Below are 121,896 nucleotides of genomic sequence, written 5' to 3'. Positions count from 1 at the left end.
AGAGTCAAATAATGACATTTGATTAATATAGCATTTTATGATTTGATTCCACATATATCTTTTAGAATTTAAAAATGTATGTTATTCTGAATATCTCTTTAATTTTCCATTTTCAATTAATCACAATGTTTTACAAATTACTATTTCATTTTCTTCTTCCATTTCTCACAGCCACCATTTTGGTCCTGGTCTTCATTTTCTGGATTAATACTGTTATGACCTAACAGAATTTCTGCTTGTGTTATTTCCACTCTCCAATCTACCACACTTCTGCCAGTGTCATTTTTTTTTTGAAGTCTAGTATGATTAAGTCATGTCCATAGTCAAAAAATCTTCAAAGACTTGAGAAATAACTTTCATTATAACATTTGCCCTCAGCTTTACACATAAGTTCCTTTAAGATCTGATCTCATTTTACCTGTTTAGACATTCTTGTCATACTTTGACAGAGTACTTTAAATCTCTGTATTGAACTGTTTGCAGTTTTTCTTCCTGAGAAAGTCTTTTGATTGGTTCATGCCCCATCTTTGATTCCTGTTGAAATGCTTATTGTTCCTTAATAATTAATTTAAGCATACCACTGGCTGAAAAATGTGGTTGAGTCTTTCCAACACATTTCAGTTTAATTTATATTTTTCCTCTTTTTTTTTTTTTTTTCTTCCACAGTACTTCCTTCACCACTGGCTAAATTACCACTTTTCATTCTGGAAGTTGAATTCACTTGTTTTTTTCCTTTCTCTATATTTAACCTTTCAAAGTACATGGCTAAGGAAAAATTTATGTTTGTATTCTTAGTACATAGTTGCTGTGTCTGGCGTATATGTAGATAACCTTCTGTTTCCCTATTTGCTCTAATTAAGAAAACTAATATATGTCAATTTTCATAAGTCTATTTATATTGGGTTTGTCAAACTACACAACTCACTCTATTTTTCCTCCATAGAATTTTTGAACGTAAAAATATTGTTTTTCTATTAAATAAGAATTAGTGTGTATATTCAATAATTTCAAAGTATTTTTATAAAAACGTGACATAATACTGATGAATTTCATAAAGAAAAGCTTTTACATGGTTCCTAAACTTTCCATTTTGTTTCCATTTATAACTTGTACAATGTATCTCTTTTTCAGTCTAAGTATATCTAAAGATGTGAAGTAGGAAATTCAACATTTTTCTTAATAAATATTTATTAGGAAATTTATGATTTCTGTATTGTATCCATTTATATAAGAACTGGCTGAAATTAAAAAGACAAAATTAAAATTATAAAAACATCATCTATCTAAAAATGCCATGTTCAAAGTATATGTTAAATGCAACAAATGTATCGGCACTGGCAGGTAAATATAAAGATAGAGATGCAGGCATATTGACAAGCTGTTTTCTTAAAATACCTCTCTTGAAATTATGACTTTGCATTTAACTAAACTAATTATTAGTATTTTTAAAAATAATGTTAGCTAATTTAATTGAAGACTTATTTAATAACAGAATCATTCCCAAGCTTGGGAATGATTAAAAAATTTAATCTTACAAAAATTTCATTTGGTAAATATGTTATACACATTTTGCTGACAGAAAAACTGAGACTGGGGGGAATTAAATAATGAGTACATATGATGCATCTTATAAGTAGAAGATTCAAAACTTGAGCCAAGGTATGTCGGATTCCATATCCTGGCTCCACACAAAGCTCTAGATCAGAAGCCATTTAATATAATTGCCTGCGACATTTTTGTTGTCTAATACATAGTTGCCCCCTAGCCATTTGCCACTTGATATGTGGCTAATGTGAACGAGGAACTGAATTTTCACCTTATTTATATATTTATTTATTTATTTATTTTGAGACGGAGTCTTGCTCTGTTGCCCTGGCTGGAAAGCAGTGCCACGGTCTTGGCTCACTGCAAGCTCTGCCTCCCGGGTTCACGCCATTTTCCCGCCTCAGCCTCCCAAGTAGCTGGGACCACAGGCGCCCGCCACCATGCCTGGCTAATTTTTTTTTTTTTTGTATTTTCAGTAGAAACGGGGTTTCACTGTGTTAGCCAGGATGGTCTCGATCTCCTGACCTTGTGATCCGCCTGTCTCAGCCTCCCAAAGTGCTAGGATTACAGGCATGGCCTTATTTAATTTTTTAAAAATTTAAGCCTGAATTTGAATATCTATCTGTTAGTGGCTACTATCCTAGACATCATTGTTCAACTTCAGTCAATTGATCCACTGCAATTGATACAGGAGCTTTTCTGGGGCCATAATGTTACAAATTAGCTTTCTATGTTCTTTCTGGTGAATGCTATCAACATTGTCAGGCTGATAGAATCATCTGTTGGATAATTGAAGAATATAAGGGTATTTGGCAAAGGGTGCTAATCCTAATCTTGCGAGTGACTTTTGGTCCTTGCTTACCAGAGAACACACAGTATTGGGATTCCTTACTGATGCCACGTTGACTTTGGGTGTTGAGAGTATGTTAAGTAAAGTGAAGTTGCTGGTATTTTGGCTTTCTATTGATGGAAATCAAGCTAGTCAAAAATGGACTAACATCTGGGCTGGGCGCTGTGGCTCACGCCTGTAGTCCCAGCACTTTCGGAGGCCTAGGTGGGTCGATCAACAGGGGTCAGAAGTTCGAGATCAGCCTGGCCAACATGGTGATACCCTGTTTCTACTGAAAATACAAAAATTAGCTGGGCGTGGTGACGGGTGCCTGTAATCTCAGCTACTCGGGAGGCTGAGGCAGGAGACTCTCTTGAACCCATGATGGGGAAGTTGCAGTGAGACGAGATTGCGCCATTGCACTCCAGCCTGGGCAACAAGAGCAAAACTCTGAAAATGAACCAACAAGCAAACAAAAAACCTAACATTCAACATTTATACTGCAGTAACAAACATGAAAAATGAATAATTGGCCAGGCACGGTGGCTCACACCTGTAATCCTAGCAATTTCGGAGGCCGAGGTGGGCAGATCACTTGAGGTTAGGAGTTCCAGACCAGCATGGCCAACATAGTGAAACCCCATCTCTACTAAGAATACAAAAAATAGCCGGGCATTGTGTCACTTGCCTGTAATGCCTGTAATCCCAGATACTCAGGAGGCTGAGTCAGGAGAATCATTTGAACCCCAGAGGTGAAGGTTGCAGTGATCCAAGATTGTGCCACTGCACTCCACCCTGTGCGACAGAGTGAGACTCCATCAAAAAATAAATAAATAAATAAAATAAAAAAATAAAGTTGTGCCTTTCCTCTAAGGTGCATCTGACTGTACTTGCATCACTTTTCCTGAATGTTTTCAGAACTCCAGTTGGTGATAGTGGAAATATAACAATTCTAAAATGTCCTTACTTCTTTCATTCATACTTGAAAGATTAAAGCAGGTCTGCTCAACCCCCAACATAACACGTTTTACCGCTAAAGAGTTAAACTTAAAAATGTATAAATATAAGTAAACAAAGTGATTGTCACCTAGGTGAAAATGTTTTGGATTATAAATTGAGAACAACTCGTTCAGAATGACATCAATATAGAAACTTTAATCACATACTACTCTCTCCTAAAAATACTGAAGATGGCAGGAGAAATACACACGAGAAAACAAAAAAAAGACCATAAACTAAAATGAGAAACTGGGATAAAGCCCTCATTACCTCGATGTATACTAAACAGGATTAATGAAAGACACAGCAATACAAAATAAAGAAAATAATTATCATATTTTGTCTAATGCTATTATGATGTCAAAACTCAAAAACATGGATCAGGGAAAAGTCAGAAAAACATCTCATATCTTTCCAACTGAATCTGTGTACTCAAAGACAGGCTTTATATTAGAAAATTGAACCTAGTTCCTCTCAAAATATCACCCAACATTCAAAAAAGAAAAAGAGTAAAGGAACTAGGGAGATAGCCATGTGAGCTGTGACTTCTATCCAGGAAGATGTAATCACTATGAAAAATATAGTAATGAGCAAACAAAGGGAAAATCTTTCAGCAGAACATGCTGTAGATTTTTTGTTCATGTTTGTCTTCAGTTCAAACTGCTGGATAAAAATACAGTGGGAGTCTAAGAAGCCATTAACTTTTTTTTTCCCCCCAAGGACGGTACACTGGGTAATGTCCTCTGGAAAGTGGGAGTTTAAATGAAATATTAGACATCAGTCTGATCTCTGCCTCAACTGAGACCCTAAAGTACAAACCATATGGAGCAGCAGGGCAGGGTAATTCATTCCAGTAAGTCGTTAGACAAACCTAGAAGTCTGATACTAAACATGGTAAATATTGGTTAAAAAAATCAAACATAAGACATAATGCTGGTTGAATCCAATGCATTTCAAAGGAAAGGCAAATAACGGAAGGACAGAAACATGAAGATAAACAAAAGTAAAGCAGAAATCAAAAAGATTTATTGACCGATATGTAAGAGAATTCCACAAATGTTTAGCATCAACTATAGCTTGAGAAAAAATTGGTCCCTATGAAACAGGAGCATATAGCCACAAGAACAAAGTTTAGATAACAAAATAGGAAAATAAGAAAGCGCAATTTAAAATAAAATAAAATTAAGTGGAAATGGATGAGGTATGGTGGGTTTCTAATGAAACTAAATTTGTTGTATAACATTGATTCAGTGAAACAGACAACAGATTTAATTATTCAAAGGAAAATACAAAAGCATAAAGAACCTTAGATTGAAGATATTAATAAAGATAATAGATAATAAAAAAACAAAGAACCCAAAATGTGTTTTCTTGAAAAATTGCAGACAGAACAAGTTGAGCAGAAGCAATAATTTCATTAAAGATAAAATTTCTATTTGGAAGAAAGACCAATGTGTATGTAGATGGAAAGCAACTGTCACATTCTTGGCAAAATATAATTTTTCTAAATTGAGCTTATGTGGTTTTAAGAAAGTATATTGAAAACAATAATATTTCTATTTGCTAATCAAAGTTTTACTTTGAAATGTATTGAAGTTTCTTATATTGGAGTATATATGATTCCCACAGCAAAAAAAAAAAAAAAAAAAAAAAAACAACTCTAGTATTTTTTGAATATTTCAAATATTCAAACTTAAATACTCTGTGGATATAGAGGGTGGGAGGGGCCAAGATGGCTGATGAGAAGTAACTGCGGTCTGTGCCACTAACAGTGACGAATGAAAGCAGCAGGTGAATTCAGCACCTTAACCTGAAATATCCAGGTTCTCACATTGGGACTGACTAGGCAGACAACTCAACACATGGAGAACAACAAAAAGCAGGATGGGCTGACAGCCCGCCTGGGAGTGGCATGGAGCCAAAAGAACTCTCACCCTTAGCCACGGGAAGCGGTGAGTGATTGTGCGACCCTGCCGGGAAAACCACACTTCTCCCACAGATCCTTGCAGTCCATGGACCAGGAGGTCCCCTTGTGAGCCCACGCTACCAGGGCCTTGGGTGTGACATGCAGAGAGAGCTGAAGAGTCTCAGCAGAGCAGCCACTTAGGCACACACACAGACTCAGGAGTTTTACACACTCCGGCCCTAGGATCCCCAGCAGGGCCAGAGGTCTGTCTGTACATTTCCCTAGGAAGGTGACTGAATCCAGACAGCCAAGCAGCATTGTTCTGTGGGCCCCATTTCCATAGCAGGAACTCCAGCCAGCCAACAGCAACGGACTGAGTCTGCCTGAGATGGGAGGGCATTTCCTGGGGGATGGGGTAGTCGCCACTTTTGTGGTTTCCTCAACTCAGCATTCCTGGCCTGCTGGCTCTGGAGGGTCCAGGTGGTTCAGATGAGTCAGATGAAGTGGGGTACTCCCCAGTGCAGCACACCTGCTTTGCCAGATTATAGCCAGAATTTTTTTTTTTTTTTTTTTTTTTTGGAGACATAGGCTCACTCTGTCCCCAGGTGGAGTGCAGTGGCACGATCTTGGCTCACTGCTACCTCCACCTCCCCAGTTCAAGCACTTCTCCTGCCTCAGTCTCCCGAGTAGCTGTAACTGCAGGGGCCCGCGACCACACCTGGCTAATTTTTTAAATTTTATTTCATTTTTATTTTACTAGAGATGGGGTTTCACCATTTTGCCCAGGCTGGACTGGAACTCCCAAGCTCAGGCAGTCCAACCACTTCAGCCTCCCAAAGTGCTAGGATTACAGCATAACACACCGCGTCCAGCCCAGACTGCTTATTTTTTAACAGGACCTTGACACATTCTTCCTCACTGGACAGGACCTCCCAGCTTGGGGTCTTCAGTCACTCTGTGTCCAGAATTGGTGGGTTCTTGGTCTCACTGACTTCAAGAATGAAGCTGCAGACCCTCGCGGTGAGTGTTACAGTTCTTAAAGATGGTGTGTCCAGAGTTTGTTCCTTCAGACGTGTCTGGAGCTTCTTCTTTCTGGTGGGTTTGTGGTCTCGCTGTCAGGGGTGAAGCTGCAGACCTTCATGGTGAGTGTTACAGCTCTTAAAGGCAGTGCGTCTGGAATTGTTCCTTCTTCCCAGTGGGTTCGTGGTCTCGTTGGCTTTATCAGTGAAACTGCAGACCTTCATGGTGAGTGTTACAGCTCGTAAAGGAAGCTTGGATCCAAAGGGTCAGCACAGCAAGATTTATTGCAACAAGCAAAAAACAAAGCTTCCACAGCGTGGAAAGCGACCTGAACCAGTTGCTGCTGGTTGGCTCAGGCAGCCTGCTTTTATTGCCTTATTGACCCCACCCACATCCTGCTGATTGGTCCATTTTACAGAGAGCTGATTGGTCCGTTTTGATAGAGTGCTGATTGGTGCGTTTACAATCCTTGAGCTAGACACAGAGTGCTAGACAGAAAGTTCTCCAAGTCCCCACTAGGTTAGCCAGACACAGAGTTAGCTAGATACAGAGTACCAATTGGTGTATTTACAAACCTTGAGCTAGACACAGAGTACTGATTGGTGTATTTACAAACCCTGCGCTACACACAGAGTGCTGATTGGTGTATTTACAAACCCTGAGCTAGACACAGAGTGCTGATTGGTGTATTTATAATCCTTGAGCTAGACACAGAGTCACAGAGTGCTAGTCCTCCAAGTCTCCACTAGGTTAGCTAGATACAGAGTACCAATTGGTGTATTCACAAACCCTGAGCTAGACACAGAGTGCTGATTGGTGTATTTACAATCCTTGAGCTAGACACAAAGTCACAGAGTGCTAGTCCTCCAAGTCTCCACTAGGTTAGCTAGATACAGAGTGCTGATGGGTGTACATACAATCCTCTGGCTAGATATAAAAGTTCTCCAAGTCTCCATCTGGTTTAGGAGCCCAGCTAGCTTCACCTAGTGGATCCTGTACTGGGGCTGCAGGCGAGCTGCCTGCCAATCTCGAGCTGCACCTGCACTCCTCAGCCCTTGGGCTGTCCATGGGACTGGGTGCCACGGAGTTGGGGTGGGCCCACTGGGGATGCTCAGGCCTTGGGGCGGGAGCACCCCACAGGTGGGGAGCTCAGTCATGGCAGGCTGCAGGTCCCAAGCCCTGCCCCGCGGGGAGGCAGCTAAACCCGGTGAGAATTTGAGTGCGTGCTAGCGGGCCAGCACTGCTGGGGGACCCAGCACAACCTCCGCAGTTGCTGACCCGGGTGCTAACCCCCTCACTGCCCTGGGCCTGTGGTGCCAGCCGGCTGCTCCCTGAGTGGGGCCCGCTGGGCCCACTGAGACCACGCCCGCTGGAACTGGCACTGGCCTGCCAGCGCCAGGCACACCCCAGTTCCCGCCTGTGCCTCTCCCTCCACACCTCTGCGCAAGCAGAGGGAGGCAGCTCTGGCCTTAGCCAACCCAGGGAGGGGCTCCCACAGTGCTGTGGAGGGCTGGAGGGCTCCTCAAGCTCCCCCAGAGTGGATACCGAGGCCAAGGAGGTGCTGAGAGTGAGGGCTGCTAGCACATTGTCACCTCTTAACTCCAGCCAGGCTTATATAGACAGAATTCTGATCTCTCCCCTAGGATGGAGCTCCTGTGGGGGAGTGGTGGCCACCATCTATACAGTTTGTCAATTCAGCTGTTCCAGCCTGCCAGCTCTGGAGATTCTGGGTGGTCAAAATGAAGAAGGGTCCCCACCAATGCAGCACACCTGCCCTACCAAAAAGTAGCCAGACTGCTTCAGTAAGTGGGTCCCTGATCCCGTTCCTCCTGACTGGGCGAGAACCCCAGAAAGGAGTCTAAAGATACTTCCTACAGAAGTGTTTGGGCCAGCACCATGTCTGTGACTCCCTGGGATGGAGCTGCTAGAGGAAGGAGCAGGTCACCATCTTTACTGCTTCACAGCCTTCACTGGTGATACCTCCAGGTATGGGAAAAAACAAGGATTTGCTGGAGCAGACCCTCAGCAAATCACAGCAGCCCTATGGTTGCTAACAGTCAGTGGCCTAAATGTTAAAAGAAAAACAAACAGAAAACAACATGAACAAAAAAGACCCCACGAAAACACGATTCAAAGGTCAGCAACCTCAAAGATTGAAGGTAGATAAGCCCCCAAAGATGAGAAAAAAAAAATGCAAAAATACTGATAACTTGAAAAGCCAGAGGGCCTCTTCTTCCCCAAATGATGGCAACACCTCTCCAGCAAGGGCAAAGAAATGGGCTGAGGCTGAGATGGCTAAATTTACAGAAGTAGGCTTCTGATGGGGAGTAATAACTAACTTTGCTGAGCTAAGGGAGCATGTTGCAACCCAATGCAAAGAAGCTAAGAATCATGATAAAACAATATAGGAGATGGTAAGCAGAATAGGCAGTTTAGAGAGGAACATAACTGACCTGATGGAGCTGAAAACACATGAGAACTTCACAATGTAATTGCAAGTACAAATAGAAGAATAGATCAAGTGGAGGAAAGAATATCAGAGCCTGAAGACTATCTTTCTGAATGAAGACAGGCATACATGAATAGAAAAAAAATGAGTGAAAAATGAATGCACAAAACCTCCAAAAAATATGGAATTATGTAAAAAGATTAAACCTATGACTGATTGAAGTATCTGAAAGAGATGTGAGAATGGAAACAAGTTGGAAAACATACTTCAGGATATCATCCAGGAGAACTTCCTCACCCCAGCAAAACAGGCTAACATTCAAATTCAGGAAATGCAGAAAAGGTACTTCCTAGTAAGTGTCTTACTGAAGATACTCCCCAGTAAGATACTCCACAAGAAAATCAACTCAAGATACATAATAATCAGATCCTTCAAAGTTGGAATGAAAGGAAAAATGTTAAGGGCAGCCAGAGAGAAAGGCCAGGTAACCTACAAAGAAGCCTATCAGACTAACAGTGAACTTCTCAGTGGAAACCCTGTAAGCCAGAAGAGATTGGCAGCCAACATTCAACATTCTTAAAGAAAATAATTTCCAACCCAGAATTGCACATATGGCCAAACTAAGCTTTGTAAGAGAAAGAGAAAGAAGATCCTTTTCAGACAAGCAAATGCTGAGGGAATTCATCACTGCTAGGCCTGTCTTGCAAGAGATTTTGAAAGAAGCACTAAATATTGAAAGGAAAAACTGTAACCAGCCACTACAAAAACATGCTGAAGTACATAGACAAGTGACACTATGAAGCAACCACATAAACAAGTCTGCAAAATTTTTGAATATTTCAAATATTCTAACTTAATTACTCTGTGGATATAGAGGATGGAAGGGGCCAAGATGGCTGATGAGAAGCAGCTGTGGTCTGTGCCACTAACAAAGAGGAATGAAAGCAGTGAGTGAATTCAGCACCTCAAACGGAAATATCCAGGTTCTCACATTGGGACTGACTAGGCAGACAATTCAAGTTAGTATCATGATGGCAGGATCTAACTCACACACATCAATACTAATCTTAAATGTAAATGGGCTAAATGCCCCAGTTAAAAGACACAGAATGGCAAGCTAGATAAAGAGCCAAGACCCACTGGCCTTTTCTCTTCAAGAGACCCATCTCACATGCAAAGACCCACATAGGCTCAGAATAAAGGGATAGAAGAAAATTTGCCAATCAAATGGAAAACAGAAAAAAGCAGGGGTTACAATCATAGTTCCTGACAAAACAGACTTTAAATCAACAAAGATTTAAAAAGACAAAGAAGAGGATTACATCATGGCAAAGGGTTCAATTCAACAAGAAGATCTTACTATCCTAAATACATATCGTAATCAGTCAGAAGATCACCTCACTTCTGCCAAGGAGTTTAGCAGAGCTCCCCAGTGGAGAGAAGTCTCTAAGGAATCTGTAAAATTTCTTCAATCTTTAACGAATGTTTGATTATTTCTCCAAACGTCTCCTTGTTCTTGCAACTTTTTATAAGCCTATGGTGGTCAGCAAAACTAATTTTTCCTATTTGTATTTTTCTGTATGCCTAATTCCTATTTCTACTTTTACTTTTTTTCCACGAGCTTAAGAAGGAAGAAACCCTTTAATACCCCAACCTCTGGCTTCAAGCCCTCATTCCCCTCTTACGTGGAACAAAATGGTAAACTTTTACAGCACTGCATTCCCACCAGAAAATGCCTAGTTCAGAACCCAGGGCAGTTTTAGTTTAGTTTTCATGTGTGGCAGAGGGAAAGACTGAATACCCAGTGGCTGGCTACAAGAGAGGAAAGAAAGAAATAAAAAGACTAGGACATAAATGGATTTCAAATGTATTGCCTTACTTGTCCTAAAATGATAGTGTTTTTAAAAAGGCCCCTGAGTCACACAATTTAAGGGTAAGACTGTGCTTTGCATATTACATCCATGGCTGTGTTCAAGACTAGAGTTACTGAGCATGGTGGCTCATGCCTGTAGTCCCAGCATTTTGGGAGGCTAAAGCAGCAGGATCGCTTGAGCCCAGGGGTTTGAGACAAGCCTGGGCAACAGGCAACATAGCAAGACACTGTCTCTAAATAATAATAATAATAATAATGTTAGTCAGGTGTGGTAGCTTGTGCCTGTAGTCCTAGCTACTAGAGAGGCTGAGGTGGGAGGATTGCTTGAGCCTGGGAGTTCAAAGCCACAGTGAGCCATGACAATGCCATTGCACTACAGCCTAGGTGACAGAGCAAGAGAGTGAGACTATGCCTCAAAAAAAAAGTCACCACTCATCATCTTTGCAAATAACTGTATGGTGATGAATAATGACATACTAATGATGTATGTAAAATTTAGTGGCTCTGTTGTATTTTCAGAAATTAAGCCTTATTCTATATAATTCAGTCTATTTCTCACAATTCCTATTCTCATCTTTCTATGATGGTACTCTCTCCACTGGCTTCATCCTTTGACTTCTCTTTTATGACTTCTGGCTTCTCTTCTGATGTTCCTGAGCTTTATATTATTTTGAAGGGTGTGGCTGTATCAGTGCTTAGTGTTGAGCCAGTTAACTAAATCCAAAAGGGTGAAATACCACGGTGTTTTCGGTGAAACACCAAGTTGTTAAGTTAGGTAAATTACATTCTAAGGGAACTGATGCATACATGAACAAAGCTCAACTAGGGCTGTTGTTTTGTTTTCTGCTTTTTTCTAGTTGGGTTTTGTTTTTCTGGATGGGATATTCTAAGTTAAAGGTTTCAATAAAAAGTAGATAATACCCGAGCAAATCTCTACTTCTCAGCATAACCTTTTATACATATTGTTGTTTTTAAATGATAAAAATATGATACATTTCATCTTCAAAAGAAATTAATTTTTTCTGTCTAAAGGAATTGATTTTGCTAAGGTGGCATATACACATGTCTGAAAAGGTGGCTTATTGGACTTAGATTGTATGTTTCAATAGGAAATACTGAAGTACAAATACTTTGGTTAAAAACACTTTCTTAAACTCTGTGATTTTCACTTATTGCTGCCGTTGTGTCTGCCAATCCTGACAGAGGAGCAGCACAGCCACCATTGTGCAGCAGCGCGTTAGAGGAGAGATCCAAAAGATGCTTTGTCACTACGTAACAGTACACAATCCAGGAGACAATCGGTTCTCAATGAAAAAGGGGATGCTATTGAAGGTAGTAAAACTCAGCGTCCTGTGATTTCAAAGAAATGAGTACCTGCTCCTCTTTTCAGGTTGCGGCTTTTCAGATAGAATGGATTTTAGCCTGAGCATCAAAATTAATAACTGTCTTGGGAGACCGAGGAGGGCAGATCACCTGAGGTCAGGAGATCAGCCTGGCCAACATGGTGAAACCCCACCTCTACTAAAAATACAAAAATTAGCTGGGTGCGGTTGTGGACAACTGTAATCCCAGCTACTTGGGAGGCCGAGGCAGGAGAATCACTTGAACCCAGGAGACGGAGGTTGCAATGAGCTGAGAGTTTGCCACTGTACTCTAGCCTGGGCGACGAGAGCAAGACTCTATCTCAAAAAAAAAATTAAATTAATAACTATCATTTGATTGTTGGTCCACCTATGCCTGGTAGCTTTTAAATAATTATCATGAAGATGATCTTTATTTTCCCTCTTTTGAAGGTAGTATTTGCTTACGGTACAATATTACTACTATATATTATGTAATAATAATTACTACTAATAATTATTACTACTTATATTAGCTAATAATGTCTATATTTTGGAATGATTATGACTCCTTCTCAGGAATTATCTCATTTAAATCTTAATAATATATCAGTGAATTTATCATCCCGAATTTTAAATATGGAAATGGGCTCAGGAAGACCAAATAACATATTTTAGTACCAAAATGCTAGTTTGTGATCAAGCCCAGACTTAAGTGTAAGTTGTCTGCATTAAGAGCTTTTATTATTTATCAGTAGTCCTGTTGTTTCTTACATATAAAATGTAAATCTTTGAGTTAAAAAAATTTTGTTAGTACCAATTGTAAAGACACTCTATTTTGATGCTTTGTTCTTATGTGAACCTAAACTTTATATATATGTGTGTGTGTGTGTGTATATATATATATATATATATATATATACATCTTAAGGGAAGAACAGGGGTATCTAACACTCACTGAGCACCCCCTGTGTGGTAAAAACTTCCTAGTTATTTTTGCATACATCACCTCAATTCTTCTCTTCACAACAAACTTTAGAGTTACATATTACCATCTATTTTTACTTATGAGAAAACCGAAGAACATAGAGGTTAATAGAAAATTTTATCTTTCAAAAAGCGTGTGATGCTCATCTACAAAGGACGGATGGATACATTCTTAGTGGAAAAACAGACACAAGAAGGGGATTTCCTTGAAAAAAAAGTTAAAAATGTTATCAAAAGCAGTCTTGTATTAGGGAATTTTATTTATAAACACTCTGACTCCTCCTCAATAGCATAATGTTGATTGCAATTTATTCTAGGTTTCTGATATATTCTGCTTATCCATCCATTTTTGTTTTTTCTTACTGTTAATGCATTGCATAAATATGTAATATTATTTATTTATTTATTGTTGAGGTGGAGTCTCACTCTGCTGCCCAGGCTGGAGTGCAATGGTGAGATCTCAGCTCACTGCAACTTCCACCTTCTGGATTCCAGTGATTCTCCTGACTCAGCTTCCCGAGTAGCTGGGATTGGAGGTGTCTGCTACCATGACTGGCTAGTTTTGTATTTTAGTAGAGATGGCGTTTTACCATGTTGGCCAGGCTGGTCTCAAACTCCTGACCTAAGGTGATCCACCTGCCTCGGCCTCCCAAAAATAACCTTTAATAATGGTACTTTTTCTGCATGTATGTCCATGCTCATCAAGATTTTATTTCTAGTTCTTATGTTATATGACACTACCTGTTTTATGTCAGATTAAGGCAGATTCTGAAATCTGGCAATAGTTAGCAAAATGAAGCAAGAATTTGCTATTATACTTAAAATATTAATAGATGAGTTTTAATTAATTTTATTAATAAAGTTATGTTTTCAATAGATTATAGTTATTTTCAAACTTATTTATTTTTTACATTAAGTTTTATTTTCCCATATCTGTGTCTTAATTCTTATACATATATTGATAATATTTAGTCTTATACATTTTTGCTGTAAACTATTGTAAAATTTTGTCACAGCAGAGATATACACACATTCAAACATGTGTAGACATGTATCTGTATCCATGCCTTTGCTGCAATTAAAAATGGGTTCTTCTCTTTAATTCCTTTCTTAAATTCTTGCTTCTTCAGGAAAGTGCTACTATAATAGCTAAGTATTAGAAAATGTGCATCTTTAAAAATAATAAAAAATCAATGATTATCATGTTGAATTTCAAAATTTACAAGGCATGGCATCAAATGTCTAAAAATAAAAAGTAATGTGGATGTGAATCTCTACTTTTATTTTTTAACTTGAAGTTGCATATAACTGTTCTGCTTATGCATATAGGGTGACTCCAAAATGTGTTTGGTAACTAACAAGTAGCCTACAATTGATGATGATAATAATAAATAAACAAAAACACATGGCCTTTTTTAAGTATAAGTTGATTGCAATCAACATTATGCAACTGAGGAAGAGTCAGAGTTTTAATAATAAAACTCCTTAGTGAAAGATTACTTCTGATAAAATTTTCACATTGTTTTATTTTACATTCCTTGTGCACTGAAGAAAAGGTGTTAAACACCTTTTAACAGTGTTAAAATTGCTTATAGGCTTAGACTCATGACTGATAAAATGAACTGATGTATTTTGTGGAAGACTTGAAAGAAATTAACAATTTCTTTTTAATTAATATATCGTTGTCTGTCTGGGTCCTAATGTGCAGTTAATTCATGCCTAGTAAAACTATTTAACAACTCTTCCATAATTTTTCAATTTATTCAAAGTTACCAATTGTAAAAGTAAAATTATTGATTTACATATGTCTCCCTTTCTCACTGTCTTTCTCTCTCTCATTCCCTCAATAACTAATATGACAGACTTCACACACTATGTTTTAACGACTGAGTCATATATGATAAAACAAATAATTAGTAAAGTTTTCCTGTTGGGTCTAATAGCTCTGCCTTACCAAGCTATGATACACATTGCATCAATTAAGCCTTATTTGAGCTGATGATGAGAGAGTGAAATGATAAATACAATGATTTATCTTTTGTATAAAATGGCAGAAGTAGGTTCCACCACCACGTGTAACCTCCATTCTCAGATTCACTTCAGGGTCCACGATAACTACTCCAATTCCAGATTTCCTTATCAATATTCCAAACAGGAGGAGGAATAGGGAGAAGAAAGTCACACACTTCCCTTTTATTGGCAGCTCCTGGAAGTTGCAGTCCCCACTTTTGTTTATATTCCATTGGCCAGCATCACACTAAGATTGAACAGTGTCTGTAGAGGGGATGAAGCATTGTACATTACTGCATTCTGAACTAAGCATTGGAATTTCAAACTCTTCACAATAATATAAGACAGATTTTCATTGACTCGTCCTATTTCTGCCACAAAACCAAGCTAATTAATAAATACTAGTAAAGAAAATTGTTACTAGAGTTTTGGTTAGTGCTAATTCTAAGGCCATAATAGCCAGGAATTTGTTTTATATGATTAGCTACAAGATATTTTCTAGATATGTGATTAATTATGACAAGGCTAAAAAAAAAGCCTTGCTTAAAAATTACTAGCTACTTCATTAAACTAGAGCATTATATCTGGCAATCTTAACATTGTCAGATTTGTAACATTGTTAAGATTTGTACAAATGTTAACATTGTTCAGATTTGTACATTTCAATAATGAAGTTTTAAGGTTATAAATGTCATTACATTTTACATTTATACAATTTCTAAGTTGTGTAAATATTTATTTATTAAAGTGACTCTTCACCAATAACTTAATCTCCTGAGAAGATTGTTATATTTACTGTGATCTTATAAAAACCCCACACAGCAATATAACTGCCAACCAGATGGAATGATAAAAATAATTTAAGGATTCATTATATTTTCCCACTAAATTTTCTGCTTTATCCATAGTTAGTCTTGATTTTACTGTGCACTAGGAGTCAAAATGACTAATGCAAACAGAAGTAACAAATGGCAGCTTAATGCACAAGCATGGGGAATTAGAGTTGCAGTGCGTGGTCTAATCATTTCACATGGGGATTAACCTCAGAATAAAAATGGGCTTGTTACTATATATTAATGGATTATTTTAAAAGTATATTATTTTTCCGTGTAAATTTTCCCTAGCTATTCAAAACAGTAATTTATTTTTATCACATCGTTTTCTAGAATAAAAGAACATGAGAAAAATAATGAAAAATGAAAAAAAAATCCTTGGTTTAATTTTTTCATAGATTATGCATGAGATGAATCTCTTTATAATATTAATTATGTAGCATAAATACTAATAATTATTAATCAAATAGCACTAACTCTGATCTCTCCTGTGCTAAGTTATACCTGGTTGTCATTACTGAGACACTTTACTTCCAGCCTCTGTACAGTACAATTTCTGTGCTGATCCTGTCTGAGACAGGTTTTTACTTTAGGAATTTTATCACTGCAAATTCAAAAAGCCTACCATTTAGCCCTGCTGTTACTCTGTACTCTACCTTGGGAATAAGCATTACCTCCCATATGCCTAATGATTAGCAGCCTGCAGTGGATGCTTATTTAACACAATCCATACACTCCTCCTTTATCTTGGCACATGGTCCTATTGACAGTTATTTTTGGACATCCTATGAAATAGCACATATTATATTAAATTTCCAGGTCAACACCCAGGACGCCGTGCCTCCTCCACATTTTCTCTTCTTATTTTACACATGTATTGAACAGATGAATACATGTGGTTGGCAGAGACATTGGTTGGAAAGAGCCTCAGTATCTGAACCACTCATGGAAAAGACCAACCAGCTACCCTGTAACAGGATTATCAATAGAGTGGAAATGTACTTCATTGTACCTAGTGTTTATACTATCTCATTCTGTTTGTTACTGCAGCCTAATCTACTCTCCCTAGTACATAGCCAAATTCATTCTCTTTAAGGTTAACCTTTTATTTCAACATTCTTTCTGAATACTCCAAATGCATTTGGTTCATTCCAAATGGACCAAAGTGTGTTTTGCTGAGAACAGAGATGATATGATTAAAATAAATTAAAAATAAATATTTATAGTGTAAAGACAAAAAAATATGAATATTTATCTTCTAACTACTTGTATTAACATATAAACATAACATGTTAATGATTTGAAAGTTTTCCCACACATTTAAGGGCATTAAAAAGACTAATACATTTTTAACAAAGTTAAAATATGTGCAGCACCATAGCAAATATTTAGAAATTTTTGTCTTGTTAATTTTTAAATCATCACTGAATTAAAATAAGTAAAATATTTATAAAAATACAACTATTTTTAATATAGATTAGGGGAAAATCTTTAGAATTGGTTTTCGATATAATATTCAAAAAATGAATTATCTGCATATAGAATAAGGGGCTCTGCTTGAACTTTCCCCTTTCTTGTCGCTTATAGATTGACATTTTCTATAAAATATCATTTTTTAAAATAATGGTTGTCTCACAGGTAACATTCTATTTGGTTCTATCTTTTCCTGAAATATATTCAGAAGTTGGCAAGCAATTAAGATCAGAAAATTGGAAATAGGTTATTTCATGAGTGATTTATTATTGAAATATATATTGAAATGGTGGTCATGAAAAAGGTAAAGAAAACTCAGAATAAATTGGGTGCAGAGTGCAATGCTGTACTTGGCGCATTTGTTTTTCTCAGTAAAATGTTTCAAACTATAAGGTATATTAAATTAGTAATTGTACTTCTTTCTGTAGTAACTTGTACTTAGAAATCTATTCAATCATGGTATCTATTTGCATTTGACTAACCCATAAAATTAATCTATAACTAAGAACATTTTATACATTGCAAATGAAAGTCTTTCTACTTATTTACACTACTTATTTTAATGTATGGGTCGGGGAGAAAAGTCTGACTCCATTTCTGATGTCTACTGACAGCTTTAGAGCCTCTCTCCCTGTTCCCATCTTCCTCGCATTTGGGACAGTCAGTAAGTCTGGTGCTCTCTCCTTTGACACCAGCAGGAAGTTCAATCCACAGAAACCTGGCCAGTGAAGGAACACTCATCCTGCCCTATTCTGTAACTGCAAAAAAAGGTCAAAGCCAGTTGCTCTCCCTGGGTCTCTCCATTTTAGACCTTGTGGGATGTTGCCCTGTTCTTTCCAGGACATTTCATGATAGGAGTCATACCAATTTTTCTTACTTTCTTGGAGTGAATATATCGTCATCGGGCTCAAATCTAACCTACTAAGTGGGAGGGGCTCCATCTTATATTCATGAGGTGATCACAAAACAATGTATATTTATGTTACCTCTAAAGACGTGTATCCAATACCTAAAGTAGTCCCCAGATTGATTGTACCCTCTGGCTACCAGCATATATGGCATCCCTAAATCGCCCTATTCTCATTTTTCTTGCTGTCTTAGTAACATCGAACTTTATCAATCAGCTTGTACAACACAAGTAAACCATAACTTCAGAAAAGTCATAACAGCAAGACTAAGCATAATATTTAACTGCTACCATTGTGTCTAATAAATAGCAAATTTATAAGTATGTTAACAATGACTATCACCCACATATACTGCTAATTCTTTCACCAAAGTTAGATTATACTTTATCTGTCATAGAAAAAAATTTTTCTAACTCAGTGTGCCAATAAGTCCTAGAGGCAATGCAATTCCAATAGCAATGAGCATTTTCCTCTGCCCAGATCTTGGTTGCAAATACTATTCTCTCATTAAAGGAATTCAACCTTCTTGGAGAAACTACTGATTTTAGAGCTGGAACAGGAAAAATACAAGATGAGCCTGGAACACCTTCTAGGGCCAAAAATCAAGGAAGTGGTCAAAAAAACAAAAGGATGGGGAATGCCAAAGGGGCACAAGTGCCCATTGAAATAGCTTCAAATAGTCAATGTTGGAATAATTTGAACCATGATCTCTTCTAGGAAGCCAGTCAAATTCACCACACGTTATGCCTCTACTCTATCCTTTCCTTCAGCACGAGCAATGGACATGACATCTAGGATGGCCATTTGAGGATTTCATTTTAGGAAGAAATAAAATTATAGTGTTCTAAGGGGTCACAACTCTATTTGTTGGAAAGAGACTGTATTACATAAACTGCAGAGACAAAGGTCACAGGTAGGTGGAAATTAATTTTATAACCTAGTGGTGAGCTCGCTTTCGCTGAGTGACTTCAAAACTACTTGTAACTTTTGCATCTGATAATTTGCACTTAATTTTCCCTATCTGAGAATAACATTGATCACCTGGTGAACTAGATGAAGCTCTAACATAACCTCATCTGTTAATATTTCCAAACCTTAGCTGAGTGGATCCTCCATATTTTCTGCTTCTACAAGACCTAAAATAGTTGGTGTGTTATAATTATTGATGTTTTCAACTAATACCTGGAATCTTTGAGAGAAAGATTTGTGACATATTCACCTTTATAAGCCAACTCAATATGTGGAACATAGAAGTCTATTGATGAATGCTGAAAAAAATCAAATTACAGTTTTTTCTTAATGAACATATGGCTGCCACGGATCCAGATCAAAGATTTCATTACATTTCCTGTACATTCATCAGTAGATCATAGTCAAATGAGCTAGTTAGCCTCAGAGCAGGACCTGAATTGAGCTTCAGAATTACTGGTAATTTGATGTAGGAAATTCCCCTTAAATAAACTGTCAATTGGCTGTCAGTGTTTATATCATTTGGTAACTTACAGTTTTTTTGCTCTAGATAATATTCCACATTAAATAAAATGATTTGAGCACTGCTAAAAACCAGATCCGCAATGCTCAGACAAGACAACCAAGAAAGCGTTTTCGACGAAAGAAGAATGCATGGCTTCTTTGTATATATGTACATCTTTAGAGTTTCAGGAAACCATCGTTCTACTTATCTTCATAATAACCTCACAAATAGAGCATATTCTAAATTTCAATTATCTTTTTAAATGTTGAAAGTGATTTTAAATAATATCTCATACTTTACAAGTGTCGAAATTGAGATCGAGAACAACTGAAATCTTCCTCCAGCCATATATTAAATAGATTTCACTGAGATTAAGAACAAAGGTGACTGACTTTAATTTTGTTTTCATCCCAAATATGTAGCATTACTTATATTTCTTTAATACAATAACTATAACTATGCATAAAATAAATAATCCCTGAGTACTTACAACTAAATAAAAATATTACTAATAAAATATATATTGAGCAAGTGCCACATTATAGAGAGTGCACATGCATTCATATATATATATGCAATTTAAACAATAGCTACCATCAGCTGCTCTTTCCTGAGTTACTGATTTTTTTTTTTAATTAATGAGAGCTAGAATCTTAATAGAACTTAGGCATTGTATTTAGCACGGGGTCTAATTTCCAATTTCATGATTTTATTTATTGAAAATGAAGAGCATAGGTTAGGGACTTATTTGGTCACTGGTGTTAGGGCGATGTGGATGTGTGATTTGGAGGTTAGGTATCACTTTCATTTTTGGACTTTCAGCTGGCATGACCTCTGAGCATAAGAAGCACAGGGCTATGTGTAGGGATCATCAATAGAAAGCAATTAAGTCATATGGAGCCAAATAGAAGTCTAGAGATCTTGCTAATGTTTTCCTGTGTAAGTACATGCCCTTTGGCTAATTATCATAGTATCCTTGCCTTACAGCGTAATAATTCCTCCTTTCTCTATAGGAGAGGATCATTATAGCATCTGCTTTGTCTACACGTTTTACTTATGCACAAATTTGTGCTGTTTCAGGTTGAGGTTGCTCAAATAGGAGAAAAGCAAAGCTCCCAGGAGCTGCAGTGTTACACTCCTGCTGATAAGGCAGGAAGTTTCTTGACTATAGCTCAGCTGGGATTTTTGCAGTTTCCACAGCATAGGTTAAGTAACTGAGTGTAGAAAACGGCTATGGAATTTGCTTTGCTTAACACATACATTTGTTGATAAGTGAACTTAAATGTGTGTAAAGCAAACCTAATAGTATGTAAAATGGGCATCATCAACATTAGATTTTAAAGAAGGTAGCAAAAACATTTAAAGTTATACACTCTAAGAATATCCACTCATATTTTAGTAAATGTTAATTTTTCTTCCATAGAGTACATTGGTATTCATCTTGATATTCATGTGTTATAATGCTAAAATGTGTGTGTATTTATGTAATTTTCATAATATAATTTCAGAACCGGCTTACTGAACTCTCGAGAAAAATAGCACTTTCTCATCACCATCAATTACTATAAATTACATATAAATCATTCAAATATTCTCTTACCTCAACTTCTTAGATCTTAAGACTTCCTGTGAGAAGCTCTGAAAGTAAACTAGCAGCATTTCCGGGTTGTCAAAAATTGAGGGAAGGTAGTTAGTCTTTGTATCACAGATTAGATAATCATTAGATACAGGACACCTGAGACCAATTTCAACCTTAATTGAGACAATTGCCTGCAGACAAGAGCAAGTCTCTGAGATAGATGGAACTAGGAAGTACTGGCAGCTAATATGCCCAGCAACTAAGATAGGCACACATCAGCCCAAAGGAAGAGATCTGGGCAGAACAAGACATTATGTACTATATTCTCCACTTTGTCCCACTCACACCCATTTGCTTGTTCTTATCGTTGAATAAAATTCTAGTTGGTCTTGTTACTGCGAAACTTACAAGGAAAGAGTTTATGGGAAAAACCATAGCCCAATATTGCAATTGATTTCAAGGTAATAATTACAATTTATTATTCCCTTATTCCATCATCTATTCTAGATTTCTCTCCCTCTTGGCTAGCACTCACAAGGTCTAGGTGGAGTGCTTTGTGACAGGATTAAGGCACATAACCTTGAAGATTCAGTCTCTGGCTATCTTCATGTTCTCATGCCACGGTGAGTGCATTTCTGTGTGAATTCACAGTTAAAATTGGGCATGTGAACCCAAAATATACCCTAGTGGATCACCTGAGCACCCATAACATTCCTCCCTTCCCCTGTTGTGTAGCAGCAGCCCTGCTTTCCCTAGTGATGAGAAACACTTACCCTTCCTGTTATGGTGACTCTGTTAGAGTAGGTAGCTAGGCAGACACGAGCAGGGTGGGAGAGGCCCCAACCAATGTCAGGTGACCATCAGGTGATGGTCAGGCGTTTGTTAAACGGTCCCGCTAAAATAATGATTGGTTGCAGCTGATGCCAAAGAAAGACAGTCTCCCAGAAGATAGAAAACACCTGAAGTTGATGTTCGGCAGCTTCTTGATCAGATCTCAAGAGTTGGGTGAGCGGGCTCAAGCATGCGCACTAAGAGAAAACGGCAGAGTTTAACTGATACATGATCTTCTAGGAACACTCGACTTGTAAGGGAAAATCACCTCAAATAAACATGCGCAAAACTTCAATAAACACACTGCACATGCAGCCCCTCCTACATGCTGAAAGGCCACTGCACATGCGGACAGCCTGCCCCAAGAAAAAATCAAGGGAGAAGAAATGCAAACTTCAGAACAATGCCAATGTATAAAACCCCAAAGCAAAGGTCAGACAGAGCACTTGGATCTTTCAATTTGCCTGTTTGGCCCTCTTCCAAATGTATTTTACTTCCTTTTGTTCCTGCTCTAAAACTTTTAAATAAACATTCACTCATGCTCTAAAACTTGCCTCAGTCTCTCACTCTGTCTTATGTTCCCCAGCCTAATTCACTCCTTCTAAGAGGCAAGAATCGAGTTGCTGCAGACCCGTATGGACTCGCCACTGGTAACATCACTGTATCTCCCAGTAAAACATTTCCCCTTTGGGAAGTAGGACATCTAGAAGTATATTGCTTTAAGCTTGGGGAATGGAAAGTACAATCCTCCCATGGGTCACCAGAAGGATGGTGCATGATTAATCCTATTTATACTTCCACTCCATTGGTTCTCAGACCCATGGAGAGTTAAATGAAAAGCTGAATTCTGTCCTGCCCACAGAACAGAAAAATCAGTACATCAAGGCCATGACATTGCAGTAAAGAAAGAGTTTAATTGACAAGAGGCTGGCCACACCATGCAAGATAGGGAGTTAAGACTCAAATTAATCTCATGGAAGGCTCAAAGGTTAGGGGTTTTTCAAAGACAGTTTTCTGAGCAGGGAGATAGGGTATGAGTGCTGATGATTGGTTACGGATGCAATCTTAGGGGTGGAAAATGGTCCTCCCGCACTGAATCTGTTCTTGGGCGGGATTGACAGGACTGGTTGAATCACAGGTCTCGGTGGGGCCACCCAATTGTCAGAACTGAAAAAGCCTGAAAAGACATCTCAAAAGGCCAATCTTTGTTTTTACAATAGTGATGTTATCTGTAGGAGTAACTGGGGAAGTTGCAGATCTTGTGACCTCCAGAATAATGGCTGGTAATCATTCAACAATGCCTACCTCTTAGTAGAATGCAGGCCCTTCTCATTCTCGTAACCTGGTGGCATTTCATTAGTTTTTCAAGGCTGGTATAGTTTTGGGGAAGGGCTATTATCATTTAAACTATAAACTAAATTTCACTCAAAGTTAGCTTGCCCCACACCCAGGAATAACTAGGGGCAGTTTGGAGGTTAAAAGCAAGATGCAGTTGGTTATATCAGATCTCTTGCACTGTCATAATTTTCTTAGTGTTACAAATTTTGCAAAGGTGGTTCCATCCTCATCAGTGTCAGATATTTAATAAAGATGAATAAAGCTCTTAAGACTCAGAGCTTAAGATAACTCTGCAAAGATGCAAAGAAATAGGCCCTTTTCTCAATTGAGAAAATTAGACCCAAATTGAGAAAAGGGGCTATTCCTTTGCATGTGTGCGTGAAAAAGCTATTGTTCACCATCATCTCCAAATGCTGATAGGTGGGTATTAAACTCTTCGGATATTTCAGTAGAGCATCACAGCACCCCATAGCAGTAATATCTAATTGTGAGTTTTAGTTTGCATTTCCAAATTGACATGAATTTCAGTGCCTTATCAAAAATTTCATTGTATTTCTAAGATTCTCTACATGCTTACTTATTGTTTGTATTTTTGTTAGTTATTTTATTGATACATGAATGATTAAATTAGGATTATGAATTTGTATTTTTATTCCTTAATTTTGTTGAATTTTGCTTTGTATAATTTTAAACTATGTTTTGAGAGCAAACAGCCTCAGAGTTGTTAACGTTCTTGTTGAATTGATGCCTTTTAAATATATTAATGTCATATAACTATACTTATCGTAGAGCTGTAGTGCATATGCAGAGGGAAATGAAGCTAGACAGATTTTATATTAATTTGAACAGGGAGCCATAATTTTGGAATTGTAAATGTAAATTTTATATCTAGGTCAAGCAATTCAAATACTAAGTAGGACAGTAAAAAAAAAAAAAAGTTAATAGGGCAAAATGCAATTTCAACAGTTAAATTTCAGTGATTTAAAAAAAATCCCCCTCACTCCCCTCCAAAGTAGAACTACTCTGTTTTGCTTCCTGCCAGCAGCTAAGCTTCTTAAATTGATACCAGATTTTTTTCTTTTTTTTTGAAAATGCAGAAAGGAGAAGAAAAATTTTCCGGAAGAATAAGTAAATAGAAAACAATTCTACGCCTTAATTTAGAAATCATTTAAACACTTTTATCTGTGTTTTTGCAATGTGTACATACTAGTTCAAAGTAGGTAATTGTGTATTCTGTGAGTAATCAGTGAGAGAAAATATAGGATAGAAATGTTTGTTCAGTGCTCAAATTAAAATGATGGAGATGGAACTGTGGTTTTCATCAGTGTTCATTTGAATTACCGTCTCCTTAAAAAATCATTACCACACTACAAACTTCAAATGTTCCATCTTTCTCCTATTAGAGACATTGTAAAATATTTTCTCTACTTTCAATATTTTTATGTGGTTAGATGCCACATATAAAAACCAGGTTTAACAAGGAGAAAGAAACCATTGGCATTAATTAAGTTAGAATTCCAAATAGTTGGTTGTATATAATGTGTTTCATGGAAATTAATATCAAATTAATATATCCACCACATTTTTTAATTTTGATACAATGATACATCAAGTTTACTGTTTACTGTTTTCTTGTTAAAAGAGTAATAGAAGAAAATTATAAAATACTAAATAATTAGCTCTGCCTGAAAGTCATGTCAACAGTCTGTAACATTTGCAGGATTTCTGAAATGCACTGTGGTAGAGACCTGGAAGTACACAGCTCAGTTATCTCTTGCAGAAAAAAAGCTGCTGTGTGGAGTGGAATCAGCTGACAGCCCCAGCTCCTGTGCCTTCATAGGTAAAATTTACATCAAAAAGGTAAACTGAGGCAAAATAAAAATTTTAAAACAGTTTATTTGAACAAGTAGCAATTCATGAATTAAGCAGCTTTAAGCTGGAAGTGGTTTAGGATCTCTGCCAAGGTAAGGCAAGTGGAAAGCTTTTGTAGGAAAAAAAATGCAAAAAAAAATTTAAAAAATTATAAAAGTATTTATACAGTTTCTTTATTTGGTCTACTCTGCTAGAAAGTTCCTAGTTATATATATTAGTGTCTCATAAACTATTTTCTTAGTTTGTTTTCCCTTGCTTATACAGAATACTTGAGACTGAGTAATTTATTAAGAAAATAAATTTATTTCTTACAGTTATGGAAATGGAGAAGTCCAAGGTCAGTGGTCCATGTCTTGCCAGAGGCTTCTTGCTCTGGTGGGATGGGGACTTTCTGCAGAGACCCAAGGCAGCTCAGGGCATCACATGGTGAGGAGGCTGACTGTGATAGCTCAGATCTCTCTTCCTGACTTCTTAAAAAGCCACTAGTCTCCCTCCCATGATAACCTATTAATTCATTAACCCATTGATATATTAATCCATTAAAGAATAATCAACGAATCAGGGCAGAGTTCTAATGACCTAATCACCTCTTAAAGGCCCACCTCTCAATACTGCCACAATGGAGATTAAGTTTCAACAGTTTGTCCAGATTAAGTTTGTCCAGAGGGGACAAACACCCAAATCATAGCACCGCTCAAACAGACAAGAGGCCTGTAAAGTGGGTAATGGTGCACCTCATGTATCTCCACTAATTCATAAGCATAAAGTTTCTAATAATTCCATAGTGGAATGAACTTCAATAAGACCTACAGACAACTCAGAATGTTTAAGAAATTTGTATTACTGGGAACACAATTACTTGGACTACAAAGGAAGAAACAGCACAACATAAAAAATACTTTGGACCTCCAAACTATTACTTGCAGGAAGTAAGCTGAGAAAATTATTGGGCTGCAAACATAGGCTACATTTTATATTAAAGGAAGGTGAATTTAAAGGCTAGAACCCAAAGCCCAGAGAGTAGAGTCAAGATTAAAGGAGAACATCCCCAGACAAGAGTGGGTACTAATTAAGAGACTGCCAACAGGTGCCCAGCTGGGTTTCAGAATTGCTAACAGACAGTCACTGCTTTGTACCTCTTTTCCCCCTTTTAGAATGCTAGGGTCCAAGGTGGTTTCTTTATACTGATGGCCTTATTGGATGTTGAGATCACCAGCAGTAGATACCTTGACAGGACTTCCATGACATTCGAGGAATCCCAAATATAGTACCTAAGAAGCCTCATCTCTCCCTAAATCTGAAATACATGACAGGATCCTGAAGCTCAAACCTAAGATTAATGATGTAATAGGCAACACATTATTATCTATTACATTATACTAATGATGTAATAGATAATACTTTTGAGGATCTTGGAGGATCTGAGTCTATTAAGCCTGTGGATAAATGTAAATAATTTGTGGTCAGAAAGCAAACTGTGATTGTTTGAAAATAATTGGTAAATATACTGATGTTCTTTCTTGCAAGATGGGGTTTATCTCCACTTGAAAATGAGCTGGCCTAGTGACTCACTTTACCCAAGGGCAGGTAGCAGAACTGACACGGTGTGACTTGCAAGTCTATGGTGGAAAGGGTGAAACAGTTGCCATTTGGCTTTTTCTATTGAGAGCGTTTTCCTTTTCTTTTTATTTTCAAGTGGCCATATATTATTCATCTAATTATCCTTATTTTATACCACAATAAAAACTTCAATAAATTCTAACAGTTCAAAATAGCAGATACCACATTCTCTGAGATTCAATGAATTAAAACCAAAAATGTATATTTTGAAAATATACATACATTGCTTACAATTAATTGATATAATATGAATGTGGTAAAGGTGATGTTAGATATGAATCCTTATCTAAGTATGGAGACTAATGTGCCTGCTACTTTGTAGGCAAATAGTCAATACAGATTTGCTGAATAAATCAATGCATGCATGCTTGATGGAGACATGAAGGCATCTGAGGTGGTATAAGCTTAAATAAATAAGAAATGAGCTGGGAATGCCTATACCATTACCATGCCAAACTAAAAAGAAGTTCATATTCTGAAATGAAACATTTTTAAAGAGTTTTCTTTTTTTAACCATACTAATTAACAAATCAAAGCATAGGTATAGAATCAGAATGTGCTACTAACTGACCTAATATTAATATTTATTTGACCTACCAATTTTAACTTAATGAAATTTGTAAGAGTGTGCACCATTTTGGGTCTAATACAACCAAGTATGAATAAATAAATGTTATTTAGCCCAAAGCCCTACACAAATGAAAGATTTAAAAAAAAATGCTTTGGACCCCCAAACTGCTATGGTCAGAAAGTAAAGTGCCACAAATCTATCTTTTTACATATTCTTCCTGCCCCACTTTCTCACTAAACGGATAATATGTCCTAATTCAGAAGAGCCAGCACATTTACATGTTGTCTGAGTATCTTTCATAAGTCTTCGTATTCATATCTGGAGATAAAGTATTTCAAATAAAGTGTATGTAATATCTCCACACAAAAAGAATATATAATCTAATTGCTTTGCTCACAGGTTTCCTGTTTAAAGAAAGAGTCTATTTAAACAAAACATGAACCTCTTTCCCTCTTTTAGATTACATAAAAATAAAATACCACGGGCAAAACTGTATACATGTTCATTTTATCTGTTAATGTTCTCAAATAGAAACTGTTTTCTCCAGTTTTGATTGTTTCCTCGTCTGTAGAGACATAATACTTGAAGGAAATGAAAGAAATGAAGAGATTTCTAGCACAAAATACACAGCATGAGTCCATTCAACTGACCACAGGATGCTGCTACATCGCTGCTGGATTGAAACTTCAAACCCATTAAACAGAGTGGAAGCATTAGAACTTCTGAAGTCAAAAGTTCAGCAGGGAGTGTTTCAGGATGCTTCCTACCTCTAATTTTCTCTAATAACACAGAGGCCGTTGTCATCTCGTAGGGCACAGTGGTCAATAACTGCCGAGATTCTCTGCCTGTAGTCAGTCAGATAAGAACCTATTTGCTCCATTAATTGGTGAAGCAGCAGCGGCTCTTAGAGGGGATGGAAAAAGAAAGAAATATTGCTTTGAAATATAAAGTTACATGTTTTTATTTTGGAGTCAGAAGAGATTTGTTAGGGAGTTTTGTATGATAGTGTCACCTTTCAACCCCTGCTTTTCCCTGCTGATTGTAGATAGCTCTAAAGGTGGGACAAAATAAATTAATCACATTTACGAGACTGACGCTTTCTTCTCTTGCCACGTAGGATAACTGAAGTAACGAGGGAATGCTTTCTTTCCAGTTTTCCAGCTGTGTTTCTAGCAAGCAACCTTCCACATGCAATCATATTCGAAGACATTAGAATGATCACATTTTCTGAATAATCATTACAGAGGCAATGTTTTTAAAAAATATTTTTTCTATCTCTATCCTCAATTTCAATGTCTATATATTATTAATTTATGTGTATGTATATATGTTTCTGTGTGTATATATGTGCGTGTGTGTTCATCTGCCCAATGAAAACGCTAATTTTTAATTTCTGGTAAGGCCTCTGCATAGTCCTTAAGTATCTGATCATTGAATTACTTAAGCAGATTAATATTGCCGCTTTTATTTGGTACTAGATTTACAGATAGACAGTGTATAGAGATATATACTTTTTGGGGAACACTCAATCCAAAGTCAAACAATACCTCCTTGTTCTGATTTGGATAAAAAATATTCACCTGTGAAAATAAGTTCAAAGGGAATATATATATACACACACACACACACACACACACACATATATAATTATTGTTGTTAGTTTTTTTCTAATTATATTCTTGTTTGCTTTTTTTGTCATGGCAAAATACATATAATCGGAAATTTACCATATTATTTATTTCTAACTAAATCCCTAATTGTTACAGTAAGGCCCTCAGAAACAGAAGGTGTGATCTTTGGAAAAGCATCTTTTCTTTGCACAGTGAAAGTATTTACCAATGAAACCAAATTAATCTTATGGAATTGTATGCAAATTTTAAAAGCAAAGTGTTGGAGGGTAGTAAAATAATACGTGTTCTTGAATGTTAAATTTAGGTTAAAAATTAAGTTTTTCTCTATTTACATATATAGATAAGATACCAAATATAACTAAAGGCATTAATAAAAAATTGATTCTCATCTACTCCTCCCTCATAACCTTCAAACATTTGCCAGAGGCAAATTAAACTCTTCTTCTTTTTTTCTTTTCTTTTTTTTTGTTTTGAGACAGAGTCTTGCTCTGTCGCCCAGGCTGGAGTGCAGTGGCCTGATCTCGGCTCACTGCAAGCTCCGCCTCCCAGGTTCACGCCATTCTCCTGCCTCAGCCTCCCGAGTAGCTGGGACTACAGGTGCCCGCCACCATGACAGGCTAATTTTTTTTTTTTTTTTTGTATTTTTAGTAGAGATGGGGTTTCACCGTGTTAGCCAGAATGGTCTCGATCTCCTGACTTTGTGATCTGCCCGCCTCGGCCTCCCAAAGTGCTGGGATTACAGGCATGAGCCACCGCACCCAGCCAAACTCTTCTTTATTTATAAGTATATAAACTTGCAAAACCATTTATTGGTTTATAAATTTTAGATTATTTTCTAAGGAACATCTCCAATGAAGGTTGAAAATTTACCTCTGAAATCCAAAATCTCTACTTCCTCCCTATCACCTCCCCAAAAAACATTTTATTAAATAGTCAGACTTCACATTATTTAGGTTGAGTAGTCACTATGACCTGAGAGCCTTCGTGAGTAATGTTTTGTTTTTCCTGAAGTTAATAGTTATTAGGTTTACATTTTTTCCTAGTTTTGTATTCAATTATTACTCATTTTCCCAAATGCACCAACATTTAATCATAAGGTAGTAAAAAATATTTTCATATTCACATACATTAGTTGTATGATTCTCCAATGAGAATACACTATGGAACCTTTCAATTTCCCTGTCCTGCAGATTGTTTCCCCTCTTATCCTTATGAGCAAAAGTTGTCCTGGGGTTTCGTTTTCCTGCTTTTCATTGACCTATTATCTGTTTTATTGATCACTTATTTATCTTTCTTGAATACATGTGAATATATTATCTGCAATAACTTCCTAACCAAGGGTGTTTGCAAGGCAGATTTTGCATGCTAATTCAACAATATTTTCTTTCTCCTCTTACACTTATTATATAGTAGTCCGTGCTGTATTTGAGATGAATACGTTCCAAAACCCCCAGTGGATTCCTAAAATCACAAATTGATTTTCATCAGTGGGAACATGCTTCTGTTCATGTCTTCCATCCACAAATTTAATGTCTTTTCCATCTTAACTAAGCACTTATCATACACCATGGCCATAATTTTTGAAGTTTGAGGTATGACAGAAAAACTGACATGAATTTATTTTTCTCTTCTTCACAAATTCATGGATAGAAGTTTCATTCTTATTGTAGTTCTTGGCCAACTGAGCATATATTTTTTTTCTTTCTTAAGTAGAGAACTTTCCCCTTTTCAATTAAAGTAAGCACTTTGTGGCTTCTCTTTGGCATATCTGAACTGCCAGCATCACTACTCTTGCTCCTTTAAGCCATTAAGTAAAATAAGGGTTACCTGAAATCCAGCACTGGATATTGTGACAATCTGAGAACCAACGTGGTCACTCAATGACTAACAGGGTTAATATGCTGGACAAAGGGATGATTCATATCCTGGGTGAAATGAAGCAAAATAGTGTGGGATTTATCACGCTATTCAAAACAACAGGCAATTTAAAATGTACAAATTGTTTATTTCTGGAATTTTTCATTTAATATTTTCAGAGCACAGTTGACCAAGGGTAACTGAAACTGCAGAAAGGGAAACTGTGGATAAAGGCTACTACTCTGTATATTTAGCATAGATTACTAACATAAAAATATTTTTCACCCAAGAATTTTAGCACATTTGAGTTATCTTCTAGCTTGTGATGTTAAGAAATTTTACCATATTTTGATTTTTGGTGTTTTGTATGTGGCTCAGAAAATATTGAGATCTAAATACGTTCCTTCTCTCCATATTTCTGGCCGCTGTGTCTTCTTTGATTACCCTTGTTTCTAATTGTTTGTTTCCCTAAACTCATTACATTTACTAAAGTTTTATTGACTTCTTTGTTCCTTGATAACAGCTCACTACTTTTATTTACACCAAGAAAAAATAAATGTCCTGAGTGAAAATCCAACTCAGATGCTCTCTCCTGTGTCTTTTCTGTACATGATCTTGCCCTCTAATGTTCTGACTATCTTAACATATCTCTAAACCTTCAAATAGATATACATATTTTTTAAAATGTATTTATACTTTCTAGATCTTTTTTGTCAGAAATTAGTTTGTCAAAAGCTGTACCAGCAAACCTTTTGGCACTGATTAATGTTGGAATGAGGCAACAAGAACAAATTCATGCACTCTGATCCAGGTTAAGATTATTCCTCTTCCAGAATTCATTTATTTAATAATTGTTTTTAAAAAATGCCCCAAGTGGCACCAGAGAGTTTCAATTATATCTTACAAATCTTTTCCTTTCATCTTATTTACTTAGTTTTTCTAAATATTTACAGTACAAAAAAATGCACATTGATTTTTTTTAACCGTGTTAAGCTGTGTTTTTGTATTTATAAACCCAGAAAATGTACTATTTAGATGATGTATAGAGATTAGTCATTGAGACTCTTTGGCTAAATTTACCTAAGTTGTGACGGAAGACACATGACACAAAATTGAAATGCATTTTTCCTGGTCACATTAATCAGGGTATAAAGGACAATATCATTTTAAAGACATAAAATGGCAGATAATTCAGTCATCCCTTCATTTAGAAATATTTTAATAATTTGCCTCTGAAATATTTCAGACTATATTAAGTATATTATCACATATATTAAATATATTTTATGTGATTCTGTCGCTGTTTATATAGACTGAATAAAATGACAACCACACAGGAGTGAAAAACATATTGTAAGTAATTATTTTTTATTTATGGATAAAATACTTTTTAATAATTCAACTTTGTTGATAATGCTTGATACCATTAGCATCCAATTTTATAACAAAATTTTATAATTTTACAACATTTCAAATATTATACTATTGACATTTCAAATGGTCTATATATATCTATATGTGTGTATATATATTTCAATTCACAATGTCAACAAATGTACATTTATAATAGAGCGAGCAAATGGAAGTCTTTAAATGGAAATTGGCTCCACTGAATAAATTCCACTTATAGAGTCATTTGGAAGAGTATTTCTATTATAATTTCCCATATGATTCTCACCTCAAGAAGAATAATGAATTGTAATATTAATGTATTAAAAAATAAAATTCTAGTTTTATGTATCTAAACCATAGCTATATTAATCCATTCTCATACTGCTATAAATAAATACCTGAAACTAAGTAATCTATAAAGAAAAGAGACTTAGGTGACTCATGGTGCCACAGTTACAGGAAGCATCAGTGGAGAGGCCTCAGGAAACTTACAATCATGGTGGAAGTTGAAGGGGAAGCTGTCACATCTTCACATGGCCACAGCAGGAGAGCGAGAGAAGGGGGAGATGTTACACATTTTTAAATAATCAGATCTCCTGAAAACTCATTTGCTATCATAAGAGCAGCAAGGCAAAGTCCACCCCCATGATCAAATCACCTCTCACCAGGCCCCTCCTCCAACATTGGGGATTACAATTCAACATGAGATTTGGGCAGGAATACACATCCAAATCGTATCAATAGCAATGTAACACACTTTCAAATTTTGTTCAAGTTTCACATAAATAGTTCTCCAGATGTCACCATTTCCAAATCCTGATAACCTGATGATACTTAGTTCCTCACCTTCAAGAGAAACTAACACTGCTACACAGGATCTTCATCAGTCAACATATTAAATATGTGTGTATGTGAGATTTAGAGAAAACATGAATAATGGTATAGAGGTGCATAAAAATTACCAGTGGAGCTTTGTAAAACAGTAATAAAGTTTCATGTTAAACATTTGAACCCATGTGTGTATTTTCATACCTTCTGGAAACCCTCTAAAGTTGTATTAAGGGATAGGAAAAATATGTACAAGGACATATACAGACACAGTGAAGGAAAAACAATGATGGACTAGTGATACTGACCACTATTTCAAGGATGAAAATAAGCAAGCGAAGCACATCACCCCACAAAATCTGGAACCCTGTAAGTTTCATGGCTAGGAAGCCCAAGGAAGCATAAATCATGATTTTAAAGTTTGGAAGGGAATAAAGTTAATGCTGTATGATGACCAGCTTGGATCCTCATGTTCCTTCTCCATCCTTATGCTGGAGATAAAAGAGTATGTGTCATGAGCAACTGAACCAAAGTGCCCTCCACCTCAGTTTACAGTATAGCAGAGAAAATGGGTGAACTGCATGTTGCTTCATGGAAATCCTCCATCTCATTCTCTATTCCACTGCAATCTGGAATTCTGGCAGTTGAGTTTACATGAACATTTGTGCATTTACACACATTTGGGAATAAACAAATTGGCATTCCCCGCACTCACCTCCCTCACAGAATCAGAATTGCCCATGAAAAAAGACCTATAACGATTGTCATTTGGGAATTTCCTTAATAAAAGCAATTTTCTGCCCAGTCATTTTGCTGAGTCACACCACTCTATAATTCTCAACATTATGCAACACACTCCAATTTCTTTTTAATGAATTTCCTTGAATGTCTGCTGGCAGCAGAGAAACACCCAATGTTAGAGTAAAGATTAACACATGAAAGAGACCAAAGTAAATGAAACAGAAATTTGGCATAAACATAGACAATTCAGGAAGCCAACAAAACAAACAATCCAAAAACAGCTTTAACAATTTTATCAGTATACCAGAGATATGAGAGAAGGTGCATATATAAAACAAGAGCATACGCCTATTTTTGTTATTTTTTAAGGCAATGCTAGAATGCCATTTGGATAATGGAAAAAAAAATGATTAAAATCAGGGTCAAAAGGAAGTCTGGAAAATTTCTTTCTCCTAGAAAGTATAGCAAAATGTCAAAAAAGGGAGAAGGGTATACAAAAGAAAAGTAGATAATTTATTCAGAAAGTTTCCAAAATAGAGAAGAGAAAATTCAGAGTAATATGTCATTCAGATAAATCAATTAAAAATAGTTTTCTCAGGTGAAGACATGATTTTCAGAACAAACTGATACACTGAATTTCCAGTATTGAAAGAAATATTGAAAGAAAATAGACATAAAATAAGATATGTAATGGGGCACTGCCCAGGTAAGCAATCTCTTCAAGACTGAATTGGACATTTCTCCCAGTGGTTATGTGCCTTGACAGCTCACAGCTTGTAGAATTCCAAAATCTGGCACTCACCCTTGGCCAAAGGGGGCCACCTTACTGAAATGTCCACTACCTCCACCCCACCCTGCTTCCTGGAGACGGATCTCACTTAATGCTGGTCAATATAGAAGTTATAAAGAATTTTTCCTCTTGTCACAATTGGAAAACACTGTGCAGGTCTAATTGCCTTGAAGGTAATATTTTTCCATTTTTTTCTCTTCGTTTTGCTCCCCACAATATGTTAATCCAGAAAGCATTCCTCAATATACTTTATGCAAACAAATTCTGCTGTTACAGTCTGCTTTCTAGAGCACTTGCCTTGCAACTAACATAGTCTAATTTTAGCAACAAATGGTAGAGATCCTGATATTTTGATTGACAAATGCATGCCTTCAATAATAAGAATAAGAGCAAGAACACTAGGAACTAGAAAACAATTTAAAGTGACCCTAGAGTTCCTTGTGAACTTGACTTTCAAAATCAAGATGTATACCCAGTTTATATATGAATTCGATGAGAAAGTAAAAATATTTTCAAATCAACATTCAAAATTTTACCTTCCATACATTGATGTTAGAAACTTATTTGTATGCATACACACACAGATAAATAAAAAATAGAGAGGGAGATAGAGAATCAGCATAACAAAGAATCTACCACAGAATAATTGAAAATAGATTTCCATATTCAGTGATTTTTTTTCCCTAAAGGCAACTGCTGAATTTTTAAGGGTATGACATCCAGCTGGAGAAAAACCAAAACAATGAACTAAAAAAACAAACCTCAATAGATAAGTAGCTTTCATAAATTCTTGTTTATTATGAAAATGAAAAGATAAGACTCAGAATAGGAGAAAAACATTTTAGATCAAGTTGTAACAAGAAATGGAATGCATACTGTATATAAAGAATACTCCAGTCTCTGCAGTAAGAGAACAAACAACAAAATTGAAAATGGGCAAAAGAAACAGATGCTTCACTAAAGAAAGTACGTGTATAGTAAATAAGTACATAAAAGATTTTTCAACATTAGTCATATGACATATGCAAATTAAAATTATGACATACTACTATGCATCTATTAGCATGGCTAAAATCAAAATAATGACCATGCTAAATTATGGCAACAATGTGGTACAACTGAATTCCTCATGTATTGCTGTCATGAATATAAAAATGTTCAACTACTCCTAAAACAGTTGGACATTTTCTTATAAATTAAATATATAATTAAAATTACCATCTAATCTAAAAATTCCACTCCTGATTGTTTATCCTAGAGAAACACAAATTTATGTTAATCAAAAACCTGTACTCAAATATTTAAGAGGAAACATTTCTTCATAATCTCACCAAACTGGAAACAAATCAGAAACAAATGTCGTCATCCATTTAATGCAATACCGTTCAGCAATAATAAGGAATGAATGGTTGATACACAAAATAACTTAACGGCATCATATAGATATTACACTGAGTAAAATATGTCGGTGTAAAAGGGTTATAATTTGTATGATTCCATATATGTGACATTCTCAACCTTCTCCAGAAGATAAAACCAGGGTGATGGAGAACAGAGCAGTGGTTATTGCTGGAATTAAGGATGAGGAAGGGTGTTACTATAAAAGGGTGACATGAGGCATGGGGGTGGTTCGTGGAGTAATAAAATCGTTCTATATTCTAATTGTGGCAGTCGTTACACAAATCTATTGATGTGTAAAATGTGTAGAACTCCATACCAAAAAGTCAATTTTATTAGTATGATATAAAAAATTACATTAATGTCATCGAAAATAAAGAAGAAAAGAGGAACAAAAGTAAAGAAGGAGATAAACGAAATAGATAGTAAATAGCAAGGTAGAAGATTGAGTCCAAACTGCTAATGTTATGTTGAAAAAAATGAAATACTGCCATTTTTTTGAATAGATAAATTAATTATATACACTTTATAAAGGAGACTTTGGAATAGAAGAACACCAAAAAGTGCAAAGCATATCATTAAACACTAATGAAAAGAAAGCTGTAATATCTTTTTAAATATCATATGTGGCACACTGACAAAGACTAGAAACATAGAGGGATATTTCATAATGATAAAAATGTAATTCAACTAGAAAACTGTACTGATAACTTCAATATATATGAAGCAAAGTTTAGCAAAAATAAAAATAGAAATGCATGCATTTACAACCACATTGGCAAAATTTAAGTATCTCTTTCAATCATTGATTGATCAAGTTGACAAAAAGACCAATGGAAACATAGATGTGAATGATTCAATTAATAACAACTGTTAGATTTAATCAATAAATTTTCCTAATTGACACAAAGTCAACACTACAGCGAATGAAAAAGTGTACATTGGTTCAAGTTTACCTAGAGGATTTATAAATGTTAGTATGAGGAAGTCCTAGCTAGAGCAATCAGAGAAAGAAATAAAGGGGATCCCAGTTGGAAACGTAGAATTCAAATTATCCTTTTATGTAGATGATACAATCTTATATTTGAAAGAAACTAAAGACTACACCAACAAACTGTTAGAACTGATAAACAAATTCAGTAAAATTGCAGAGTCCAAAATTAACATACAAAAATTAGTAGAATTTTTTTATGCCAACAGCAAAGAGCCACTTACAATAGCTACAAGTAAAGTTAAATATATGGGAATTAACAACCAAAGATGTAAAAGATCTCTACAATAAAAACCATAAAATACTGACGCAAGAAATTGAGGAAGACACCAAAAAATGAAAAGATATTCCATGTTGATGGATTGGAAGAATCAATATTGTTAAAATGTCCATATGACCCAAAGCAATCTGCAGAATCTATGCAATTCTGATCAAAATAACAATGACATCCTTCACAGAAAAAGAAAAAAATATATATTTATATGCAAGCAAAAAGACCCAGAATAGCCAAAGCTATCCTAGGCAAAAAGAACAAAACTGTAGCAATCACAATATCTGACCTCAAATTATACTACCGAGCTTTAGTAATCAAAATAGCATGGTACTGGCATAAAAACAGATACATAGACCAATGGAACAGAATAGAGAGCCCAGAAATAAATACACATATCTATAGGGAATTCATTTTCAACAAAGGTGACAAAAGGTACATTGGGGAAAGGACAATCTCTTCAATAAGTGGTGCTGGAAAAACTGGATATCCACATGAAGAACAATGAAACTAGACCCCTATCTCTTGGTCATGTAAAACAATAAAATCAAATGGATTTAAACTTAAATCTGAGACCTCAAGCTATAAAACTATTAAAACAAAACACCGGGAAACTCTCCAGGACATTGGTCTGGGCAAAAATTCGCCACAAACACAAGCAACGTAAGCAAAAACAGACAAATGGGATACATTAAGTTTAAAAGCTTCTGCATAGCAAAGGAGATAATAATGTAAAGAGACAACCTACAGAACGGGAGAAAATATTTGCAAACTATTCATTTGACAAGAGATTAGTAACCAGAATATATAAGGAGCACAAACAACTCAGTAGGAAAAAAAATCCCCAATTAAAAATAGGCAAATAATCCAATTTAAAAATAGGCAAAAGTTCTGAATAGACATTTCACAAAAGAAGACATACCAGTGGCATACAGGTATATGAAAAGGTACTCAACATCACTGATCATCAGAGAAATGCAAATCAAAACTACAATGAGCTATCATTTCATCCCAGTTAAAATGGCTTTCGCTCAAAATACAGGCAATAACAAATGTTGGCAAAATGTGGAGAAAAGGGGAACTTCATACACTATTGGTGTGAAAATTAGTACAACCACTATGGAGAACAATTTAGAAAACAATTCTCTTCAAAAACTAAAAATAGAATAACTATATAATCCAGCAATTTCACTGTTGGGTACGTATCCAAAAGAAAGAAAATCAGTATATGGAAGAGAGATCTATACTCCCATGTGTATTACAGCACCGTTCACAACAGCCAAGGTTTGGAAGAAACCTAAATGTCCATCAACAGACAAATGGATAAAGAAAATGTGGTACATATATACATTTTTTACTATTCAGCCATGAAAAGAATGATACCATGTCTTTTGCAAAAATATGGATAGAACTGGAAGTCATTATGTTAAGTGAAATAAAGCAGACACAGAAAGACAAACTTTACATGTTCTCATTTATTGGTGGGATATAAAAATCAAAACAATTGAACTCATGGATATAGAGTAGAAGGATGATTACCAGATGCTGGGAAGGGTAGTTGGTGGGAGTGGGAGGGATGGGTATGGTTTATGGGCACAAATATTAGTTAGATACAATGATTAAGATCTAGTATTTCAGAATACAACAGGGCAACTGTAGTCAACAATAACTTATTGTACATTTTAAAACTAAAAGAGTATAATTGGATTGTTTGTAACACAAGGAAAGGATAAATGCTTGAGGGAATGGATTTCCCATTTACACTAATGCTATTATTGCATGTTTTATTTCTGTATCAAAATATCTCATGCATGCCATAAATGTATACATCTATTGTGTACCCACTAATTGCTTTTTTAAAAAAGTATGAGCATGACAGGGCATAGAAAGTAAATCTCAGCAAATTACAAAATATGGTAATCAATTAGAAAATATCCATCCACAATGGAATTAACCATTCATCAATAACAGGCAAACAACATAAAAAATCATCAGTGATTAGAGTAAAGCAGCATACCTCGAAATAATCTAAGTGGCAAAGAAACCACAATGGGAGAGAGAATATTTTGAATTGAATAATAAAGAAAATACAGTGTTTTAAAATTTGCTAATTCATTGTTAGAGGAAAATTTTTGCCTTGAATGCCTATAACAGAAAAGAAGAAAGGCTGAAAATCATTACTATAAATATGTAACTTAAGATGCTACAAAAGTTAAATTAAACAGAAAAAGGTATTAAGAAAATAAAGATATATAGAAATATGTTCATAACCACCTTACTATATGCTTCTCATAACCATTAACAGAAATAAAGACCAAACGGCCATTAAGGTTGCATTAATATGTTGTGGTGTATTCTTTTTTTTTTTTTTCTGAGACAGAGTTTCACACTTGTCACCCATGCTGGAATACAAAGGCACAATTTCAGCTCACTGCAACCTCCACCTCCCGTGTTCAAGCAATTCTCCTGCCTCAGCCTCCCAATTAGCTGGGATTACAGGCGCCCGCCACCACACCTGGCTAATTTTTGTATTTTAAGTAGAGAGGAGGTTTCACTGTGTTGGCCAGGCTGCTTGGTCTTGTACTCCTGACCCCAGGTAATCTGGCCACCTCAGCCTCCCAAAGTACTCAGATTACAGGCGTGAGTCACCATGCCTGGCCTGTTGTGGTGTATTCTTGCAATGAATTGTAGAAAGAAATGAGAATCAATATACTGATGCCATACGTAACAATTGGATGAATCATGCAAATAATAATGTTGAATGAAACACAAAAGCACACTCAAATTGCTCTAATTCAGCTTACATCATGTTAAATGTAGCCAAAACTAATGTGTGGTAACAAATCGCGTTTATTAACTAGCTCTGAAGCCTGAATAACTGAGGAGCTGGGCTTCTGCTATGTTTGGAAATATAATTCTTGATCTTTCTGTTTACCTAAAATACTTCTGAAGTTGTCCAATTATAGTTTACTTGTGCATTATTTTGCATATATTTTACACTTCAATCAAACAAACATATACATACTACAATTCAATAAAAATGCTTCCTTAAAGCAAACACTAATAATTTTCACTATTGTCATGGATCCATATCTGTATTTTAAGGCAGATAATGTCAAACAGACCCTCTACATCTGGGAAAAAAATATCTGTAGCTCTTTGTTGGTTACACGATAGGACATGAAAAGAAACTTATTTGTGTTATGTAGTCTACTCATGTAGTTGTATAATAAATAAGGACTATATAATTTATTGAATTACTTTGAAATCAAATTAATGATTATCCCAATGTGGTCTATTTATAAAGAGGTCCAATATTTCCAATTAGATTGAATGACTCCCATGATGCGAAAAAAAGCACTGAAACTTTCAGACATTCAGATTGCTTGTCTATACTTTAACAATTAGTATTGTTTTGAGGGTGAGAAAGCGCTTAATGATTCTCTAACCTTCTACACCAAAGAATATATACATAAAATATTTTTCTATATAGGAGCAAACACCATTTCAAGGGACACAAAACAAGCTATTTCAGCATCGCCTCTGCCTTCGCAGCCTTTGCAGATCAAGTAAGTGGAGCATGCTGTTTACATTGGTTTATTCACTACAGGGAGGGGTGGTTTCCAGTTGATGTTTGTGATTGCTTTTCTGTATACAATTTAAACCCTGGAATTTTGTAGCTTTTAAACGGCAACCTAAGGTAGATTATGTCTTCCCCAGTAAGCCTGCCAATTTCAGTCTTTTTGAGAGGATAAGAGATAAGACGCGGGAGTGAGAACCACGGGGAAATCATCAAAGAAGTGTAAAGAGAGCCAGGGCAGAGAAAAGAGGAGTGAAAAATAGAGATCACAGGGAAAATATTTTTGTTATGCATCAGCTCTTTCTTAAGTGGGTAAGTATGTTTTCAACTTCAAATCCTATGTTGAATCAAATACTCTTCCCAGAGCTGTGTTTCCTGCTGATGATATTCTTGTTCCACACTCCTGTTCCTGCTGAGTGAGTTTTGCATTTTTATAAGGGCTGATTATAAAATGAGTGGCCTTAAATCTGTTGCTACCGAAGGATGCCTGCTAATGGGTTTAGTCTGAATTGTTGTAGTAGTAGGATAAATAGGTCCTCTCAACCATGTGTTTATACCTTTCTTCATTTCATTTTATGACAAAATGGTGCCCAATTGTCAGGATTCACAGCAAATTATTTGGTATTCAGGATTCTCTAGTCCTACATGCTAATACCCAAAATTTCAGGAGCACGTTACTTTTCTGAACAAGTAAAAATATGTCTAAAAACATGAGGTATTTCAGAAAATGTGGAATTACTTTTTTTCCCTTAAAGTGCTCAGCTAAAATGATTTAATGTTCTTTGTGGTTGATGTGCTCTCTTAAATCTGCCTTTTATTTCTATGGAAGGTGTCACATAGCAAGGTGATAAATACAGTTACTGAGATGTTAACTGTACAGTAATTCACAAATTGAAGAAAATAATTAGTTAAAATAGTAAAGGATGGACTATGGACTAGGTAGGCTTTAAGATGGGTAATGAGTACAATTTGGATTGATTTTTGAATTGGTGGCCATGTACACCAATCTCTCCAACAATGGCTAGTGGTAATAAGATTAGCCTTTTTTTTTTTCTCCTTCAGGATAGTGTTTGTCACAGATGCTTATTTCAATTGGAACGTGGAGAAACATCGAAGTCCTGCTAGGTTACTGCCAAGGCAAACGTGAAAAATGGGCAGAAGATTATTGTGCCCTTCCTCTCTTCTTGTATCAACAGGTAACATTTCACATAGCACATTGCAGAATTAATGGTCTTACTAAAGTTTTAAAATAAAATCTTAATGTGAAAAAAATCACTTTCTTAAAATGTGTTAGTATTTCTTACTCTATGATATAGAGTATATCCCTTACCATATTAGGACATGTTCATGATTTGTCTCTCTGTATTTTATTCTCATCTCATCACCTGCTGCAAAGCCAGAATATTCCACACGTTCCAACCTCTCCATGCTCTTGAAAATGGCATAATTTCCACTTTTCTCCTATGTTGAGTACCCCTCAACACTTCTAAAAACTTGGCTTGACTGTATTCTCCTATTTAACAAAGCCAAAATATTTCCATTTACTATTTCTATTCACCCTAACCATTGAATTGGTTTCATTAGTTTCCATTCTGTTGTTCACTTTTTTTCAATGTCCCATACTGTCATTTTTGTTATAAATCAGTTGTTCATATATGTGAGAAACTACATCTCAAATATCATTATTGTTCCATTGGTATATTTTGTTGGACTTTTATTAACACTCTAACTTTTATTTGGAAAAACTTTTTATTTGAAAATTTACAATAAAATTTCCAACTGTTGTTCCTCATGACTTTCATGGCTCTTCTTGGTTGGCATATACTTTGCATTCTATATGTTTTAGAAACAGTGTGTGTATTTTTTGATATATTCAGATTTTCTTTGAGAGTATATTGACATTCTAGATCAATTTGAGGAAGACTGATGTCTTGATAGTATTGTGTCTTTCAAATAATTAATGTAGAAAATCTATGTATTTTTCTTGATAAAGGAATTAGATTGTGTATTTTGTATAAGTTTACAACAGAAATTTTGCACATTTTTTAGGTGTATTTTATTAAATGTTTTCTAACAATATTTATTGCTTTAAAGCCGTCTCATATATTATGATAGCTACATCAACTTTAGTCAGTGTGGGTGTGCCATACTTTTCAATTATTTACAAACAAAATTTTTGACATTCTTGCATGTAAAATATGTTTCTTATAAGTGAAAATTATTAATGTAAGATGAAAGCCTTTGTCCTTGAATACTTAATATTTCTGCACGATTTGTATTTCTGACATATTTATATTCAAATCTACTATTTCAGTATATTATTTTTGTTATTTCTTTATGTCCTATGTAGTTTTCTTTTATTTCTTAACTTTTTTGATTTCATTATTTTTTATTTCATCTATCCCTCATAGTGTTTTGTTTAGTGACTATTTAATTGATACTATTTATTTGCTTTATATATTAAAATATAATTAGCACTTTTGTCTCTTCTCTATTTTTTAAATAACCCCTCAATTTAGGTACTTCTTCTAACACATATTTTCTATGTGTTATAATCCAAAACATGTTATTGTTTCAATTATTACATGTTTTTGATGTCACTAATACAATCAATTTTTATTTAGATATACCCACACATTTATATTTCCTCTTGCTCTACATCTCTTTATCTCACATCTGAAATTCTATCTGGATTATTTTCCTTCTGATTAAAAAATAAAAAGTGCTTTGAAATTTCCTTTAGCACAGATCTATTAAAGAAAAAGTTATTGCTCTTATCTGTGTGAAAATGCCTTTTATTTATTTTATCTCCTTGTCTTTTTAAGTGTATTTTCTCAATATATTGCATTTTGTTAGTGGTTATTTTCATTCGGCGTTGAAAAATTTTCATTATATGATCTTCCCAGCTTCCATTGTTTCTGCTGAGAGATCAGATCAGACATGGTTCTTATTACAGGCCCTAGGTAGACCATTGCTCCTGTGAAGCCAAAATATGTTTTCTATTTGGCTAATATTAACACTTTATTTTCTCTTTGTTTTTGTGTGTTTTTAATTTGATATGCCAAGGTGTGATTTTTTCTTTATTTGCTTCAGATTTATAGTTATTCTTGATTCTCGATTATCTTTAGTGTATTTTAAAATATTTTCAGCTACTGGTTTTGTTTCAAAAAGTTGAGAGACTGCCTCACTGTCATTTAGCTTTCACAATGGTAATGCAGTTACAGATACGTTAAATTTAACTGTTGTATCCACCAGTTTTGAACATGCAGGCTTCACTGTGGATATTTCTTCCAGTCTATCTTCCAGGTCGCTAATCATATCTTCCATTATGTTTAATCTCTTGTTCCAGTTTTTATTTTTTCTTCATTTGCTTATTATGTTTTTCAGTTCCAAAATTTATCTGATTCTTCACTCTAATTGTCATCTTTCCAAAATACTCCCCTAACACTTAATGTTTTGAACCTATCAATTAGAAATATAATAACTTATATATACATATATATATATACACACACACAGTTTTTTTTTTGAGACGGGGTCTCACTCTGTTGTCCAGGCTGGGGTGCAGTGGCATGATCTCAGCTCACTGCAACCTCCATCTTCCGGGTTCAAGCGATTCTCCTGTCTCAGCCTCCCGAATAGCTACGACTGAGACTACAGGTGCGTGCCACCACACCCAGCTAATTTTTTGTATTTTTAGTAGAGAGGGAGTTTCACCATTTTAGCCAGGGTGGTCTCCATCTCCTGACCTCATGATCTGCCCACCTCGGACTTCCGAAGTGCTGGGATTACAGAAGTGAACCCCGGAGCCTGCCAAATATTTATGTTTAATACCTGTATTGAGTGGGGGCGGAGCAAGATGGCCGAATAGGAACAGGTCCAGTCTCCAACTCCCAGCGCGAGCGACACAGAAGACCGGTGATTTCTGCATTTTCAACCGAGGTACTGGGTTCATCTCACTGGGGAGTGCCGGACGATCGGTGCTGGTCAGCTGCTGCAGCCCGACCAGCGAGAGCTGAAGCAGGGCGACGCATCGCCTCACCTGGGAAGCGCAAGGGGGAAGGGAATCCCTTTTCCTAGCCAGGGGAACTGAGACACACAACACCTGGAAAATCGGGTAACTCCCACCCCAATACTGAGCTTTAAGCAAACAGGCACACCAGGAGATCATATCCCACACCTGGCCGGGAGGGTCCCACACCCACGGAGCCTTCCTCATTGCTAGCACAGCAGTCTGCGATCTCGCGGCAAGGCAGCAGAGAGGCTGGGGGAGGGTCGCCCGCCATTGCTGAGGCTTAAGTAGGTAAACAAAGCTGCTGGGAAGCTCGAACTGGGTGGAGCTCACAGCAGCTCAAGGAAACCTGCCTGTCTCTGTAGACTCCACCTCTGGGGACAGGGCAATAACAAACACAGCCGAAACCTCTGCAGACGCAAACGACTCTGTCTGACAGCTTTGAAGAGAGCAGTGGATCTCCCAACACGGAGGTTGAGATCTGAGAAGGGACAGACTCCCTGCTCAAGTGGGTCCCTGACCCCTGAGTAGTCTAACTGGGAGACATCCCCCACTAGGGGCAGTCTGACACCCCACACCTCACAGGGTGGAGTACACCCCTGAGAGGAAGCTTCCAAAGCAAGAATCAGACAGGTACACTCGCTGTTCAGAAATATTCTATCTTCTGCAACCTCTGCTGCTGATACCCAGGCAAACAGGGTCTGGAGTGGACCTCAAGCAATCTCCAACAGACCTACAGCTGAGGGTCCTGACTGTTAGAAGGAAAACTATCAAACAGGAAGGACACCTACACCAAAACCCCATCAGTACATCACCATCATCAAAGATCAGAGGCAGATAAAACAACAAAGATGGGGAAAAAGCAGGGCAGAAAAGCTGGAAATTCAAAAAATAAGAGCGCATCTCCCCCGGCAAAGGAGCGCAGCTCATCGCCAGCAACGGATCAAAGCTGGACGGAGAATGACTTTGAGGAGATGAGAGAAGAAGGCTTCAGTCCATCAAATTTCTCAGAACTAAAGGAGGAATTACGTACCCAGCGCAAAGAAACTAAAAATCTTGAAAAAAAAGTGGAAGAATTGATGGCTAGAGTAATTAATGCACAGAAGGTCATAAACGAAATGAAAGAGATGAAAACCATGACACGAGAAATACGTGACAAATGCACAAGCTTCAGTAACCGACTTGATCAACTGGAAGAAAGAGTATCTGCGATTGAGGATCAAATGAATGAAATGAAGCGAGAAGAGAAACCAAAAGAAAAAAGAACAAAAAGAAATGAACAAAGCCTGCAAGAAGTATGGGATTATGTAAAAAGACCAAATCTACGTCTGATTGGGGTGCCTGAAAGTGAGGGGGAAAATGGAACCAAGTTGGAAAACACTCTTCAGGATATCATCCAGGAGAACTTCCCCAACCTAGTAGGGCAGGCCAACATTCAAATCCAGGAAATACAGAGAACGCCACAAAGATACTCCTCGAGAAGAGCAACTCCAAGACACATAATTGCCAGATTCACCAAAGTTGAAATGAAGGAAAAAATCTTAAGGGCAGCCAGAGAGAAAGGTCGGGTTACCCACAAAGGGAAGCCCATCAGACTAACAGCAGATCTCTCGGCAGAAACTCTCCAAGCCAGAAGAGAGTGGGGGCCAATATTCAACATTCTTAAAGAAAAGAATTTTAAACCCAGAATTTCATATCCAGCCAAACTAAGTTTCATAAGTGAAGGAGAAATAAAATCCTTTACAGATAAGCAAATGCTTAGAGATTTTGTCACCACTAGGCCTGCGTTGCAAGAGACCCTGAAGGAAGCACTAAACATGGAAAGGAACAACCGGTACCAGTCATTGCAAAAACATGCCAACATGTAAAGACCATCGAGGCTAGGAAGAAACTGCATCAACTAACGAGCAAAATAACCAGTTAATATCATAATGGCAGGATCAAGTTCACACATAACAATCTTAACCTTAAATGTAAATGGACTAAATGCTCCAATTAAAAGACACAGACTGGCAAACTGGATAAAGAGTCAACACCCATCAGTCTGCTGTATTCAGGAGACCCATCTCACACGCAGAGACATACATAGGCTCAAAATAAAGGGATGGAGGAAGATTTACCAAGCAAATGGAGAAAAAAAAAAAGCGGGGGTTGCAATACTAGTCTCTGATAAAACAGACTTTAAACCATCAAAGATCAAAAGAGACAAAGAAGGCCATTACATAATGGTAAAGGGATCAATTCAACAGGAAGAGCTAACTATCCTAAATATATATGCACCCAATACAGGAGCATCCAGATTCATAAAGCAAGTCCTTAGAGACTTACAAAGAGACTTAGACTCCCATACAATAATAATGGGAGACTTCAACACTCCACTGTCAACATTAGACAGATCAACGAGACAGAAAGTTAACAAGGATATCCAGGAATTGAACTCATCTCTGCAGCAAGCAGACCTAATAGACATCTATAGAACTCTCCACCCCAAATCAACAGAATATACATTCTTCTCAACACCACATTGTGCTTACTCCAAAATCGACCATGTAATTGGAAGTAAAGCACTCCTCAGCAAATGTACAAGAACAGAAATTATAACAAACTGTCTCTCAGACCACAGTGCAATCAAACTAGAACTCAGGACTAAGAAACTCAATCAAAACCGCTCAACTACATGGAAACTGAACAACCTGCTCCTGAATGACTACTGGGTACATAATGAAATGAAGGCAGAAATAAAGATGTTCTTTGAAACCAATGAGAACAAAGATACAACATACCAGAATCTCTGGGACACATTTAAAGCAGTGTGTAGAGGGAAATTTATAGCACTAAATGCCCACAAGAGAAAGCAGGAAAGATCTAAAATTGACACTCTAACATCTCAATTAAAAGAACTAGAGAAGCAAGAGCAAACACATTCGAAAGCTAGCAGAAGGCAAGAAATAACTAAGATCAGAGCAGAACTGAAGGAGATAGAGACACAAAAAACTCTCCAAAAAATCAATGAATCCAGGAGTTGGTTTTTTGAAAAGATCAACAAAATTGACAGACCACTAGCAAGACTAATAAAGAAGAAAAGAGAGAAGAATCAAATCGACGCAATTAAAAATGATAAAGGTGATATCACCACCGACCCCACAGAAATACAAACTACCATCAGAGAATACTATAAACAGCTCTACGCAAATAAACTGGAAAATCTAGAAGAAATGGATAATTTCCTGGACACTTACACTCTTCCAAGACTAAACCAGGAAGAAGTTGAATCCCTGAATAGACCAATAGCAGGCTCTGAAATTGAGGCAATAATTAATAGCCTACCAACCAAAAAAAGTCCAGGACCAGATGGATTCACAGCTGAATTCTACCAGAGGTACAAGGAGGAGTTGGTACCATTCCTTCTGAAACTATTCCAATCAATAGAAAAAGAGGGAATCCTCCCTAACTCATTTTATGAGGCCAACATCATCCTGATACCAAAGCCTGGCAGAGACACAACAAAAAAAGAGAATTTTAGACCAATATCCCTAATGAACATCGATGCAAAAATCCTCAGTAAAATACTGGCAAACCGGATTCAGCAACACATCAAAAAGCTTATCCACCAGGATCAAGTGGGCTTCATCCCTGGGATGCAAGGCTGGTTCAACATTCGCAAATCAATAAACATAATCCAGCATATAAACAGAACCAAAGACAAGAACCACATGATTATCTCAATTGATGCAGAAAAGGCTTTTGACAAAATTCAACAGCCCTTCATGCTAAAAACGCTCAATAAATTCGGTATTGATGGAACGTACCTCAAAATCATAAGAGCTATTTATGACAAACCCACAGCCAATATCATACTGAATGGGCAAAAACTGGAAAAATTCCCTTTGAAAACTGGCACAAGACAGGGATGCCCTCTCTCACCACTCCTATTCAACATAGTGTTGGAAGTTCTGGCTAGGGCAATTAGGCAAGAGAAAGAAATCAAGGGTATTCAGTTAGGAAAAGAAGAAGTCAAATTGTCCCTGTTTGCAGATGACATGATTGTATATTTAGAAAACCCCATTGTCTCAGCCCAAAATCTCCTTAAGCTGATAAGCAACTTCAGCAAAGTCTCAGGATACAAAATTAATGTGCAAAAATCACAAGCATTCTTATACACCAGTAACAGACAAACAGAGAGCCAAATCAGGAATGAACTTCCATTCACAATTGCTTCAAAGAGAATAAAATACCTAGGAATCCAACTTACAAGGGATGTAAAGGACCTCTTCAACGAGAACTACAAACCACTGCTCAGTGAAATAAAAGAGGACACAAACAAATGGAAGAACATACCATGCTCATGGATAGGAAGAATCAATATCGTGAAAATGGCCATACTGCCCAAGGTAATTTATAGATTCAATGCCATCCCCATCAAGCTACCAATGAGTTTCTTCACAGAATTGGAAAAAACTGCTTTAAAGTTCATATGGAACCAAAAAAGAGCCCGCATCTCCAAGACAATCCTAAGTCAAAAGAACAAAACTGGAGGCATCACGCTACCTGACTTCAAACTATACGACAAGGCTACAGTAACCAAAACAGCATGGTACTGGTACCAAAACAGAGATATAGACCAATGGAACAGAACAGAGTCCTCAGAAATAATACCACACATCTACAGCCATCTGATCTTTGACAAACCCGAGAGAAACAAGAAATGGGGAAAGGATTCCCTATTTAATAAATGGTGCTGGGAAAATTGGCTAGCCATAAGTAGAAAGCTGAAACTGGATCCTTTCCTTACTCGTTATACGAAAATTAATTCAAGATGGATTAGAGACTTAAATGTTAGACCTAATACCATAAAAATCCTAGAGGAAAACCTAGGTAGTACCATTCAGGACATAGGCATGGGCAAAGACTTCATGTCTAAAACACCAAAAGCAACGGCAGCAAAAGCCAAAATTGACAAATGGGATCTCATTAAACTAAAGAGCTTCTGTACAGCAAAAGACACTACCATCAGAGTGAACAGGCAACCTACAGAATGGGAGAAAATTTTTGCAATCTACTCATCTGACAAAGGGCTAATATCCAGAACCTACAAAGAACTCAAACAAATTTACAAGAAAAAAACAAACAACCCCATCAAAAAGTGGGCAAAGGATATGAACAGACATTTCTCAAAAGAAGACATTCATACAGCCAACAGACACATGAAAAAATGCTCATCATCACTGGCCATCAGAGAAATGCAAATCAAAACCACAATGAGATACCATCTCACACCAGTTAGAATGGCGATCATTAAAAAGTCAGGAAACAACAGGTGCTGGAGAGGATGTGGAGACATAGGAACACTTTTACACTGTTGGTGGGATTGTAAACTAGTTCAACCATTATGGAAAACAGTATGGCGATTCCTCAAAGATCTAGAACTAGATGTACCATATGACCCAGCCATCCCATTACTGGCTATATACCCAAAGGATTATAAATTATGCTGCTATAAAGACACATGCACACGTATGTTTATTGCAGCACTATTCACAATAGCAAAGACTTGGAATCAACCCAAATGTCCATCAGTGACAGATTGGATTAAGAAAATGTGGCACATATACACCATGGAATACTATGCAGCCATCAAAAAGATGAGTTTGTTTCCTTTGTAGAGACATGGATGCAGCTGGAAACCATCATTCTTAGCAAACTATCACAAGAACAGAAAACCAAACACCGCATGTTCTCACTCATAGGTGGGAACTGAACAATGAGATCACTTGGACTCAGAAAGGGGAACATCACACACCGGGGTCTATCATGGGGAGGGGGGCGGGGGGAAGGATTGCATTGGGAGTTATACCTGATGTAAATGACGAGTTGATGGGTGCAGCACAGCAACATGGCACAAGTATACATATGTAACAAACCTGCACTTTATGCACATGTACCCTACAACTTAAAGTATAATAATAATAAATAAATTAAAAAAAAATACCTGTATTATGTGCTCTTACATGTATGTCTTGTATTGTTTTCGTATTTGTTTGGTTATTGTTGTTTCTTTTTCAATCATACCTTGTCATTACACAATTCTACTTATTTTTAAGGCAGTACCAGATATACAATCTGACACATTATAAAGATATTTTAAGACTCTGAATAATGCTATCTCCCTTCAAAAAGGAGATTGTTTTGGGCAGGAAGCTGGGCTCCAGCTGGTTCACTTCAGGGGTGTTTAGTCTTTTGGCTTTCCTGGGCCACATTGGAAGAAGAATTGTCTTGGGTCACATATAAAATACACTAAGACTAATGACAGTTTATGAGCTTAAAAAAAAGTTGCAAAAAAAATCTCATAAGTGCTTTAAGAAAGTTTACAAATTTGTGTTGGGCCACATTCAAAGGCATCCTGAGCCACATGTGGCCCGCAGGCTGCAGGTTGGGCGAGCTTGCTTTAAACCGATAAATGATTGAGTCTTTTAAGCTAGTTCACCTTACTAGTAGGCTTTACCCCTTCACGGTTCTAACTAAAATCATGTATTCTTACCAATTTCTTCCTTTTCTTAAATCCTGTGAACTTCAGTTTTTTGTTGTTGTTGTTGTTGTTGTTTTAATTTTCTTAGTTCTTTGAAATTGATAAAAGCCAACTGAATTTCTATAAAACAAATTTTTAAATACATAGTACTATGTATTTCATACTGTAGTACTACGTATGCGTGAAAAATGCAATGATTTCTCAGTTCCTTACCATTGTTATACCTTCACTTCTAAATCTGAGCCCTGCCAATTCTCTCTGCCTTGGTATCCTTTCCAACACCTTTTAAAAAGTGCACACACACAAAGAGACACATTTTATTCACTTAAGCCTATTGTCCTCAGTTGAGTAGGGTTTTCAAAAAGAACATAATCCAACATTACCAAAAGTGAAATCTTATCAAAAGTGATCAATGTGTTACTTCATGATTTTGCTATTGAGTAACTTTCATTGAATTCTAGTGTTTTTTAAATTAATTTCTTTACTTATTTTATTGTTAGCCGATCTTCAGAGAGGACCTTTAAATTTTTATTTTATTTTTAGAAAGAGTATTATATGTGGTGGCATGGTTTTAGAAGCTTTATTAGTATGTTTAATACTTTTTAATACTAAATCATTGTTAATTACTCAAGTGATGTATTTTTTCCTGTCATGCTTTCCAAGTATGCAATCAATCTCAAAGGAATATTTACATTCATTTATGGCCTGTGGATTCTGATCTGCGTGAATGGGTCTAATCTAACTCTTAATAGTTAAAAAAGACTGTGGAATTGGATTTTGATATCTTTCAGAAGACATTAACCCATCAAAACAGAGACTTTGCTTCCTTGCTGTTTCTCTGAGATGGCAGTAGAGTTGTAAGTCTGTTAAACTGAGAATTAAGATCTCTGATTTTCTCAGTTTTCTCAAGCGTTTAAGTTTCCACTGCCAACAGGAAACTAATAGATAATTTAATAGAGCTGTGTTGGGAGATGTCCCAAAAGTTTATATAACCTGAACTGAGTAAGGGCTAATAGTTTTGGTTTTGATAGGCTGTCTCCTGAAGCATGGCGACTGTCTAAACTCCACAACCTGTGAAATTAAAATTTAACTGAGAAAACTCTTCTATCATGAGATTAATTTTTAATTCTCTAAAACTGAACTGTTATTACTTAAGTAACAAGAACATATTTTAAGAACAATTTTAAAAGGTTAATTTTTATACTAAGTTGCAGTACCTTGGCACAAGAAGCTATTATGTAAACCTTTTGTCTGAATATGGCATTTAAGTTTTCTGTTTTCTGCATATTTTGAACATTTTAGGCTTGTCACTTCTAAATATTAGACATTTCTGAATGGACACTCTCTTCTTTAGTGCACATTTTCTATATTTGAAACTTATTGTTATTTTTCCATTCATCTTATTTTCTTAGTAATGCAATCCTAAATTGAATATGTGCTTATCCAGTATATCACCCAAGGTTCCTTCCAAACAGAACTCTAGAAGATTAAAAAAATAATAACCAAAGAATCAAGTGAGCAATGTTTATGCTTCTGTACTGCCATGCTTTTATCTCTGTAGTTTTTTAAAACTGCAACCAGATATCAAGATTACTTAGCCGCAAGGATTGGCTAGTAACGGTGCTATCCAAATTTCTTTTTCAAAATCCCAATGAAAAATAATATATTGTCTCTCCTGTGCACATCTGAGTATCCTCTACTTTTCACAGTTTTTAAATACTGCAAACGTAAGTATCCCTTTCTGCCACCAGCTTTCCTGCTCCATGTAGGAATGATTCTTTCATCTGGATTAATATGCTAGTCACTCAGCCCCAGACGAGAAACATGATAAATTGGAAATGTTCCTGGAAGAACAAATTCAATACTATTCACGAGTTCAAGAACCTTCATGTTAGTGCTGTATCTAGTTTAAGGAGAGCTTGATCTTATTCCAAAAATGTCCCCATGTCCCCAGTAAAACCAGCTCCTCCTTGCTTCATTCTGCCCAACAGGTCTATAAATTCATTTGTGATATATGGTCTTAAACAAGACCAATTATGATTGTCCTGCATGAACTTGCCTCACATATGTCATCTCCTTTTAAAAGAGCTTCCTTTTCTGCAAAATAAAATGAAGTGCTAGATATAACTGATTTAAACAAATTTAAAGTATTATTCTGAATTCTTAAATTAAATGTTGCTAACGAGCTAGCGACATAGCACCAGAAAAAATAAGAGCAAAGGATAACAGTTTCCAGGAAATAATGCAATTTAAAATAAGACATAGAGTACAAAATTTAGAGCTCTGTGTACTTATATTTTCCAATTTAAAACTTAGAGAACTCAATGTCTAGAAATAAAACTGATTTTTTATTAAAAATTATTTTATTTCTTGTTGAGGACAAGATAATAATCATATATAGTGAAAGTAACTGATTTTCTGTTATTTTTAATTTCTCTATTTTCTTTTACTGGTAACTAGAAAGTGTTAGATGCATTCATACAGAAGATAATATCTATGTGGAAATAAATGAACAGTCATTTTAAAACAATACACTCTAGGGCTGATTTATGGCAATTTAAGATGTTTATCACTCTTGCTTAGTTCTTATTCTCTTTTCATTTTTATATTGCAATAATACAGACCACACAGCTTCTAGGTAGGCATGTCAAAATGCTGGAAACCCAGACAATATTAGTAATTTATCCTTGGTAATCAGCTTCACACATTCTGCTGAGTTCAGTTCACTATAGACTGGCTGGTACACAGTGTACCTTGTTATTGAATGTACAAGTTGAAAAATTACTTAGCAGAAATAGGCTTTTGCTTGAAGAAAATGTTAGTTTAATTTACACTATAAGGCATAGTCTATTTGGTTGAAGGAGCATTATTTAATTTTCCTGTAAGTAGAATTTATGAAAACTTAAATTTACTGGCATACTATATGTAAATTATCCAAGTGATGTATAGATTGTGTCCTGGACAGCTGACTGGCTAGCTGCCCTGAATCCAACATGGCTACCCTAACACTACCTTTCCTGCTGGTCTTCAGGCAAAACCACTCAATATTAATAGCTCAACAGTTCTACAAATCTGTAGTTGATTTTGTGCTTTATGAGTCCAATGGTTGTTAAAAGTTGAAATAAATCATTTTGCCTAAACTAACAGCATTCTTGACTATCTGTTTTACGATATTTACCCTTGAATTCCACTATGCCTTATAAATTGGAAAGGGTTGATTTACTCTGACAGGGGAAGGGAGAGAAGGAAGTGGTAAGAAGATAAATCACTAGTTCCAAGTAAAGGAGCATGACTAATAAAGCCCAAAGTTGATGTTACTGGCCACATTTTTAGAAACCTTTGATTTACCTAACTGCTTATTTCAGGATTTCTTATATATTTTATGCTTCATAGTATGTACTCAAGATAAAACAAATGTCTTGAAGTAAAGATACATCTGTGTGGAAAGAGATAAAATGAAGAAAGGAACTTAAACAAAAAGGAGCCAGAACTTTATGGTTTTGAGAATTCTATCCTCCTCAGAGAAGGAATTATGCTAAAATTAAGTAATGGCTTTAGAACAAAGATCAAATCCAGAATACTGCCAGGAGAATGTGGTTTAAAAAGAGATCTGTATCCAGGTGTGGTGGCTTATGTCTGTAATCTCAGCACTTTGGGAGGCCAAGGCAGGAGGATCACTTGAGGCCAGGAGTACCAGACCAGCCTGGGCAACAAAACAAGACACTGTCTCTACAAATTCTTTTTTCTTTTAAATTAGCCAAACATTGTGATGCATACCTGTAGCCCTAGCTACTGGGGAGGCTAAGATGGAAGGATCTCTTGAGCCCAGAAGTTGAGACTGCTGTGAGCTGTGATTGTACCACAGCTCTCTAGTCTGAAAGAGATCTTGTCTCAAAAAAAAAAAAAAAGAAAGAAAGATGAGAGAAAGAAAGAGAAGGAAAGAAGGAAAGAAGAAAGAAAGAAAGAAGAAAGAAAGAAAGAAGAAAGAGAAAGAAGAAAGAAAAAGAAAGAAAGAGAAAGCAAGCAAGCTAAGTGTGTAAGTGCAACTGTACTTTTTTCCAAATACCTCAAAATGATTACATGTGGAATCTTATGCCTCAGGATCTTCTCAAAGCATGAAACTTGATAAAGGTTTACCTTGAAGAGATTTGGAGGGTGCGGAAGCAGGATTTTGTATAATGGGTGGAATCCCAAGCTAATGTTCTAGAAACTTAGTGCTTAAAAATGCTATATATTCAGAAACATTCCCAGTTTGGGCTGAGGAATAGCAGTCAGTGTGGAATAATGGGAGGTCTTTGGACCCCATAATGCTACATGCAGGAAGCCAGCCTGTCTTACCATCATATTTTTGATGTCTAGAGGCAGGAAATGTCCTTCTTAGTTTTACAAGTACAGATTAAAAGGATCTGTACTTAGCATGTTATAATTCAGGAACTAAAATAGAGGCAAATTATTCATACTTGGATATGATGGATGGAAAGATTCTGAGCTTTGAGATGATGGTGTAATGAGAAGTTGTTTTGGAGGACCTGAAGTAGATGAGTGTATAGTTTCTTTGTGGAAGTAACGTGCCAAGGAACACATGTCAAGGAACACAGGGAACGTGTCCTTAACGTGTGGAAGGAGTTAGAGGGATGACTATGGTAGGTAGCTTCTAACACAGCCTATGATCATTGCCTCCTAGTATTCATGCCCTTGAGAGCCCCGGATTCTATACCACTGTCTTACAAATAAAATAAGGCAGAAATGATGAGTGTCACTCTTAAGAGTAGATTATCAAAAGACTGTGGATTCTGTCTTTGGCACTCCTGAATTTTCTTGAGTTGCTTGCCCTGAGAGAAACCAGTTTAAATGCCACATGAAGAAGCTGATGTGAAGGACGGAGATCTGAATAATTAATTAAATAATTAATATTGCTGAATGTTCATATAAGTGAAAATAATCTGCAGATTAACTGTGATCCCTAAGAAAATCCAATGTGATTTTACACAGAAATAGAAAAAACAATCCTACAGTTTGTATAGAACCAAAAAAGACCCCAAGTAGCAAAAGCAATCTTGAGCAAAAAGAAGAAAGCTGGAGGTATCACATTCCCTGATGTCAAAATATATTATAAAGCTAATGTAATAGAAACAGCATGGTACTGGCATTAACAAGAGACACATCAACCAATGACATGCAATAGAAAGCCCAGAAATAAACCCATGTATCTTCTATCAATTGATTTTCAACAAAGGTGTTAGAAGCACTCACTGGCAAAATGACAATCTCTTCAATAAGTGATGTTGGGAAAACTGGATATGCACATGAAAAATAATTGGACCTTTATCTTTTTTTTTTTTTTTTTGAGACAAAGTCTCACTTTGTTACCCACACTGCACTGCAGTGGTGTGATCTTGGCTTGTTGCAACCTTCACCTCCCAGATTCAAGCAATTTTCCTATCTCAGCTGCCTGAGTAGCTGGGATTACAGGCACCCACGACCAAGTTCACCTAATATGTGTGTGTGTGTGTGTGTGTGTGTGTGTGTGTGTGTTTAGTGGAGACAGGGTTTTGCCATGTTGGTCAGGCTGGTCTTGAACTCCTAACCTCATTGGATCTGTCAACGTTGGCCTTTCAAAGTGCTGGGATTACAGGCGTGAGCCACCTTGCTCAGCCTGGACCTTTATCTTATGCCATAGACAAAAATTAAATAAAAATGGATAAAATACATATGATAATTTGAATGTTTATCCTCCTTAAACCTCACATTGAAATTTGACCTATTTATTACCACTGAACTGTACACTTAAAAATCGCAAAGATGGTAAATTTTATTTTTTTAAAAGAGCATGTTGCCTTCACTAACACAAATTATTTTAAAAAAGAAATTTCGGCCGGGTGCGGTGGCTCATGCCTGTAATCCCCGCACTTTGGGAGGCCGAGACGGGCGGATCACGAGGTCAGGAGATTGAGACCATCTTGGCGAACACGGTGAAACCCCGTCTCTACTAAAAATACAAAAAAAAAAATTAGCCAGACATGGTGGCGGGCGCCTGTAGTCCCAGCTTCTGGGGAGACTGAGGCAGGAGAATGGTGTGAACCCGGGAGGCGGAGCTTGCAGTGAGCCAAGATCGCGCCACTGCACTGCAGCCTGGGCGACAGAGCGAGACTCCATCATAAAAAAAAAAGAAAAGAAAAAAGAAATTTGATCCCAATTTTGGAGGTGGGACCTAATGGAAAGTATTTGGGTCATGGAGCTGGATTCCTCATTAATGACTTGGTGCAGTTCCCATGATAATGAATGTGTTCTTGAACTTTTAGCTACTGTGAGAGTTGGTTGTTTAAAAAAAAAAAAAAAAAAAAAAAAAAAAAAAAAAAAAGCCTGGCAGCTCTGCCCTTGCTCTCTTGCCAGCTCTTTTACCATAAGAACTCTGCACACTTTGCCTCCCCTTTGCCTTCTGCCAAGTGGAAGCAGCCTGACATTCTCACCAGAAGCAGATGCTGGTGTCATTCTTCTTGTACAGCCTGCAGAACTATGAGCCAAATAAACATCTTTTGTTTATAAATTACCCAGTTTCAGATATTCCTTTATAGCAACACAAATGGACTAAGACAACACTTAAATGTAATACTTGAAACTATAAAGTAGTAGTAAGAAACATAGAGGGAAAGTTCACAGCATTGGTCTGGGCAATGATTTCTTGAATAGAACTCCAAAAGTACAGGCAAAAAAGCAAAAATAAACAAATAAGAGTGCATCAAGTCAAAAAGCTTCCGCACAGAAAAGGAAAGGAAAGACTGAAGAGACAACCTACAGATAGGGAGAAAATATTGACAAACCATGATTCTGTTAATGAGCTAATATCCAAAATGTATAAGAAATTTCAATAGAAAAAAAACAAAAAACCCTGTTAAAAGTGGATAAAGGATCTGAGCAGACATTTCTCAAAAGAGGAGATATGAATAGCCAATGGATATTTGAAAAGTCCTCAACACTTCTAATCATAAAGCAAATGTAAATTAAAAACAAAATGAAATCATACCGGGTAGAGTGGCTATGATAAAAAAGGAACAGTGACACATTGGAGAGGATGTGGAGAAAGATAACTTTTGTATACTGTTGGTGGGAATGAAAATTAGTACATTTATTTTGGAAAATAGCATGGAAGTTCTTCAAAAAACTAGAAATAGAATTACTATATGATTCAGCCATCCCACTTCTGGATATATATTCAAATGAACTGAAGTCAGTATGTTGAAGAGAAATCTGCACTCTCTAGCCGGGTGTGGCAGTGTGTGACTGGAGTCCCAGATGCTTGAGAAGCTGTTGTAGGAGGATCATTTGAGCCCAGGAGTTTGAGGTTGCTGTGAACTGTGATCATGCCACTGCTCTCCAGCCTAGGCAAAAGAGTGAGAGACCCTTTCTCTCTCTATATATATATACATATGCACTCTCATGTTTATTTTATTTTAGCATTATTCAAAACACCAAGACATGGACCCCACCTGAGTGTCCTTCATTTCTTTCATTTATTCATGTCCAGCAATAAATAAATGGATGAAAAAAATGGTGTTTTATATATATGTACATACACACAATAACATTCTATATAGTCTTAAAATGTAAGAAAATTCTGTCATTCATGACAATATAGATAAAACTGGAAGACATTAAATGAAATGAAATATGCCAGGCACAGAAAAACAAACACCATATGATTTTACTTATATGTAGAATCTAAAAAAAAGTCAACCTCATAAAAACAAAGAGTAGAAAGATGGTTACCAGAGGTTGGGGTGGGGCAGGGGAAGAAACCAGGAAAGGGGATATGTTGATCAAAGGGTGCAAAGTTTCAGTTATACTGGAGGAATAAGTTCTACTAATCTATTGCACTGCATGGTGACCATAATTAATAATCATGGTTTGTATATTTAAATTGCAAAAAGAATGTATTTTTAACTTTCTCACCACATAACAATAATTTGATGGGGTGACAGATATGTTAGTTAGCTTAAGTGAATCTTTCTACAGTGTATACATAGGTCCAAACATCACATTGTACCCCATAAATATGCATAATTATTTGTCAATTGAAATAGGTAAATAAATTAAATGAAAAATCTTATATTTACTTACTACTTAAAATATATTATAAAATTAATTTTGCATGTTTATTTGTGCTTCTTTTAAATATGGCCACTACAGTGTGCTAAATTATAACTGTTTCTTGTTTAATATTTCTATTGAACTGCCTTGGTCTAAAGCATAAATTTCCATAAAGTTTAAAAGGGAAAGAATGGAAGTGATGACTTAGTAATAGAAGCTCGCACTTTGTCCAGAAAGCAAGAAAGAAATAGAGGACTAGGGCTGTGGCAAAGGGAGGCTAATATAGTGCTTCCTGATGCTAATTCATGTTGGCTGTGTAAATAACATACAGATTCCTAGATCTCATGCTAGACCTCTGAAATCATCTTATATAAACTCTTCCCTGTTATTCAACTGATTACATTACATTAATCAGTAAGCTTTAATAATTAGCACTGTTCCAAATTGTATGAACCAAATCTTTTTAAGGTTTTTCAGTGCTAGTTTTTGTTTGTTTGTTTGTTTGTTTAATGTTAACTGCATACTAGTCAAACCTGTTATAACAAAATACCACAGATCAGGTGGGTTATACAACAGACATTTATTTTATCACAGTTCTGGATGCTGAGTACACAAAATCACAAGTGTCTTCAGGTTAGGTTTATCTTAGGACCTCTTTCCTTGGCTTGCATATGGCTGCCTGCTTGCTGTGTTTTTATGTGGCCTTTCCTGTGTGTGAGAGCAGCCCTGGTTTTTCTTAATCGTCTTAGAGTGGTATCAGTTATATTAATTTAGAATTTCACCCTTATGATACCACTTAAACTATTAGGTTGGTGCAAAATAATTGTGGTTTTGGCCATTAAAGGTAATGACAAAACCACAGTTATGTTTGCACCAACTAAGTAATTATCTGTTTACTAGTCCTGTCTCCAAATACAGTTGTATTGGGGGTTAGGTCTTCAGCATATGAATTCTGAGGGGACAGAATTTGATGCATAACCACATATAATTAAAAAGGTGTCTTACAAATAACAAACCAAACCAAAAAAGTAAACAAACAAAATCTGACTCTCTCTTCTAATTATTCCATCTATATAGTGCTTATCATCTACTAAATTTTGCACTAGCTCCATTGTCAATAAGGTAAGACACTTACATTCACTTTTCTACTTACCAATTATAACTATACTTACTGAATTTTCAATTAATAATGCCTAGTCTCAGGCTGTAAAATGTAGAGTCAAATGAACTAGTCCTACGACTAGCTAATACCTGAGGTTTCTGATCTTTAAATTAACATATTTTCTTTCCTTTTTCTTAAATCAAATGAAATAATACTGGCAAAAGTGCCTTGGAAATATTGCTTCACCCGGAAAGAATGATTGCTAAAATAAATAAATCAAAAATGTTCAGAATATGGTTTCGTCATAAGTATATTGCTGTACATTTACTCTTAGAATTGTGTATTAGACTCTCCTATGCATTGCTATGAAGAAATACCTAAAGCTAGGTAATTTATAAAAAAAAAAAATGGTTTAATTGCAAAAAAGGCTACACAGGTAGCATAGCTCCAGCATCTACTTAGCTTCTGGTGAGTCCTTTGGCTACTTACAATCATGGCAAAAGGTGAAGGGGGAGCTGGCATCTCAAACATTGAGAGTGGAATCAAGGGAGGGGAAGATGCCACACACTTTTAAACAACTGGATCTTGAAAGAACTCACTATCACGAGGACAGCACCAAGCCATGGGAAATCTGCCCTCCTGACCCAAACACCTCCCTCCAGGCTCCACCTCCAACATTAGAAATTACAATGCAACATGAGATTTGGCAGGGGCACATATTCAAACTGTATCACATTGTATTGTTGTGTGTGTGCATGCATGCATGCATATGCCCATGCTTGCTTGTGAAATGAAGAAGCCTCTAAGGTTAAGTTCTCCACAAGCATGTCCCAAATAAGAATTTGCCTCTAAAGGACTTCTTAAGAAACTGCTGGAGGCAAAACTGATAAGGAAGTGAAGGAAATAGGACAGGAAATGAGAAATAGCTGAGCAAATTTGTGGTTTGCAAAGTCCCAACCTCAGGTACTTCCTGCTCATTGCGCTTGCAGGCACAGCAGTTTAGTAGTTAAGGGTAATCTAGAGAGAAGAATAGAGACAATTAGTAGCAAAATATTTAGAAACCAGAGGATAAGTACACAAAAAGAAAAAGGGGGATTAATGTGGCTGTGGGTGGAGGACTGAAGTTGGCTTAACTTTGTAAATGACAGTGGACAATATCTTTCTTGACTTGAAATGGCACCTAACTACTCATGCCCTTCCCACTTAGCAATGCAGCATTGTTCTTTACTCAAATCTAGATGAAAAGGTTTAAATACAAATATTCTCAAAGAAAGATGAGAAGTCGACTAGAATATTCGTGCAAATTTTCCATCTACAAGATTCTTTTAGATTCTTTCTTCACATACGCAAAAGATGGAGACAGAAAAAGAGAGGAACATTAAAGGGATAAGGCTTTCACAAGCAGCAGTGTCTTCACAATTTGCCTGGAATGCTTTAGTCTCATTTATCATTAATTATGAATATGGAAGTACTTTATGTTGTTGGTTGTCTTTGCTGTTTCACACAACAGTTGGCATTTAGTGTGCATTTTGCACTAAAATTCTTTGCTAAGAAGAAATTCAGAGGAAGTTAAAAATGCACACACAAATTAAGTCATATTATTCATGATAGAGTCAATAATTAAAGGAATTGCAAGGTAGATTACAGTCTTAGATTTTCTTTAAAATCTAAATGCTAAATTCAATAAAATGTCTTCATTTTGATGTGATCTGTTTTCCACAAAGTATCCTTAGTCTGCTAAGCATAGAACGTTAGTGTTGAGACTTTTTTTGTTTCCGTTGTTTGGCAAGTGGGAGGGACTGGTGCCCAGCGGTGTCTTCACTCTTGTAGCTTGGGAAGTGGAAAAGAGTGTTACAGCTGTTTTACTCCCACCGCCTGCAGCTCAGTGAGTGAGAGCATTACAGCTCTTTTACTCCTGAAGTTTGACAAGTTCCAGGTTCTTGTCCTGCAACCAAGAGGAATAAGGTACGTGGACGCGAGAGAGTGAGTAAGGCAAAGTAGAATTTTATTGAGTGACACAAAGAAAGCTCTCAGCAGCGAGAGGGGGCCCAAAAGTGGGTTGCCGTCTGTGAGGCTGAGTCCAGGATTTTGATCGGCTTTGGATGGGAGGATGCGTGCTGATTGGTACATGGGTGGGCTTGGATAAGGTACCATTTGACTGGTTAAAAGGCATCATTAAGAAGGAACCAACAGTGAGAGAGTAACTAAGACAAGGATGAAAGTCCTCACTCTGGTCATGGACTTTATTTGAAACTGGCAGCTTGGCTTTCAGGCTTTGGTCTTTGGCCTGAAGGTCAAGTTTCTGGACCTGTTCCTGTCTGCCTAGGAATTTGTCTGTCTCCTGTCACTACCATTAGTCAACTATTAAATGAACAAAATGGCTGAGTTTTTGTAAAGTCAAGAATAAACCTACAATGGACTAGATAGGTTTCTGCCACATTCATTGGCTGAGATCCTAACCCCTGCTGTGATGGTATTAGGAGGTAGGGCATTTGGGAGGTAATTAGGTCATGAGTGTGGAGCTCTTGAAACTAGGCCTCATAAAACTTAAAAATTAACACCAGATGGCCATGGATAGCCCCTCCATGTTCCCGGAACTCAAACAGAAAAACAATTCCAGGAATGTACATCAGGGGGTCCAGCCCTAAACAGTTCTAGGAAAATATCGCATGAGGTCCAGCCCTAAACCATACCAGGAAAGAAACCCATAAGGTCAAGCCCCGACCAATCAGAACCAGACACCTTGCTCAGGCCATAGCCAGACCCAATCATCTTGCGCCTTAAGCTTTGTTCGAACTTCGCGCCAAAAGCTGTGTTTGAACTTATGTTTGCCTATATAAACAGCCTGTAATAAGCGTTCGGGGTCCCAGGGCCAACTTAGAGCTTGGGACCCTAGCGCGCTAGCAATAAATAACTCTCTGCTGTGAATCTCCTGTCCGTGATCCTTCGCGGCGACCCCTGCCCAGGAGGGAATCGAGAGTTCGGTTCCAACACTCTCATGAATGGGATTAGTGCTCTTGTACAACAGGGCCCCGAGTTCTCTCTAGCTCTTTTTTTTTTTGCTTTTTTTTTTTTTTGGCCTTGTGAGGACACAACAAAAATGCACCAGTTGGCATCTTGGAAGAAGGTCCTTACTAGATCATGAGCACACTGGTGCCCTGATCTCCAACTTCCAGCCTCCAGAATGTAAGAAATAAATTTCTGTCATTCATAAGCCACCCAGTCTATGGTTACTTTGTTATAGCAGCAGGAGCTAATTAAGACAATATTATAAGCTTATTTTTAAGCATTATCTTAGTTACACGTTCAAATAGTAAACTCAATATATTTCTTTTAACCTCCAGACACTTTTTCAGTGGGGGAACTTTTAAAATATAAAACAATGCGCTCAATCATTAACCTGAAAAGAATTAAACTTGTTTACTGTGTGTCCAGAATTTGTGTAATTTTCGTGTTCAGATTTAGTTGAAATGGTATTGTGACTTATTAACTAATTTATAAAATTGGAAAAATATATTAAATAATATTCTAGTTGAGTATGTTCACTGATATAAATGGAAACATACTGAAATCTTTTTCAAAAACAGAAAGAGATTTGATATATATGAAAACTCATCTCATGAACTGGAAGTAGAGGTATCAGAGATTAGAACTGGAAGGTGGGAACTGAGTGACTCCAACTTTTAGTGTCTATGTGGTTTCTCTTATTTTTTTTTTCTATCTTCATTAGCCTTGTATATTGCCCAATATTGTCCCTTATCCTGACTTTACATATTCATTGTTTCCCTTGAATAGTAATTTTCTATCAGCAGTCATAGTTGTGTCTCAGTACAAATACTAAAGAATGAGGAATTTTACATCCTGACTCTGATTCAAATGTTCATCATTGGTTCTATCAGGTAAGCTGGAGGCATAGATTTGGCCACATAGCCCTAATACTACTTAATTTATTTTTTATTTCCCCTTGATACAAAAAAATGTGAAAGATTACTATGGATCAACCGTCATACAAAGCTATAGATTCATTTCTGACCCAGAGAGACCTGAAAAACATATCTAATTACAGGAAGGTTACAGAGCCAATTCTTTCTTAAGTAAAAGGCTAATTGCAGTTGTCCTTAATGTACCTTTTTATATTTCACTTTTTAAATAATTTGGAAAATATATAAAATGGGTAAAATAAAGTTTTAAGCACTTATAATGCTTTCATTTTATTCAAAGATTGTGTTGTTACAATTCTAACTTCCTTCTCCATCTACTCATATATCTACAATTTCATCCAACTGGCAGTAATCATGTTAACATATGAATATCTTTCCAGACTTTTGATATGGTTATTAATCCACGTATACACAGTTTAATGTCAGATTGTTTTCTACATATTATTATGAAATACACATTGAATGAGTGTGTTCCTTACAGTGAATATAAACTGAAGTCCGTCTTTAAAAGTAGGCATCTGAAAGCTTGTTCTTTGTGAGTTATGATAAAGTAGTGAAAGAAGGATTATCTGAAGTTGGGCAGAAAATTGAAACAGCACATCTGGATGAATCTGACTCAAAACATATCTAGTGAGTTGATGTCACTGGTGGATGTCTCTGATGTATGTTGGAGTGTGTGTTTTGTCTATTCTAATGTCTCTCAGTTCTTCCAGGTGCAGCTGAATTAATGTATTATTTTACATGGATTAAATTATACATAAACAAACACACTGAATTATTCTCAAAGCATTCAGTAATATATTAATTGCCTTGAAAAAATATGTTTTCAAAGAACCATATTAACAGAACTGACAGCACTTTCTTTCTGTAGTAGGTATATAAGATGCAGAAGGGATATTTGTACTATCATTGTTCTGATTATTATCAGACGTGATAAAAATAAGCAAAAGGAATATTTGCAGATATGAATATGTGGAAGGGATGTTCGCTACTCAGTGGCCTCATTGGCCTCAGTGGCACACGAAAGGTCTAACATTGGGAAACAATGAAATGAATTAGGCAGGGCTCAAATAATTACAGGATTAGTCATATTAAAGACATGAATTCATAAAGAATCAACAAATGCATAACAAATATTTTGATCGAAAGTTTCTTGCATATGAGTTTTTAGTTCATAGGTCATGGATTCAGAACAGTTGGCAAGAATGTTATGAAATCAAAAAAGTGATTCCCCATCTCTTCCTGCTCCATAACTAAACTGTGCACTGATTTACAGCTAGAATGAACAAGGTAGTTCATTATTAAAATGTGTATTACAGTTTTTAAAATGTCACTTTTATCTAGTAAACACCACCACCCAAGGGAATAGTGGTATGTATTCTTGATAGTCTCTAAGATATGCTTGAGTCTGTGAGGCTGAGTCTGTGAGGCTGAGTCCAGGGTTTTGGTGGGCTTTGGATGGGAGAATGCGTGCTGATTGGTCCATGGGTGGGCTTGGATAAGGCACCATTCGACTGGTTAAAAGGCATCATTCAGAAGGAACCAATTGAGAGACAGTAAGTTTTATAAAAGCACTAAACCAAAACTTTTGACAATGTTCCTGTGAGTTTACAATCTTCTTCGTGCTGTTGGAAAAGTGAGACCATTGATGATTTTGGAGCTGGAACCTGTAGTAGGTATACACGATGCAAAGAGGGATATTTGTACCGTCATTGTTCTGATTATTATCAGATGTGATAAAAATAAACAAAAGGAATACTGCAGATATGAACATGTGGTAGAGATGTTTTAGATATGGTGAAAGATATTTTGGTTACAAAAAAATGATGAGGCTAAAAATGAAAACAACTAACCCCTAAAACAAAATTATCACGTTTAATTTACTAAATTAGGATGAACTAACATAACTGCAACTTGGAACTATAGAATGAATTGAATTATCAACTATTTTGAGCCATTTGGGGAAACATTTCTAGCTAGAATGACATCAGAATCATTTGATTACTGTTGTCATTTTAAAGTTGTTGGCTTGCCTTTTATAATGTTACCAAATCTGCATTTAATTCTACCGATGCAAAAAACAGGTGTTGGCACATTGAAGGAACATTCAAGTTTCATTGTATTTAAGGTCATATTGATGCAGTTTACTGTGCTTGCTTTGTATTTTTAATTCCTATGTCAAGTACCCAGCAGTTATTATTCTTGGTACATTATTCTCTTAAAGTGCATTGAAAGCCAGTGAACTAATATCTGTCCTAGCTTTCTATAATACCTGCTCCATTTCAGTCTGATGGAATGTAAAGCTACACCCTGAATTTTTATAGCATAAGCCTCAATTGATTACAAATATCAATAAAATATAACTGAAATATAGATAATGAAGATTTTTTCTTTTTATATTTTCTCTTATTATGTGAAAAGACACATGAATTGATATATTCAACAAAAAGATCTATTTCTTTATCTCCTAGAAACATGTTAATATCTTTGTCTGTAGTTTCAAATATAAAGAAAGAACTTTAGCTTTGGTGAACAGCTTTCCTCATAGAGTGCTTTAAATCATACAGTGTTAATTAAATTTATATTTGCTACTTTTATTTAAAGAGCTCCATAGCAGTAGTAAAAGAGAGCTGGATTTTTATACTTATTTTTAACTGACCTCAAAACTTTCTTGAGAAGATGGTGAGCTATTAATAGGACTTTTTAAAGAAAATGTATAATTTATTTTCTTACTTTTGATTATATTGACTAATATAATACAAGCCTGTAAAATAAGAGTATTTGGGCTTCTTGGTAAAATGGAATAGAATTATATTACTTTTCGATAGTACAACATGAAATTTAATTGTGTTCACTTCGTAAAGGTTTGCAAATTGAAGATAAAATCAAGGACAAAAACAGTAAGTTTCAGAAAATACATTTTATTTAATTTATTTAATTCATTGAGCTACATAGTCATGTATTCTCTGATAATCTTAACAAAATTTAAACTGCCTCTTCTCTAATGGCCTAAAAAGAGTTTCAAGAATAATATTTCAAAAATGGATATTTGGATAAATGCCCATTTTAAACAGTCAACATCTTGTGTTTGAGATGATAAATTACTTATATGTCTGATGGCTTACTTCTTCCTTGTAAATTTATACTCAGCTGTTACTCTATTGATTTGTTTAAGGAATGCTTAAATATTAATCCCTTTATGTTCAATTCTGATACAACTTGCAGTGCTCTTGAATCTATTTCAAATTAACAAGGAACTTTTTTCCCCGAATTTCACACAAAAAGCCTAAGCGACCACTTTCTATTTTCTCTGAAAGAATAACTGCTAATTAAATGGGGGTAAAATCCACCCAACCTATCCCAGTTAAAACCATTTCTTTTTAAATTTAAATATTTACTTACTAGGCAGGTTTTATAAGATCGTGAAACTATATCAAGCCATATGCCTGGGAGAACTATACAGTTGGGTATTTCTCAGATTGGTTTTACACTGGGAAAAAAATACAGACTATATTGGATCCTCTGAAAGTCATGATGCAGCTTAGATGAACATTACATGGTACTACTATTTTTTTTCCCCTGAGTCAGCCTCCATTGAAATTTCAACAAGCTGTTCTACTGGCCTCTATACAGAACTTGGCAGGGGTTACAGCTCACAGTCTGCAGCAGCTGAAGTCATTTCTCTTTGACAGAATCCATAAAGCCAAACACTGTAATAGCTTCCCTGATGGAATTTCAGTGGGAAGCTCTTTGTCTTGTTACCATTGCCATTTGCACTCAAGCTGGACCTTCACCTGTGCAGAATGATCATGATGCTCTGTGGTCTCTGTTTCCACCTGTGACCCTTGATCAACTGTAGAGTGGCAATTTTTCCTCAAAATGAATTTGATACTGGGCAAAAATGCTGCAAGAGAAAGTTCTCATTCTCTCAGGACCTCTCTGAATTGCAGCAGTGGCCTTCTGAAGTAACAAAAGGCAAGCTCCTAAGTTACTGGATGGTTTTTTCCTCCCTCTAACCTTTAAGGTAGGCCATTGGAATGTGTATATAATCTACAGTGGCCACCTGCAACTTCAGAATAACATGCTAGAGCAGAAAAGAATATAATATTGGAATAATTTGGATCTTCTCTTTCATTCCTGGGCTTGATTTTAGCTTGATATATGTTCTTGTAATTGAACCAAAGGTAATGTTCAGCAGTGAATTGGGAAGTTTTATTCTGAAAATTTAAAATTGTTTCCTGGGAAATCCTTGTGACTTTACATTCAGAAGCATTTAAAAAACATTAGCTTAGACTACATTCCATTTGAATAACTGATTACCCCAAATGTAAAATAAAATTAAATACAAATGTATTTAATAATATGAACCTTCAAGGCATGTATTTCTAAGTTCACAATGTTGTTTTGAGGCTTTAAATCATACTGGTTATTGCAATGCCGCCCAGGTCCAAGAAACTCTGTGAACTGGGCCATGCCAACCCACATTAAGAAAAATGGTTTAAGTAGAACATGCTTTATTTTCCAAAAGGTTTATATATAATTATATATATACTATTTAAATGTATATAATAAATTATATGTGTGTGTATGTGTCTGCATACTCTTTTAAAAAAGTATGTTTATTCCTGGTCACCATGAAATCAGTTTTAATGTTACCACGTTTCACTAAATATTTTATTAGGGTAAATTCAATGAGTAAAGTTCAGATCTGGCAATGCTGTTTGATATTTTAAATATTGGCTTGACTTAATTGAAAGTTATATGTACATATCCAAAAAAGTAAAATTCAACCCAGTTTTATTACATTGGCAATATAATCATGGATAAAATATAATAGCATAAAATCTAAGTTTTATGTGGGTGGCAAATTGGCTATGCAATTAATGGATAAAAGTTCTAAAATACAACAAATTTGATCAATATGATAACTGACCATTGGACCAGCTATTCTATTTATAAAGTTAAATGAAGAAATATTGATAATATGTCACAGAAGTGCAGGAAAATTTATTATACTTACATAATTTTAGAAGAAAAATGAAGCTGAGGTTTCATGTTAAATCTAAATAATTGAAAATCGATTAAATTATTCAAATCAAAGATAACTGATAATAAAACTGAAATATCGGCCAGGCACAGTGACTCAAGCCTGTAATGCTAGCAATTTGGGAGCCCGAGGCAGGCGAATCACGAGGTCAGGAGACAGAGACCATCCTAGCTAACACGGTGAAACCCCGTCTCTATTAAAAAACAAACAAACAAACAAAATTAGCCGGGCATGGTAGCAGGCACCTGTAGTCTCAGCTATTGGGGAGTCTGAGGCAGGAGAATGGCGTGAACCCAGGAGGCGGAGCTTGCAGTGAGCTGAGATAGTGCCACTGCACTCCAGCCTAAGCAACAGAGCGAGACTCTGTCTCAAAAAAAAAAAAAAAAAAAAAAATCCTGAAATATCAGCATTTCTAATGTTAATGACTTCTTTATTTTAGTAAGCTGAAATGAGAGATAAGTCAATTTTATGTTTTAAACAAAAAGCCCAAAATTAAAAATTTTAAATATGGACCTGAACATTTACTAGTTCGTTTTATAAATATTAAAGGTACTAAATTATTATAATATTGAAATTAAATATAAGTTAAACTTCTGCCTGAGCATTATATTGTAGGTTTACCAAAAAAAGTTCTACCACTACTTAGAATAAATATAGAACTATAACAATGATGCTATATTTGTTGTGAAATAGCAAGTAATAGTAAAACATAAATTCTTTAAAAATATGTGAAAACTTATTGTTTAAGGCTTAACTCAACTTCACCTTACTTAAGCTGCTTGTCACTAGGAGAGAATGATAATGAGAGGGAAATATTTTTAAAATATTTATAATAATATTAGTGAATGTAATAACAACAAAAATCTGTCTCCCAACATATTTCTATATTCTTTTTTTCATAACCTCCAATCACCCCTCTTTTATCTCACAGAAAATGACAATACTGAAAAAGCTTAAAATCCTTCTTTTGAATTACTTAGAGCTGTATTCTTAACCTCTCAGTCTTTCCAAATCCTGAAGACATATTTCTGCCCTCATATGCATTTCAATAACTACTTGCTAAAGTCCCATCTTTCATAATTTAAGAATCTATGCCAGGAATTACATTGAATACAGACAATGCTCCCATATCTTCCTTCTTCAATATTTTGAGTTTTAAAGAATGGGAAAAACTAGAATTTGCCCCTTAATCCACAGAAATATCATATAATAATATTCTTCCATTCAATTTGGATCCTCTGAATCATTTCCTGAGTAAAAGCGGGTGTATATGGTAGCTTCATAGCATTTGTGAAGCTATTCTTATTAAATTTCATTTACTTTGAACATTAAATATTGAGAAAAATTTTTTATATTGCTAGTTTGAGGAAGATGTGGGAAGAGGCCAAGTAAACCACATTATTTATTCTTATCTTGTTTCTTTTAAGTTTATCTCTTAAGCTTTGATTTGAAGCCTGTGGGCTATAATACACCTGACCATTATTTACCCTAAGATTTACCCTAAGATTCCCTAAGATTCGGATTCCCTAAGATTCTTGAATCTATAAATATAAGTCCCTCACTAAATATGGAAAATTTTCAACTATTATTTCTTACGTGTGTTTTTTTCTGCTCCATTCTCTTTCTTCCCCTCTGAAAGTCAAATTCCATGGATGTTAGATATTTTGAAATTATTTCATCTATCTTTGAGGTTCTGTTAATTATGTTTCTTCAATCATGTTTCTCTGTTTTCTTTATCTTGGATGTTTTCTGTTGACTTATCTGGAAGTTCACTTAACTTTCTTCAGTCACATCCATTCTACTACTAAGTATGTCTAGTGATTTTTTTTATTTCAAGTGTTTTATTTTTTGGTGTAGATTTTCATTTTTAAACTTTGGCTTTTCTTTTGTTTTTGTTTCATTGTATAAGTGTCTCTGTTTGCTCAATCATTCTTTCTCTTTACTTAGTGTGAAAGTATATTTCTTCACCTCATTGAGTATAGAAATAGTAGCTGCGTTAACATTCCTGACTAGGAATTTTAGTTTCATGTAATGGGTATAATGGGTAATTTTGTGGTTGTCTTCTATTGAGTTTTTCCCTTGATTATAAGTCACATTTTTCTGTTGTGTTTTTTTTTTTAATATTTTGAGTAATTTTGACTTCTATCTAGAAATTGTAAACTTTTTTTTTTGTGTAAACTCTGTACTCTGTAGGAACTTTCTGAAACACTGTTGACATTTTTGTTTCAGCAGCCGTTTAATTTGATTAAATTCAATTTTCAGCCTGCCACACTTGAGGTAGGCACTGGTTCCTAAAGAACCAGCTCCTACGTGCTTTCAGTTTCCTGCACACAGGTAGATCAGGGTCAATGAGATCCGGTGAGTTTTAAACATTTTTAGTTGCTGTTTCCTGACTTGTCTTCATGTGGCATTTCTGGTAGCCTTGGTTCCCTAGATCCCTCTCTCGATCTCCCCCAGAAGAAAGGAACTGTTTATTTTCATAGTGTTAGATAGTTTATTATTGTCTGTCTTTATTTTTTAAGCCTCTTAAATTATTTTGTTTTAAGTGTGCCTCTTGTATATTGTTTATATTTGAGTAATGCTTTGTAAACCAAACAGAAATCCTTTTTTAAGAGATGAATTAAAATATGAATTCTAATGTCTCAACTCTCAGCTCTGTCATATTACTTTTTATCACAGTTACTGTATTTTATATAATATTACCTCTGTTTCTTTTTCTGTGGAACTGGTTTATTTTCTTTTTATTTTATTTGCTATTTTAGAAAGTTTTGTAATTTTTTCATAGTAATTAACTTTGAATTTAGGACATTTTGTAGTGTTCTCATTTTTCTATATTTCACTTAAGATTTTTTATCTGTTATTTCAGGTTTTGTTGGAATCTACATTCTGCCTATACAAAAGTATTAATGAATTTATTCCCCTTTCCTCTTTTCCTCTTCATTCTTCTGCAATTTTTAGTGTTATCATTCCTATTTATTTTTGACCATAAAATATTTACATGTTATTCTTTCACCCTATCCCTTCCTTTATTTTAGGCTTTTATTAGTTCAGAGTTTCTTTCTTTGAAATTGTTGAAAATACAATTACTTACATGGCTCTTTTCATTTGTATGCATTTGAGAACTGTGATATTCAAATATCTTGTCTTTTTATATTAATGAATTTTTTTTTCTTGGGAGTCCTAGGTTTTTTCTTTTTGTTTTCTTTTAAGTAGCTTAGTAGCTCTTTGTTTTTGTTGCTTTGACTTTCTAGTAGTTTGACTTAAATGCATTTCAAATTGGTTGTTGTGAGACAATTTTCTCAGGTACCCAGTGGACTAATTAATTTGTTAACTCAGGTCTTCTTCCTCTTCCTCCTCCTAATCTTTTGTTACCTCCTCCTCTTTCTCTCCCTTATCTGCATTCTTGTCTTAATTTTCTTCTTCACTTTTTAATCAATGTGATGTTTTCATGGATTAGGGTGTTAACTAATATTTATGTCATGTATTTTATCTTTTTTCAGAAAGTTATGTTATATATATTGGCTCTTTTTCTGACTGTCTTTGTCTATACTTACTCAAAACACATTTACTTGTTTTTCTATCTTATTTGCATAGTTGCTTCCTTGTTTTTCTTCATTGTCCCTAAGATTTAGGCGTCTTTTTTTTTTTTTTTTTAATGTTATATACTCTCATAGGTTACCTTGTAATTGAATATTTAATTCTTATACCAAATATTTTTTCAAAATTATATCTTTTTAAAAATTGTGTTTTTAATTTTATTTCTTGCTCTTCGTTTTCTCTATCTTTTCTTGGTGTTTGAGTTGTTGATCTACATTTTTTTTCATGTCACGAAATACTTGTTTGAGCATATTTAACTCATCAGAGAGTTTTTATATTTTTTCTATAATTTTTTTGAGAAATTTATGTGTATACATCTGACATTACATTGGCAACCTACTTTTTGTTTAATTAGTTTTAAGTATAATAATATAATTATGAATTTGCATAATTATATAAGGGTTTTGAGAATGTTTGCTGTAACCATGGCATCTCAGCAGTAAATGACATTTAAAAGAGGCACAAATAGTCATCGAACTGTGGGAAGGAACAAAATAAAGGAATAGGAACAGAATTAAGAGATCAGTAAATTTATAAGGTGTGCTAGTATCTACTTTATTATCTCAATATGAGATGTTTTAATTAGTATAATGTTTACTAAATATACATGGACATCATAGCAGAGATACTTACCAAAGTATGCTAAAATATTTAAGTAAAATTAACAACTTTTATTAGCTGAGACTATTTAATGCTGTTACTTCAATCTGATATGACATATTGTATAATAGGCATGAGTCTTTACAGTGATAGAGATTTTGGCTTCATGCCTATATTTCACCTCTAATTTTGCAAACTGACAAAGTGCCTCTCTTTAGACATCAAAATGTAAATGGTATTTTTACTTTTCTCAGAGCTCTTCCATATTTTACAGCTGTTTCTGAGAAATATGCTTAGGGTTTAATCACTTGCTTCAGAATGGATGAAGAGACAGGTGCTCTGAAAGTTATAGGTATTTAAAATAGAGCTTATGCTGGGCTGTGTGTGAGCATATTTTAATTCTTATGCTGTCATGAGACAACAACTTACTTTTAATCGGTTGCCAAAAACAATTGGATACTCTTAATTTTTTATTCTCTCTGCTCAATTTCACATTATGTTCCTAGTCCCTGACCTAACAAAATACACAAAATGATTATTGAATACTAAATAAATACTGGTTTGTTGTTTGATATATGACAGAGTAGAACACTGTGGAAAATAAGCTTTGTATAGGGTATGACTTGAGCATCACTCTTTCTTCCTAAATGTGCTAACCTTAACAGTTATCAAGATTCTTGCAACCAAAACATCATCAAGCTATCATGTAAACATTGCAGTATTCATTGATCACTTAATAAGAACAAGTTTATATATGAAATGTTTAGCTATGCATTTGATATATAAACGTCTTTCTGCTATATATTTTATTTTGTAGAGATTTTTCTGAAATATTTCAATTGACTTATTTAAAATAAAAAATACACGTTAAAATAATAATTAAATTTGAAGTTATATATAATGGAACTTTTTCATAAATGTTATAAAAGCAACTAATATCTACTTGTCAGAAGTTATAGTTTTAATAATGCATTGATGAAACAATGTATATTCCAATTATTTGCCATCCCTCTTGGAGAAGAATTCTATTTTGAAATTGGGCAGGGAATATATTTTTGTTGCAGGAAGTATGGACATTTTCAAAGAATGATGGTAGCATATCAGATGAACAAAGAGGACTTTAGAGAGGAATTCTGCTAAGAAATTTTGGAACAATTTGAGCATCAATCTTAAGAAAGGTATTGATAGATTATTACCTATCAATAACTAAAAGTCGGTAGTCCAAAATGATGAAATAAGTAAATGAATAAATAAATGAGGAATAATGAACAGTTCTTTTTAACAGAATAATGACATATAATAAATATAGAATAAATAATTGGAGTTAAAATTCATCCGTGGCTGCTAAAACTAGTGGATGAAAATTTGAAGAGAAACGGAAAATTTACATAGCCTCAAATTATTAGGTTATAAATTACTTAAAGCTTATAAACAGAAGAGTGATAATTTTACAGAACTGAAAAATTGGAGACACTGTCCTAAGCAAGAGGTTAAAGCTACTATGACTAAATATTATGTAAAAGACATATTGTGTGACATGATGCACTTAAAAAGATACAGCATTGCTTTCGTGGCATTTATTGCAAAAGTACACAAATGAATATACTAAATCCAATTTGAAAAACATTTTAAACAATATTGATTTGTATTTTTCAACCATGAAAAAGGTCAACAATGGACAAAATAAGATAAAAAAAGGTCAGATAATTGTTTCAGATGAAAGTAGACTGAAGAGACATGGCAACTAAATGCTTTGTGTGAGCTGGCTTTGCATGATCCGACATAAATAGAACAGTAATTTGGGTCAAAGTACAGAAAATACATGAAATGTCATTATTTTCTGTGGATTAGAAGAAATTATTATATATATATATTTTTTACTGTCAATAATTATTTATTATTATTATACTTTAAGTTGTAGGGTACATGTGCATAACGTGCAGGTTTGTTACATATGTATACTTGTGCCATGTTGGTGTGCTGCACCCATCAACTCATCATTTACATCAGGTATAACTCCCAATGCAATCCCTCCCCCCTCCCCATGATAGGCCCCTGTGTGTGATGTTCCCCTTCCTGAGTCCAAGTGATCTTATTGACAGAGTCCTCAGAAATAATACCACACATCTACAGCCATCTGATCTTTGACAAACCTGAGAGAAACAAGAAATGGGGAAAGGATTCCCTATTTAATAAATGGTGCTGGGAAAATTGGCTAGCCATAAGTACAAAGCTGAAACTGGATCCTTTCCTTACTCCTTATACGAAAATTAATTCAAGATGGATTAGAGACTTAAATGTTAGACCTAATACCATAAAAATCCTAGAGGAAAACCTAGGTAGTACCATTCAGGACATAGGCATGGGCAAAGACTTCATGTCTAAAACACCAAAAGCAACGGCAGCAAAAGCCAAAATTGACAAATGGGATCTCATTAAATTAAAGAGCTTCTGCACAGCAAAAGAAACTACCATCAGAGTGAACAGAAATTATTATATTAATGTTAATTTTTTTTTAAGTATAGTGTTGTGTGTGATCATATCCTAATGTACTTAGGAATAAGGGGGCATGGTGTTGTCTATTCACTCTCAAATGGTGGAGAAAAAAGAATATATATGTGTACCCATATATGTACATAATACATAGATATTACCTCAAAGAGAGAGGGAGACAAATTGAGAGAATGATAAAGCAAATAGGACAAAATAATAACAATTGGCAAATCTGAGTAAATAGTATTCAGGAGCTCTCAGTGCCATTCTTGCAGTAGTTTCGTAAGTTTTAACATACATAAAAATGATATGTGCACAAACTTTTTACCAATTAACATTTTATATTATTTTTATTAATGACAACAGTATCTATAGACATTTGACAAGTAATACATAGATCTGATAATTTCTTACCTAGATGATATGGTTTGGCTGTGTCCCCACCCATATATCATCTGGAATTGTAACTCCCACAATTCCCACCTACTGTGGGAGGAACCCAGGGGAAAGTGATTGAATTATGAGGGCAGGTCTTTCCTGCACTGCTCTCATGATGGTGAATGAGACTCACGAGATCTGACGGTTATAAAAAAGGAAGTTTTCCTGCCCAATCTCTCTCTTTGCCTGCTGCCATCCATGTAAGATATGATTTGCTCCTCCTTGTCTTCTCCCGTGATTGTGAGGTTTCCCCAGCCACATGGAACTGTAAGGCCAGTTAAACTTCTTTCATTTGTAAATTGCCCAGTCTTGGGTATGTCTTTATCAGGAGCATGAAAATGGACTAATAAAATAAAATATTATTTTATATGTATATCTATTCTACTTTGTTTAATAAATTATAAATTCAACTAATTTAAATGCAAAACTGTTTATTGAAAACAATTCATGATGGGTATTTGTGCTTAACTGGCATATGGACACTTGGAGGTCTTATAGATAAATTTAATGGGAATTATGGTCTCCCAAAAATCATTTGCAAAGTTTATTGTATATGTGCATTTGCCTGTGGAGATATTTTTTACATGTATATTACATTGTTAAAAAGTATATTACATTTTTCAAAAAGTATTGGAACAATTGTTAGCTCAACTTTCTTTAACCACTACCCCAAGTTACTTTTTTTTCCTGGTACAATGGAAAAAACCTTATTTTTGTCATTATACTTTGCACACTCTCTATGTGAATTTACTATGCATCACAACACACACATGTGTTTGTATGTCTATGTTGGTTTGGTTCTTTCATCCTTAAGATCATATCTCTGGTGTTGTTATTTCTTTCTAACTCATTGTGTTAGGCTGTTCTTGCATTGCTGTAAAGAAATATTTGAGGCTGGGTAATTTATAAACAGAGTTTTACTGGCTCACAGTTCTGCATGTTGTACAGGAAGCATGACACTGACATCTGCTTGGGTTCTGGGGAGGGCTCAGGAAGGTTTAACTCATGGAAGAAAGCAGAATGGGAGCTTGCACATCACTTGGCAAAAGCAGGAGCAAGATGGAGCTGTGGGGGAGGTGCCACACACTTTTAAACAACTGGATCTCAGGTGAACTCACTCATCACCAGGGGGGTGGAGGTTAGCCATTCATGAGGGATACACCTCCATAATCCAAACACCTCCCACCAGGCCCCACCTCCAACAATGCAGATTACACTTCAACATAAAATTCAACAAGGACATAGATCCAAACCACATCACTCACCGATACCTATTTTTTAACAATAAACTTGAATCATAAAAACTCACAAGTTTGTACCACCAGTTGATATTTCAGATATTAACTTTGAGAATTATGCATTGTAAGGAATTGAGATGAATGCCCATGTAGTAGCATCTACAATATTGTATTTTGGATCAGCTGTGTGCTAGTGGAATATACAGATGCATTAAAACAAAAGATGTGATAGCACTGCTAAAACATATTTTTTTTTACTTTAATATTCCTAATTTGGGCCAATTATTATACTGTAAAACAAAAATCCATTTGCATTTTATCTTGTTAACTGTTAATATGAAATATTCTCTTTTATGTCAATTTTAAAATTTAAAATAGTGCAAGGCATAGTGGCTCATGCCTGTAATTCCAGCATTTGGGAGGCCAAAGTGGGTAGATCATTTGAGCTCAGGAGTTAGAGACCAGCCTGGGCAACATGGCAAAACCTCATCTCTACAAAAAAAAGCCAGGTGCGGTGGTGTGCCCCTGTAGTCCCAGCTGCTTGGGAGGTTGAGGTGGGAGGATATTTGAGCCTGGGAAGTTGAGTCTGCAGTGAGCCATGATCTCACCACTGTGCTCCAGCCTGGGTAACAGAGTGAGAACCTGTCTCAAAAAAGTAAATGAATAAATAAAAATAAAGTAGTGCACATAGCAGCTGGTTCTCTACACAAACTCTGAAAAGTAGGTTTTGTGAAATATTCATGGAAAGATAAATCATCTACTAGATAAAAATTACATTGCAAGCATTAAAACAAAATGTATATTCTGGAAAATTTAGAATGTTATTTTATGTAAAACTATTTTTTACATTTTAAAAAATGTAAAATGTAATTCTAAGCAATGGTAAAGATGCAGAAACATCTATTTGTTGACTGTTCATGTATGGTTTGGTGGAGTTCTATGTAAATATAGAACACATGCTTTTCAACTCATATTTTCAACTAATCTTTTAAAAGTATTTCCATTGCATATTAAGGATAGTATATCAATTCAGAAAATATCACTTCAATCCCATTAAATAATAATGGCATTAATGTATAAAATAAATGATCTTTTCAATCACTTTAAAATATTTCAAAATGCTAATCTATTATCTGAAAAGAGCAGTGCACAAACATTAGTTTCATATATTTATATTAATATAAGACATCCAAAAATTTGGTTTGTTTTTAATTAAAGATATTGACTATCTCCATGTGTATTTGTGTCTTTGTATGTGTGCAAGCTTTTCCTCTATGCTTATTTTGCTCTAAGGGTTCAACCTGCAAGTTAAAATGTTTAATATAATTAATGTCATATTAATTAATATTTAATAATGTTAATTAACTATCACTTTAATAGTTTTCCTTGTTTGTTGTTCCTCTAATTTTCCATTAAAATCTAAATTTACATAAAGAAAATGATACATAGTTTCAGTCCTACTAACAAGTTGGGACAGTTTATGTTCATGATAACCTGCCTTGTTATTTTCATTAAGTGAAGTTATGTAAGAATGTGATCATCAACAATCTCTAGTAACTGGGCAATTAGCATAGCTTACTGGAAGAATGCATAAAATATGTTTGAATCATAGCCATTATTGTTTTGCCAAACAAAATATTAAACAGCATTTATCTTACTACCTTGAAACAAGCAGATAAATAATTCTTTTATCTACTTTATCATCTTTCTTTTTTCCTCCATTCCTCCCTGTCCTCTACTTTTTATTATTTATGGAAACAAATTACTGGCATTTTCAAGATACGCATGGTTCTGATTAATAATTTGATCAACATCAGATGGAATGATACATGCAAGAGAAATAAATTTTGATTTAATCTCGGCCTTTTTTTTTTTTTTTTTTTTTTGGTACAGCAGCTTAGCCTTTTGCCTAACATATAAGTATCCTAATTTATAAGTTGGAGAATGACAGGCATGTAGAATAACTTTGCCAATATTTTCCAGTAACCAGTAGGTGGTAACTACCTACTAGTGGTGCTCGGAACACATCTGTCTGGCTGAAAACCAATGTTGTGAGATACTGCCTCTCATGATATCTATGACAACAATTAAAAAGGTAAGTTCACACCTCATCAAACTCTCAGGCTGACTGTTATACTATTTTTGTGACATGGTAGTAATGTATGAAAACAAAAACTGAGACTCGTATGAGTAGTTCACTCATGCTATTGCAAGGTATCAAGTTGCAAGAATTCTTATCTTTCACTCTTCTCTGCTTATCATTCAAGAACTACAAATCTATTTCAAAAAGAAATGCTGAGTGACCACTCTTCTTTGGTAGTAGTTTTAATATCTTTGTTTATTCCTAGTATTCCATAGTAATATCTCAAACCCACAATGGCTTGCAAGAATTTCTGAGCACCAGGCAATGTTGAGATCGTTGTCTAACCCTGATGAGATCAAGGAAGAAGAACCTGATCCTGAAGAGTGGCACAACTGTGTTGTGACCAAACACAGTTAAGAGTACACGTGGTAGATGAGGAAGGGAACCAACAACATGAAGAAGGGAAAGGACTTCGGAGGATAGCTTGCACCTGTCCCAACTGTAAAGAAGGTGGTGGGAGAAGTACCAATCTTGGGAAAAAGAAGCAACACATGGCCGGGCGCTGTGGCTCAAGCCTGTAATCCCAGCACTTTGGGAGGCCGAGACGGGCGGATCACGAGGTCAGGAGATCGAGACCATCCTGGCTGACACGGTGAAACCCCGTCTCTACTAAAAAAAAAAAAAATACAAAAAAACTAGCCGGGCGAGGTGGCGGGCGCCTGTAGTCCCAGCTACTCGGGAGGCTGAGGCAGGAGAATGGCGTGAACCCGGGAGGCGGAGCTTGCAGTGAGCCAAGATCACGCCACTGCACTCTAGCCTGGGCGGCAGAGCGAGACTCTGTCTCAAAAAAAAAAAAAAAAAAAAAAAAGAAGCAACACATTTGTCATATACTGGGGTATGGTAAAGTCTATGGGAAGACCTCACTTCTGAGAGCTCATCTGCATTGGCATTCTGGAGAACACCCTTTTGTTTGTAACTGGATGTACTGTGGTAAAAAATTTACTCGAAATGATGAATTACAGAGGCACAGAAGAACACATACAGGTGAGAAGAAATTTGTTTGTTCAGAATGTTCAAAATGCTTTGTGAGAAGTGACCATCTTACCAAACATACTAAAACACAGCAGAATAAAAAAGGTATTCACTCTAGCAGTACAGTGCTGGCATCTGTGGAAGCTGTGCGAGATGATACTTTGATTACTGCAGGAGGAACAACACTTACCCTTGCAAATATTCAACAAGGTTCTGTTTCAGGGATAGGAACTGTTAATACCTCCACCACCAGCAATCAAGATATCCTTACCAACATTGAAATACCTTTACGACTTGTCACAGTTTCTGGAAATGAAACAATGGAGTAAATATTACACAAATACCTATTTGTTGTGGTTATATTTATACAGTACTGAGAAGAATATTGTTCCTAAGTTCTTAGATATCTTTGTATTGATATGCAGAAATTTTTGGATTGACAGTAACTTGGTTATATATAAAGAGAAATTGAATTTAACAATGTGAATGGTAGTCTAACCAAATGCATCAATCCTGTGTGGTTTAGTGTAAAAATGAGAAGATGTTAGTATTTATCTATTGTAAGATAAAGCTGGTGTGTGAAAGAAATCATGGTACGATAAAAATTTTGTAATTTTCTTGATGACTGGAATTTGTATTATGCATAACTGACAAATCAAGTGTCCAGGCAAATATTACATAGTGTAAGTTTTACTTAGCTTATCAGTTTGTCATTTCGAAGCTAATTATTTTAATTAGGTTAACTATGTACAAATTTTAAGAATTACTCTTGTAAGATTTTGAAAACTGCATTTTAATATGGAACTCTAGGGATAGTCACCTTTTAAATCCTACATAAGTTTTTTGCTGAAAAGTCATGTTTAAGATTTAATTTGCCAAAACAATGTCTTGTTAATATTCTTTCAATAACAAAGTTGGGCAATCTAACCAATGTTTAAGAAACATTTAGATGGTAAGAAAATGTTATAGTGAATTATCCCTTTTCTTGAATATTGGAGAACCAAAACAATAAGTTGTATTGCATCTTAGCAGTGATTTTTATCCATTCTTGTTTTCAAAAACCATATGTCTGCCAGCGCCTTAAAAGCCATCATGTAAATTACCAGTAAAGTATAACATATGCAAACATAACAAAATCATTTCCATAGTGATGATACTCCAACCACACGGATATTAGTCATAGCAAAACTATAGGCTTTATCATTTTTTTAAGGCTTCTTCTTTTTTTTTCTGTCCAGGTAGTCAGTCTGCACTTAAATATCAATCATTTTTCTTTTTTGCTTCTTCCCTTAAAATTTATATGTATCCAGTACATTTAACTGAGAAATGTATGTTTTTTTATTATGCTGTATTTTCTTTTTATTTTTGTATTATTGTTTATATTTTCAATTTTACAAATGTACAAAATAAAGTTACACTGCTGGTCTTGGAAGAGCTATACAATTTTGCCAAATGTATACCTATAACTGTAGCAGTTCAACTATTGCAAAAATTTGGAATTCTGTTCATTGGTTATTCTTAAGACCATCTTAAATTTAAAGGCTACTTTAATTTATGTTTAAAGTGTATTATAGCAGTGTGGTAGTTAATAAAACACTATTCTTTTTCTTTTGAAAAAAATAACAGAGGGATATGGAATCCAGTATTTATTTTAATTGTGTACTTTTCTGGTATTCAGCAATACATATGTTTTATATAGGTTAAGGCAATTTGCAAAAACTAGACCAGACGTTCACCACATTAGACAAAGGCAGGACAATTTTATATTGTTTTAGAAATATACTTTATGGAATACCCTATTGAATCTAAGCATTAGTGGCTACTGCTGCTTCTTAAATTTTCATGCCATGCCTTCAAAAATACCTTATATATTTTCTTTTTTAGTGTTCCAGTAGTTGATAAAAGATCTGATGAAATGAAACTAGGTTGAGTATCAAAAATTTAAAAGTTTTACTGACAGAATGATATTATTCTACAACATATAATTTCCCCATTGAATCTGATAGTGATTTTTAAAATCTTACTTGAAGTATTACAGTGTACAAATAAATTCTAGTGACTTTTTTCATTGAGAGTAAAATCATGCTACTGGATAAATAATTTTTTTTTTTTTTTGGAGTGGAGTCTCGCTATGTCACTAGGCTAGAGTGCAGTGTTGTGATCTTGGCTCACTGCAATCTCCACCTCCCAGGTTCAAGCAATTCCCCTGCCTCAGCCTCCTGAGTAGCTAGGACTACAGGTGCATACCACCACGCCCAGCTAATTTTTGGATTTTAGTAGAGATGGGGTTTCACCATGTTGGCCAGGATGGTCTCGATCTCCTGACCTTGTGATCTGCCTACCAGTTTTTATTATTATATAAGTGAATAAATTAAATCCAAGGATTTTTAAAAATTTTGTAGATGCTAGTATACACTTAGTTATATGCACATTTCTATACATCAGTTATATATGTTACACCCATCATTTGAGTCTCATATTTAATCTTTAGATGCTTCATTCTTTTAGATGTTTGAAATATGAAGGAGAATAGATAATGCTGTTAAATGATTAAATTAGCCATAACTACTGAAATATTTGTGTATAACCTGAGTGTAATTTGCAACTCACATATGTGTTTTGCCAAAATCCCTTGGTAAAATATATTTTAACTAGGATCAGAATAGAGGAATCAGGGCTTGGATAAGATGAGACCGTTAAGGTGCAAAGTTTAAGGCACAAGATTCAACAGAATGCAAAAACACCTGTCATCAAAATAATGACTTTTCAGAGGACGGGTTGACCAGATGTCTCCAATCTGGAATTGGCCTCTCAGTCTGTTGTGTAGATGTGTGTTGATTACATGGGATTGGGCAATAGCAGACGGGGCTTAATATTCAGTAAAGAGACTGAACATTAGAACGAATCTGGATATAGGCTTTTGAGGTGGTGCATCTGTGCAAGGTGGGAGAGGTGGTCAGGACCTTGAGGGGAGGCAGAAACAGAATGCCTGTACAATGTATCTTATTGATACCGTTCTAAATAAAGGAAAAGATGATAACCTTACTCCATAAGTCGATAACCACATCCTCGAGAAAGAAGTGTACTCTTTAGGTGAGTACTTCTCTGATAACAGAGAGTGTAAACCTAAGTTAATCGTCAGCCTATATGAAGTTGCTCTTGTCAAATTTTATGATTCATTAGACCTGAAAAGACAGCCTTTAGATAGCAAAGAGAAAATGAAACTAATGTTGAATTATTGAACATATCTAATTAAGCAGTCTGCCAGTTGTTGGACATTTAGGTCATTCCAGGTTTTCCTTGCTATAAACAGCCTAAGGATGAGAGAACCAAAACCTTAACTCAAATACAGTCAGAAGGAAAATTCTTTCCGTTGAAGGAATGAACATTTTTATCTCCATCATTATATGTAACAAATTTTAATTCTATATCAAAAATGGAAAATTGGAGTTCTTTACTGATGATGGGAAAGAAGAAAAGACAACATTGCCTTATGGTTCAGAGTGATACTGAAATCTGAAAAGGGAAGGAGAATCCCCTAAAAATGGGTGCAGGGATCCATACTCTCCCTTTCTCTCCTCTTGTTCATTTTCCTTCTTGCTCTGCTCTGCCTAAGGCAGAGTCAGGGGCGTGTGTGTTCCCCACAGAGACTTGCACCAGGCTGCCATCTGGCCCTGGCCCTGGCCCAGTGGGCACTAACTATCCTCAGTCGGCAGATCTGGCATCTCCTTGGCATGTGTCCCCTCAGTTCATGTGCGATATTTAATGATGTGAACTTCACTTTTCTTCTGAAATTGCACCCATCTCTTCTGGCTTCTAGGATAACTCTTTCTAAGACCACTCTCTGTTCTTCCCATCATCAAAGGCTGCTTTTCACCACGGTGCTTTCCCTCACTTTCTTGACAGCTTTTCCAGGGGAAATTCCACCATTCATAGGGCCAAACCTTAGCCACGTGATGACGACTCCCACTGAATTCTCTATAGAGTTCCAGGACACAAATTTCAGTTTCTAATTGTATGTTCTCCATCTTGCATTTACAACATTTAAATACATTCTCTTCTCTCCTGATACCACTGAAAAGAAAAAAAATTGATCCCTTTGCCAAGTTCTTTCAATTAATGTTCTATTATCCCATCCATTCAGGTTTGAACTCTCATAGCCATCTTTAACTCTTCTTTATTCCTATATCTAATCAGCTACCATCTCCTGTCAGTTCTGTTTCCAAAAAAGGGTTACATTTTGATTATTTGAGGCTGAATTATACACGGTTGAGGCTGAGCAGTGAGCTCTCCAGCTGAGAGCATTTGTTGGGCAACCAACAAGTGGAGAAACAAGAAGCCTGAAAGCAGAAGAGCTGCCTTTGATATAAGCAGGGAAGAGAGATCAGAACTCTGCTTGGCCTCCTTTTCTCAGTCTCCTGCCTCCACCCCAAGTTACATATATCCCCAAAGCTCGACCCATTCCCAGAGTGAATGATCAGCATTCATCCACTAACCGGAAGCACGTCCCAGCTCTCTTCTGTGCCCCCCACCATTAGAAAATCAAAAGCTGACTGTAGCTTTGATTTAGTTTGAATTAGGAATTAATATCTTCTTCGTCACTACCAACTTCTCCCAGTTAATGGAATAGGAATGGTAATTCTAGAATCTTTTATCTCCTTTCTCACTACTATAGCCCCTATTCAAATTTTCAGTATCTCACATCTAGATGATTGTAGAAATAGCTTACTAGTCTTCTCTGCTTGGAGTCACATTCCAATTCAGCTCTCACCTTGCATTATTCTAAAATACACCCTTGGTCATATTGTTTCTCCATCAACAGCTTCAGTGGTCAAGTACTGAACATTGCTTATATATCAGTTACATTGCCAGTATTCCTGCTATAACAAGTTCTCACTTATTCAGAATTGGTTTAAAATATTGGGGTCCGTGCCGGGGGTGGTGGAGAATGAACAGACACAAAAGACAAAGACAAACAGAGAACATGGCGGCCGCACTCAGAGCCTCCGCCTCACTTTATTTATACTCCATAAACCCCACGTCAGCAGAAAGAACACAATGCAAAACAACCTTTCTTTACCCAGATGCAACCTTCTACTCAGTTCCTTGTCTCTATGCTCTTCCTTATCTGCCCGCCCTCTTGGCGCCTACGGGAGTTCATTAAAAGTTCAATTGGAGATACTGTCCTTGAGCCCTATCTATTCTCAGCATACTGTTTTCAAAGGCCCCTGCATTAAAATGTAGTACAAAACACACACAAACTGACAGTAACCTAAGTGCCACCAATAAGGAATTGCTGAATAAATTCTAGTACATCCATGACATGGGATAATAGGAAGTCATCCATGATATGGAATAATAAGAAGTCATTTGAAAGAATGAGATGATGGCATAAAAATATATCTACCATATATCTCCTTGTTTTTACGTTCTGTAGGCAAACAAAAATTTAGGAAGAACACACACCAAAGAGTTATAACCTGTAGCTGCCCGAGGATTGAGATTAAGAGGAAAAGAAGGCTTCTATGTTTATTTTGTAATTGTTTTATAAGCACCTGTGTTCTTAAAATGTGTTACAGCATGCAGGTATTATTGTTAAATACCTAAAGCCAATAAAGGTTTATAAATGCATTTGTTATCTGAGAGCTTCATTTAGAAATTGTTATCATTATATTTTTATTTGGGGTACATTAACACATGTGTATGTATAAACCTAAAATTTAATAATATAATGTACTCACTAGACTATGCTCATTAAAGGCAGGGTTTATATAGTCAAAGAAAATAAATAAAAGGGGACAATAATATTGCAAGAATTTGACATGTCTAAAGGGGCCTGCAGAAATACTTAGATTTGAATCTCAAGTTTAGAAAGCCCTGGACCCCATATTGAGACCATGTGGGGACTTGCTCAGTTAGGAGAGGCCATCTCACTTGTGTGTCATTGAGGCAAAGATGACCTCAAAAGCATCCAGACTGTGCAGTTGCACTGTGCTCCATGCTCAGCAGTGCCACATGCTTGATTTAAAGCTCTGCTGTCACTGTCTTGACATTCTTATTGGATCCAAACAAGGAGCCCCACGTTTTTCTTTTGCACTGTGTGCTACACATTACATAACTGGTCCTGCATAGAGATGGGATGTGGTACCTGTGCAGGAAAGTGAAATAGGAAGGATGATTTTCTAAGCATGCAGCAAAAATGGAATAATACTAAGTGATACCTCATGCTATTGAAATTAATAGTGTGAGAAAATACATTTAAAGTTTTGAAGGTAATTTTTATTGTTTGAGAGCAACATCCTTTGAGATGTGGTGAAGGTGATAATGTAGTCAAGTGCATATTTACCTGGAGATCATACCTTAAGATATGAGGACATGCAACATAGTTAAAAGGGAATATGGAATTAGATGATATTTCTCTAAAATACTAGCTCAAGCACTTACATGCTTCATGACCTTAGGCAAGTTCTACATTTCCTCTTGCTCCATTGAAAAATTGGGTACTAATGCCCATTTATAAGGCAGCAAACAGGTAGTCATCAAAAATGTGTCCTATGATGTTGGCCTCATAAGTGTCTTATTTATTTTTTTCTAGCTTTAAGCAGAAGTAGATTTTAAGCCCAAATACAGATTACTGGCTTCATTGAAAAGAGAGAAATTTTGGCAAAATTGCGCCAGCATGACAGGAATCCCCTGGAGCTAATGCCTGCTTGCTTTACAGAAGATTGTCTCCTCCACTTTGAAACTTCTCCAACATTCCATATTACTTCCCCTGCCCTCTTCATCCAGGTGCCGGGTTATTGTAGACATCTATGTTTTATTCCTGACCCACTTTAGAGGGTTTGGGAGAGAATTAACTAGATAGCAAAAGGGACATGCTCAGCACATATTTAATGCTAAACAAAGGAAAACAGAGAAAATTGTGAAGGCAATGCTGCTGCTGCTGCTGCTGCTGCTGCAGCTATTTGATAATGATATCCTGGTTGGCTAATATTACATAATCTTCATAACAACTCTAAGAATTAGACACTAATAGTATCTCCTTTGTAACAATATGTAAAACGATTTTTAAAAGAGGTCATAACAACAAGTTTTTAAAAAGATCATACATAACTTTCCCAAACCAACAGAGTTAGTAAGTGCCAGAGTTAAGATGAAAACTGAGGAAGTCTGATTTGAGAGTTTTTCATGCAAGTTCTGCTGTTACTACCTGTACTCTAATTTAGTAGTTATGGACGTATAATTTCAAATTCTGCACAATGGTAGAATATTCTAATTTTAAATGAGTATTAAGCTGAGTCTTATTAATTTAAAGCAAACAAATAAGTTCAAATGCAAGGGTATTCATTATTGAATACTTAATTTTTATTCCACATAATTTATATGCAAATTATAGGCAAAAATGTATGTTATTGAATAGAGGTGAGAGAATATCCAGTTTAAACACCAGAAGTCTTAATATGCATATATCTCAGATGATCGTAATAGTTTCATAGAGCTTTTGCATATAATTGTGCATAAAAATGCAACAAGCAGTTTATTGCAGGTTCTGTTAAACTAATTTTCAATAATTGTTCTGTTGCTACTTCTAATATTTCTCTTGATGGCACACCTTCCGCTGCTGTCTTTCATTATGATTAAATAAATAGTTTTAATTATAATTTTAATTTGCTTTAATATAAGACTCCATGCCAACCTATTAAAAACTTGTTAACAAATACAGATAATAATGGAGGAAATATTTGCAAAATTTAATGCAAAATGTTTAAGCAGTGAAAGCTTAATAGCCTGATACAGAATGGAAACCATAGTATTTTTGTATGCGGCAATATTAAAGTAATCCTCAAAATCATAACAGGCTGGTCTCTGTGGTTTGCTTACTTCCTGCATGAGCTGATTGTTTTAATCGATGTCAATAGTGATATGGCTGAAATACTGTAGCAATGCAAGTGTCTCAGTTTTCTCTGCATTGTCTTGATTTTTCTATTTGTTTTTTTCCCTTTGGTATCCAGTGGTCAGATAGCAGGAATGATATTCATTGTTGGATTCTTACTGTATCATGTGGTGCGGTCAAAGTCAATCAATACATTGTATCTCGACTACCTCAAAGGATTTCAGCTTTAATTAGCACATTCATAATTTTAAAGAATTGAAGCATTAGCAAGTTCATAGTAGTGGTCAAGAAATATAGGCAAACAATTTGACTTGATGATACCACAGAAAATTAAAATAATAACAAAGTTTAATCAAGGCCAAAGGAGAATATTGGGCCTTCAGAGTTCAGTATAGTCTTATTTACAACATATCGCACTAATGATTGCACATGCAGTAAAAGCGGGTTTTTTTTCCCCCTTGCATAAGGAAAGGAAGATATATATTTTTTATGAATACGTTTTAATGCAAAAATCCTGTTGGACATAGTCTTGTAATTGATTACTTTACTTACTGAAGTTTTAGCACATACTTCTGGATTAACAGTGAAACTCCAAACTAGTTTTATATGTATTGACACATTAATGTAGTGTTTCTATTGTCTCTTTTTAACAACTAATGCCTTAATCAACCCAAGCTATGGAAAACAAAAGACACTATATTCAAATATAAGGGGTGTTGCCTACGTGTGAAAACAATAATTGGCTAATTCTTCAATGGGAAAACTTTTGATAGAGAAGTATTCAGAACCAACCAAATAATAAACATGAAAACAACTGTGCAGTTTATTTTTCTGCATAAAATTTTTATTATAGAAAGGTTTAAATCAGAGTTTTCAGCCAGAATAAACTTGAGTCAGCTCCCTATCCTTTTTTTTCTTCATTTTGTACCATTAAATGCAATAGGGTCAACTATGCTCATTGTAGCTACTATTCTAGAATGAGAACACAAGAAACAAGAAGCAACCTTTAATGGGTTCTTGTGCCCTAGGAATTGATAAAAATAATCAGTCAGCTGCTGATTCTCTTGACTTTTTTTCTTCTGATTTTGGCAAGTTTGCTTTGATTTGGCCTTTTTTCGCATCAGAGACTCACATTTGAGCACCGGCAATGAAGAGTGGGAGTATTTTACTTGCTTATATTAAATTATTTTAATATTTTTATTAAACTTTATGAATATTTTATTAATTATCTTTAATTGTCCACATAATAGTGAATCAAGATTTTATAATATAACACCATTGGAACAAAATTGGATATACCAATGCCTATTTTCTGATAGTAGCATGTTGATATAATTTTTATATACGTTATTATACAATAAAAATTCAAGTCAATTGCAAGTAGCAGAAGTTGAAAATCAGGTTTAAATTAATCAGACCTTCAATTAAACTTAACGATCTTTGACTAGAAGCAGTTTTCTTGGCTGAGTGTTAAAAAATAAAACTCTAATAGAGAATTTTTTTTTTAAGATGGAATCTAGCTATGTTGACCAGGCTGGAGTGCAGTGGTGTGATCACAGCTCACTGCAGCCTTAACCTGCCAAATTCATGCAATCCTCCCACCTCAGCCTCCTGTATAGTTCGGACCACAGGTGTATGCCACAATGCCCAGCTAATATTTACAGAAACTGAGTTTTGCCATGTTCCCAGACTGGTCTCAAAATCCTGGGCTCAAACAATCCCCTCGTCTTGGCCTCCCAAAGTGCTGGGATTACTGGTGTAGGCGATGGTGCCTGGCCTAATGGGGAGCATTTTTTTTTTTTTTCCTGGACTATATAGCTTTCAATATAGTGAGAGTAATAGACAAGTATAAAATAATCAATTTGATATAGGGGAGATTAGGTTACACATGGGAAGAATATGCGAAGTATTATGTTTTAAATTTTGTATAAGGAGATATGAAGAGTTGAATAAATTACTAGTACAAGTATTAATATCATATCCTGCATAATGAATTCTCAACAGATGGAGACATATTCCAAAGTGCCTCTGTCTTGATCTTAATAATTAGTGAGATTCTAGACTTCCACAGGTCAATTCTATAACTAGCCCATTATTTCTGTGGTTTTATTATTTTTTAAATATAAATACATAAGACTTTCTTTCTTTTGTAGATGATGAAAGAAAACTAGAGAAAATTCTTAATACAAATAAAAACAACAAAATGCATTTCTGTGTTTATATTTAACTTAATAGTCATTTCAAAAAATCTGTTATGATTTGTCTTAAAAATAAATTCAATATGCAAACTAAAATAGTGCTTATTAATATAGTATTAATATCCAACAACACTGACACAACATGACATATTTTTCCTTAGGGATTATCTGTTATTATTCTGAGATCCAATTTCCAATTTTTTTAGTGTTTAAATTTTGAAATTGTGCTTGTGTTTCTTCTTGCTTTTCCTTGTTCATTTTGTTTTATTGATATTTGTTAAGCATAACTTTTCTTCTTCTTACCTAGCAAACATCTTAAAATAACTTATATTCTCATCACTCAAATCAACATTAAAGTTATTTTATGAAATTTACATGCTATAGACCCATTTTGACCCTGGTCCTATTCATATAGCATTTACAAGTCCTTTCTACAAACAATTGCTAGGCCTTTACCCTGAAAAGAAAGTGATTTTTTTAGCCACTAAAATAACAGACTTTGCCTTACAATTTCATTTCATCTTTTGTTTCTTAAATAAAACTGTACTACCCTATTTTCATAATTTTTTGATCAACCTATATAAGACAATGAGCATCAATTAACTAATCTTGCCTCTAGGACTTCCTTTATTATATGCTCAACAGAGACTATTTTATAGATAATTTCAACTCCGAAGGTTTTTTTTAAAAGACTCTGTTTTATACCTCCTATAACAGTGGATCTCAGTCCTTCTGAAATAATGTCTCCTTGTAATTATAAAAACTGTGTAGTTTTATCTAGTGACATGAAATCCATGTGTTATAATGAAGGGGTAATGAAAAAAAAGGCCCTCATTTAATAATACCACAAGGATAGGACTCTTACAATATGTGTTATTATTATATATGTGGTATGTATTATTTTACAATATATTAATGATATCAATGTTTCAGGTATCGGGTATCTGCATCTCCCACTGCATTCTTTGATCATCTTGAAACAGATATCTGTTATGAATAAATTGACTTCAGTTCTCAGAACATGACAGATAACTTTATTATTACTCATAATTTTTATGTATTCCTCACCTACTTTTGTGTCTAGTGAGTATCTACTCATGCTTAAATATTATGCTCAAGGGCAGCTCTCTTTATATTTTATTTAAATCCCAGATAGATTTTACTGCCACATTATTTTTTTATTTCTCCTGGATTTTACACAGTGGGGTTCTGAATAGCCAGTAACTATCACCCTTTAAATTCTTTCTGTCATTCACAAATATCTGAGAACAAACACATGAAAAAGATACAGAAGAGAGAAGATAAGTTTTAATACTAATTGAGCAGATTAGAGTCATAGCTTTGGATATAGAGCTGGCTAATATTTCCATTCCTTCTCTCAAAGGGTTGCTGACACAGCTGGACATATACAATGCCCTTGTGAGGGAGTGTCAACAAGGTGAAATTGACACAAAGGATGAGCCAATATATTCTATGCTATTTGCAGGTAGCTGGGTCTAAAAGAGAGAAATCTCTGAGGAGCTAGGCCAAGCACACACCTTTTCATTTCCAAACCCAATAATCAGGTAAGTCAAAATGGAGAAAGAAATGCTGAGTCAGAAAGATGCCAGTGAAAAATTTTAAAAAGTGAGGAATGAGGAATATATGTTCATCCTATAATTTCATGCCATTGATAAGATGGAGAGAGAATTTAGATAAAGAGAGGGTTATGATCAACTTTCTCCAAGATGCGTAGCTTAAAAACGCAGCAGTCCTTCAGCCAGTAGGAGAACAGAGTAGAGTTGACCTTGGCCCGCTGACGTGGGCAGAATGAGGCAACTCCTGCCACAGAATATCATTTCATCCTTGCATCCTACATTGGGGCCATTATGTGCTTTTGATGAAAGCCATGGCTAAATCCTAATCCCAGCTCATACAAGACGTCAGAAGTGCCTTTTTCTGCTATTCCTACTCCCATTTAATTGTGTCTTTTGATGTTTGGCTGGGAGTTTTGGCCTAGATCCCTGTGGAATTTGCCTGATTCATTCACTATATCATCCAAAGCTAGACACACACACACACACACACACACACACAGAGATACACAGACACACACATGTACACAGACAGACATACACACACAGAGACTCTAAGCATATACTCTGTTTATTCCACAGGTGGTTGTGCCTGCCCTGCCTAGGTGTTTTCTCAAAATCTTGTGGATATGAAACTATAGATGCTGTTATGGCCCCTGCTGTAGTGGCTTGGAAATTCACTGGCAGACGGCACAGGTGAGGTCATGGGAGGGGAAAAGCAGCTTAGAGATCAGAGCATCCTGAGTAGCATATTTGGACATCTGGAATTATTTCATAAACGGTTTTTTTTTTGGTGAGGTCCGTATTACTGAAATAAAAAATAATTAAATAATAGTTGGCCCTAGTAAATTATTTAGTAGAGAAGTAGAAGATTGGGTGTATATGACACTGATGAAATGGACATTCTGTATTCAGGCAATTTTGAGCACAAAATATGAAATCCCAATGGTGTGTGTATGTGTATAAATAATATACTCCAATTCATTTGTGGTGTAAATATTTGTAAACCATTTACATTGTTAAAATATTAGATATGTGTGACTAAATTATAAAGATCTTTGCCAACCTTGAAGAATTTTAGGGTACAAAAGAAAAGAGTTGAACATTATTTCCTCAATAATATTTGAGTTTAGTCATGCTGGTTTTCAGAATATGTTCTTCAAAAAGAAAGAAAACATTTGTTTAATTGTTTGTATTAATTATTTTTGGTAATTGTCTTTGAACACTGTGTATAATTCAGCTCTGTGATAGACATGGATACATGATAGAAAAGATAACTGTGCCTTTGGGGATTTATAGTCAAGCGAGAGAAATCAATATTAAAAGTAATCTCTCTGTCTGTCTTTGTTTCTCTCTTGCATGTCCACACTCTCTCTCACTGGTGTCAAATGCATACAAAATATAAAGTGATGCAGAGAAAATATTGAAGGGGACCAATTCAGTGTGGAATTCGGAGAATGCCACTCTGGAAAGTTACTCCATATGCTAATATATGAGATGTGAATGGAGGTCCGTCAGTCTATGAGAGAGAGAGCGCTTCATCACTCTAGAACAACTCTCTTCTGGAGAGCAAACAGGAGGTTCAAGAATGCAGTTATGGAAGGGACATAGGCAAGTGTCAGTTATCTTGGTAGATTTATTTAAATAGTTATTGGTCAAAAAACTCCAGTTCTACTCTACAGACTATAGATTGTTCCAAAGGTCTGTGTAAGCAGAGATAGAGCAAAGTATTGAGAGTAGGTTAACCAAAGACGATGATGTGTCCCGGAACGGAAATGGAAAGAAATTAAACGCTTTGGTGTAATCTTGATTGTAAAATATAAAAGAAAAAGACATTATCCAATAAGAATTTGAGAGATGTGAATAAAAACAGTTAAAGTGTGTGATATAAAGCAAATTAATATTTTAAAAAATGTTTCTGGGTATAAGATACATTGAATATTGCCAAGGAATTAAGAGATGTTAGGTCAAAACTTTCAAATCATTAATTTTATACTTTAGGCAAATTCTTTCTTCTGAAAAGTTCTCCAAAAAATAGTAATGTGACTTCTGGAGAATTACGGTTAAGATATTATTGTAGAAATGATAAATTGAGATTTCAGTCAGCAAAACAAGAGCAAGGGTAACAAAAACATAATAAGTCTTCTGAAGAAGACAATGTTCCTAAAATAATTGGTCTTCATATTGAATTTTCATAAAGTAGATACATTGATTATTTACTTAAACTTCGACAGAGTCTTTCAATGCACATTTATAGAGAAATGAAACAAATCTCTATTAGATAAATAAGTGAATTGGTTTGAAATTACTCCATTGTTTTGGTAGCATAATTTTTAAAAATTGACAACTAGAATATAACACATTTATTATTTTCTTCGATTTACTTTGTAAACTTAACAGCATATTGGGAAAATTTTTGAGAAAATAAATCATCTTTTTTTCATCTTTTTGAGACCATCAGCTTACAAAACAAATCTAATTTTGCTTACATAGGAAATATATAAGGGAACAAGCCTTCAATGCCACAGGTTTTGATTTGGGGGCTTTTTTAAACAGAGGTGATTGTGGACACAGGGAAAGGTAAAATGTCTGAGGCTGGCTCGAGCACTAGTCATTGGAGGATTGTAATATTAAGATTTTAGAACTCTATGTGATTGAAATGAAATTATCAGGTATAAAACATGAATTTACAGCATGTCTTGATTAGCAAGAGAGGCATATAGGAATGGCAATATTATCTTGGTTATTTTTTGAGGAAGAATATTTTTCTGTTTTTCTTAAGTTTATATTAAGAAAATTAAAACTCGTGGCTTGTAAATTGGCACAGTATTCAGAATTATAGTAATCCCTGCTGGTTAAAATTGTTTAGCTGTCCCAAATTCTTCCCTTCTGGTCTCAGTGAGATGACAAAATAATTGAATATGCATTTCATTGCCCTTTTCATGGATGAAATTGATGAGCAATAGATAGAATATGCTCCATTTCAGAAGTAAATGTATCAGTTAAGCTTGTTCAGAAATGTTCATGTTTGAGAAACAATTCCATGTAAGCAATCTGAAAATACGAATTTGTATGTATAAAATATACATACAAATGTATTGTGTGTGTGTGTGTGTGTATAGTCTAACCTCATTATTCATGAATTCTGTATTAGTGAATTTGCCTATGTAGGAAAATTTATTTGTAATCCCAAAACCAATATTTGCAGTGTTTTCATGGTCATTTGTGGATATGTGCTGAGCAGAAAAAAAAAATTGTCTCAGTAGACACAGAAGTATTGTAACATTGCTGAGAAGAGGCTAAATTGGTACAAACACTGGACAAACTTCTTGGCAACAATTACTAAATTTGTACATATGCATATTCCTGCAATATTCTCCTTGAAGATACTCAGCAGGAGTGCATATCTGTGTATAATAAATGACATTTATAAGAATTTTCATATATGCATTAATTATAGAAGTCTCAAATTAGAAAAAAATCCATCCACCAATAGATGAATAAATACATATAGTGAGATATAATATGTTAATAATGCAGAATAAAATATAACAGTGAAAAATAACTGCTACTGCACAAATTTTCACTGCCATATTTTATTCCATATTATTAATATACTAAGATGTCACAGGTACACCTGGGAGTGTCTTTTGATTAATATCAAATGTTCTTAATTTTATTATAACCCACATTATCAATCTGTTTTTTTAGGATAGTTCATTTGTATCACATTTCAATGTTTTCTGATGCCAATGTCCTAACAATATTCTATGTTTTCCTATAGAAACTTTAATGTTTTGTATTTTACATCTAGATAATGTTACATCTGAGGTTGATGGAAATAAGATTAATTTTCACTCGCGGTCCTATTGACCTGGCTCTATTCACTGACGACCTGTTTATTCCCATGACTGTTCAATATCCATTTGTTCTAAGTCAAGACTCTGTATGTCTGGACTTGTTATTGATCCTATACTATATTGTGTTGGCCTATTTTTCTATACTTCTGCAAAAAGTGATTTGTTAATTAAAGCAGGTTTTCATGGGTCTTGTTATCTGGAACTTTAATTTCTCCTGCTTAATCTCTTTGTGTTAAATTTTCTAGGTCTTTTAATTCTCAAATACATTTTTGACCCACCCTCTCAGTTTTCACATACACAAAACTATTGAGATTTGGCTTGAGATTATATTCAATATATGGATCAAATCATAGAGAATTAACATTATGATATGAAGTCTTATAACCCATAATTATTATATATCTCAATTATTTTGCTCTTCTAATATTTTTAATAATATAAGTTGTCCATGTAGAAATCTTATACATTTTTATTGGATTTATTTTCATGCATTTTATATTTTATGTTGTCATTTCAACTTAATTGAATTTAATTTTTGAATTGTTTATTATGTACTATGGATTTCTGTATATTGAACTTTAAGCAAGTGATATTGCTGACCTCACTTTTAGTTCTTTTTTTAATGTACAAAATTATGCCAGCAAATCCTAGCAGTTTTATTTGTTACTTTTAACTTCTTATAAACTATATTTACTTTAATGTATTATTGAAATAGCTAAAATCTCTGGAAAAATGTCAACGTTGAATAGTAATTGCAGTCAATATTTTCTCCTTTTTTATTCCTAATATCAGTAATTTCTACTTTCTCACATTCTAAATCTTCCTCAAAATTTGGGCTTAGTTAACTTTTATTCTTTGCTTCCTGGTATAAACCCACCTTTCCCAAGCATTCAATGAAACACTAACTTTCTGCTGTTGTGAAGGAATTTTGCATTTGTAAGTAAAGTCCAAAGTCAGTTGATTTAAGACAGAGAGGTTATCCTCAGTGTCTCTGATCTAGTCTGGTGATCATTTTAAGAGTACCCTATTTTTCCCAGAAAAAGATATGAATGATGAGAGAGATTTGATGTGAGATTCTCCACTGCTGGCTTTGAAAGCGGAAGAGGCCTCACATGGCAAGGACCTGAAGTAGCCTCTGGGAGCTAAGACTGACTGACCATTGTCCTGTGGCCCCAAGAAAATTGGGAGTTCAGTCTGCAACTACAAGGAGCTGAACTCTGCAAACAACCTCAATGGCACTGCAAGAACACGCTGAACTCCAGAGAACACAGGCCGGGCCAATACCCTGATTTTAGCCTTCTGAAACCTGTCTTAGACAACCCAGTTGTGCTGTGCTTAGACTTTTTTTGTTTGTTTGTTTGTTTGTTTTTTGTTTGAGATGAAGTATCGCTTTGTTGCCCAGGCTGGAGTACAGTGGCACAATCTCGGCTCACTGCAACCTCCACTTCCCAGATTCAAACGATTCTTTTGCCTCAGCCTCCTGTGTAGCTGAGATTATAGGCACCCGCCACCATGCCCAGCTAATTTTTGTATTTTTAGTAGAGACAGGGTTTCACCATGTTGGTCGGGCTGGTCTCGAACTCCTGACCTCAAGTAACCGCCCGCCTTGGCATCCCACAGTGCTGGGATTACAGGCATGAGCCACTGCGTTCCGCCGCTGTGCTTAGACTTCTGACATAGAGAACTGTGAACTAATAAACGGCTTTTACAACACTAATTTTGTGTTAGTTTATTACACAGCAATATAGAAAACTAATAAAGATCAAGTGATAATGAATTGTTTGCTTCCAAGCACTTGATTTAGATAAATCCTACAGGTTTGCTCATGTAATTAAAAAGATGTGTAATTTCCATTGTAAGTTCTTTATTATTTTTTAGTGATTACTCAAGAGACAATAGTATGCATTTTTAAACTGTGATATTGATAACACTTTTTACTATTTCCTTAATAATGCTAAGCTCTTAAAACAGTAACTGCATTCCACATCCTTTTGTCTGTATGCCATTGTTGACATGCATTTTAATTCTGTATATATTTTAAATACAGTAGCTATAATTATTTTTATTTCACCAGTTAGCGTTTCTTTAGATATGTCCAAAATCTTTATGCATTATCTTAGTCTTCAGTTATTTCTGCCTTTCTATTATTTGTTCCAGTACCAGCTTTCTTAGGATAGGTTCTTATTTACTAGTACTTGTTAATATTTTTTTTCTGTTAACATATTCTCTCTAATATTGTTTGGATGGAATAAATTTTTTTGCCTTCACTTTGAAAACATATTTATTTTCTATATAATGAATTATCATTTGATATATTCTCTGTCAATACTTTTAAAATGTTATTCCACTCTTATTTTTTCCAACATATCTGTTGACAGCTCCCAATCTTCCTGCTTCTCGTTTAAAGGTATCTATGTGTTTTCTCTGGCTTCTTTTAAGATCCTTCCCTCCCCTCTTTCTTGAAATAATTGGCTTTTTTTTTTTTTTTTTTTTTGAGACGGGATCTCCCTCTGTCCCCCAGGCTGGAGTGCAGTGGTGCGATCTCGGCTCACTGCAAGCTCTGCCTCCTGCGTTCACGCCATTCTCCTGCCTCAGCCTCCCGAATAGCTGGGACTACAGGTGCCCGCCACCGCGCCCGGCTAATATTTTGGTTTTTTTTTTTTTTTAGTAGACATGGGGTTTCACCGTGTTAGCCAGGATGGGCGCACCTCGGCCTCCCAAAGTGCGGAGATTACAGGCGTGAGCCACCGCGCCCGGTCTTCAAATGCTATTTTTGCTTTGACCCTTTTCCCGCTTCTATTCATTTTTGCCTTTTACTTTCCACCTTTTGGTTTGAACTTATCGCCAAATTCACTCTCTCTTCTGCATGCCTAGTCTACCGTTCAACTTATTTGTTGAGTTTTTTATTTCACACATTTTACTTTTCATTTATTTGTTTTAAAATAAATTCATAATAAATTTATGTATTAAATAAAAATTATGAAAGTTTATATCCTATAATATTTCTTTTTTTCTTTTAATAGCTAAACTTTATCTTGTAAAGATATAACCTCTGTCCTTATAGACAAATACAACCTCCCCCACTACCAACATCCCATACCACAGTGATACACTTTTTACAATTGATGAGCCTACTTTGACACATCATTATTACCCGAAGTCTGTAGTTCACACTAGGACTCACTCTTGGAGAAATACATTCTGTGGGTTTTGACAAATGCATAATGACATATGTCACCATCACAGAATCATACAAAATAGTTTTCTTGCTCTAAAAATCCTCCATGCTCTTCTTATTCACCTGTTCCGCCCTCTACAAGCACCTGCAACCGAACATAGGCAGCCATTGATCTTTCACTGTCTCCTTTGCTGTCCTTTTCCAGCATGTGATATAGTTGGAATCACACTATGTACTCTTTTCAGACTGGCTTCTTTCCCTTAGTAATGTACATTTAATTCCCTTCCATGGCTTTTCATGGCTTTTAGCTCATTCTTTTTAGCACCAAATAATATTCCACTGTCCATTTGTACCATTCATCTACTGAAAATATAAAAACATATTTTCTTCCAAGCTTGGCAATTGTGAACAAAGGTGCTATAAACTTCTATGTGCAAGTTTTTAAGTAGACGTAAGTTTTTTACTTCTCTGGGTAAGTACTAAGAAGCATGACTGCTGCATTCTTTTGCTTTTTCCTTTTTTTTTTTAAGACAGAGTTTCACTCTGTCCACCAGGCTGGAGTGCAATGGTGCCACCTCGGCTCACTGCAACCTCTGCCTCCTGAGTTCAAGCAATTCTCCTGCCTCAGCCTCCCAAGCAGCTAGGATTACAGGAGCCCATCACCACCCCCGGCTAATTTTTTGTATTTTTAGTAGAGATGGGATTTCACTGTGTTAGCCAGAATGGCCTCCATCTCCTGACCTTGTGATCCGCCTGCCTCAGCCTCCCAAAGTGCTGGGATTACAGGTGTGAGCCACCGTGCCTGGCCGACTGCTGCATCCTATAGTAAGTGTATGTTTAGTTTTATGAGAAAATATGAAACTGTCTTCCAAAGTGGCTGTACCATCTTGCTTTCCCACCAGCAATGAATGAGAGGTTCTGTTGCTCTGCATCCTTGTCAGCCTGAAGTGTCTGCGTTCTGGATTTTAGCTGTTCTAATATGCGTGCTGTGGTATCTTATTGTTTAATTTACGGTCAAAGATGATCCCCCAGTAGTGTTGTGACATTCTCTTATCATCCACATTGGTGTCACGGTCTTCTTTTTCTTTGTTTTAAAGTGCTATTTTGGGTTCAGGGGTACATGTGCATGTTTGTGATATAGGTAAACTCATGTCAAGGGGGTTTGTATACAGACTATTCCATTGTGTGATCAATTCAATATCTGGACCACCTGTCCACCTTTGTCTGTAGTCCATATGACTTATTACTTTCTGTTCATTAATTTCTAATGCTTGGTGTGTCAAGTAACAATTGCTTAGACTAGATGGTGTATTTGAAAAACTGGTAATTTTAGGTTTTCTCTGGTATGTTCTTTCTCCAGAGAAAATTTATTTTTACTCTCTATAATATACTTAGGCCATTTTATTCAAACTTGGTAATGAGCTCGTTTGATGTTACCTATCATTTGTTCCTAAGTGGTCACACATTTCTAGTATTCCATTTCAATGAGAGCCTCAACTCTTTAGCCTGGGCTTTCTATTGAGTCTCTTTCTCATTGATAGTCACTGTGCTCATTCTTGTCCTCCCACATCATAACGCCATTGCAATATTTTATAGGTTTTCTAGCTTCTTATTTTCCCTATTTTCTCTTTACGTTCTTACAGTTCAGTCTCCCATTAGTGAAACAAACAAGCAAACAAACTGCAAACATTTCAAAGAATAAAGCACCAAAGATGACACCTACTCTCAAATGACTTTTATTTTTTTCTGAAATCTTTGGCTGCCTTGTTTACTCTCTGGTGCATTCAAATAGATATTTATGCTGCTGATATTCAGTTTGTTTCTCAAAGAAATATTGATATGAAATAAGCATAATTTTCTTTTTTAAAGAATTGATTCTCCTTTCTTCCCCTGCCATCCATTTCTGGTTTCTGGGGAAAGGTGATACACAAGACCTAATTCAGGTGAAATACTTTTGGATAAAGCTGCTCAGGATTCACTCAGAAGTATCCGAGTTATAAATTTCTTGTGTTATCTTTTGTATACTGGAAGGGAAAAAGCAGAACATTGATGAGAATAAAACTAAAATACAGGCTTGTTATCTACGTCAAAGAAAATGGTCTAATTATAACATGAAAAAAAACTTGATAGAAATATTCAAAAGGGGAAAGTTAATAAAATAATCAATATTAAAATGACATCCAACTTAAAAAGACAAATCTACTGTCAGTTAATTGTCTTTTTCTATCATTGGAAAGCATTGCTTAAAATGGTCTGATTCCTTATAAAATTCTTCACTGCTGTTTAGAATCTGGGAATCTCATGCATGGTATTTGTTTCTATAAATAACATTTATTATAATAAACATTATTTCTAGTTTGTATTTATATTAAACAAATATATTGGAGTAGAAGCTAAGTCAACAGTTTACCAAGTTTAATAATGGAGAATACCTATTCTCAGAAAATATTGTCAATAGGATCCTGAATGCATAGACTGAAACATGCTAGAAAAGAATCTAAAAGCTTATTATTTATACTGACAGTGTTTATACCTGAATATTTTTCATTTGGGCCAGTCATTTAATTTTTCTGAGCCACATATTTTCACATCTATTTTATAATAAAAAAACATACTGAACCAGATAATTGTTAAAGTCTCATTCAGTTCTCACATTCCATTGCTTTCTGGATTGATGCATAATTCAATAATATATTAATCACCTTACCTCAAGCCATCAGGGAGTGCTAACTGATGGATGAAGAAGAAGCTGAAAAGTGTAGTTTCCAAAAGAATAATTTTATACAGTGAAGAATTCACTGTCTCCTTAGCTTTGGTCTAGAAAATGAAAAGCCCACATCGAAGGGCTGCCAAAACATTTATACATAAAAACAAAACCCAAACACTTTGATTCTTTATCTACATAGAATCTCTTACAAGCTAGCATGGAATATAGCTATTTCTTGACATAAAATATTTAAAAAATCTATCGTAATCAGAATTCTTGCTTATGTGATAAATGCCATGAAACTTCATGGTACTGCATACATAAATTATATAAAAAATATATTTTTTTAATAGTGTGACTTTTACTTTCTCATGATTTCTTTTAGCATCCCCTTTAAAATATTTTAATTTATATTTTATGACTGATAATGTGTTGTTGTAAAGTTGGGTTATTAGGAGACTCATTCAACATTTTCATTATCTACTCAAATTAAATGATGTTTTGGTGACTTTCTACCAAAATATTGACATATATTACAAAAGCCTCAATGGAAATACCTAATGAAAGAATCATTATGCACAGCTTTACATATTTTATTCAGATTAATTAGATATTTTGGAACAAATAATATATATTATCTAATGATTCATACATATGAAATTATAGTTATATTTTCAACTAAACATTTGTCAATATTTTAAAGTCTATGATCAAAATTAATATTTATTGCAAAAGGGTTGCATAATAGTCACAATTTTTGCTCTTAATATCATGTAATAAATTAAAATATCTGCATATTTTTGGTGACTTAGTCATTGGAGTTATATTTGTTATTTTTAAGTAATAGCATTCTCCTTCTTTCCCTTGTTAATTAAAACATTTGTGGTTTCCTCTGATTAAATCCACTTTTTATATGCTTATACACAGAAGGCATAGCTCTTTGGGGAAATAAATATACAAGGTTGATTAATATTGTCTTCATCTAGACTCTCAAGCACATTCCTTCTTTGCCCAGTGAACTGACTTTTTAAAGACTCTAGGAGAAGATACAGGGTGACTTTTTTTGTCTTTGGCATTTTGAGGAAGTATATTTATATAAACATGAGCTTATATACGTAGAGTCTGATTGTTTCAAACTGAACACATCAAGTACTTAGATAAAAAACAAGACATTAGTAGCACTGAAGGAATCTGCCATTACATCCAAGGGTTGACATGATATTGCTGATGTAGACTAGACTTTTGTTTCCTTGTTTATGCTTTACAGAAACGGGGCCATATGCTATGTACACTTTTGTGTGTCCCTTTTGTGCTTAATATTATGTTTCTAATCATGCAGTTGTAATTTACATTTTCATTGTTTCATTGAATCCCATTATGAAAATATATCACAATTTATCCATTCTACTGTTGATGTGTATATGGGTCATTTTAAAGTTTGGGTCACTATAGGTAGTACTACTATGAGCATTTTAGAGCACTTGTTTTGGTGAAAGCAAGTCACATGGCCAAAACTAGAGTTGATGTTACAAATTAAATACTGAGAGATATGATTCACTGAAAACCATCCAAACATCAATCAACAATATATCATGATTTTTTTTTTTCATTTTTCTTTTTAGAGACAGGGTCTCACTCTGTTACCCAGGCTGGAGTGCATTGGCACAATCATAGCTCACTGTAACCTTGAACTCCTGGCTTCATGGGATTCTCCCACCTTGACCTCCCAAAGTGGTAGGATTACAGGCATGAGACATCACGTTCAGACTTACAGTGCTTTTGATTGACAAGAGTGAGAAAATAGTATTTCTGAAACTGGTCATCTAAATATCTATATTCCAAGATTTTTCTATTACAAAATATAATGAGAAACACATTTATAATAGAAGCAAAAATATTTAAATAACTTAGAATTATTCTAAAATGCAAAGCAAAATACAATACACAATATAAATAAAAAGGCAATAAATATGTATGTATGCATATGGTGTGTTCAAATGTTCCTGAGTTCAAATGATATATTATGTATATCATGGCAAGGTAAGGTAAGAAATCAGCGTGTAGATCTTAAAATCATTGTATGCCCAATTTTAAACACTAATTCTTCAGAGAAACTGATTCTGGCTTATAGCTAGATTCTCTTAGGTATTGAATGCCTGATTTTGGCATGCTATGAGACCCAATAACCTTAGCTGCACATGATAACCATCATTTTGGATGCTGTGTGATCAAAATAGTCATTAAACTGAGTATGGTCATCAGTTCCCATCGTTAAGTGGAAGTGCTATATAAGAGGTACTTCCTTCTGTTGTATTGTCAAATTTCCCTGTATTCATCCATACATCCTCCTGGGCAGTTCCGTATAACCAGAAAAGCTAACATTTGGTTTACAGATATTCCTACGAGATACTCTATCCCTTGTTGAAAATGGAGAAACTGAAGTCATTGTAGAAATAGCTTGAATGGGCCGGGCGCGGTGGCTCAAGCCTGTAATCCCAGCACTTTGGGAGGCCGAGGCGGGCGGATCACAAGGTCAGGAGATCGAGACCACAGTGAAACCCCGTCTCTACTAAAAATACAAAAAATTAGCCGGGAGCGGTGGCGGGCGCCTGTAGTCCCAGCTACTCAGGAGGCTGAGGCAGGAGAATGGCGGGAACCCGGGAGGCGGAGCTTGCAGTGAGCCGAGATCGCGCCACTGCACTCCAGCCTGGGCAACAGCGTGAGACTCCGTCTCAAAAAAAAAAAAAAAGAAATAGCTTGAATGACAGTAGAGAAAGTAAAATTTCCCATCTGCCAGAAATTCAAATCATTCATAGCGTTGTCCACTTTGAATTAAAAGAGAGATTGCCACAGACAGAAATCTACCCTTGTTATGGTTGAGGGTCTCCAGGTTCTTGGCATATCGAACAAAGAATTGGACAAAAATGCACAAACAAAGCAAGAAAAGAGTGATGCAACAAGAGCAAAGATTTATTGAAAATGAAAGTACTCTCCACAGGGTGGAAGCAGGCCCGAGCCTAGGGCCTCAAGAGCCCCGGTTACATAATTTTATGCAGTTTCAGTATCTTCTAGAGGTTTCCCATTGGCTACTTGGTGTATGCCCTATGTAAATGAAGAGGATAATGTCAAATTACAAAGTTGTTTACTCAGGATGCACCCTAAGTAAATGGAGAGGATGTTACTCAGTGTGTATCGTCTACGTAAAAGGAGAGGATAAAGTGAAGTTGCAAAGCCATCCACATTCCTGTTATTGCTGAAGCGTTTCCATTTGATTTCGTTCTAGGAAGTCATCGTAAACTGGCCTTATGTTCTCTGCCTCCAGACCCTATTCTCCTGTTCTCCTGCCTCATCCTCATTAACAGGCAAAAGTGATCTGACCAAGATGGTCTATTACCCTCAGCTTGACAAATTGTAGAGAGGTGTCTTTTTGCCTTTACAGCCCTTACAAAATCTAGATGACCTAACCAGAGAGATCTCTCACCTCATTTTTTTCAAAGCATTTAGTTTAGAAAACTTGTAATTGCAATTTTTTTCTTTTTGAAATATAAGGTTTTTTATTTTGTTTTTCAAAAAGCCTTTTGCCAGTTTACAACGCAGTACTTTCTTTCTCAAGGATCTCAAAGTCATCCCTTTGAAATGTAACCATAAAAAAGATCGTGTTCCTATGCTAGTCTTTGAAGGAAGGTAGGGGCCTAACTTCAGAGGGCCCCTTGTTCTAAGTTGTAAAACTACCTCCTGTCATGAAGATAAAAGAAAGTTTACTTTATCTTTGGGTAAGACCAATTACCAAATAGGAATGACTTATAATCCCCCCATAACAGCTTTTAAAAATTCTCCCATTATTTGTGTCAATTGACTTCAGTTCAGACTGCTTGTTTTTCTCTTTTATTGCAATAGCCTTACATAGTTTTCCTTAAATGTTTAACTTTGTCCAGTAACATTTTTACTTCCATAGGTCAAAGACTTGGAAGCAAAAATATTGTAAAATTTAGTAATAGAAAGTCTGAAAAATGAGGTCTGTGGAAGAGACTCTGTGAATGGCCACATATTTTCAGAATATTTTTGACTACGTGAATGCACACACACACACACACACACATTCAGAAGATGCTTTTAATAACTAGTTGAAGAAGATTACATTATTTGAATGTCAGTCGGCTTTTTATTTCTACCTTAGTCAACTGGCTCATAAACAAAATGACCATGTTGATAGTGATGGATCTTATTCACAAGATTAACCACATGGATTATCTTTTACAAAAGCTTATCTAGTTATCACCAGTGACATTCCTAACTATCCAAATGCAAAGGCTAACGCTGACCCTCAGCATAACACCATCCTCAGAAAAACATTCTGTCATCTCTTGGCAAGTTGATGAATTTGGGGTCTTTCATAATGGAGGAGTGTGCGTTTTCTTTTTTTAAAAAGTATTATACTTTCCTCGTGGAAGACTTTTTCACTTAAAACCAATACTCATACGTCTTATTCTCAGTTATTTTGCTCTGCAGGAAAATGCTTCAAATCATTTTCAACAAAGGAAGTGAGGTAATGTACTGACACCGTTCATAAGTGATTGCAGAAAGACGTATAAAAGATGCAATTATGCTGTCAAGTGGTGGTTGGAGTGCTATAGTACAAGATAATACTCTTTGAATGACGGGATGGGTCTGAGAACAATGGGGCAGAAATACAGGCCATAGAACTCTAAAAGCATTATGATGCAAATACAAGGGTGTACACATGTGCATGAACTCGCAGACAAAAAATAGTTGGGAAATATATCAAGTTTTGTCTTCATGAGTGTGTGTGTGTCTAGAAAATATTTGGCCCTCTTATATAAAGTGTGTAATTATCCATTTTTATTGGAAATATATTTATTTTAAATTAGAACCTGCATGTGTTAAAACGAAGGTGGGTTTGGTAGCCATTAACATCAAATCCACTATGTGCCAAGTTTCTCTAGTTCTAGCATGTCAATTCATACACATTAGATGCTCATTCACTATTTCTGGAAATAAGATTAAAGGTGGCATATAAGAGAATAAATTATAGCAAATCAGTAGTTATGTTACAACACTTTGTTTATAAAGTATTTTATATTTTGTTTTGGTTAAAAAATCTATACTAATCATACTCAGCAGTGACTCAAAGGCAAGATAATCACATACAAAATTACTTACTGTGAACCATATGATTCTTTTACCCCCTGCATACATAATAGTTTTCCCCACTTTGCAAACCTAATCATTAATCAGCATGGATCTTTTCGAAATTACTTGTTTACACTAGTGGCTATTGAGCTACAGAGTGCACATTCTATTAAAGTGACCCAAAGCCCTCACAGCCAAAGAAGAAAAATCAGTGCAAAATTGCAGGAGAGGGTACTGATAAATGCCTGTGTAGACACCCTGGGAACATTGGCATCATGATGTTACTTATTAGCTAGACCCTATGACATCAATGATGACACTAATAATAGCTCTGGCCTATATAGAACTATGTCTTTTCAAAGGTGATATGAATACATCATACAAAGAATAATCAGCTTCATATTTAAGTACAGTGACAACTATATCTTGAAGAATTGATCTGTGAATTTCTCCTCTGTTTTCCTGTGGCTCTCTATTCTATCACTACAACACCTAGCCTTGTGTATTTTCTTCTCCTAACACACAATAAGATGCCAAATCTAAGATTCAAAGAAAAAACACGGAACTGAACTTTTGAGAGAGAAATATTTGCATAATTGCAATAAATACGTTTTTTCCTTGATACTAGATATGATTCTGCTTGGAGAAAGAAGAGGACTCATTTGAGGAATCAGGTACACTGAAGAGAAAAGATATGAGAGGGACACAGAACTGCAGGGAGCTGATACACAATGTGGCTGTTTTCCATCAATGAGCTCCATTTAGCCAGAGACAAGCCTTGCAACCACCAGATATCTGAAAGGTTTCCTGTGGACAGCCTCCTATATGATACTCATGCACACTGCAAGCAGCGTCCTCGTCCCACAGCAAATGGCAGTCTTGGGAAACATGAGTATGGTTGTTACTCTAGGAAGAATCAAGAGAATTGTTCCCTATGAGGTAAAAAGAGAATACCTAAAGTAATAATGAATAAAATCATAAACAGATTATTTGAAACAGTTGGCAGGAGTGATGAACCTGGTTAATGCCATGAAAGACAAACAGAACCTAAATAGGCAAAATTTAAAAATCAAGGGTGAAAATAACTGTGGACAAAAAAGAAATTTTTAAAAATCCCTAATAACAGTTTTGCACAACTTAAAGCAATTAAAATGAAAGTGTGAATTTAAAAGATTGTTTTTCAGAAAAAATATATAATTCTTTTTTTTTTTTTTTTGAGACAGAGTCTTGCTCTGACACCCAGGCTGGAGTGCAGCGGCACAGCCTCAGCTCACTGCAAGCTCCGCCTCCTGAGTTCACGCCATTCTCCAGCCTCAGCCTCCTGAGTAGCTGGGACTACTGGCGCCTGCCACCATGCCCAGCTAATTTTTTGTAATTTTAGTAGAGACGGGGCTTCACTGTGTTAGCCAGGATGGTCTCGATCTCCTGCCCTCGGGATCTGCCCACTTTGGCCTCCCAAAATGCTGGGATTACAGGCTTAAGCCACTGTGCCCGGCTGAAAAAATATATGATTCTAACCACTAAATTGAAAATAGATAACTTTGCACTCTATGAAAGTTAAAAATAAAAGAATAAGTATTTGTAGGCATTCAAATGAAAAGATAAAGAAAGCAAAGTTGATTGGTTAACTGAATATCATATTAGGTAGAATTAATGCCGAAACTCTTCCATGAGGTAAAGACTGAACTTTATTCTGCTAAATATTACAATTCACAATTAAAAAACATTAGACCGAACTATCCAAGTAAGGGAGGTGGCCACCCCTCATATTGTCTGATGCCCAATTTCCACCTCCAAAGAAAGAAGAGTAAAAACTAAAAGGCAGAAATGCAATCCAGATCAGACAGCCTGGTGCCACACCCTGAATCTGGTAGTTAAAGATGGACTCCGATCTAATTGGTTATTTGCATAAAAAAGGACTGTGAAGATCCCTGTCCTATGCTATTCCTTTCTAATTACCGGTGTATGCAATCCCCAGTCACGTACCCCCTGCTCGCTCAATCAATCACGACCCTCTCATGCGGACCCCCTTAGAGTTGTGAGCCCTTAAAAGGGACAGGAATTGCTCACTTGGGGAACTCGGCTCTTGAGACGGGAGTCTTGCTGATGCTTCTGGTCGAATAAACCCCTTCCTTTTTTAACTCGGTGTCTGAGGGGTTTTGTCTGCTACTCTCCCTGCTACACCACAAATATAAGGGCAACACTTAATGCTTTAATTAATGGATTAAATTAATCCATTCTAATAGGAATTAAGTGGTCAACAACAACAAAAACCTGAAAAGAAGAAAAACTGAAAATTTAAGACATATAGCCAATAAGGTAGATTGATGAGATGCTATGTATGCATATGTAATATGTGTATGTCCATATACATGCAATAATTATTACCAAAAAACAAAAATAAATGTTATGTAATAATTATAATACAGCAATATCTTCTTAACTATTATGATATAATTAGAAATCAATAATGAATCAGAAATCAAATACAAGCTTCTACCTGGAATTTAACACAAGTCTTTCTTTTTCAATAGCTGTTATGTCAAAGGAGGAATACTAACCTAGAAATAATGATAATTGAAATACTAGTTACAGGACACTTGGGTTGATTGCACAGTAGTACTCACAGAAAATTTTGTACCTTATATGGTTCTTTCAATAAAAATAAATTATGAAATCATACAGAAGAGGTGTGCAACTCAGATTATTGAAAAGAGAGCACACACTTATAGAAAGAAAAAAGAATGACGAAATGATAAATATAAATGCAGAAATTAAGAGTTACAAAGGAGAAAAAATACATAATTAGTTGAGAACCAAAAATCCAGATTATATAAAAAGTAAAATTAGATAAAGTCTAGCTAACCTAACCATGCAAAAGAGAAAATGCACTACTATACAAACGTAGAAGATATTCTGACTAAAAAAAGAGCCGAACTAATTTTAAAGACAACGTTCCAGTTGACGTAAGAATGAATCACATTCAGAATTTATCAAAATGAAGTAAAAACAAACATCCTACCAATTTGCATCACTAGGCATTGTCATCTTTGGCATTTATTTTGCCAGGGAACTCTAGCAGCACCCTTTCTTTCTTTCTCTTTCTTTCTTTTCTTTCCTTCCTTCCTTCCTTTCCTTCCTTTCCTTCTTTCCTTTCCTTCTTTCCTTTCCTTCCTTTCTTTCCTTCCTTCCCTTCCTTCCTTCCTGCCTTCCTTCCTTCTTTCCCTCTTTCTTTCTTTCTTTCTTTCTTTCTTTCTTTCTTTCTTTCTTTCTTTCTTTCTTTCTTTCTTTCTTTCTTTCTTTCTTTCTTTCTTTCTTTCCATTCTCTCTCTCTCTTTCTTCCTTCCTGCCTTCCTCTCTTCTTTCTCTCTTTCTTTTTTCTTTCTTTTTTTTTTTAAACGGAGTTTCGCTCTTGTTGCCAGTCTGGAGGGCAGTGGCGCGATCTGGGCTCACCGCAACCTACGCCTCCCGGGTTCAAGCGATTCTCCTGCCTCAGCAGCCTGAGTAGCTGGGATTACAGGAATGCGCCATCACACCCGGCTAATTTTGTAGTTTTAGTAGAGAGGGGGTTTCTCCATGTTGGTCAGGCTGGTCTAGATTCCCCGACCTCAGGTAATTAGCCCGCTTCGACCTCCCAAAGTGTTAGGATTACAGGAGTGGAGCCACTGTGCCTGGCCAGCACTGTTAGTTTCATAGTGTTATATGAAATATGCTTCCCAATGACAAAGTGCTTATAAAAATTTCCATGCATAATTGTTCACGAGAGCAAATTGGAAGTCACCTCTGCTTGTGATACACCAATTACTGATGGTCTAAGAAATGTGCTGAGCCACATGATGGCCGGTTGCAATGCAACACTGGAAATTACCTCTTGTGAATAATGACTATGTTCAAAATGGAACTGTTTACAATTGGCAAAGGAGTAATTTCTATCACTATCGTGGCAAAATAGTAAATAACTATATCCACAGTTAGATTTTCTCAATGTTCAATAATCATTTGTCTCCTTAGGGGCTCTTTTAAAACATATGCCCTTAATCATGTCATTCAAAATATGGAATGGAGCCTTTTAAAAAGTTGTTTTTTAGAAAAGGTAATATAGTGTTAAAACATTTAAAACGTTCAAAATAAAACAATATAAAATACTATAAACTGAAAACCGTCTTATATACATTTCTATCTATCCTATATCTACGTCCTTGACCCTGGAGGAAAAAAAAAATAAGTCTCAGAAATTTTCTTCCAATATTTCTTTATGCAAATAAAACATTTTTTTATTTCCTCCCCTCTTTGTAGTGTATAATATATGCTGTTCTCTACCATCTATATGCCTTTTATCAATGTATCTTGATAATTTCTATACAACTTATCTTCATTTTCGGGCGTGTAGCTATTAAGTATTCTTTTTTCTGTTTGTTTGTTTTTGTTTTTTTGAGATGGAGTCTTGCTCTGTTGCCCAGGCTGGAGTGTAGTGGAACAATCTTGGTTCACTGCAACCTCAGCCTCCCGGGTTCCAGTGATTTTCCTGCATCAGCCTCCTGAGTAGCTGAGATTACAGGCACCTGCCACCACACCCAGCTAATTTTTGTGTTTTTAGTAGAGATAACATTTCACCAATGTTGGCCAGGCTGGTCTCTAACTCCTGGCCTCAAGTGATCCACCTGTCTTGGTCTTCCAAAGTGCGGGATTACTTGAATATTCTAATTCTAATAAGTGGTTATAGCATAGTATATTTTAAAATACCCTTAAAGAGAAGCACTTTAATTTTTTCCATTTTATTTTATTACTTCAAAGAATATAGCAGTAAATCATGATGTACAAATATAACTTTGTGTGTATACGGATCTAATCATAGAATAATTTTTAGAGGAAAAAGTACAGAATCAAAAGGAACATTTAATTTTAATTATAAAAGAAGTTGCCAAATTCACCTCATTGAGAGTTGTATCATTTTCCATCCTCAAAAGCCATGTTTGAGAGTGCCTGTTTCTCCACAACTTAATGAATAGAATGTGCTTCAACCTGTCAACTTTTGGATACCTGCCAATCAGATGGATGAGAAATAATTACTCTTTGTAGCTTTAATTTTTGTATATTTTATTATAAGTGAGGTTGAGAATTTTTCATGTTTTCCTATGATGCATATATTTTAATAATTGTCAGTTTATTCCTCTCATATACATTTTATTAACGAGCTGTTTGTTGTGTTGTTATTAATGTCTAAGAGTCATTTATATTACAAAAATCAATCCTTTGTGGCATGGGTTTCAATTTTTATTTTTTAGTTTGCCACTTATTGTTCGTGATTTCATTTCTTTTTTTTTTTTAAAGTGTAACTTTAATTTGTCAAATATATCAATATTTTGTTCTTCCTGTTTTATTTTTATTTTTACTTTTTTTGAGACAGAGTCTCTCACTGTGTCACCCAGGCTGGAGTGCAGTGGTGCCATCTTGGCTCACTGCAACCTCCGCCTCCTGGGTTCAAGTGATTCTCTTGCCTCAGACTCCTGAGTAGCTGGAATTACAGGCATGTGCCACCACACACGGCTGATTTTGTATTTTTAGTAGCGATGGGGTTTCACCATGTTGGCCAGGCTGGTCTCAAACTCCTGACCTCAGGTGTCTGCCCAGCTCTGACTCCCAACGTGCTGGGACTACAGGTGTGAGGCACTGTGCCTGGCCATTGTTCCTGTTTTTACCAGTAATTAGAAATACTTGCTCAACTTTAAATTAATGTAAAAATTCACAGTTTTCAGAAATTTTTATTTTGTTTTTTCTTTGTTTTCCCGTAACCTTTGATTTAAATGTTCATCTGTATTGCCATTGATTTGAGATTCTAACTTCCTTATATATAATATTGCCATAAGTACTTGAGTCTGTTTTTGGAATTTATATTCTGTTCCAATATTCTGTTTGTCCATGTATTTGATAGAACCATACAATATAAATTAGGCAAAGACAGCCTTTCCTCTTGCTTTACCCTTTCAGAGAGTTTTAAAAAATATGTTTTTGGTTGTTTTCTTATAAAGTTAGAAACTGTATATTTTTAGAAAAAAATAATAAATGTATTGAACTGTATTTGAATATAATAATTAATAAATAGATAAATGGCATGTTTGTCATGTATATCCTTTCTATTGGAAATTATGGGCAATTTTCCATTTGTTCAAATGTAATTTTTGTTATTCATAAGTGTTATAAAGTTGATTTTTGTTTATATCTAGAACTTTTTTATTACATTTATTTCTAGATCTCTTGATTTTTATTATGATTAGACAAATGATACTTTCCTCCATTACATTTTCAAATTTTTTTATAGGAGGGTTAATGATGTATGTACAATAATTTTATATACCACTAACTGAATGTGTTTATTTATAATAACATTTTTAATTAATTTTTGGACAAAAATAATATTTTTAATTTGAGTACTCATAAATGTTTATATTCGTTGATATTAAAACATTTGTACCTATTTCTACATATCACATTCTTTCATTAGCTTAAAGTCTATAGTCCATCACATAAAATGTTATTTGTTCCTAATGTTAGTGGAACTGCTACTAATAAATAATGTGTATTTACTAATTATGATGCTGGCTTAAGAACTATGTAGATATACAGAAATAGGCACACCACACATCTTTACAATTATATATGTGAAAAATGTATGTATGTGTTTGTATGTGTTGTGCAGGTTAACATATACACATTTATACGAAGTGTAATGAATGAATTAATTAATTTTAACTTTTAAGTTCAGGGGTACATATGCAGGTTTGTTATACAGGTAAACTCATGAGAATTTGTTGTACAGATTATTTCATCACCCAGGTATTAGGCCTAGTACCCATTAGTTATTTTTCGTGATCCTCTTCTTCCTCCTAACCTCCACCCTCCAATAGGCCTCAACGTGTGTTGTTCCCTTCTTTGTGTTCATGTGTTCTCATCACTTAGCTGCTCCCACTTATAAGTACAAATATGTAGTATTTGCTTTTCTGCTTCTGTGTTAATTTGCTGAGGATAATGGCCCACAGCTCCATCCATGTTCCTGCAAAGACATGATCTAGTTCTTTTTTATGGTTGCACAGTATTCTATGTTATATATGTACCACATTTCCTTTATCCAGTCTATTATTGATTGGCATTTAGTTTGATTCCATGTCTTTGCTATTGTGAATACTGCTGCAATGGCCATGTGCGTGTAAGTGTAATTTATTTCGTGTGTGTGTGTATATATATATATTTATATGTACAGACACACATATACACATGTATATATACACAAGCACATACATACATGATACAAGGAAATATTTACTGATACTAGTCTATTTAAGGCCTTTATGTTTTAATTAAGAATTGTTCTGTTTTGCCCAGTGATTGCAAAAAACGTTTTCAATCTTTAGATCCACTAGTATTATAAATTGTGTTTACATATCTCTAATATTTAACGATTCTTAAAATACACAGTATCCGTGTAATTTTATGTTACTTACACATATATTTATATATGTATTTACATATGTATTTATAGCTGATACTGGTACTGATTCGTGGTCTCTATCTCTCTGACAACCTTTGTCAGGTTTTAGCATGATAGTAAGGCCTCTAAGTTTTCCTTGAAGCCCTCATTCTCTTAATTCCTTTGAGCAATACACTAGTCTCTTCATCACTCCTTCATCTTGGGCCTACTAATCATTTTTTTTTTTTTTCTGTGGTATTGAGTGCTCTAATATAACTATGCTTTTTAAATAGACTTAAAAAATAAATGTTTAACTAGTCGAGACACTATTAGAGTTTTCAAAACATTTGTTGTAACTCTGTAACATAATTATCAGTTCTGTCTAGTTCTGTTTTAAAATGGAATTTAAAACTTTAAACTAAGGCAAATGATTCTGTTGACAGCTATTTTTTAAAACGTTATACACACTTTTCAAATGCTTAAGGTACACAGGAAAAAAGCTTGTAGCTTCCATGAGTAATCAAGAGTGCAGAAAACATATTTTCTTGTCTTCCAAGAAGTCTTTCCAAGACTTCTTCCTGTTTTAAGATACAAAGAAAATTCCTAATTCTAGAATTCCAGTAAATCTATCTCAGGGCTTTCATTTTAAATACTGGTTGGTTAAGTTTGGTATAAAGTGATACTCATAATATTTGCTTCCCCATGGTATTTGAAAGTAAATATGATTGCCTACTTTTATCTGTTTTAATATTACATTATGTAAAACATGTACACACCTACAAAATTATAGAGAATTGTTTGGAAGGAAGGCAACTGGACATGATCAGAGCAATGCCATTTTATTTCTGTTTGCCATTTTACAACTGCATCACCTCAGAATGTACTTGATGCTGCAGACGAAAATTGCTGACACTTATAAAAAAGACTTTATGCTGAGAACTGAATTTTTCTAAACCTCGGATTCAAGGAATTTTTTCTAGAAGCCAATGAACTGTTATGATAACACTTTACCACCAATCAAAATAGTAGATTTTGAATGAGCTATTGAGTACTGACTTCTTACTTCCTTTAAAAGTCTGACACAAAAATAGCTAGTCAGGACACAATTTCAGATGCCTCTGGAATCTGTTTCTCAGTTGCCATTCTAAGACCAACAATAAACCCCTTTATTTGGATTTCAGTCTCTGTCACTCTTTGGTTCAGAATAGTGTAACGTGGAACCTTTTACAGACTCCACAATAATTATTAATCATGGCCAATCATCAGTATCTTTGCTCACATTGTTTCATTATTTTATGTTAAAGTAAATCCTAGATCTATGTTTAAAACTACGAATAATGCAATAATTATCTCTAAATTTAAGGACTATTAAAAAATAACCAGAATACCATCATCACCCCTAAAATATTTAGTAGTAATAAATTTATATTTCTTAAAAATTTCAAGTAATTAGTGTTCAACATTCAATTGCATGACTGCCATTAGTATATTAAATATAGTTCATTTATCTTTCCAAAACTCGATTCTTACAATCATTCCATAGAAGAATATAAAAATATTGCTCATTCGTCCTATGGCTGCAAAACATATTGTTGTGTATAGGTTTGTTCAACCAACTCCCTTTGAGATAAACATTTAAGTTGGTTCCATCCTTTTCTGTGTAAAAGAGTCCTGTAATGAAGAGATTTGTGCATTTGCCTTTCTATATATTTAGATTTTGTATTTAGATAATCCCTTGAGGTGAGATTGTTACAACAAATGGTAAAGGATATGTAAGATTGGTAAATGTTACCACATTCCCTTCACTAGATACTTCTAATATTTCAAAAAAGAGCTATTTTCTGACAACCTCATCAGTAGAAGATGAGGTCAAACTTTTGTCTCTTTGCCAATCCAGTATGTAAAAATTGGTATCACAATATTTTTTAATATTTACTTTTCTTACTATAGAATGTGGAACATCTTTAGATTTCGGTGAAGAACGACTCACGTCACATTTCTTTTTCTGTGAATTGTCTCCTTTCTCTCCGTTCCTTTCCCTTCCCTTCCCTTCCCTTCCCTTCTTTCTTTCTTGCTTGCTTGCTTGCTTTCTCCTTCCTTCCTTGCTTTCTCCTTCCTTCCTTCCTTCCTTTCTTCCTCTTTCTCTCTCGCTCTCTTTCTTTCCTTTCTTTTTTTTTTTTTTTAAGTCTTGCTCTGTCTCCCAAGCTGGAGTGCAGTGGCAGGATCTCGGTTCCCTTCTACCTCTGCCTCACGGGTTCAAACAATTATGCTGCCTCAGCCTCCTCAGTAGCTGGGTCACACGCCACCACGCTTGGCTAATTTTTGTGTTTTTACTAGAAACACAGTTTCACCATATTAGCTAGGCTGGTCTCAAACTCCTGACTTGAGGTGATCCACCTGCCTTGGCCTCCCAAAGTGCTGGGATTACAGGCGTGAACCACCACGCCCAGCTGTCTCTTTATTTCTTTTTTTTTTTTTTTTTTTTTTTTTTTTTGAGACGGAGTCTCGCTCTGCCACCCAGGCTGGAGTGCAGTGGCCGGATCTCAGCTCACTGCAAGCTCCGCCTCCCGGGTTCCCGCCATTCTCCTGCCTCAGCCTCCCGAGTAGCTGGGACCACAGGCGCCGCCACCTCGCTTGGCTAATTTTTTTGTGTGTTTTTAGTAGAGACCGGGTTTCGCCGTGTTAGCCAGGATGGTCTCGATCTCCTGACCTTGTGATCCGCCCGTCTCGGCCTCCCAAAGTGCTGGGATTACAGGCTTGAGCCACCGCGCCCGGCCTGTCTCTTTATTTCTATAGCCCTTGTTCCCCCTCAACTCTCCACTGGGTTGATGATCTCGTGTGTTTATTTTTAGAAGCATTTCTAGGTAGGACTATAACTGTCTGTGCTATATTTTATTTATTTTACAATTGTATCTTTCCCCAGTTTGTTTTCTCTTTACTCTGCATGTTAATTCTTTTTTTCATAATTTAAAAACTTTAATTTATCAAATTTATTTATCATTACCCTTAGTACTCCAGAGTTTTAATATGTAGTTATGAAGGATTATACTTCATTTTCAGGTTTGGTAGATTATAAAAATGATCAGGAATTTTCACTCCTTTCATACAAAGATGAATCTGTTTCTCACTCCTTCAATCTGAACCAACAAAGTAACTTGCAATAATTGTCACTGAGGCACTAGCGAAGGTGAGTGACAGAAGCAAGAGCAAAACAATCCTCGTACCCTGGAGGTTACAATCATCTTCTTGCTCTAGGAACACAAACAAATCTGGGTTAGCTGGCTTTTTGGTGAGAGACTATTACCCTTGCTGACACTGAGTCAACCTCCAGATAAAGGGGTGAGTCCATCTGGAACCAGCCAGTCCCTAACAGACCCACAAACTGTCTGGACATACTTGATCAAGCCACATTGAGAGCTGCTAAGCCCAGCCTAGATCAGAAAAACTGTCCAGTCAAAGCAAGAGCAAAGCACGATTGTTATTTTATTATTAAAATTTTAGGTTCTTTAATAATCAGCGATATAAAATTTCTACTTACTGAACATTATAGAGGAAATAAATTTGCAATTTATCCCAGGTATTTTATGGTTGCCTCTTTTTTTTTTTTTACATTTAATTCTGATCCATCTGAAATTTGGCGCCCCCATAGAAATGGGTTAAATTTGTAACATTTTGTCTGTATGTGTACATCAATACCTCACTGATTTGAAGTGTACTTTGTGGTGGTGGGATACACAAAATTGGGAAATTTTCTGAATTTTGTATTCCTGTTTCACTGATTATCTCTCTTAATTGACAATGTCAAACCTCTGTAATTATATAGGTTTTAAAATATGTTTTAATATCTGACAGCACTTACTCGGCTTCTCACTCTGCTTTTGCAATATGTTTCTGTTCATGCTTTTGTGTTTGTTCTTCCAAATAAATTTTATAACAAAGTTATTTAGATCCAGAAAAAAACAACTCTTAGCATTTTAAACAGGTAACACTCAATTACAGATTACTTAAGGGAGAGCTGCTATTTCTTGAGACTTTATATTCAAGAAAATAAGCTGTTTTTTGTATTTGTTTATGTCTCCTTTGTGTCAAATAGTTGTCTGGATAAGACAATTTTATGATTTGCCTTGTTAAAATTTTGAATGTTGTATTAGTCTTTTCTCAAGCTGTTTAATAAAGACATATGTGAGATTGAATAATTTATAAAGGAAAGAGGTTTAATCCACTCACAGTTCCACATGGCTGGGGAGACTTCACAATCATGGCTGAAGGAGAATGAGGAGCAAGGTCATGTCTTACATGGCAGTAGGCAACAGAGCTTGTGTAGAGGAATTCCCCTTTATAAAACTATCAGATCATGAGACTTATTTACTATCACAAGAGCAGCATGGGAAAGATATGGCCCCATGATTTAGTTACCTCCCACTGAGTCCCTCCTATGACACTTGGGAATTATGGGAGCTACAGTTCCAGATGAGATTTGAGTGGGAACACAGTCAAACCATGTAAGATGCCCCATTCTATTCTGCTTTCTTTTTAAAATATGACTCCTTCTTAACCCTAATGTCAAGTTCTGCAGGATGTAGGATTTTGAAAATTTTTTATGAAGATGAGGGGATAATATAATTATTGAAACTAACAAACATGAACCAAAAGCAACAGTTGGGTTAATAAATATTCTCTAAATCAACTCTTATTTAACTTTAGGGCATTCTAATATTCACAATGGTGTAAATATATTCTGGACATTCAGTACAGTCAATAAATATTTTGAAGATAACATATAGATACATAAATATGTTTACTATTTTCTGGGTGAGACAGTGAACACTATTTTACCGAATGTAATATTTTCTGGAATTGTTCTAGCCTCAACTGTGTTTATGCTCATTAGTCTGTGCTCATATAGAGAAGAAGTTATTAGATAAAATGAATGTCTTTACAATAAAGGTTCAGAATATATATTCTGCTCTAGTAAGCTTGGATACAAACATTTTTATTCCACACCAGATGGCATAGGCTCAGCCCCATGACAGTAATTATAGATGCATTTTTGCACCATTATGGGTAAGCAAACAAGTATTAAACAGCTTCAACAATACATTTGTGACAAAAAAGAAGCATTTCTGTGCTAATGTGTCAGCTATTACACACAGAGCTCATTGCCATTAACAATACAATTTTGGATTGATAGGCCTCGGTAATGTGACAATGCAGTAGGAATTACACTACTCATTCATCATGTGTAATGCTAGAATACAGCAATTCCATGCTAAGAGTTAGTTCTGGATAACATGTTTCCAAGTGCCTAACAGAGAAGACAGCTCTATTTTCCATCATTTCCATTAACCACATGTTTGATCTGAAAACCAACAGTAAACTATCTACAAGGATATGCTGATGAAAAATAATAGTATTATCACAAAAATCTCACGGTATCAAGAATATATGAGACATCATATGAAAATAATTTACAGTTGATTTTAAATTTTAAATAAACAATGGCTGCATTTGCTTTCTTTCATGACAAATACATTGAAAAAGCCATTAATTGAATAGCAATGCATCCATATATTTTGATAGGTTTGTTGAAGTTTAGAAAGATAAATATATGATTTCTCTCTTACAGAATTTTTGGTCTAGTAAGGTATATTTTTAAATCTTTATATATTATGTGTTAACGTAATATTTATAAAAGAATATTTTGTTTCATAATAAAATATATTTGCTTCTATTTTTATCTATTGGTTATCTACTATGTAATAATTTAAATTGTAGTTCTTACTAAACTAGAAAGCATTCTGAATGAGTGAACTGAAATTTATGAACATTAGTAAGCAAACACAAGCATGCAGAAAGAAGAGAGAATTGAATGAAACAAAATATTTTTAGTTATACATTCTGTTACAAATTTCAAATATTGAAGCTTTCACAGCCAAAAAACCTTTGATTAATTTTCTTTGAATAGTGTAGTTTTTATACAATAAAACATAAAAACAATTCTATTACCTCCTATGACATCTTTGCAGGTTAAATATTTCAACTTGCTAGAACCTAGAACACCCCCTCAGAGAAATCACACACACACATACACACACACATACACACACAAGGTTTGTCAGTCTTGTCTCAAAATTATTTTAGTTCTAAAGCCAGACAAAATGTGAGATAGAACTTGCCAATCTAGAACAAATATACAATCAAATCTGACAATACTACAAACATATGTTTTCTTATTTTGATAAGAACCCATGTTATATATTTGTGCATGCAAGTGCTTGGACAAATGGGATAGTGAGATTTTGACCAAGTCATCTTCTGAGTGCTACGATTTTCCTAGTGAAATAGGAGGCTACATCAGTTAAATAAGATGGAGTAGCGGGTAAAGTTAGAGGTTGAGAAGAATGTAGAAGGTATGAACTAAGTACCCAGGAGAGATGTGGAGTGAATGATGACGAAACAAAGTAAGATTTTTGGGCAGCTGAAAGGAAGATGCCAGATTGCATTAAGGATAAACTTTTACTTTTATAGTTATAAATTATAGTGAACAATGAGCATAGCTATGAATTACTTTTCAGCCAGGTTCTGCTGCAGAGTTTTGGATGTTTATTACGGATAAATTTGTATGTAATCAAAATTTTATGTATAATAAAATTAAACAGAGAAATGGAGTTGAGGGTACATGAAAGCAATTGATAAAAATGTCTGACTATGGAATTTCACCTTTAAAAACAAAATG

General features: G+C 35.3%; 1 protein-coding gene across 1 annotated transcript; it reads left to right on the top strand.

Moving 5' to 3' along the window:
- Positions 1-8,214: 8,214 nt before the first annotated feature.
- LOC107127979 (uncharacterized) lies at positions 8,215-83,082 on the top strand. The gene is made up of 5 exons (XM_074021578.1): positions 8,215-8,355; positions 11,825-11,953; positions 22,143-22,230; positions 25,115-25,254; positions 80,827-83,082. The coding sequence occupies exons 1-5, from the start codon at positions 8,215-8,217 to the stop codon at positions 81,460-81,462; spliced, it is 1,134 nt and encodes a 377-aa protein (XP_073877679.1). The 3' UTR covers positions 81,463-83,082.
- The last annotated feature ends 38,814 nt before the right edge of the window (positions 83,083-121,896 follow it).

Source organism: Macaca fascicularis, chromosome 17 (genome assembly GCF_037993035.2).
Source record: "Macaca fascicularis isolate 582-1 chromosome 17, T2T-MFA8v1.1".
Lineage (NCBI taxonomy): Eukaryota > Metazoa > Chordata > Mammalia > Primates > Cercopithecidae > Macaca > Macaca fascicularis.
Note: the sequence above shows the minus strand (reverse complement) of the source record. Positions and strands in the feature narration are given on the sequence as shown.

Bases quoted from the DNA above. Each gene is read 5' to 3' on its own strand.
- LOC107127979 (XM_074021578.1), top strand. From the start codon at position 8,215: ATGGAGCTGCTAGAGGAAGGAGCAGGTCACCATCTTTACTGCTTCACA. The intron at 8,356-11,824 runs GTCAGTGGCCTA...CAATCCTGACAG, and splicing joins CAGCCCTATGGTTGCTAACA to AGGAGCAGCACAGCCACCAT. The intron at 11,954-22,142 runs GTAGTAAAACTC...GATTGGTTGCAG, and splicing joins AAAAGGGGATGCTATTGAAG to CTGATGCCAAAGAAAGACAG.